The sequence below is a fragment of the Pleurodeles waltl genome, chromosome 9 (genome assembly GCF_031143425.1).
Source record: "Pleurodeles waltl isolate 20211129_DDA chromosome 9, aPleWal1.hap1.20221129, whole genome shotgun sequence".
Taxonomy (NCBI): domain Eukaryota; kingdom Metazoa; phylum Chordata; class Amphibia; order Caudata; family Salamandridae; genus Pleurodeles; species Pleurodeles waltl.
Genome location: NC_090448.1, coordinates 813,010,369 through 813,154,547, shown reverse-complemented (window position 1 = coordinate 813,154,547; position 144,179 = coordinate 813,010,369).

Genomic DNA, 144,179 nt, shown 5'->3' with positions numbered 1-144,179 from the left:
ACGGCTGCATCGTGTGCTGTTTGAAATTAAAACAGGCAAACTCAGATGCAGGCTCCATCAGTGAAATGCAACCTGGCTATTTATGGCACAGTGAGTGTGGAACCTGCATCTGGGTATAACTGCGTCACTCTAGTCCAGGGCATGCCTGTGCCGCCTAGAGTGACTCACTGAAGCAGCAAAAAAAACAAGCATTTTCAATGCAACGGGTCTCGCATTTGCTTGAGTTAGAGCTGTTAGTGTTCTAAAGAAAAAAAACGCAGAGTGACCGCACTATGTAAAATGCAGCATGATTGCGCTGCGTGGAAAATAAAAAGATAAAGTAGTCCGGAGGTATTTTTAGCGGATTTTAAAAGGCAAGCCCACGAACCAATGTAAGTGACTGACGTGACATGGGCGTGGTTTGAAGCCCAAAGAAAGATTACAGAATGGATGGAGCGCTTTGCGCTCGCCCATAAAAATGACCATCAAACCCACGGGAGAAATCTCACATGGAGTGGGGGGGCATTAGGTTTTTTACATTTTTCAAACACATTGTAGCCTTGGGAGTTTGTTTAAAAAAAATGTAAAGCATTTGAAAAGTTTGATGGCTGCCCCTCATGTTATATAGAACCATTCTTCAAACATTTCCTACAGTGACAGGAGCTGCCATGATGGTGGTTTCTGTCAATGTAGAGATATGTCCGTGGGGCCAACGGACCTCTCTAGATTTGGTGGATGGAATGTTCTTCGGGGCCACAGAGTAAAGAACCCAATCACCCTGACAGACATTAAACAGTCTGCCAAACTCTAGATCACTCTCTGGATTATTAGAAAAAACAAGGTTTGACTTAGAGTTGAGCGATAATGGAACGTCCTCCCATTTGTGAAGCAAGTGCTAAGGTCAAGCCACGCAATTAGGAAAGCATTACCCGTCAACCCCTAGCTCATAAATTACAACTTTCTGTTCCTTAACCAGAAGCAACATAACTTCTGGTTAAGATGGATGAAAGGCAGGAGCCTCTCTGCACCACTCCTGGACACACTCCATGATGCACCACTTTACAAATTGGAGAACAAGGCAGTCACTGCTTTCCCAGTATGGTGCAGAAGAACATCTGGTAGTGACTCCTGTGATGCCTGGAGACTGAAACTCTCGAAGTACACAGACGAAAATGCCACCTACAGGAGAGTTTGGCACCAAAAGAGAGCTGTATGGTGGCAGCTATCGGAGGGTGGTGTCACCAAAGAAGGTGAAGTAGATGGATCGGCAGCACTTGTTAGTTGATTCCCATGACACGGGAGGGAAGCCCCGAAGGGTGCCGCAAACACTGTGATTTTTGCACTGAAGCACCCAGCAGGGGGAAAATGGAACCTTACTTCTTGAGTAGATCCTGCTCGCCTGCAGTGTTAGTGCTGGAGCACATTACCCGGGCACTTTCTGTAGCCCCTGCCTGCCAAATGAATGGCAGAATGTGGACTTAAAGGGCCACTTTGGAGGCCCCTTGATTGATACTGGTTATGATGAGCACGCAATGAGTGCGATAAAGGACAGCAAGTGAAGAAGTATGTTTATTGATAGGTGAATAAAAACCATTACAATAAAAAGTACATAAAAACTTTGCAGTTTTGCCCTCCTCGTCAAAATGCACTTTCACGACACAGTACATCTTGGTCAGGCTGGTCAGTACAGTAGTAAAATGATACTTACAGGAGCTAAGTTTTAACAATAATAAAAAAAGAAAAATATACATAAAAACAGTGCAATAACATTTACCCACTCCGTCTAAAACATACTTTTTTCACTTAGCACTTGAAGCGACTTATGCCTAAAATGATGAATGCAATGCTAAAATGCTGCAGTCAGAGGCTAAATCTGTACATACAGTCTTGTGCATAAGGTGCTCGATAAGGAAATACACCTGTAAATTCAAGAAATGACGCATAAGTGAACCAGAGCTTCTTTTCCTTAAGTGACCTGTGCTGAGGCAACTTAAGATAAAATTCTAGCAGGTTCTAAAAAAAAAGACGTTTTTCGCTTAAATACTTGAACTGAATTATGTTTAAGCTTATGGGTGCATTGGTAACATGTTAGATTCAGTCAAAGGTCAACGAGTGCGCTCATACTGCTCCCAACTCAACCTCAGAAATAACAGCTTCAAGGGGGCAACTGTGAGTGAGAGCTGTTCATCTAGATTACTGGGACCTGGTAAGAGGAACACTTTTGTATTTGTATGTCTGGTTGTTCATCTGGTAGTGGAGATTTCTTGGATGTTCTTCCACCTCTCTACAGTGCTTTGAGCACCTATGTGACAGAAGTGGGAATCCCTCCTCAGTCATTTCTTGGGCAGCAGATTTGCCAATCTAATCTCCAGCTGGGTTCCTACCTGGACAGACTAATGAAATGTAAATTGAAATCTTCTATTCAAGGGTGAAGGTCAAGAGGCGACTGACAGCCAGGGGTTGTTGGTCTCCCAAAAGGAGATTTATCTGGAGGAAGAACAAACAACTCGAATTGTAAAGACCAAACAAGATAAGCTTTGCTTGTGCTGCTAGCTGACGTCAACCACGCACATTAGTACTGGCGACAAAATAATCCCCAAACCTTACTAGAGAAGACCTAATATGTTGTCTAGCCATAAGTAGGGAAAGACTGCAATAAGACTCTTACAGATGGGTTTGAAAACCTAGGGTCTGATAGCTACAAGGACAATGCAGATCTTAAATCTGACATGCAACAATCTGCATGCAAGAGTTGCAGCAAACAGACAGCTAACCCAAGTTCTGATTGACTTAAAACAACTAGCAACCGCAATGTGAGGACCTGGAGAACCCCTAACGCAATGACAATGTGTGCATCAACCTTGCTAACCAAAAACCTTAAATATTATTCGATTTTCAGAGCTGCAATTTCAATGTGAAAGCAAAGAGGTTACCGTTTCGACAGTAGGTAAGGTGGTGAAGGGCCTCGCAGAAACAGAGGGGGAGATGAAGACAATGCACAGAGCAGTTATTTTGACAAAGATCCAGACAAAGGCCATGGTGCAACTTAACATCCATATCAGCAAGATGACAAGGGCTTGGGAGAATTATTGTCAATAATAATTTCTGGAGTTCCCTCTCCTCATTTAGAGGTGAAAAAGCGTCACGTGTGCACAGGAAACACCTCCACTCCAACAGTGGGCCCTCAAATTATTGTAAAGAGGGCATAACAACTATCATTAGGTTTCTGCATAGCAGTTCCCGGATTTTGAAATCAATTAGTGGGCCTGTGTGTCAGGGCCATTAGTTTTTTTGTGTTCTAACAACAAATCCTCAAATCCTGCCCCGGATTTTTGTTTCTGGAAAACAAAATACTTTGCTGAGTAGTTGCAAAAAACGCCGCACCCCCTCAGCAATGTTCACAGCCTTCACGGCAATCACTGCACCAGCAGTTGCAATGAAGGCTTCAAAGGTCTTCGGTCCAGCAGACATAGGTCTCAAAACAACGGATGCAATGAAGGCTTAAGACACCTACACCTAGCAGACACACTTGCGGTCCTTCTCTGGGCAGTGGAGACCATAGCTGTCACTGACCTCACAGGCTTGTGGGACACCTGCTAGACCCTACCAGTGGTCCGTAGTGTGCTGCAGATACTGGGGCTAAAAGTGTAAACCACGTGGGCCACTTTCAGTGCCGTGTGATCACAATCACTTCACAAAATGGGACCAACTGCAGAAAAGCAGATTTATTCTGGGGCCCTGCTTGTATATAGATAGTTACTGCTACACATTAATTATTTTTTTTACTACGTGCAACAATTCTGGTGCAGAAGGGAGTGGTCACAGTTCTGGCCAGAGATCTTGGTAAATTAAGGGCCTGAATTAGACTTCGGCAGACGGGTTACTCCGTTGCAACAGTGACCGATATCCACTCCACTGAAATATAAAGCCCATAGGAAATAATGGGATTTATTTTTTGGTGGATGGAATATCTGTCATGGTTGTGATAGAGTAACCTGTCCACCGAAATCTAAATCAGGCCCTAAGTTTGGTGTGTTGTACTTCTATGCCTAAAATACCAATGATGAGTATTCAGATGCTTTAGTTGGGGCCTGTGGTCGTCAGGCACCTTTTTATTTATAGAGAAGAACCAAGGACATTTTCACATTACATGGGGCGGTACAATGGGAGGATACTTTTCTCCGATAGAGAGCAGTGATTCAAGTTGTGATGTCCCTGCGTTACACTGTTATGTTACATTGCTTTAGGGAAGGAAAAGTTCTCTGCAAGGTGATAGACACGCACCTCTATCCTGAGTGCACCACCTGTAGTGATATCTGGATCATTGGTACTGATTTTATGTCATGGACAAGCACGGATCGTGCATGGCCGCCATGCCCTAGGCCTGTCTTACAGATTTAGGTTTTGTTAGATCGGGAGAGGCGCACGATGCGCTATCCTGGTAGTGGTAAAGGGCAACTACAATTAGAAAGTGTTAGGTAGCAAGAGAGTGGTGGGTAGCAAGAGAGTGGTGGTGGCATCATTACAGTTTATTTAATAGTGATCTGTAAACAGGCATTTTTACTTGTGCCATTGGAGTGAGGCCTACCGGCCCACTCAGGTGAAGTTCTGCTGCTGTGTACCTAACTCGCCCTTCGCCTACGTCATATGAGTATGTAACAATGTGCAGCATAGCATGCATGTGATTGTGTGCGCGTACTCTAATGGATGTATGCCTGTATGTGGTACAGTAGATGGTGGGCTGTGGTTCCATATTGGAAGTCAAGGGCCTTAGAAAGTTATATGGATGTGGAGGAACTATCCCACACTGTTTTGTGGATTGCCTGCATTCCTGATAGGTGGGTGTGATAGCCACACTGGAGGAAGGGAGAGCCAGGCTTTTTTGTGCACTTCATAATTCTTTGATTCTGAAAAGGTCATTGGTCTGTGGGACATGGGAATATCTCAAGAAGGATATAGGGCTAATAAGGGGATCATAAGATTAAGGCTAGGGGCTTTTGTATCCTTATGATATGTGTATATCAGTGAGGCCGAAAGGCAGGTGTGACTCTTTTGTCTCCCCTATGGCCTGTGTTGTGGGGTGATCAAGTTTAGAGTGGCTGTTGCTACAATAGACTGCTTTCAGAACAAAGGACGGGGCACAAGAGTGGGCACTTCAAAGTGGGCAACCTCCATAACATGGACTTCAAAGACTAAGGTACTAAATCAGACCTGTATATGGAAACAGATCATAAAAAGCGGAGCTTACAACTCCCAAAATTGACAAACTGTAGCTGTACATGAGCATCAAGAATCTAAGCACAACGTTTGCCTGATGTGACCAGGACTGGAGATCAAGGTCTGCTAGTTTCCTTGCTGGGTGAGGGGATATCACCCAGGAGAATCAAGACCATTTGTCCTGGAGCCTAAAGCTCGACGTACCTGCTGACATCAAAGGACCCTATGAGGAGGAGGATGCCTGGAGGAAGAGAGGCCCGGTGGCGATCCTGTCGAGCAGATCCCTGAAGCAGAGTGTGGAATTCTGGTACACTTTAGGACCACCACACTGATTAGGCTGCCTGACCTTGTGCCATTGTTTGTGACCTCTAGCTGCCAGATGTGGATAGTGTTAGAAATTGGGTCTTTGGTTGGCAGTCAGATTACCCCCTGTCCAAGCAAGGACCCTCACTCTAGTCAGAGTACAGGAGAATCACCCTCAGTTAACTCTCACTCACCCCCTTAGTAGCTTGGCACGAGCAAGCAGGCTTAACTTCAGAAGCAATGTGTAAAGTATTCGTGCCAACACACACAGTAATACAGTGAAAACACTAGAAAATGGATACCTACTCAGTTTAGAAAATTAGTTAATATTTATCTAAATCAAACAAGACCAAAACGACAAAAATCCAACATACACAAGTCAAGATATGAATTTTCAAAAGAATACGAGTCTCAATCCTCAGAAAACAGTGAGAATGTTGTTGTTTCACAAAGTACCTTGTTAGCATAAAAAATAAAGCTCGCAGGTGAGCGTGCATCGGAAAAGGCAGTGATGCTTTGTTCCCTCCCTCGCAAGGGAGGCCGTGTGTCGTTTTCTTCTCCAGTCAGCGATGCATCGTTTCTTCTCCCTCACAAGAGAGGGATGCGTCGATTTCTGGACGCAGATCCACGCAGAGTTGGGTTGACTTTGACGCCCAGGGACGATGCATGGAAAATCCTGTAGCATGGTGTTAGAAAACCGTGCTGCATGGGGTTTGCGTTGTTATCAGCAGCCGCAAACAGGTATTGCTCGTTGTTTCACCAGCCGCGATGCGTCGATCTCCCAGCCACGATGCAGGTGGAGCATCAATTATAGCCGCGAGGCCAGCAGTGCGTAGTATAACAGCCGCGTTGCAGATGGTGCGTCGTAAATTTCCCCGCAGGGTGTTCTGTGTGTGGATTTTCAGCTCTTGTCTGCCAACTTCACCTTTCAAGGGCCCAGGGACTGGATAGGACACCACTTGGAAGGGCAGGAGTCTCAGCAGAGAGTCCAGATATTGGCAGAGGAAGTCTTTGATGGCCCTGAGACTTCAAAACAGGAGGCAAGCTTAACTCAAGCCCTTGGAGATTCTTCACAGCGGGAATGCACAACAAAGTCCAGTCTTTGTCCCCTTTCACAGGCAGAAGCAGCAACTTCAGGATAGCCCAACAAAGCACAGTCACAGGCAGGGGCAGCACTTTTCCTCATCTACTCCTTGGCAGACTTTCCTCTTGAATCCAGAAGTGATCTAATTTTCAGGGGTTTTGGATTCAATATGTATACTCCTTTCTGCCTTTGAAGTAGGCCTACTTCAAAGGAAAGTCTCTGTTGTTCACAAGATCCTGCCTTGCCCAGGCCAGTGGGTTGGAGACTGCATTGTGAGAGGGCAGGCATAGTGCATTCAGATGTAAGTGACCACTTCTCCCTCCACTCTAGCACAGATGGCTCATCAGGATATGCAGGATATACCCAAGCTCCATTTGTGTCACTATCTAGAGGAAAGGTGCAAACAGCCCAACTGTCAAACTGACCCAGACAGGGAATCCACAAACAGGCAGAGTCACAGAATGGTTTAAGCAAGAAAATGCCTACTGGCATTTTCAAACTAACAATCAAAAAACCAAATGCACTAACAGATGTATTTTTAAATTGTGAGTTCAGAGACCCCAAAATCCATATTTCCATCAGCTCCCAAAGGGAATTTACACTTTAATAATATTTAAAGGCAGCCCCCATGTTAACTTATGAGAGAGATAGGCTTTGCACAGTGAAAATCGAATTTGGCAGTATTTCACTGTTAGGACATGTAAAACACATTAGCACATGTCCCATCTTTAACATACACTGCATCCTGCCCATGGGGCTACCTAAGGCCTACCTTAGGGGTGCCTTACATGTATAAAAAGGGAGGGTTTAGGCCTGGCAAGTGGGTACACTTGCCAAGTTGAATTGGCAGTTTAAAACTGCACACACACACACACACACTGCAGTGGCAGGTCTGAGCCATGTTTACAGGGCTACGTATGTGGGTGGCACAACCAGTGCTGCAGGACCACTAGTAGCATTTGACTTACAGGCCCTGGGCACCTCTAGTGCACTTTACTAGGGACTTACTAGTAAATCAAATATTCAACTCATGGATAAGCCAATTTACACATACATTTTACATAGGAGCACTTTCACTTTAGCACTGGTTAGCAGTGGTAAAGAGCCCAGAGTATCAAAAACAGCCAAAACAGAGTCCAGCACACATCAACAAACCGGGAAGCAGAGGCAAAAAGTTAGGGGAGACCACGCCAAGGATGCCAAGTCTAACAGATAGCGATGGAGAAAAGGGGCCATTAACCTGGTGCAGCACTGTAACAGAAGGTGGCTATCAGTCTGTTCAGTGTTGAGGCCCAGAGGAGCTGTCGCCCTGGAGCAGCATTCATGGCCCCTGTATGCCAGGTGGGGACTGCGGTGAAGAATAATGGATGTTGCCCTGGTGCAGCGCTGTGACTGGCAAGGGCTGTAACCCTGTGCAGTGATATGTCCTGGATGGACCGTCACCCCATATGCTGCTGTTTGTGACCCCTGTATGACGGGTGGTGGCCAAGGTGATGAGAGAGGGCCGTTGCCTTCGAGGAGCATGCAACAGGGATGCATAGTGGGGTGCGACCTATGAAAGGAGAACATTGACTTAACCACCCAAACCTAGAGACCTCCTGCCAGACTCAGGAAGACTTACCACACTACCAGAGGAGAGCTTTGGACACCTGCTACCTTGCCCACCGCATTCAGACATCTGCTCTTTGCCGGGCCGCTGACATGCTTGGACCTTCCATACCGCAGCTCCAGTGGCAGCGTGTAAGATTGATTACCGGTCTGCCAGGCCCATGGAGGAATTTGCTCCTCTGACTGAAGTGCATCTGCATTTGGACTATTAAAAAGCCATCACAAAATAGCAAAACTTGAACTCACTAGCTTGGCGTAGCCTAAATGGTAAACACAGAAATCGGGAATAACAATAGTCCTTAGACAGGGAAGGGGGACTCAGGATCTTACCCAGACAACGTTAGAGTTCTGGCCATACAAAAACTATGTATTATTTGTAGTGTGACTTATTTTACTTTGCATTCATATATAAATACTATTTGTTTCCTAAAAGCAAGTATTTGGGTGGATATTCATTTACAGAGGTTGCTGAGCGTGTTTTGAGTCTTGTAGCCGTGTAAACCTTGCATTTACCTCCTGCCAGAGAAACCTTGAACCGCTCTACCTGTGCAACCACTAAGAGTTAAGTCCTGAAGCTGTACTTGGTCCATTTGCTCAGAACCCATAGTAGACTGTGACCCAGGACATCAGGAGTAAAAAGCCTCACTTGCCATGGTTAAGCCAAGTAGCTCCTGCTTGCCCTGTGGCCTTTTGGAGGGGGTTCGGTCAACTGCCAATTGCAAACATGAGGTGCTTAAATTCTCCAACAAATTATATTCAATTTTGGTAGCATACTAAGACCTTGCAATGAGAAATGTTTCTTATTTAGGGAATGCATCTGCAGAGGAAGGACCAGTTTAGGCTTCAGCACAAGCAGCTCCTGCAACAGTGCTCAGTTTCTGCATCCACTCAATTGGTGGGAGGAGCAGCAGAACTCTGAAAGTACGTGTCTGATGGTTAAAGCTGATGGTTAAAGTTGATGGTTGAAGGAGGACTACCATGAAGGTTTCCCCAAAACTAGAGTAGTTTTTTCTAGGGTTTCTTGGAAAATGTTCCATGTTTGCAAATTGATAGTTCTAACTAATGGGAGCTTTCAATATAGCCTGGCATCCTCAGCTAGACAGATTATGCTCTGAAAACTGGCAGGAGTGCTAGTGGTGAAGTGTTTGTAAAGGGTTTTGTGGGATGTCGGTGTTGTGGACGTATACCGATTTGTTTTGGGCTGAAATGCACATTCATGGTACCTAAACAAGGACTGATTGACTACTTCAGGCACAGTCCTATAGACAACAGAAGTGATGGATACCGGTGACAGACTGACATCAGCAGAGTGTAATAAGCCTATCTTGGGATCTAGGACCGTGGCTAGGTTTCCTCTTCCAGATGATTTATAGAGAATTACATTGAAGGTCTTGCTCACAAGTGGGAGACAGATAAAATAACTGAATCGTTCTGTTGTATCAACAGCGATGCCCTACATCACCAATCACTAATTGGGATGCACTGTCGGCCATAGTAAGGGCTGCCTAATAATTACCCATAGGAAGAGAGAAAGGCAAGTTCTTGAGGACAGACAGGATAAATAGTTGACAATGGAATTAGAAGTGCAACACAAAGTACAAGGCGTCACACAACTCCTGAGGATAAGCAGCGGGCTATAGGATCCATAAGACCTCTCATAATTAATTATGCTGAAATTAAACAGTTTCACTGTCTACTTTTGAGGAAAAGCTGGCAGCATCCTTAAGCTGAAGTTCATACTCTTGCCGTATACTGGTAAAAGAACCCCGGAGTCAGTGCACACACAAACCTTGGTATTTTATATTATATAATGTTCATTGTGAGGTCATTTAATGTAAATTGTATTAATTAGGAGTATCAACATAACTATGGATAATTCTGAGATAATAACTATAAACCGTGAGTATTATTCATCACAAATCTCTAACAAAATATTTTAGAATTCCTTAACTGCCTTGTTTTAGTTTATTGCTGGTCTGTTTATTGCCAGGTCATATAACACACCCTAATCGTGCCTGCCAGATGTGGACTGTGGGCTGCTCCTATCTAATTGGGAAAACATTTATATCTTCCTCTCTATATTATCCTATACAGGCGGTGAAGTTCTTCTCACTAGGAAGCCTCTGTTGCAATCAGCTGAGCACGATGTTGTCATTCGAAGCTTTAATACTGGTTACTTTCAGAACATCATGAATACAGAAACAAAGGCCTTATTGTTTTTGAGCAAAAAGGATACCCTAGGAACGGCAGCCACCGGAAATAGAATGCCGCAATGAAAATGGAAAAAGCATATTTTACTTCCTTTGTATGAAAGAAAAAGAAAACCACATTCATTCTAAGTCCTCATTTTGTGACTTACAGGTAAGAAAAATGCTTAAATGTATTAATATAGACCCTCAAACTATATAAAGGCCGGTTGAATAATGTAACACCATCAAATCATCCCCAGAGCACATAAAGGACACAGATTTATGCCACACAGTATCTTTAGGGTTTTTGTAGGTGCATAAATAAACTTGCATTGTTGATAAACCCTTAACATATATACACCATCGCCCAGATTTATTAAGATTTTGTGTCAGGGAGGCTTTTCATGGGAGGAGCATGGCCGCTCCTGAGCATCCACCCACGGATTTTGATGCAAATCCAGATTTGCAAAGACTAATACACCCGAGTCTGCACCAAAATAGTGTGCTTAACCGACAGAGGAGTAACAAGGAGAAATATCTAATTTTCTACTCATTACTTCCTCCTTCCATGTGAGCTGCATTCTGCAGCACACATAGAAAGAGAAGCATGCCTCTAAGAATTGTTTTTGTGCAAGAAATTATCCCTTCCTGCACAAAAGTCATCCTGCCCATAATGCAGGCACACTTGCACCATGTTGCAAGGGAGCCCGTGTTAACGCTAGGCAGCCACAACTGTGCCAGCGATAGAGGGAGATGAACAGCACCATTTCTTGGTAAATATGACGCTTTTCAGCTCTGTATCCAGGATGGTTCTGATAAAAGGGAGAGTCTGTGAAGGAGTCAGGTGTGACTTTAGCAAGTTAATGGTGCCCTAATTATGTAAGGAAGTTCACCATCACCTGTAGGTGGTCCATAATTGACTGTGGCGAGCCCTTCTTCAATTGCCAATCGTTGAAATAGGGGAAGACTGCTACTAATGTGACAACCACTATCAACTCTGTGAACACCAGCCCGGCACTGTTAAGGTCGAAAGGGAATATGGCAAATCAAAAATGTTTGTGGCCCCCCTTGAACCAGATATAGCACTGCAGGATAGGAATCTGGAAACAGGCGTCCTGCAGGTCTATCACCATGATGGAGTCATAAAGATACAGGGCAGATAAAACCTAGACAAGCGTGAGCATCTTTAGTATGTCATTCCACAGGAGCAAATTAAAGTGTCAAAGGTGTAGATTGGGACAGAGGCCTCTGCTGTCTTTTGGCACAAGGAAATATAGGGAGTAGTACTCATTTCCACTCTCCAGAATCCTCTCTTTGGCTCCTTTGTCTAAAACAGCCTGCACTTCCTGAAGCAAAAAGGACAAAGGGTATTCTAAAACCCGCTCTGATGAGGATGGAAAGTGTGGCAGGATGGACAGGAAAGGCATGGAATAGCCTTTTCGGACAATCTGCAGGAATCACATGTCAAATGTGTTAGAAATGGGGTTTCTGGTTGGCTAGGGTATGCTTCTAAGCCAGACAGAGCCCACCACTCTAGTCAGAGCAAGTAAGTAACACTGCTTGTCCTATAGCTGCATCTCGTGGTGCCTCCATTCAGACAGTTGTGCTGCGTGAATGTGTGGGTGCTCGCCCACATTGCAACACGGCATATCTTTTCCCATTGAACGCCTGCAAACAGGGCAGCCGAAGTGGACACTGCCTTTGTTGAGTGCGCTTTGACTGTGAGTGGTTTGCTAGCCTCTGAATGGCAAAAATGGATGGTAGCAGAAACCCATCTTGCGACAGTTGCTTTTGTGGCTGGAGTACCTTGTTGGGATTGTCCACACAACACTAAAAGTTGATCAGTCTTACGTATTTGTTTAGTACTATATAAATAGAATTTAAGACACCATTTGACATCCAGAGTATGGAGAGATGTTTGGGCTGGTGAAGTCAGATTTGGGAAAAAAGTACGAAGTATGATAGGTTCATTGAGATCAAATTTGGATGAGACCTTGGAAATGAACCCTGGATTTGTTCTGAGAAACAAATAATTCTCAGTGAAACGTTCCTAAGGACTGTAGAGATTTCCTTTCCAAAGCAAGAGGTGAATCTACAAACAAAACATACAAATTGAAATGGAAGCGATTCTGTTCCTGGTGTCCAAAATCTAACTCGCATCCATTGGAAGCATCACTTGAGCAGATTCTGTTGTCTTTGAACTTGTAGAATTCAGGAGCCATGCAGAGAAGTGGAGAGAGGCTGGTTGGGGATGTAGAACCTGACTCTGGTTCATGGTCAACAGTGCTTGCGTTGCCAGGAGGTGAATGGGATTGCATTCCGACTACAGGAGGTGTTCTGTAAACCAGTGTTGCCTGGGCCATCTATGAGCAATTAGGATGAGACAACAATGTTCCCTTTTCATTTTCATGAGAGAGGGAAGCGAGGAAAAGTGTATGCATAAATCCCAGACCATCTCATCAAAAAGGCATTCCCCCACGAACCTTGGAGCAGGTACCGACTGGAGTAGAACTGGCATTTTGTGTTCCTGTCTGTCACAAAGAGATCCAATGCTGGTTTGCCCCAATGTGTGAATATCTTGTCGAGCTCCGTTTGGTCCAGTTCCCACTATGGGAACTATCACATGTTCCGAAGAGTGTGTCTATTAAGTTGTTGCTCACTTCGGACACATGCTTGGCTCTCAGAGATATTTTGTGATTTGTGAGCCAAGTTTACAGATCCTGATCTTCCTGGGAGAGCGTTGATGATTGTGTACTCTCTTGCATGTTGATGTAGTGCATGCTGGTCGTATTGTTCATATGAACCAGGACACAAGAACTTGCTTTCCTCAGGAGAAAGGCTTGCAGAATGAGAAAGACGGATTTCAGTTTTAGCCTGTTGATAGGTATTGGCTTTTTTTGTGACAACTACTTCCCTTGAATCTGCAGATCGTGCAGGTGGCCACCCCAGCCTTGCAGAGAGGCATCTATTGTTATTCCAAATTTGGGTATCTGAGGCAAAAACGTGAGGACCTTTGAGAGATCAGAAGCTTGAGACCACCACACTAACGTCTCCATCATTCTTGGAGTGATAGTTATGATGCCCTTCAATGATCCTTCTGTTTGGATCCACCGTTTTTGTAACTCCTCTTGCAATGGTTTCATTTTCAGTGGTGCAAGAAACTTGTACAGATGCGCTGAAGCAGACTTTCTTTTTCAGAGTCTGACTGCCAGATTTCTTAGTATTTGTTGTCTGTCTTCAGATAGATAGGCCTTGTGCTGGACTGTATACAGATGGCATCCTGGTAACATTATGCTTTGTTTTGGAATAGTTGCTGATTTCTGAAAATTGACCGTAAGACCCAGCTTGCAAAATAATGTGAGACAAGCGTTTGTGGCTCGGCAGGCTTGCAGTGGTGTTAGGGCATTTAGCAGCAAATCATCCAAGTAGGGAAACACCTGGTAACCTTGGCTTCTGAGAGTGGCTTCTACCAGTGCCAGGCGTTTGCTGAACATAGAGGCGCCGACCTGAGGTCAAATGGGAGGACTTTGAATAATGGATATTGGCTACGGTGAAGAGAAGATATTTTCAGTGTTTGGGATGTGGAAGAATGCATCTTGCAAGTCCGGAGCTGTCATAAAATCTCCATGGTTTAGGAGTTGCAGGATGTCGGAGAGGGCGCCCATCTGAAATGATTGCTTTGCATAAGAGTTTATTCAGTTTTCTTAAGTCTAGGATAGGCCTCCATTCCCCTGTTTTCTTTCGTATAAGGAAGAAGCGTGAGCAAAAACCTATGCCTTTCTCTGAAAACAGAACTATCCCTATTGCTCCCATTGCAAGCATTCTGAGGGCTTCTTTTCATAATAAGTGAAGATGAGAGGGGATGTGCTCCCCTTGGAAGATTGTCTGGTGGTCTCTGTTCAAATTCCAGGGTATGGCATAAGTGACTAGGTGTAATACCCATTTGCCCGATGTTATATCTCTCCATTGAGGGAGGTAGTTCAAACTATTCGCACCCACAGGATGGGAAGGAGTATGTGTATCCGGCACCTGGTCTAGGTCATTGTTTACAACCTGTGTCTCTATCCTGGGAGGGTTGCTTCCGGCGAGGGCCTTGTTTGATATAGGCTGCTACAGGAGGTTGACGATACGGCTGTAGGTAGGAAGGTTGGTAGTGGTATTGAAAGGGCTGGTACTGTTGAGAGAATTAATATCCCCCTCTGTACGTTGAAAACCCCCCCGAAAGGGCAATTTCTTGAACTGAAGGGTGCAGAAGGTCCTAGCCATATGAGTCTGTTTTTTGCCAATAGTGATTCATCTATGTGCTTCCCAAATACTGGGTTCTCAACATAGGCCACATCTAAGACCTTAGATTGCACTTCCGGCCTTAATGATGGGGCTTGGAGCCATCCCTGCTGTCTCAAGACCCCAGCCAGTTGACGAAACCCTGTGGAGGCGATGGCCAAAGCACAATCTATAACTTCAGAGGAAGTGCGCTCACCCTCTTGCAAAACTTTTGTTGCTTCCGCTTTCTTGTCCTCTGGCACTATGTTAATGAGGCTGCCATTATTTGACCACATCTGCCACTCATAGTGACCCAGGATCGCCAAAGAGTTGGCTGCTCGAACCATGATGGCAGACATGAGGAAAACCCCCTTGTCTATATTATCTAAGCGCCTGCCCTCTCTGTCCAGTGGTTTAGCGATGGGAGCGGAAGGGTTCTTGGAGCAATGCTGTGCAGCTTGTGAAATCACAGAATCTGGCTTGGGATGACTTGTGAGGCAAGCGGGGGAATGATCTGGAAACTTGTATTTTTTGTCTATGTGAGGAGGCACTGCATCTACTTTAGACGGGTTCTTCATAAATTCTTTCACCTCCTCCCAGATATAATCAATGATGGGGATGATTCTGACTGATTTTCTTGCTTGTTCTTTAAAGTCATAAAGGAAACAGTCTGACTGTTTGATGAAAGCTGGGGGGTGGCATCTTGTTGCCGCCCTGTCCATTAAATTGTGAAATCCCACATATCCTCTGGCAGAGAATCTGAAAGATGTGGTGGTGAAGGGGAAAGTGTGGGGATAAGGTAATCATCCCACTCATCCTGTGGACTGTGATGTTACAGGATCTCACCTTCCTCTCTTTCAGCTTCTGATGAAGATGGGTCTTCCCTTGGTTGCGCAGCTACCTTTGACGCAGGTGTCATCCTGGGCATTATAGGGTGAGGGATGTGCCTTGGCATAGTAGGAGCAGTAGGCTGAGGTGGTATTACCAGCTGTTCCTGTGGAGGTTTTGGGAACCCTTTTCTGTAATCTTGCAGCATAGCCTGCAATTCCTGGACATGGGCACCTGTACATCATCATGCCTAGGTTGTGGATGATACTGATATTGCTCATATAGTTTGACCCAGCGTAAGAATCCAGTGCCCAGACAAAACCTAACTAGTACCTCCTCCAGGAAATTCCATTCTAGGCTGTCAAATGCTTTTTTCAATGTCAATAGATAATATTGCTGCCTGCGGTGCTGTGGTCGGGGCTTTCTCTAGTATCAGCAATAGCCAACCGATATTTTGGGCTGTGTTACGATTTGGGATTAAGCCAGTTTGGTCCCTGTGGATCGGATGTGGCATATGGGTTAGAAGCCGGTCGGCTAAAACTCTACTGAGAATTTTATAATCCGTATTGAGAACTGACAGTGGGTGGTAGGCCTTCATGTCTTGTAGTATTTTCCCTGGTTTTAACAGGGGGACCATCAGTGCCTCTCTGCTCGTCGATTGAGGGGTTTTTAGTTGTCTAGCCTCGTTGTACACGGCAACTAATTTAGGTGCTACCTGCTCTATAAATGTTGCGTAGAACTCACCAGGCACCTGTTCTCCTGGCGTTTTCCCTCTCGTCAAATGTTGTATGGCTCCCCGTACCTATGGGAGTGTTTTGTCCCCCCAGTAATTCTGCTTGTTCCTGCTCTATTCTAGGGAAGACTAAGGGTTGCAGGAATACTTTAATTTCAATGGGGTGACCTGTGACTTACTTTTATATAGCCCTGCAAAGTAGGTATGGAAGGCCCCATTAATCTCAGTTTGTGTAGTAACAGTGTGCACAGTTTCCACTTGAGTCTCTTCAATCGGGGACTTTCGGACACTTGGTGATGCCAACCAAGCCAGCAGTTTCCCTGCTTTGTCCCTTGTCACATGTGTTTTTATCATATAATTTTGGTAGTCATGAAAGCGGAGACATTCTACCAGGCTTGCCACCTGCTCCTTGGCCTTTAGTGAAGCCTCTTTATCCACTAACCACTCTGTCAGCTCAACTTCCAGTTGCTTCAACTTAGCTTCCGCGGTTTGAGTTTCCCGCAGCAGAGTTCGGCATACCTCCACCGATTCTGCTATGCAGCAGCCCCTGATGACCGTTTTAAGCCTCTGGAGTCAGTAGACTCCTCGTTCTCTTGGTAGTATTGAGTGATACATGTACCTATTTGCCCTCTAAAGGAAGGATACAACAGTGCCTCTGGCCTAAGCTTCCACGTGGCTATGGGAGGAGAGTCAGTGCCCCAGCATAAATACAGTAGTACTGGGTAGTGATCAGAAATTGTTCTGGCAAGATATTCTACATCACGTATTTTCTGATGTAGCGACGGTGAGCTAAGAAATTTGTCTAACCTTACATGCAAATTGTATACAGGGGAGTAATATGAATATTCCCGCCTTGGGGGTTTAACACTCGCCAGGTATCAATCAAGTTCCAATTATTCCCCCATCCCTTAAATTTGCGAGCAAGCTTACGGATCACTGTCCTATCTAGAGGTAAGAGAGACCTGTCCTTGTAGGGGTCGCTTACGCAGTTGAAGTCGCCTCCTATCAGTACTTCTTTTGTAATATGGGAAGCTAACTGACAGGACAATTCATTGAAGAAGCCTGTCTGACTGACATTTGGGGCATAAGCATTAATAATAGTGATGTCTTTTTATCCAGGCAACCCCGGAGTGCCACCAAAAACCCCTGTGGGTCCACCCTATGATCAGTACACTGAAACAGGACCCCAGGTTTGACCCAGATTAGAACCCCTCTAGCAAATGCTGAATATGTCATATAGTACAGCTGACCCCTCCACTTCCTCTGTAGAGCTTGCCCCTCTTTCAGTTGTAAATGTGTTTCCTGGAGTAATGTGAGGTGAGCTCCCCTACGGGACAAATAAGAAAACACTTTATATCGTTTTGTTGGTGTATGGATATCCCTCACATTCCAGGAGATTATGTTATAACACTTGGTACCTTGCACGTGGTGTGATAAATTTCGGTTATTTGCCCTCCGTCCTACCAGAACAGCTCGCCCTAAGGAGCACCGGGGCCAGGTTCTCGTGCGTTGTGGATATATTTCCCCTTGTTCATGGCATACTGCACTTTTCCCCAACTTACCAAACAACAACATAACTCCCCAACTCCCCTTCCCCTGGACGGGTAAAACCTTTCATGTCCAATCTATAATCGTAGACACCAGCATCGTGGTATCTTCCACCTCTCCGGTTGAGGGGTGAGTGAGGGTCATGTGCCGGTGCGGCCCGTTACATCAGCCGCCAATGTACAATTATGGGCAGCTCAGGCACACCATAGCATCTGTGATGGTGATCCAAGTTCTCGGGCATAGCCCGTTGCGTTTTGTCCATGTTGCAGCTCAGCCGAGCCATTTGCCGCCTGCTTTGGTTCCAATTCCAAGTTGCAAGAGTTTCTCACAGTTAATGCACCACTGGTGGACTCCCCAAAGATTACTTGACTGCTGGGTTCAGAGGAGATCATCTGCTGTTCTGAGTGAGATTATGAGAAGATCCTGTCCAGAGTCTGATAGGTCCGATGAGTCAGACTGGTTTGTTCCGTTACTCAGTGCAACATCAGTGTGTGAGTGTTCTTTTCCTGGTCTATTGAGTTATCTCCACTAGTGGTAGGGTGGGATTGTGTGCTCTTGCCAAAGGCCATTAAATCTGCCAGCGCCTGGTGTCGGGCATGTTGCGATTCTTCAGCTGTGGGGGGGCTCCCTCGCACTGCTCCCTTCTTTTGTTTAGTTTGTTTCAGGAGTGGTGTTTGCCAAGTCTGAGTTTACTGTGATTCCTGCGTCCATTGCATTTCGATCCATGACCACACTTAATGAGGGATATTGAAAAAAGAGGGCAATTCCTTGGGACTGTACCCTTGGCCGGGCTGGGTAGATCATTGCGTAAGTTACTCCCATTTGTCTCAGTTTCCACTTCGCTGCTAGGAAAGTGTGCCAACGGGTTTGAATTTCTTTCGACTAGTCTGGGAAGATCATGATCCTATTACTGTTCGACATTATGTCACCTTTCTCCCGAGCTTGTACCCTGTCCTTATAATGCAGGAGACGTGCTGTTATCACTCTCGGTGGATTCCCTGGTAAGGCAGTCGTGGAGTAACTCTATGCGTTCTCTCAGCGTGAAAAATGCTGACAGCCCAGTTGGTGCTATTTCTTCTTTGAGCCATGTTTCAAGGAAGGCGATCATGTCCCGGCCCTCTGGTGTTTCTGGTATCCCCAGTATTCATAAATTGTTTTGCGTGGCCCTGGTCTCCACATCATCTTCTTTCTGTTCTAAGACTCTGACCTTGTTCTCCAGTTCTGTTAGTCCTGCTTGTGCCCCTGTCATGGCAGCTGGGACATCCGTTACTTCTGTTTCCACTGTGGCAACCCTCTCATCCAAACAGCGGTGATCATCTTTTAGAAGCCCAAATTCGGCACCCAGTGTGTCAATCTTCATTTCCAGAGACTCACGGGAGGCCGTTATCCCTTGTAGTATATCACCAAGAGTAGGGCTCCCTATTTGTGTTGGGGATACGTCTTGTTGTTCTAGGGTGCCAGGTCCTGCCATTAGCTCAACACGATCTACTCCTGCTTCTCTTTTTTTGCTCGCCTTCCCCATGTTAGCATATGTTAGGTATACTTGATGTTGCTTTTCCAGGTTCCCACCCAAGACAAAGCGAGCACCCCTCCTACAGCATTATGGTGGCCATCCCCAGGCGCCGCCTATACCTTTATGCTTTGGGAACTTTCTTCTCATCCCCTCACCCCCTGTCAGGCCAACCAGGGCCACACCATCTCCTCTCTCCAGTCATCACTCCTTGTTCTCAGATGTTCGACATGCGTGCGGAGCCAGGTACGCAGCGCCCCAGTACTCCCCCAGTGTGGGAGTCTCTGTTTACTAGCAAGCCTCCCGCTGTTGCGCCCCGGCCCAGTGGGGCCTACTCGCCAAGGCATGGTTCCCCCAGTGCCTTTCTCTGTTCTCCAGTTCATTCCACAGGGTAGGGGGGATGCCTGGTAGACGAGGATGATCTGGTCACCTCCGGCTTCAAATAGGGGGGCAACCGCGTTGTGATACACTGTCCTCCCAGTGAATCTCAACCTTCTGCACCTCTCGTTGGGCAGTGCTTGGGGCCTTTGTGCAGGAAATTCCACCTGGGGGCCTTCACCCCTGCTCTTGGTCCGGCCAGATGCTCTTGGCGGCATGGCCAAGCCAGGTCTCGATCCAGCTCCCCTGGACTCAGTCCCTCTCCGCCAGCCCCCAGCGCCAGTGGGGAACAATCATTATTGCAGTCTGTTCAAGTCCTCTGTGCTCTGCATTCCTTCGTTGGGGGAGGGAGGCCAGCTCATTGCTCCCCTTTGGCTCCCCTGCAACCCCTGCTCCCCCGTACCTTTTGTGCTTGGCTGTTCCCAACACGGGCCCACCGCATCGGACGGCAGTTCTGTTATTAGCGGCTCCGCAGTGTTCTTTTGCTGACCAGCGCCTGCTTCCCAATCTATTGCTGGTCGACTTTGCGGCCCTCCAGATCGGGGGGGGATTGCGGGGGGTGTGGCAGGCAGGGGGCCCCCCGATGATCAGTCCCCTGGTGGCTGTAGGACCGTACCCGCCACTGCTCCGCCCAGCCCGCCTTGTCCACCTCCTATGTGCGGCTCTCCTTTCTACTCGGCTCTCGCAGTGTGCAGCGCCCCTCGAGTGTGCAGCGGTGTCGCCCGAGCAGGCAGGGGCCAGCCAGGGCACCGGGGTTTGGGCCTCTCTGCCCCCCGGGGTCCACGGCTTCTCACCTCCACGCCAGATAGGCCACACCATCTTGCAGGCCCTGGTCCGCGCTCCCTCACCATCTGCTGTGCCGATCCCCGGCCCCTTGCTAGATATCACCAGGGCTGTTGCGTTGTGTGCTGCTACCGCCTGGTACAGGATGATCGTGGCTGACAAACAGGCCACAGCAGAGCAGTGTTTTACACGTCTGCTATCGCCGCCATCTTGGCTATGCCCCCATCAATGGGGTTGTTGATAATGTCAAGGTCAACGGTATCCTTGTGGATGGTAGAATCCCCGTTGGCGAGATAGGTGTGTCAACAGCTGTCGTCGTCTTCGCCGACGATGGTCTTGTAGATGAGATGGTGGTGACCGTCATTACTGACAACACTGTAGTCGGCGGTGATGTTGTTGTCGACGGTGTTTTAAGAATAGTTTTACTTATTCTCATTGACGGTTTCCCAGATGGTTTCCCAACGGAGAGCTGGGTTGAGAAGAGGTGTCCTCTGTGGAGATATGTTTCCTTTTCTCCTTTCTCAGAGGTTTTTTATAATGGGTCTTTAAGGCCTTCCTGGTCTCCTCAGATGTCCCCTGGTCAGAGGATCTTGCTCTCTTATGTGACCTCTTGGAGGTGTCACTGTCTTTCTCAGAAGTGGTGGATCTCTGAGTCTTAGGGGGTCATTCCGACCCCGGCGGGCGGCGGGCGCCGCCAAAAGACCGCACCGCGGTCAAATGACCGTGGCGGTCATTCTAACTTTCCCGCTGGGCCGGCGGGCGATCTCCAAAAGATTGCCCGCCGGCCCAGCGGGAAAGCCCCTGCAAAGAGGAAGCCGGCTCCGAATAGAGCCGGCGGATTTGCAGGGGTGCGACGGGTGCAGTGGCACCCGTCGCGATTTTCAGTGTCTGCAAAGCAGACACTGAAAATCTTTGTGGGGCCCTGTTAGGGGGCCCCTGCACTGCCCATGCCAGTGGCATGGGCAATGCAGGGGCCCCCAGGGGCCCCATGACACCCGTTCCCGCCATCCTGTTCCTGGCGGTAAAAACCGCCAGGAACAGGATGGCGGGAAGGGGGTCGGAATCCCCATGGCGGCGCTGCAAGCAGCGCCGCCATGGAGGATTCCCTGGGCCAGAGGTAAACCAGCGGGAAACCGCCGGTTCCCCTTTTCTGACCGCGGCTTTACCGCCGCAGTCAGAATGGCCCAGGAAGCACCGCCAGCCTGTTGGCGGTGCTTCCGTGGTCGTTGGCCCTGGCGGTCGGTGAGCGCCAGGGTCAGAATGACCCCCTTGGTCTTCTTCAGCCACATAAGTAGCATCCCCTCTCTGTCCTTCAAGGTGTAAGATGAGAAAGTGAGACATATTTTGCACTCCTTTACATTGTGCTGGGATAGAGGCAAAAAAAGGACAGTCCTTATGCAGGTCATCCACATGCAGTCTTTTTCCAGTTTTGCAGGGTCTGAAGAGACCTTTTTTTGGAAGTATCAGAGATGACAAATCAGGATAAATTTAAAGCTATAGAAAAGAAAAAACTGAGGAGAGCTCAGGGATACTCCCTTCACATGATGTGCAGTAGAAAATATGAGGGATGCAGCCTCTCTTGGGAGTATTCTTTAGGGTGCGGTCACCTGTTTGACTATAGTTCAACTTTGCTCCTTTTAAAAAAAAATCATAGATAAGCTATTAAAGTGAATGTTCATTGCGATTATGGTCTATGGTAATGATACACACTGCTTTAGTATGGTACTGTGGGACTCTAAATTCGATGTCAGGGAATAATTCAAGCATGTGAATCTATAAAAGATCCAATACTGGAGAATAAAGTGCTCACTACGTGCTGGTGAAGTGAGAAAGTGAAGCGTTCACCATGCGCTAGGTTGAAGAAGCCAAGGAGCAGGAAACAGCACTCCCGACGCACTGGGCTCCTTGGGAGGCACTTGAGGGGCATGATGTGGCAGGCGGGCCACGCACAAAGAAGCAAGTAGGCTATATGGAGGTTCCTCCTGGCAGACCAGTAGCACGTGGTAAAACCAACGTCAGGGAGCAGCTGGCAGTAGGGCAACAAGCAGAAAAGCAATCCAGTGAGTCCTTTAGGCCACCCAGCAGTTAGTGGGCAGCACAGTAACAGCAGAAGAGCAGTCCAGATGAGTCCTCTGCACAGTGCAGCAGTCCTTCTGACAGACGTTCAGTCCCAGTTCCAAAAGTGCTATGAACACATGGGGTCAAAGCCCCTGTACTTATACTCAAAAATGTCTTTGATGTAGGGGGTGACTTCAAGGAAATCCTTTCAAATATACAACCCCTTTCAGCCCAGTCCTGGCTCCAGACATCAGTAGAGGGAAAATCAGCCCTTTGTGTGAGTGCAGGACACAACCGATTGAAATGTATGGTGTGAATGACCTCTCCCAGCCCAGGGAGACTACCAGTATGCAGATGAATGCAAATGTATCTCCTGTCACACCCAGCCCTTCCTGTGTTGGGGCTGTCTGGAAAGTATACGCAAAGTGTAACTGTCACTCAGCCCTAGACGTGGACTGGAGTCGGACTGCAAAGCACATATTGTTATAAGCACGGAGAAATGTCCACTTTTTAAAAGTGGCATTTCTAAAATAGTAATGTAAAATCCAACTATGCCAGAAACGTCCACTTTTTAAAAGTGGCATTTCTAAAATAGTAATGTAAAATCCAACTATGCCAGTAAGCACTACCATTCCAAACATAACAAACATGTCAACGCTACTCCTTTCAGATCAGAAATTACAACTTAAAAGTTTAGAAGGAACTTCCCAATGTTAACCTACGAGAGGAGCAGACCTCACAGTAGTAAAAAACATAATAGGCTGTTTGTCACTACTTTGGCATTGCAAAACACAAAGCTACATGTTGTAGCTTCTACTTACACATCACCCTGCTCATAGGGCTACCTAGGGCCTACCTCAGGGGTGACTTAGGTGTAATAAAAGCGGACTCTATGCCTTGGCAAGCAGTTTGAAATGCCAAGACAAGGTGGCAGTAAATTGTAAACGCAGGCCCTGCAGTGGCAGGCCTGAGAAAGGTTTGAAAGGCTAATTCTGTGGGTGGCGCAATCAGCACTGCAGACCCAATAGTAGCATTTAATATACAGGCCCTGGGTATATGGTATACCACATTACAAGGGACTTACAGGTAAATTAAATATGCCAAACAGGTCTAAGCCAATCATATCATGTTCTGGGGAAGCGAGCATGTGCACTTTGCACTTATTAACAGTGGTAAAGTGCCCAGAGTCCTAAAGCCAACAATAAAGTCTGAAAAATAGGAGGAGGAAAGGAAAACGTTTGGGGATAACCCTGCAGAAAGGGCCATTTCCAACAAGATGTAATTGTTGCCACCTGTGGAGAAAATGTCTGATCCTGCCTCCTATAGGGTGGTCATGTGCTGCTAAGCATAAACTAAAGCAGCTTGGAGGCTGCTGCCGGAGAGGCTGTGGACAGGGAGGTTCGCTGAGCCTGCAGGCCTGGGCACAATCTGCTTAATCCTACTAATTATGCTTCAAAGGGGTGAAATTGCTGTTGCAACTACCTTGCGGGCATGGAAAGATGGAGAGGCGCACAGTAGCTTTACCTACATTAAAGCGCTGAAGGGCAAAGTCGGCCTTCTCACCAAAGTCCAGTAAAAAAACATGACTATGAGCTATGTTCCCTTCAGGGTGTGCGTCTGTGTGCGTGTACACACAACCTTAACCAAGCGCCCAGAGTTTATCTTAAAGAGTGAAGATTGTTCAAGGCATTAGGAGAGAGCCTGCCTTTTTCTAGCTGCTCTTACAAATTGACGACGAGTGTGAAACATAGTGATCTCTTGACGCTCTGCGAGGAAGGTGAAAGGACCCAGCTGGGAAGGGGTTCAGAGGTGTCCGAACCCTGTGGTGGGAAAAAGCTGCACAATAGCCGGGCAAGCAGAACATACAGGAAGGTCTACTGAAGGTCCAGGCAGAAGGCTTTAACTTACATCCCCTGTTTCACCATTAGCCTGGGAGTGGGAAGCTTTTCCAAGTTCTACCTCCTCTCCATCTGCGTGGCGTGGAGCACAAATTGTCCTTTTTTATGAGACATTAAAAGGGACAGAGCTGCAAAGTGGCAGTGCTCACTCACTGGGCTGCTGGAAAGGAGCTGCAGTTAGGGATGTCATCTTTCCAGGAGAATACTAATTATTTTTTGTTGACTGAGAGTCTGCAAGGCCCAGACATGATACAAAATAGGTCTGAGTGCAAAATCAAATGTACTCATTTTTAACATGACCTTCCTGCCTTTGTTTACCTTAATTACTTGTAGGGGGTCGTTAACTCTGCTCTAAAACACATTTAAAAGTGTGTGCTATTCATATTTGCGGTTTGATGCTGTACAGATAAGGGTTAAAAATAACAGCTTTAAGTGATTTTGCTTCTTTTTGTATGGGTCAGGAATTTAAAATACCAGTGGTGCTGGTGGAAAAACAACCAGGTGGCAACCCTAGCTGCACTGCAACATGCATCTGGCACAAAGAAAGTGCATCACCTGGAAATTACATGATGCAGTATTTATGAAGCCTACCCAAACCCCAACAAGGCACTGAAGCACTTAAATTCTGCTGAGGATTATAAAGAGCTTCACTGAATGGGAATGAATGAGAAACGTTTTTAATGCAGCCTCTGGCCAGTGGCACTTGAATTATGTGGCAGGAGATGGCCAAATTATGCAGGATGATTGACTAAATGATGTAGCACGAAAAGGCAAATTATGCACCATAATGCTGCACATTTTGTGGTAGTTTTACCTCATTATTTTGTCATTTTTTCACTTGTTAACACTGGGCATACATTGCACCTCATTAGTAGTGGTTTAACACTCACATTTATTAATAAGCAACCGAAAGGTAACCAGTCAACCTCTCCAATGGACCTTCCACTGTGCAGCAGCACGTATTGTTGGGTTATTAGTAATTTTAGAACAGTTTGAGCTGTAACCTAATTTTTATGTTACAATCTGCAAATTATGCAGCAGATGATGGAATACGTGGCAAATCCATAATTATGTGGAAAATGCCACAGCACAATCAGATACTTCCAGTAGCCCTGCCCTCGACTTAGAGGTCAGTAATCAGCAATCAGTACAGGTGGTAGGAGGGGGCAGAAGTCCTCTTATCAGCTGGTGAGATGCTAACTTGAAACAGATGACAACCTAAATTATTCAGACATCACTCCTGTGTCTGATGTTACTCACTGCCTCTCATCTTAACCATTACTCTGAATGCAAACCATCTTTTAACCATTCCTCTGAATGCAGACCATTTTTGTAGCCATTAAAATTAAAATAGTACTCCAGTAATTTATTTCAAAGACTTAATTGTTTCCTGATTCAGGGACTACATGTGAGATAACTGAAGATATTCTAATACCAACGTTTTAGAAAGCATGAGAATGGCACAGGAACTGGATTTGAGTTTTGAGAGATTTTGTAGCAGTTGTAGTATTTTTTAATTGTAATTGTCCTTCAAAGCAGCATTGGTCTCCCTCACCAAGGACCCACACACTGCCAAAACCAACCTCCACGAGGGACTAAAAGCCATCGCCGACTGGATGAGAGACAGCCGGCTAAAACTGAACTCAGACAAAACAGTGGTCCTCATCCTTGGGCACACCCCCTCCCCCCCCACCCCCACCGACACCCACTGACAGCGCACGAAACCTCGGCTTCACCCTCGACTCCTCACTCTCCATGCCAAAGCAGGTCAGCGCCATCTCCTCCTCCTGCTACAACACCCTCTGCATGCTCCGCAGAGTTTACAAATGGATCCCAACAGAAACAAGAAAAACAGTAACCCAGGCAGTCATCAGCAGCAGATTCGACTACGGCAACGCCCTCTACACCGGTATCTCATCCAAACTCCTACAACGCCTCCAACGCATCCAAAACGCCTCTGCCGACTCATCCTCAACATCCCTCGCCACTGCCACATCACCCCCCACCTAAGAGATCTTCACTGGCTCCCCGTCAACAAGAGGATCACCTTCAAGTTCCTCACCCTTGCACACAAGGCACTCCACAACACCGGACCAACATACCTGAACAACAGACTCAGCTTCTACACCCCTACTGGGCAACTCCGCTCCCCCAACCTCGCCCTCGCCTCCATCCCCCGCATCCGGCGCAAATCTTCAGGCGGCAGATCATTCTCGTACCTCGCCGCCAAGACCTGGAACACCCTCCCTCAGATCTATGACAGACCCAGGACCGTCTTTCCTTCAGAAAACTCCTCAAGACTTGGCACTTCGAGCAGTAGCAGCACCCTCCCCCCCGCCAGCGCCTTGAAACCCTCACAGGTATGTAGCGCGCTTTACAAATTGATTGATTGATTGGTTTGTGTCATGACCACACAAACTTGCCAAGTCAAATCAAAGAAGTGCATGAGAAAAGCAGAGATATCCTCAGTGGAGACAGCAAAGCCCAAACTGGAAGAAGGTTTGCAGAGTAATCTTGCCCTTATTTCAAAGGAAGAATCAAGAAGAGAAGATCCAAGATAGCCGCTGTGAGTCCTGAAGGTTAGTTACAGTTCTAGTCTTGCAATCGGTTGATTGCTAGGTTACGAGCTCTCCAGCTGGAAGCCTTGCACTTCAACTGAGGTCTGACAGGAATCAGCTGTGTGGAGAGAGAGCGCGCTTCAGAACAGAAACTCCTGTGAGATAAAATTACATTTGAAGATTATATTACAGAAAAAGGATAAATATTGTCAAGGTTTATTCGAAGAGTTTGATAGTAGACCGTTCCCGTGGAAGTCGGCAAGGCTACAGAGATAATGTATGAATTAACCTTATGTTTACAAGGTTCTTGTTTAAGATATTAAAGTCAAAGAAAAAACGAACTTTAAAAGAGCAAGTATCTACAAATGTCAAGATTATAAACAAAGGCCAAGTTTAAAGGAGAAACGAACTGTTAACAAATAAGCATTTACAAATTCAATGGTAATAAACCAAAATAGAGTTTAAAAGAGAAACGAACTTAAATAAACAAGCATTTACAACTACAAGTTATCGACAGATGTCGAAGTAAGGAAGGAGAAACTAACTGTAATAAACAAGCATTTACAAATACAAGTTATCAACAAATGTCGAAGTAAGAAAGGAGAAACGAACTTTAATAAACAAGCATTTACAAATACAAGTATTGACAGAAGTCACAATAAGACAGGAGAAATTAAATAACATCAGCTGATTTGAAGAACGCATTATCACCAACTATATATATATATATATAGCAATATAAAACCAATCTCTAACAAAGGTTGAGAAGTTCTTCCAGAATCAGTAATAAGCATTTTTTTAAGAAGAGCTTTCATTTATAGAGAGAAGCAAGGCTACAGAGAACTCAGGGTGCTGTATCCAATCTTAGATGTGAAGAGGCAGACTGAGTACTGGCGTTCATCATCTCTGTGGCAGTCTCTCTACCATCCCATTCCCCTTTCCCCCTCAGGGGTACTCAGCACGAAGGATTAATATTCGTTGTGAGTAGCTCGGGTCGGGACTGAGGAGTTATCTTCTGAGGAAATCGAATTGAAGTATCCTGACAGATTGAAGTGCCATCACCCTAATTTTAGGGAAAAAACAGATTTCCTCCTGAGCAGAGTGGCAGAAGGAATTGATATAAAAGCATTAGCCACCGTTTTGGAAGGGTTACAGAAACAATTAAATAACACCATAGAAGAAACAGTCCAAATAAAACATCGAATAAATGAGTTAGGGAACACCGCTAAATCAAATGAATCTGTGTTTTCACAAATCCCTAGCCCTTCACAGTCTGCAGGTATATCCACTCAAGTAATTCATGCGGTTTCCCCTAATATTCCTTTGGCTCAACCCGAGCGCTTCGGTGGGGATCCAAATAAGGCGCAGATTTTTCTGACCCAATGCTCATTGCATTTTTTATGTAGACCAGTCATTTTTTCCGAAGACCAGTGCAAAGTGGCACTTATATTGTCTTATCTGACAGGAGATGCGGCCGCATGGTCCATGCCAATAATTTCCAGAAATGATCCTGTTTTATATAATTTCCAAAATTTCAAGGAAGAGTTCTTAAGAATATTTGATCGGCGAACTGCAGCTCAAGCCACTGACAATGAACTACTGGAAATCAGGCAAGGTAATAAAGATCTAGTAGCCTATCTGGCTCATTTCAATAAACTCATTGTAGAGACTGCCTGGCCGGAGTCAAAAAGAGCCGCCATATTTTATCGTGGACTGAGAGATGAATTGAAAGATGCCTTAGCACAAGTTCCAAATAGACCCACCGAAATTTCGGAGTTAATTGATCTTGTGTTACAGATTGACCACCGGTTAACTGAACGAAGAGCAGAAAAGAGAAGAGAGTATCGACCATTTCCCCTGAGAATTGATCGTGTAAGAAATGATCATACGAGAGCCGGAGAAGGGATAACGATAGAAGAACCAATGCAAATTGGTTCCATCCGAGGTCCTTTATCTAAGGAAGAAAAAGAGAAAAGAAGAGTGAATCAACTATGTTTATATTGAGGTGCATCTGGGAATTTTGTTAAAAACTGTCCCAAGAAACCCAAAGCTCTTCAGTCAGGAAAAGGCCAGCTTCATCAGTAGAGGGAGTTGCCCTGATGAAAGCAGAACCCAATCACAAATCCTTTAGATCAACGAATGGCGAATACCTTACAAACCGCAGCGCCACATTTGGTATAAACAGTATCAGTTAAGACCCTTGAGAAGGAAATTCAAGGGATCTCAGTTATGATAGACTCTGGAGCTACGGGCAATTTCTGTGATATCAAATACGCTCGTAAAATGGGTATTCGATTTATCAAGAAATCTACTTTGGAAGTAGTAAGAGCTGTGGATGGAACCAATCTTTCTTCCTGACCCATTTCCCATGAGACCGAACCAATTCAGATGCAAGGTTTTGGTGGACATCAGGAGCAGATAATCTTTAATTTGATAGATGCTCCACAATTTCAACTCATTTTGGGTCTGCCCTGGCTTACAGAACATAATCCACAAATTGATTGGAGCTAAAGAACGATCAAGATGAATTCCTCTTACTGCAAAGAGAATTGCTTTCATGATGGAGTGGAAGTGTCCACCAAGTCCCAAGCGGCCTGTTTATCATCACACTCTTCAATGATCTGTGCACTAAAGACAGCAGAAATCCCAAAAGAATATGAGGATTTAGTCGCCGTTTTTGATGAAAAGGAGGCTGAGAAATTGCCACCACATCGACCCTACGACTCCAAAATTGAACTGGAGCCAGGTGCGATATTGCCATGTAGCAGAATATACGCATTGACCGAAGCAGAGAATCAACATTTAAAGGAGAACTTGGATCAATATCTTGCTAATGGTTTTATTCGTCCTTCTGAATCTCCAGTGTCATCCCCACTATTTTTCATACCAAAGAAGGATGGGAGTCTTCGAACTTGCATTGACTATCGAGCCCTCAATCAGGTTACCATCAAGAATCGATACACACTGCCTTCAGTGTCAGTTTTATTAGATCAAGTAAAGAATGCTAGAATCTACACCAAATTGGACCTGCGAGGAGCATATCATTTGATTCGAGTGGCTTCAGGGGATGAATGGAAAACCGCTTTTCAGACTCGATACGGATTATTTGAATATCAAGTGATGCCTTATGAGTTATGCAATGCTCCCGCTGCCTTCCAGCATTTCGTTAATGATATATTACGAGAATTCCTCGACCGGATTGCTGTGGTTTATATAGATGACATTTTAATCTTTTCCGACAATCTACAGGAGCACATTTCCCATGTTCGATCCATCCTCACAAGGTTGCAAGAAAACCATCTCTATGTAAAATTGAAGAAGTGTGCATTTCATGTGGAACGAGTTGAGTTCTTAGGATTAATTTTGTCACCAGAAGGAGTTAGTATGGATCCTGCCAAGATAAAGACAGTGCAACATTGGCCTTCTCCTTGCAATGTCAAGGAGATCCAGAGTTTCTTGGGGTTCGCTAATTTTTATCGAAGATTCATATCCAATTTTTCTCAAACAGTTACACCCATTACTCGATTGTTGAAGAAAGGAGTGAAGTTTGAGTGGACAAAAGAAGCTGAAAATGCTTTTAATTTTTTGAAGAATTCCTTCGTCTCAGCTCCAATCTTGCTCCACCCCAATCCAGATGAGCCATATTATGTGGAGGCAGATGCTTCAGATGTTGCCATAGGAGGTATCCTTTACCAGCGTCATAAAGATACAGGTCAATTACATCCAGTGGCTTATTTCTCTCGAAAATTAACACCACCAGAGATAAATTATTCAATTGCGGATAAGGAGCTATTGGCAGTCAAATAAACTTTTAGTGAGTGGAGGCATTACATTTTGGGAGCTCAGCATAAAGTGACCGTTTACACGGACCACCAAAATTTACAGTTTTTAAAATCAGCTCGAACTCTAACAGCTAGACAACTGCGTTGGTCCCTATATTTTGCAGACTTTGATTTTGTTATCACTTTCAGACCAGGAAAAGTAAATGGGAAGGCAGATGCTCTATCTCAAATTGATACCGGTGCAGTTAAAGAGCCTCCAGAAAAAGAATTGATTATTCCACAAGAGAATTTCATATCTGCCATATTGTATGAAAAGTTAACCAAAGAAATTCAAGAAAATTTAACATTCGAAGGAATGCTGAAGTGGTCCAAAGAAGGCCAAGGAAGAGAAATCAAAAAAGGTTTGCCATACTTTAAAGGTGCACTGTATGTTCCGACTGTGGAGCTGCAAGAAAAAATTCTTCAGGCTTATCATGACGATCAATTGGCTGGACACAAAGGAATTCAAAAGACTCAAAATCTAATACAACGAGAATTTTGGTGGCCAAAAATGAAAACTCAGATAAGACAATATGTGTCAACTTGTGACAAATGTCAAAGAGGGAAATCAAATAGAACAGCTTCACAAGGTCTGTTAAGACCTTTACCCACTGCACCCCATGCCTGGCATACTGTTACTATGCATCTTATAGTGGACCTCCCTAGTAGCCAAGGTTTTAACACTATCCTAGTTTTTGTAGACACTTTCACAAAAATGGCGCATTTCATTCCTTTGAAAGAAATCCCTCGAGCCCCACAGGTTGCACAGTTGTTTACACAACACATAGTACGCGCCCATGGTATCCCAAAAATTCTAGTTTCAGACAGGGGGTCCCAATTTGTTTCTCGCTTTTGGAAGGCCTTTAGTAAAAAATTAGGAATTGATTCTCGTTACTCTACCAGTTACCATCCTGAAACCGATGGGCAAACAGAGAGAGTGAATCAAGAGTTAGAACAGTATTTAAGACTCAATTTATTCGATAAAGAGAAGGAATGGCCCGAGTTGATGTGGGCAGCTGAATTTGCTTACAATAATGCTGTTCATTCCACCACTGGGTTAACCCCCTTTTATCTGAAGCATGGTAGACATCCTAATGTAATGTTGGGTAAAGAAGATGATTCAGTGCCTGCAGTAGAAGAGATGGTGAGGGATTTGCAGACCACGTTAGTTAGGGCTAGAAAAAACATAATTCAAGCAAAAGACTCATATAAGGCTCAGGCTGATAGAAAAAGAAGAGAGAGCCCCATTTATTCGAAAGGAGACAAAGTTTGGTTATCCACTCGTCCTTTACGTCTCAAAGGAAATCGCAAATTTCCGCCACGATTTATAGGCCCATTCAAAGTTGACAAGATGATCAATCCAGTGGCAGTTAAATTGCAGTTGCCAGCTCATCTAAAGATACATCCTGTTTTCCATGTCTCCTTGTTAAAGAACAGTCCTCCAAATTTACGTCAAAACTCCCCTCCAATTCCTATCCAGATTAGCTCTGCAGAAGAGTATGAAGTCAATCAAATCTTAGATTCCAAAATCCGTAATGGCCAGCTTTATTATCTAACTGATTGGAAAGATTATGGTCCAGAGGAACGATCCTGGGAGCCGCACGAGTATGTACATGCTTCAAGATTAGTGAGAAACTTTCACAGAACCTACCCAAGCAAACCTAAATTGGAGAACTGTTCCTTGAGGGGGAGTACTGTCATGACCACACAAACTTGCCAAGTCAAATCAAAGAAGTGCACGAGAAAAGCAAAGAGATATCCTCAGTGGAGACAGCAAAGCCCAAACTGGAAGAAGGTTTGCAGAGTAATCTTGCGCTTATTGCAAAGGAAGAATCAAGAAGAGAAGATCCAAGATGGCCGCTGTGAGTCCTGAAGGTTAGTTACAGTTCTAGTCTTGCAATTGGTTGGTTGCTAGGTTACGAGCTCTCCAGCTGGAAGCCTTGCACTTCAACTGAGGTCTGACAGGAATCAGCTGTGTGGAGAGAGAGTGCGCTTCAGAACAGAAACTCCTGTGAGGTAAAATTACATTTGAAGATTATATTACAGAAAAAGGATAAATATTGTCCAGGTTTATCCGAAGAGTTTGATAGTAGACCGTTCCCGTGGAAGTCGGCAAGGCTACAGAGTTAATGTATGAATTAACCTTATGTTTACAAGGTTCTTGTTTAAGATATTAAAGTCAAAGAAAAAACTAACTTTAAAAGAGCAAGTATCTAAAAATGTCAAGGTTATAAACAAAGGCCAAGTTTAAAGGAGAAACTAACTGTTAACAAATAAGCATTTACAAATTCAATGGTAATAAACCAAAATAGAGTTTAAAAGAGAAACAAACTTAAATAAACAAGCATTTACAACTACAAGTTATCGACAGATGTCGAAGTAAGGAAGGAGAAACTAACTGTAATAAACAAGCATTTACAAATACAAGTTATCAACAAATGTCGAAGTAAGAAAGGAGAAACGAACTTTAATAAACAAACATTTACAAATACAAGTATTGACAGAAGTCACAATAAGACAGGAGAAATTAAATAACATCAGCTGATTTGAAGAACGCATTATCACCAACTATATATATATATATATATATATATATATATATAGCAACATAAAACCAATCTCTAACAAAGGTTGAGAAGTTCTACCAGAATCAGTAATAAGCATTTTTTTAAGAAGAGCTATCATTTATAGAGAGAAGCAAGGCTACAGAGAACTCAGGGTGCTATATCCAATCTTAGATGTGAAGAGGCAGACTGAGTACTGGCGTTCATCATCTCTGTGGCAGTCTCTCTACCATCCCATTCCCCTTTCCCCCTTCGGGGTACTCAGCACGAAGGATTAATATTCGTTGTGAGTAGCTCGGGTCGGGACTGAGGAGTTATCTTCTGCTTCTGAGGAAATCGAATTGAAGTATCCTGACAGTTTGAGGTTCAAAGTAAAGTCATTTTTGTTTCAGTTACCAATATTAGGTTCTCTCAGGGTGGGACTGGGACAGAAAATAGGCACGGGCACCAGAAAAAAATTGACTGTCATTATTGAATTAGATACCTAAAAATGTGTCTCCATGTTTGCAAACTGAGACAGTTTTAAATTTTTAAGAGCACGCTGTGTAAGTGCTTTGAAAGCTATGAAGGACTGTATGGATGTTAGCTTGCTGCAGGCAATGTTTTTTTTAAATCAGAGAAATCAGAAGTAAAAACAAGCATTTGCAATGTAATGGGTCTCGCGTTTGCTCGATTTAAAGCTATTAGCGTTGTAAACTCCTAACCGGACGTTTCTTGCCACATAAATTGAAAATTAAAACAGTTTCACATAACTAACTAGACTTTTCTTGCCACATAAACTGAAAATGAAAAGTAAAGCAGATTCACATAAGCGAGCCGACGGCATCCATGAGTGGAAAGCAGACACACAAAAAGAAGTTCGCTTGCTGTGAAACATATTGGCAAAAGTGCAATTGTCCATGTAACCAGCAAAAGTGCAAATATCCATGTAACTGGGTCGATATGATGCAAAGCGTTTGACTACTGCCCAGCGAGATCATGCTGCCTACGAATTAAAGAGAAAAAGTAGTCCAGAAACCATACCGAAAACATGGAGCCCGTATGTTTTGAGTAGCTGGCGGTGTGCTCGAGGCGGGCTAAACAACAGAAAATGCATGACTTATGCATGTGTGATGCTATTAATTGTGTTTGACCAATGATTTTGTGTTTCACCACTGCGCATATTAGTTACTCAATGTTGACCAGTAGCACTTTATGGTGGTCATTACAACCCTGGCGGACGGTGTTAAAGCGGCGGTAAGACCGCCAACAGGCCGGCGGTAAAAAAATTGCAATTACGACCGTGGCAGAAACCGCCAACAAAGACAGCCACTTTAACACTCCGACTGCCACGGTGGTACAAACAAACCTCCCACACTATTATGACAGGCCAATCCGCCACCTTTTACGGGGCGGATTCACCGCGGATAAAAACACGGCGGAAACAGGAATTCTGAAGGGAAAACGCTCACCTCTACACACCTCACGAGGAACGAGGACAGCATGGAACTGGAACTCCAAATTCTACCTGCGATAGTCTTCCTGCTCCTCTACCAGGAGCACGAACGCCGGCGGCGAAGACCACGGTGAGTACTGCACCTACGACACAGGGGAGGAGGGTGGCAAAAAACAGGGACACACACACACACGCAACACCCCCACCCCCACCCTCACCCACTACAACACACACACTAATACATGTTGATACATTACATTTACACCCCCAAGCCGCCCGGAAGAATGCAAAGACAAAAGGAAATGAGTGTAACCATTGTAATATATTAAAATCCAGTACTCAAAAATATATATACGCTATAAACAAATATATACACCAATAATACAAGTCCAGGTATCGCACCATTTATAGTCCATGGACCACTGGGCCCAAATGCATGGGCGAGGCCCACACTCGATACCCGATCAAAATAGAGAGAACACTGCAGGGGCATCAGATAGAAATATAACAGGCACCTCATGGGGAAGGGAATGGGGGGCACCTCAACCGGATGAGTGCACGACGCCAGATCCACGAGGGGGCTCAATGCCCACTGTTCAATCCTGGGGAGTGCAAAGCCACAGTCTCTCCAGTGGGTGGTTTGCCCACTGCATTATCCTGGGGAGTGCAAAGCCACAGTCTCTCAAGTCTCTCCAGTTGGTGGTTTGCCCACTGCATTATCCTGGGGAGTGCAAAGCCACAGTCTCTCAAGTCTCTCCAGTGGGTGGTTTGCCCACTCCATTATCCAGGGGAGTGCAAAGCCACAGTCTCTCAAGTCTCTCCAGTGGGTGGTTTGCCCACTGCATTATCCTGGGGAGTGCAAAGCCACAGTCTCTCAAGTGGATAACAGTCTCCACTGGTTCTGGAGGGGGTATGGTGCCCATAGTGCTTCATCCTGTGAAGGACACAGGTAGTGGATGGATCTCTCCACTGGTTCTGGAGGGGGACTGGTGCCCAGAGTGCTTCGTCCTGTGAAGGACAGAGGTGGTGGATGACAGTCTCCACTGGTTCTGGAGGGGGACTGGTGCCCAGAGTGCTTCATCCTGTGACGGACAGAGGTAGTGGATGGATCTCTCCACTGGTTCTGGAGGGGGACTGGTGCCCAGAGTGCTCATCCTGTTAAGGACAGAGGTAGTGGATGACAGTCTCCACTGGTTCTGAAGGGGGACTGGTGCCCAGAGTGCATCACTCACCCCGTGACGGACCCAGTAGCGTCAGTGCCCCTGCCGCTCATGGGCTAGCGGTGCTTGAGTTGGTGGTGCCCTGTTCAGCGGTGCTTGAGTTGGCGGTGCCCTGTTCAGCGGTGCTTGATTTGGCGGTGCCCTGTTCAGCGGTGCTTGAGTTGGCGGTGCCCTGCTCAGCGGTGCTTGAGTTGGCGGTGCCCTGTTCAGCGGTGCTTGAGTTGGCGGTGCCCTGTTCAGCGGTGCTTGACTTGGCGGTGCCCTGTTCAGCGGTGCTTGAGTTGGCGGGGCCCGGTTCAGCGGTGCTTGAGTTGGCGGTGCCATGTTCAGCGGTGCTTGAGTTGGCGGTGCCCTGTTCAGCGGTGCTTGAGATGGCGGTGCCCGGCCCAGCGGTGCTTGATTTGGCAGTTCCCTGTTCAGCGGTGCTTGAGTTGGCTGTGCCCTGTTCAGCGGTGCTTGAGTTGGCGGTCCTTCATGGCCCAACGGTGCTTGAGTTGGCGGTTCTTCAAGGCCCAGCGGGGCTTGTGCTGGCAGTCCTTCATGGCCCAGCGGGGCTTGTGCAGGCGGTCCTTCATGGCCCAGCGGGGCTTGTGCTTGCGGTCCTTCATGGCCCAGCGGGGCTTGTGCTGGCGGTGGCCTCCTGGCCAGCTGGGCTGGGGATGGCGGGGCCCTCCTGGGCAGCTGGGATGGGGCTGGCGGGGCCCTCCTGGGCAGGAGGGATGGGGCTGGCGGTGGCCTCCTGGGCAGCGGGGATGATGGCGGTCTTCTCCGCCGTGCAGCTCTTCCCAGACTTGCCGGGTTTCTTGTGGCCCTTCCCCACCTTGGGAGGTGTAACAGCTGACTCCACACTCCCACCGGGACCCCTGGGAGCGGCTTTGGTGGCTGGAGTCTTCCCCCTCTCCCGCCGGGCACTGGCCAACTTCTGATGCTTCACAGGGGTGGGACTGGCTGTGCTGTGGCTCCGTGCCACACTGGCTGTCCTGGTGGCTGGTGCACTCCACATACCGGTGACAACAGGCACCACTGGTCCCGTAGATGTTGTGGCTGAGGTGCTACTTCGGGACCGATGAGATGGACGGGGTGGGGGAGGTGTGGATAAAAGGTCAAGGCTGGACAGGAAAATTCTTTTGGACACACTGGGACGGGTAGCTGGAGGGGGTTTGGGGGTGGAGGAAGAGGTGGTGGTAGTGGGAGGTGTACGTTTGGTGACTTTGGGTGCAGGTGCATGTGCTGGAGGCTGTCGTGAGGTGGATGGCTGTTGGGTGGGTGTGTGCCTGCGTTTGTGTATCTTGGGAGGGGGCGTCACAGACACACTGGGAGAGGACACAGGGGACGTGTGAATGGTAGTGGGGGTGGTGACTGCACGTGAGCGGGATGTGCTGGTGAGTGTGCTGGTGAGGGATGGAGTGGCTGTAGAGGTAGTGCATGCAGGTGTGAGTGTAGACGAGACTGGGAGGGAGGAGGGAGGCGACAAGGAGGGGGACACAGTGGAGGCAGTGGATGTTGGTGTGTCTGCATGTGTTTGTTGCTTGCGTGAGTGCCTGTGGGATGTGTGGTGCTTAAGCTTGCCTGAGCTTCCCTTGTGTGTTGAGGTGTGTGCAGGCTGGTCTGATGGTGTGCTTGGGATAGGCAGAGGTACAGGGGATTGGGTCTGGGTGGAGGAAGTTGGAGGGGGAGGCTAGAGACGGGGACAATGGCTGCCATCAGTGCTGAGGCCAGAGTTTGAAAAGCTCGGTGAAGGGCCGCCTGACCAGAATGAATGCCCTCCAGGAATGCATTAGTTTGTTTGAACTGCCTTTCTACACCCTGGATGGCATTCAAAATGGTAGACTGCCCAACAGTGAGGGACCTGAGGAGGTCAATGGCCTCCTCACTGAGGGCAGCAGGGGTGACTGGCGCAGGGCCTGAGGTGCCTGGGACGAAGGTGATGCCCACCCTCCTGGGTGAGCGGGCACGGGGTGAAGGCTGAGGGGCTGCTGGGAGGGCGGTGCTGGTAGGGGGGGGTGGCGGCTGTACCTGTAGATGCGGGGAGCACAGATGTTGCCACCACCACAAGGGAGCTCCCATCAGAGGACGAGTCCGTGTCGCTGGTCTCAGCTCCTGTCCCTGCTGTGGAGCTCCCCTCGCCCTCCATCCCACTGGTGAATTCCGACTCCGTAGTCTCGCCCTCCAGGGCTATGTGGGATGCAGCTCCCTGGTGCTCCGGTGCAACTGCTCCTCCGCCTGATGATGCTAATGCACACAAGAACAGGAAGACCAAAAAAAAGCGGGGGGAGACAGAAGAAAGACATGTTGAGTGCATGGATTAACGCTACCGTTAGCGGACAAGACAGACACAGCGGCCCCCTGCACTACGCCGCGCTCTTGGGCTCCACAGTGCAATTTCTGGGAAATGGCCTACAAGGCTATGGACGACATCTGCACACATAGATGACACAGGGGCATGAATAGCTGTACTTGGCACTCTACAGAGGTGGGCTGGGGTGCCACAGGGCCATGCCTTACGGAGGGGCCTAGCCTACGGAACTCGCCCTGGCCTAGGGAAACCCACAGCCCTCCTCCCCCACCCAGACACCTCCACTGCGCGCAAAGTCAGCTGAATGAGAGTGTACTCACCCCCTTGTGTCTGCTGTGATGCCCTCAAGCGCCCATCCAACTCCAGGTAGGCCACCGCCAGGATCCTGAACATCAGGGGGGTCATGGTTCGACGGGCATCCCTCCCACGTTGGGAGGCCATCCCCAGCTGAGCCTATGCCGTCTTCTTGCTCCAGCGGCGAATGTCCTCCCATCTTTTCCGGCAGTGGGTGCTCCGTCTGTGGTAGACCCCTAGGGTCCGGACGTCCTTGGCGATGGCACGCCAAATATCTTTCTTCTGGTGGGCACTGACCTACATGAAATGTACAGGGGAAGAAGAGAAGTCATTACCAACTGCACCGTCAAAGTGAGTGGCCCCCATCCCTACCCTTGCCATGTGGCACATGCACTCACCGTCTTACATGCACGCAGCACTCTGCCCCCTTCCTTCTTACATCCAGCCCTCTCCACACAGGCATAGCCCATACAACATGCTCCCTGTGTACTTACCTGTTTGTCTAGAGGACCGTAGAGTAGCGTGTACTGGGGGAGGACCCCATCAACGAGCTTCTCCAACTCCTCCGATGTGAAGGCAGGGGCCCTTTCCCCAGACGCACAAGCCATTGTCTCTTCCAGACTGACGTCACAGCAGCACTTGCAGTGTAGGTCCTCTCCTGTCGAAGATCAGGTATCGAGGGATTGAAGTGATAGAAAATGGCGATTACGTCTGCGGCGGTGCGTACCATCACCGCCAGCGTACATCGTCATTGGCTCCTGGGACCCATAGGGTCCAATGTTAACAAATGCAGCATTGCGCCGCGGTCTCCAACCGCGACGGTGTACAACGCCAGCGCAGTTAGCTCACATCCCATTGTCCCACTTTAGAGGTCAGGCAGCCGCCATTTCAGGGCCCCACATGGCCTCATTTTCAACTGCGTTACATATACCTAGGCCTAGTCTCAACACACATACAGGCCACCTTTGGTGTTCTGTGTAAACTGTGGATACGTACCTCTGAGTTGTTTGACTCTGTGCTCGCTGTTGTCCTTCATAGGCACCGTCCGCTGGGACATGGGAGGAGATGGCGGCATCCACCGGTGTACAGACCGTTGGTGGACCTGTCGACAAAGGAGGAGAGACATTTGATAATCACCTACAGGATTGACCGTGCCACAATCCAGGAACTGTGTACCAAGTTGGAGCCAGACCTGATGTCAGCTATCCGCCATCCCTCAGGAATCCCCCCTCAAGTGCAGGTGCTGTCAGTGCTCCATTTCCTTGCAAGTGGGTCATTTCAAACAACTGTGGCCATGGCATAAGGGATGCCCCAGCCTATGTTTTCCAACGTATTGTCCAGTGTTGTCTGCCCTTCTGAATCAAATGCGGAGCTACATCGTTTTCCCTCAGGTGGAGGATTTGCCTACAGTGAAAGGGGATTTCTATGCCCTGGGACATATCCCCAACATCATTGGTGCCATTGATGGGACCCATGTGGCTTTGGTCCCCCTCCACAGGAGTGAACAGGTGTACAGAAACCGGAAGAGTTATCATTCTATGAATGTACAGATGGTATGTTTGGCAGACCAGTACATCTCCCATGTGAATGCCATGTTCCCTGGCTCAGTGCATGACGCCTTCATCCTGCGGAATAGCAGCATCCCTTATGTGATGGGTCAACTCCAGAAGCACTGTGTGTGGCTATTAGGTGAGCCCCTGGAAGCAAGACAGTGGGAATGGTTGTCTGGGGTTATCCCTACAGGTTAGTGTGTGTCTAATAGTTGTCCCTCGCCATTTGCAGGTGACTCTGGTTACCCCAACCTCTCATGGCTACTGACCCCAGTGAGGAATCCCAGGAGCAGGGCAGAGTAACGCTACAATGAGGCCCATGGGCGAACTAGGAGGGTGATCGAGCGGAACTTCGGCCTCCTGAAGGCCAGGTTCAGGTGCCTCCACATGACAGGTGGATCCCTATTTTACTCACCAAAGAAGGTGTGCCAGATCATTTTGTGCTTTAGGTGTGTTTATTTAAATGCAAAATATTGGAGGGGGAAGTTAAATGGTGAGGGGTGATGGAGGAGGAGTGTCCATGGCAGAGTCCAGTCTATTAGGCTCACAGGTGTATTGCCCATATGGGCATAGGAAGTGGAGCTGGGGTAGTTTAATTATGGACAGGGTGACAAAGTGGGACAGTAGGATGACAATCAGGGTGGTCTCATTTCTTGGCGGGGGTCTTGGCATCGTTCTCAGTCTTGATGCTGGATCTCAGGGACCGTTTGCGGGGTGGATCTCCATCTGCAGGGGGTGGGGTGCTGGTGTGGTGGTCCTGTGGCGGGGCGTCCTGTCCACTAGCACCGGCGGAGGTGGTGGGCAGTTCATCATCCATGCTAGTGTCAGGGGCCCCTTGTAGTGCCACAGTGTCCCTCCTGGTGTTGAGTACTTCCTTCAGCACCCCTACGATGGTGCCCAGGGTGGAGCTGATGGTTCTGAGTTCCTCCCTGAAGCCCAAATACTGTTCCTCCTGCATGCGCTGGGTCTCCTGAAACTTGGCCAGTACCGTTGCCACTGTCTCCTGGGAGTGGTGGTATGCTCCCATGATGGAGGAGAGGGCCTTGTGGAGAGTGGGTTCCCTTGGCCTGTCGTCCCCATCGCACAGCAGCCCTCCCAGTTCCCCTGTGTTCCTGGGCCTCCGTCCCCTGGACCGTGTGCCCACTGCCACTGCCCCCAGGTCCCTGTTGTTGTTGGGGTGGTGAGTTAGCCTGGGTTCCCTGTAGTGGTGGACACACAGCTGATTGACATGTCCTGGGGACGGAGGTATGGGGCCCGCTGGGTGGGTGCTGTGCTGGTGTTTCCAGAGGGGGGAAGGTCTGTGGTGGCCTGTGCCTGTGTGAGGGGAACCGACTGTCCAGAGGTACCCGATGGTCCGGGCTGGTCATCTAGATCCAGTTGGACAGAGTTGCTGTCATCACTGTGGGCCTCTTCTGTGGGTGGAGTGGACATGTCTGGACCCTCCTGTCTGGTGATGTTGGGTAGGGGTCCTGCAGGGGTGGAAAGGCATGATTATTGCATCTGTGTGTGCCATGGTGTGCAATGGGTGGGAGACCGTGTACCCCAGTGCTGGCATTCCTGTGTGGGAGCTTGTGTGATGATGGTTTAGGGGGTTGTATGGCTATGTGCAGTGTGCATGTTTTAGTGATGGGTGTCCATGCTTTGCTGTTGCATGCAGGGCTTGGTGTTGGGATGGGTGGTTTGTGATATTGGTACATTTTTGAGGAGTTGGTGTGATGGTGGTGAGGGCGAGGGTGGCGGTATGTGATAGCATGCAGGTATGGTGGGGGATGTAATAGTAAAGCTTTGACTTACCAGAGTCCATTCCTCCGCCTACTCCTGCGAGGCCCTCAGGATGCAGAATCGCCAAGACCTGCTCCTCCCATGTTGTTAGTTGTGGGGGAGGAGGTGGGGATCCGCTGCCAGTCCGCTGAACCGCCAGGTGGTGTCTTGAGACCACGGAATGCACCTTCCCCCGTAGGTCGTTCCACCTCTTCCTGATGTCCTCCCGATTTCTTGGGTGCTGTCCCACTGCGTTGAGCCTGTCCACTATTCTTCGCCATAGCTCCATCTCCCTTGCAATTGAGGTGTGCTGCACCTGTGCTCCGAATAGCTGTGGCTCTACCTGGACGATTTCCTCCACCATGACCCTGAGCTCCTCCTCCGAGAACCTGGGGTGTCTTTGCCGTGCCATGGGGTGGTGTGGGTGATGTGTGAGGTGGTGTGTGTTGTGATGTGTGGGGTGATGTGTGTGGTGATAAGTGTGGTGATATGTAGTGGTGTGTTGTGTGTGGGTGATGGTGTTATGTGCCTGTGAATGCTGTTGTACTTGCTGGTGGTGTCTCTCTCTGGCCTTCTTTCTGTATTTTTTGTCATGGGGGTTTCTGGGTGATGTGGGTGTGTGTTTTATATTGTAATGGGTGTGTGGGAGTGGTGTGTGTATGTGTCTCAGGTGTGTGTATTTTGAATCGTCCAATGTGGCTGTGGTTTGTAAATGTGTGTGTATTATGAGCGTGGCGGTGTGTACCGCCAATGGAATACCGCGGTTGAAAGACCGCGCGTGGATTCGTGTGTCGTGATAGTGTGGGCGTATTTCTGTTGGCGTGACGTTGGAGGTTTTGTTTTCACCAGTTTATCACTGACCTTTGGTGTGGCAGAGTTGTGTGGGTGTCTGAATTTGGCGGATTCCGAGATGTGGGTCATAATAGCTGTGGCGGAATTCCGCGGCGGTGTGTTGGCGGTCTTCTGCACGGCGGTAAGCGGCTTTTACCGCCAATGTTGTAATGAGGGCCTATATGATTTGTTCAGTTTAGCTGCCTATTGGCTTTGACATGGCGTCAGCCATTACATTCTGTATTCAGTTTAGCTGCCTATTGGCTTTGACATGGCATTAGCCATTACATTCTGTATTGAGCTTAGCTGCCTATTGGCTTTGACATGACATTAGACATTACATTTGATATTTAGGTTAGCTGCCTATTGGCTTTGACATGGCATTAGCCATTACATTCTGTATTCAGTTTAGCTGCCTATTGACTTTGACATGACATTAGACATTACATTTGCTATTTAGGTTAGCTGCCTATTGGCTTTAACGTGGGCTTAGACATTGCAGTTGAGACATTGCAGATGAGCTGTGTTTTTCCAAGCTGTGTTTTTCCACAAGATGGACCAAGCTGCTTTCTTCACACCAGACCTTAGCTGATAAGAGCACGTAGATTTTGTGTTTACCTCACATTCCAGTCTGAGAGCGAGTGAGCTCAGGAGAATTGGTCCCTCTCCAAGGTTCTTCGGCTCTCACACTGAGTTTGCTTTTAAGGATGACTCTGGGCTACAGTGAGTTAGATTAAATCTGCTTGACTTCAGACAGGAACTAGACGTCAGTTGCCTGCCTCCCGTTTGTGTAGAGAATCTCTTACTCGCAGTTGACCGGAGTCATCAATTTGCAGACCCCAGAAAGATGAAGCTGAATATAGGCACTACCACCTTGCCCATACGGTGATGAATTTTGACTTTTATGCTTTGAAGTTATGATATGATATAATCACATCTATTTGCTGTGTACATTGCAACTGAGAAGTACTTTTATATATTTTTCTTTCATTGCTGCGACTACTTTTGAACGTGTGCTTCCAATCTACTAAATTTGTCTCTCAGGAATTTGTGGGTGAGGAATTAACAACAATAAATGTCTTCTTTAAACTCAGAATGCATTCCAGAGAGGTTCTGTAAGCTCGGTTATGAGATAAGAGGGAAAGCAGAACAGCATGCCTTTCACTAATTAAATCAAGCGAATTTTAAAAGGCAAGCCCTCGAACCAACCAAACTGATGGGTGTGGTTAAAAGCCCACTGAGAGATTACACCAGGGTCAGAGAGCTTTGCGCTCAACCTTAACCAGCCCACCACACCATAAAATATGTCCCAAAAAAAAGACGAACTGCCCCAAACACTGATTTGTTAGGCCAACATATTGGACACTTCCTGATTGCCCTAAAGGCCAGTCCAATCCTGGTTTCTTTTGTAAATGCAGGTAGTTCTATGTCCATTTTATTGCAAAATGCAAGATCACCCTTTGCTTGTCGGACATACATTATTATGTTCAAACCTCTAAGCAGGTCATGCAAGCAAATTAGTAATGTAAATAATAGCTGTGCACCAGCTGCATGCCTGCTTGTAACACTGAGTGTGCATTATACAAAGATAGAAATATCAATTAAATGGTCACTTGTTGCACATTACACCAGATCTGGTAGGGGATGTTGCTGTGTGTCTGTTTAACAATTAATAATATGCTAAGAATGAGTTGGAAGGCATCTGATACTTAATCAATGTGCCTAGCCTGTAGCACGTGAGCTTGAGAAACAAACAGTGCATCACATCAGTGTGTCTGGAAAGTGTCAGTTTTTAATCTCAACAAGACTTTAATTTAAAGACCTTTTCCAGCTAAAACTACAATACCAAGCTTTACCATGTAATGTAATGTTAGAACCATACCTCCTGCAAACCTTTTACCTCAAACATTGTTGTTTTATTGATCTTAAATTCATTTGTTAATTCAAAAAATAAGTAATACCACTTTGTATGGTGTAATTAAGGGTGCCTAATGTTAATATTGCTACTCCTGGAATTTGACAAGTTCATGTATCAAACAGTGTGAGGTCACAGCCAGTGAGTTTCTCTAAACAGCAGCAGACTGGGAACATTTCACCCACCTATGGTAAACAGCGTAAAGTGTAAGACTATATATATGTTGAAAAGTAAACTATAATTTTGTGATTTCAGGAATCTTTGGAGTCAATTGAGATGTGCTGGAAGATTTTTATTTTCACTAATTTTTATAGCAACCATGTTAGAACAAAAGCAGAACTAGATGCTATGTAGTGTTTGATCATCTATACTGAAATACAACATGATTACTGTCTGTGAACTACACCTATTTAGCCATGAAACTTTGATAAAATCATAAAGATGCATGAACAAAACTGTACTGGGGATTTGTCTAGGCAATATGTTATGGTGTTCACTCATTCTATTAGGCTTAGTTCAAAGATCGTATGTACTTGCCAATTAGGGGACAGAGTAGAACTATGGCGGCAATAGAGTAATGCTTGCTCTCTAGAGGTAATATTCAGTGTTTTGAAGTTCGGTTTTTGTCATTCTCTTACTAGCAACCTTAGGCTGCTTCTAAGTACTACCAAAGTAGGAAAAAATGGGAGCAGAGGAAAATATTAAAATAGTGATTCCCCAAGAGCACATGATTTAGCAAAATGGGGAGGCATACATTTTGTAGTGTTGTATGCCCACACCACTATGCTGCTAAACTTTTGAGGACTCCTGTGAAAGTTTATTTCCAGCATGTGGTACCCAAATTAAGACAGTTTCAAAGAACTCTTTCCATTTAAGACAAAAGAATAAAAAAAACATTGCGATTGGTATCCAAATCTGGCAGTGGGTATTTTCTGAATCTGTGGTTGATGCTGTTGTTTATTGTTCATCTCTGAGAGCCTAAAACACTACTTCACTGCAATGGAATACCAGTTATTTCTTTGTACAGCTACGGCTTTGAGTAGGACAGAACACCAGTCAAGGACTTGATTATGCTGTACCATTTCTCAGCCTGTAGAGCCATACAGTGGTTCTTATTTAAGGTTTGCATTTATGGTCTAAATCTGTCTCCTTATTTATTCTAGGCACTCTTGGATGTTGAATTCCCTACCCCCAATTTCTTCCATAGAAATGCACCTTCATTATCAAGTGATCTCAGTAAATTGACAGAATTAAAGGCATAAATATTTCATTATATATTATTGTACTGTAGTAGTTATAAAGCGATTGATACATTTAATGAGGCCCCAAAGAGTTTCCTGGATGTTTAAGTAAGAAACTTTGCAATAGTGTGGCATAGCTGGCTGAGTGTGCTCTGTACTGACCTGAATATAGTATGTTTGGTGTCTTATGTGAGGTTGAATCTGTGCTCCACTAGTGTCGCAGTTGGTCTGTATGAGCATTTATGCATGAAAGTGAATGAGAATGAAAAAATAGCATCTCAGGTTGCTTATAGCTCCTATCACATCTTGTCACCTGCACCTGATGGAACTTTGCCGCCAGACAGCAGCTAGTTCTTTTTTTGCTTTTTGGTGTTGTAGACACCAGAGCTTGAGATTTTCAGAAATTGGACACGTAATGGAGTTGTGTTCTTTTTTTCAATGGATTCCACACTGGTGGATCTTAAATATTCAATTTTCAAGTCCAGAGACTGCTACAGGTGACTGACCAGCTTACAAATGAATTTAAATATGTTTGCCTCCCAATGGCGACCCCGGGGCTAATTGAAATAAAATCAAAGTACACATTAAGCACTTGGCAGCTTATACACAGCATGTGCATGCCTAGGGATTTGTTGAATATCTGTGCACACAACCTTGGATGTGATGCACAGACACCCTTCTTTGCTGCATGCAGAGGAACACAATTAGAGGGAACATTGACTAAGAGTGATGCTGAAATCACCTGAGAATCCTGTGGATCTCATTAACATGTGGCTCCGGAGCACTACGCTAGTACCAAACACTCTGCCGACATAGGGGGTCATTCTGACCCCGGCGGTCTTAGACCGCCGGGGCCAGGGTCGGCGGGAGCACCGCCGACAGGCCGGCGGTGCCCCGCAGGGCATTCTGACCGCGGCGGTAAAGCCGCGGTCAGACCGGCAACACTGGCGGTCTCCCGCCAGTGTACCGCCGCCCTTTGGAATCCTCCAAGGCGGCGCAGCTAGCTGCGCCGCCGAGGGGATTCCGACCCCCCCTACCGCCATCCAGTTCCCGGCGGTCCGCCCGCCGGGAACCGGATGGCGGTAGGGGGGGTCGCGGGGCCCCTGGGGGCCCCTGCAGTGCCCATGCCACTGGCATGGGCACTGCAGGGGCCCCCGTAAGAGGGCCCCTACAAGTATTTCACTGTCTGCTTGGCAGACAGTGAAATACGCGACGGGTGCAACAGCACCCGTCGCACCTTCCCACTCCGCCGGCTCGATTACGAGCCGGCGTCCTCGTGGGAAGGGAGTTTTTCCCTGGGCTGGCGGGCGGTCTTTTGGCGACCGCCCGCCAGCCCAGGGAAAAACTTAGAATACCCTCCGCGGTCTTTCGACCGCGGAGCGGTATTTCGGAGGGGGAAGTCTGGCGGACGGCCTCCGCCGCCCGCCAGACTTAGAATGACCCCCATAGTCTGTTGTGTTAAGACCTGACTGGATGATGTACTTGGCTGCATGCTATGTGCCAAATTTGCACTGAATTCTTCTTTGCTAGTCTTCCAGGACTGTTGGTAGTGTTTCAGCGACCTAATCACAAAAGGCATAGGGGTACTTGCACAGCAAGCAGTTGGCATTGACAGAGTAAAGGCCGAGGCTAGCTGCTTAAAAACATCCTTTTCCCAAACGCCCCACTTCTGTTAGACTTTCTTTGGAGGGTAGTTGGTAAAAAATTGGGTTTAACCCTGCTGATGGAGGACTGTACCATGATGCTCCCAGGATTAGAGTGCCTTGCAAGAAAAGCAGGGTCAGCTGAAGTGGGTATTTTCAAATGCATGTAAATTTGATTTATAATCATGGTTAAGATGTGGTTAGGATTGGAATAGTGGAACAAAGCACCTGGAAATAGTGTAGATTAGATCCGCGTTTCCTAAACTCTGGTTTGCAAGCTGATTTTTGGTGGGTCATGAAAGTCCAAGCAATGAATAGAGATGTCTTTAAATTCTGTATTTATCTTGTCACATTTGCTGCACTTCAAAGATAGAGGTCAAATGTCAGGCTACGTCTTCTGACAAATTGCTGCTTATTGCTTTAACATAGGGATTTGTGTTTAAAACCTCCCCCCACTTTGCAGTCAGAGAAAGAAAAGGAAATTGAATTAAATGATATTCCTGCTGGGGCACAGGAAGTGTGAAAGGATAGGTTGTAGGATGTCATTTTTTAACACACAACAAAATGTAAAGACCTATTAATGAACCACACATCTTCAGCAGTTCGGATTCCTGACTCTTTTTCCAGAAGGATTAGATTGTTTGGTTCCTGATTCCTAGCTTTCTTGTTTCCTGTGAAGTCCTCATTCAGCAGGGAGTTTTTTTTTTATACCTTTGGATATTTCCTCCTGAGAAGGTGGGAGCTTCTCAGGGACACATGCCTACCACATATTCCACTGTGTGGATACATTGTCGCATCAGGAAACAAGAACCCTTATTTCAGACAGCACAGACCTGGATCCAGATTGCAAGTAAGATACCGGATCTGAACACTGCCATGTGTTGCTGCAGTGCTGTTAAACTGCAGCCCAGACAAAGCACAATAGTGCTATTGGAAGACATGTATTTTTGTCATCAATGTGGGTGGTGTAAATAAATCCTGCAGCCCACGTATGACAATTAACCTTACATGCCACACATGCATTTTTGGCATAATTTACAATGTTTATCAGGCCAAGCAGGGAGTTCCAATGCACAGCACATATTTAAGATGGAAACACAAGCTCTTTTTCATTGTTCAGCAGTGGTAAAGCACAGAGTTCTAAAGTCAGAAAAATCAGACTGAATTCACACAAAAATACGGATTTCACTACAGTGTCATATTCTATATAACTAAGAACTGAATGGATTTTATCTGACCTAAAGGAATACAGAATACAAGGACAGACAATGTTCAAGAAATTCAAAAAGAGACATTACACTGAATCAACATTAACAAAAGCTAAAGAAAGATAGATTGATTTTACCAGTAAGGAAATGCTCCTTTTAGCATGATCATCCCCAAAGTTTTGGTCTGATGCTGGTTCTGTGACTCTGAGAGTGCACTGAGGCTTGTGAACAAAACCTCCATGCCTGTGCTTGGACTAGTAAAAGTATATGTTTAAATGGCTTATACCATTTGGCACAAGTTAACTTAATTATACGTTCCTTATGTGAGGTTCCAGGGGCACCCAGGGTCTTCAGGTTACTGTATCCCCCAGAGACAGCAGCACTTATTGTGTCACCATGAATATGACCAAGTAAAGCAAGGCTCCCGTCCTGCCACTGTAGCATGGTGGAGAGTTTTAACTTCCAACCCGACTTTGCCATTTAAACCAATGACAAAGTTCAAATCTTCCTTTTTATATATATCATCCCTAAGGTAGGCATATCAAGCTGTAAGGCAGGGTGCTGTATATTAATAAATAGGGCACATATTTTATATGTCCTATAAGTATAAGCCCCCAAATCGTCATGCTGTGGAAAGACTAATAGCCCCATTGATAAGTACAGAGTTACACGCTGACAACTCAGCTGTGCTAACTCCTAAATGGGACTACAAAAGTTAGTACTTCAGGGTATCCAAAGAACTGTTACATTAAGCCCGTCTTAATGGTCAAATGTTATGTAACCCTTTACTAAATGGAACTTTTAGAAAGTTGCCACTCTGTTGCCCAAGTTTCCAGAGGCTATTTGGAGATGCTGGTCATAAGACAGCCTCCTGCCCTCCTTGGAAAAAGTGTGAGGACTCCCAGGGAAGGGCACAATTGAGGATAACAGTTGGAAGAGATGGTACCTCTCTCTGGCAGGAAGCCACACAAGGTTTAAGGCCAAAGGTCGTAAAAGGAGGGTGAACACCAAGAGCTTGAAGCTCACTTACACGCCTAGCAGACGTGATGGCCGTAAGAAACACAGGCCCATATTTATACTTTTTGACGCTAAACTGCGCTAACGCAGTTTAGCGTCAAAAAGTTTTGCGCCGTCTAACGCCATTCTGAAGCGCCATGCGGGCGCCGTATTTATGGAATGGCGTTAGACGGCGCAATCAGACCGGCGCTGCCTGGTTTGCGTGGGAAAAAACCACGTAGACCAGACAGCGCCGGCGTAGGGGGAAAATGGCGCATGGGCGTCTTAAAATGGGGCAAGTCAGGTTACGTCGAAAAAATCGTCTTAACCCGACTTGCGCCATTTTTTAACGACGCCCATCCCCCATCAACATGACTCCTATCATTGTAAAGATAGGAGTCATGCCCCCTTGCCCAATGGCCATGCCCAGGGGACTTATGTCCCCTGGGCATGGTCATTGGGCATAGTGGCATGTAGGGGGGCACAAATAAGGCCCCCCTATGCCACCAAAACAAAATATAAAAAAATAAAAAATTATACTTACCTGAACTTACCTGAATGTCCCTGGGGTGGGTCCCTCCATCCTTGGGGGTCCTCCTGGGGTGGGCAAGGGTGGCAGGGGGGGTCCCTGGGGGCATGGGAGGGCACCTGTGGGCTCATTTTGAGCCCACAGGCCCCTTAACGCCTGCCCTGAGCAGGCGTTAAAAAGTGGCGCAAATGCGCCGTTTTTAGCCACGCCAACTCCCGGGCGTCTCTTTTGCCCGGGAGTATAAATACCACGTAAAGGCCTGGGAGTCATTTTTTAGACGGGAACGCCTCCCTTGCATATCATTAACGCAAGGAAGGGGTTCACGCTAAAAAATGACGCACATTTCGGGAACTTTGGCGCTATTCGCCTCTAACGCCATAGTATAAATATGGCGTTAGTTGGCGTTAGTTTTGCGTCGAAATTGCGTCAAAAAAAACGACGCAATTTCGGCGCAAACGGAGTATAAATATGGCCCACAGTCTTTAGTACTAAAAATCTCAAAGGGCAAGAATGTAGCGCTCAAAAGGAGAACCCATCAAAAAGGTTAAGACAAGATTTAAATCCCACTGGGGCATAACAAACGGAGTGGGAGAAAACCTATTGGTAAGCCCCTTCAAAAACCTCAACACTAAAGGGGATTTAAATAAAGAGGGTTGATCAGGAAGGCATAAGAAGGCTGAAAGGGCTGAAAGATAGCCCTTGACAGTAGCAACAGTGCAGCCTTGCTGTGCCAAAGACAATGCAAACATCAATATGTCCGACAAATGGGCACTTAAGGGATTAATTTGTCTCTCTCCACACCAACCAACAAATCTAGCCCAGCTGCTCGCATAGACAGATTTGGTGGAGTGTCGTTGGGCCGATAAAATAACGTCCACCACATCCGGCGGGAGAGAAAAATAACTCAGATTGCCCCGTTCAATCTCCAGGCATGAAAGTGCAGGCTCTGGAGGTGGGGGTGTAGAACTTGCCCCTGCGACTGTGAGAGGCGGTCTGCCCTGAAAGGGAGACGGGGCAGAGGGCACATTGAGAGTTGGAGAAGGTCCGTGTACCACACCCTTCTCGGCCAATCCAGAGCTATTAATATGACTTAGGCCCAGTCTTGGCAAATCTTCCTCAGAACTCAAGGAATCAAGGGTATGGGGGAAAACGCGTAAAGCTACTGGCTGTTCCAGGACATCCGAAACGCGTCCCCCAACGCTTCCTGCACCGGATACTGGAGGCTGCAGAACAATGAGCAGTGCGCGTTCTCCCGAGTGGCAAACAGGTCTACCTGGGGAAAGCCCCACATCAGAAAGATGGAAAGGACCAGATCTGGATGAAGACGCCACTCGTGATCGGCCGAGAGTAGCCGACTGAAACTGTCCGCACGCACGTTTTGAACCCTGGCCAGATGGTTTGCTATTAAGCAAATACGATGGTCCCTTGCCCCGGACCAGAGCCGCAGAGCCTCTCTGCAGAGAAGATACGACCCTACTCCTCCCTGCTTGTTGATGTACCACATTGCTGTCATGTTGTCTGTCAAGACTTGAACCAACTGACCGCGAATGGAAGGGAGGAAGGCCTTGAGAGCCAAACTTATCACCCGCAATTCCAGCAGGCTGATATGAAACACCTGCTACACTGGAGACTAACGACCTTTGATCTCCAGGTCCCCCAAGTGAGCTCCCCGGAGGCATCCGTAATCACTGTCGCCACTGGCAGTGGCAACAAGAACGGCTTTCCTTGAGACCGGTTGCCGACCGCAGCCCAACACTGAAGATCTGCTGCAGTGTCTCTAAAGATCCTTATCGACTCCTCGAGATCCCCTTTGTGCTGAAACCACTGCCTGCGGAGACACCACTGAAGAGCCCTCATGTGCCTGCGTGCATGAGTGACCAACAGAATGCAAGAAGCGAACAGACCGAGCAGAAGGACCGTGAGGACTGGAACAACTGCTCCTTCTTGAAACATTGGAATCAACGCTTGAATGTCCTGAATCCGCTGTGGCGGAGGAGAGGCTCGATTCAATGTTGCGTCCAGTACTGCCCCTAAGAATAAGAGGCGTTGAGAGGGCTCCAGGTGAGACTTGGGCACGTTTATCGAAAAGCCCAGACTGAACAACAACTGGGTTGTCATCTGCAGGTGATGCAGCACGAGCTCCGGAGACTTGGCTTTGATCAACCAATCGTCCAGGTAAGGGAATACTGCTATTCCCTTCCTCCTGAGGTTTGCTGCAACCACTGCCATCACCTTCGTGAAGACTCGTGGCGCGGAAGTAAGACCAAAAGGAAGGACCGCAAACTGGTAGTGTTGCGACCCCACCACAAAACGGAGATACTTCCTGTGTGACTTGAGAATGGGAATATGGAAATAAGCATCCTGCAAGTCGACAGACACCATCCAATCCTCCTTGTTCAACGCCATAAGTACCTGTGCTAGAGTCAACATTTAGAATTTCTCCTGTTTGAGGAACCAATTCAAAATCCTCAGGTCCAGGATAGGCCTCAAACGTCCATCCTTTTTGGGGATCAGAAAATACCTTGAATAACATCCCTGACCCCTCTCCTGCTCGGGAACCAACTCCACTGCACCTTTTGACAATAGGGATAGAACCTTCTGTTCTAACAACAGGAGATGATCTTCTGAACAAAAGTAAGGACGGGGTGGGAAGGGAGGTGGAATCTCCCGAAAGGGAAGGGCATAGACTTTCCTCACCAAAATGATGACCCAGGAGTCTGATGTTATCGACTCCCAGATGGGAAGAAAAAGGTGCAACCTTCCCCCTACCGGAGATACATGGGACGCAATGGTTAGAGGACTAGGGTTGCATCCCGCCAGAGGAAGAGGTAGGGTGCTGGTGTTGGGTGGCCCCTCTAGTGCGGACTCTACCCCGCCCCCTAAAAGATCTGTACTGGAGACTTGAGGGCTGCTGGCCCACCTGCTGCGATCTCCCACGAAAGGACGCCCCTCGTCCAAACACTCTAAGATGTCTAAATGATCTAAAAGGGGTTGAAACAGCTTGAAGGCCCAAGGATTTCGCCGTTGCCCTACACTCTTTAAAGCGCTCCAACGCAGAGTCAGCTTTAGTGCCAAATAAATTATCGCCATCAAAGGGCATGTCTAACAGCGTGGCTTGGACATCCGACGAAAACCCAGACGTACGCAACCACGCATGATGTCTGGTAGGGATGGAGGTTCCCATGGCTCTAGCAACCGAGTCTGTGGTGTCCAGTCCTGATTGTATGACCTGTGTTGCCGCAGCCTGGGCATCCGGGAGGAGATCCTGCAGGTCTTGGGGCATATCAGGCAACGCTGCTTTAGCTGCATCCATTATAGCATGAATGTATCTTCCCAGGATACACGTGGCATTTGCTGATTTAAGTGCCATGCTGCAGGACAAAAAAACCTTCTTTGCAGAATGCTCCATCCTTTTGGACTCCCTGTCAGATGGCACACCAGGGAAGGAACCAGGAGCAGACCGCGATGAACACAACGCCTGTACCACCAGACTCAAAGGAGATGGATGTTTCGAAAGGAAGTCAGGGTCCCCAGGCGCTGATCTATACCTTCTGGCCACCGACCTGTTCACCGCCGATGATGAAACAGGCTTTTTCCAAACCTCAACTATGGGATCCATAAGAGCTTCATTAAAAGGCAACAATGGATCCGCAACAGCAGTGGCAAGATGTAGCACCTCCGTCAGGATATTCGTCTTGACCTGGGCCACCGGAAGTGGGAGTTCTAAGAAATCAGCAGCCTTCCTGATGACAGAATGACACAAGGCTGCCTCCTCTGTATATTTCCCTTGCGAGGCCAAATCCCACTCCGGGGAAGTATCCAGCCCACTGGTAGTGTCCAGCCCCTGAAAGTCACCTAGGGGCTCCACAATCCCTCCTTCCTCAAGGAGCTGTCTCTGGTATGCTCTCTCCTCCAACAATCTGAAGGCCTTCCTTCGGGAACGCAATTTTGCCTCCAGCCCCGGCGTTGACAAAGAGTTGGCCGACGTCGGAGAACGGCGTTGAGAAGGCGTCAGAGTCGAAGGTTGAGGAGTCACCGTCGGGCTGACCTCCCATGACTTATGGCGCTGAGCAGGTGGAGACCTCGAACGACTTCCTCTGGAATGACGCCGGGAATCATGATGGTGCTGTTTCCTATGACTCTCTGCTGACTTCCCAGACAAAGACCTATGGTGACTCCTCTTCTCCTTTTTAGCTTTTGCTAAAAATAATTTGGCTTCACGCTCCTTCGGAGCTTTGGGGTTCATTTTCTGGCACGAACCACACTCCTGGACGTCGTGGTCCGAGCTCAGACACCATAGACAGTCGTTATGCGGGTCAGTGACTGACATCCGACCTCCGCACTCTCTGCAAGGCTTGAACCCTGACTTCTTCGGAGCAGACATCCCGAAAAAACACAAAGTATCCCTTTCAACAGCAAACAATACAAGAGCTGGAGAAATAACAGTTATCGAAGGCATGGAAAAAAGGGAACTGACGTCAGCACGCCGGCGAGGGCCTCTTATTGCCACGATGACGTCAGACAGAGCCGCGTGGAGTCGGGCAATTGTGACGTCCTCGCCGTCGTGCACAGCTGGAAAGAAGTTTCCGTCAAATGCTGCGCATTGGGGAGAATTCATTAGGTGAGGAATCCGCAGGTAGTTGTATCCATCAGAAATGACCCTTCATGGATTGGGTCTGACCTGGTGCAGGCCTTATAATGTGGGTGGGCATTCATAGTGCAGGTTTGTAGTCCTTACTGGAAAGGCTATGTCCTCTCTGCATTATACCTTGTAGGCGCAATATACACCACTGCAGTTTCGCCATTCTTAGGCCCAGAGATGCTGGTCAGGTATAAATTTTAGGGAAATTATACCAAGTCGCAATTCCACTGACACTTTTGTGATAACTATGCACCTTATGGCACTTAAAGTATTGTCGTATTTCCCTAGCCCAGCCATAATCAGATTCTTTGTTCCCACTACTGGGACAAGTTTATTACTCTGCTGGTCAGCAGGAGAATAAACCAGCCACACATAACAGAGCCATTGATAGTGCTTGGTCAGTTCCTGAGAAATCAAATGATGGGGAGGAAATCTGCATGTGGTAATTAACTGCATACACTGTGCCTGGCCTGGGAAAACCAAAGCCCAGAGAAACGAAGGAGGAAGGCTGGGCCTTTGAAGCCAAACAAAGGAGGCTACCCTTTGACGTTTTAGTAGGAAGAGATCAGGCATCCTTAGCTGCCATGGAAGCACTTTCCACTTGAAGTCGCCTTGCTGAAATGTCCCTGAATGGTGTCCAGGAGGGTTTAATCATGGGTGGAGTGATGATGTAGCACCTTAGGATTTCACTTGAAGGGCTTAGCTTCCAGACCCTCCCACCTAAAAACCCCTGTACAAGGGAGAGACATTTGAGATGACATTGTATCTGCGTGTAACAGTGAATGAAGGTCCATCTGGAAGGATAAGCCACCTGACTCCAGTGAAAGTTAGACTGAAGGGCTTTAACTGGCATCCAGTGTTAGGATGGGTCTCTTCTGGGCCAGTGGTGCTGGCCTGCTTATGCCCCAAGAGGAACAGCTGGGGAAATGCTGGATGACCCTGGGTTGATCTTCTGGGACTACTGTGGACTAGCCCTTAACTCTGTTGACACACAGGGGCCGCTCAAATAGTCCAGAGGAAGTGGGATATTTGGAGAGTAGCAAGGACAGTTTTCTGCATGTTGGTTGTGGAGTGGGTGTCGAAGAGGCCCCTCAAGCAGGAAAGCGTACCAGGAGCTCAGGCAGAGGACTGATCTGGTGAATGGATCATTTAAAATCAAGATCCCCATGGAAATGGTAATTTAAAGGCCAGGAGGCCTTAAGAAAAAGCTTCTGTGGGCTATAGCTGGTCTCTAGGATGTAAATGAGACCAGAGGAATGCAAATCAGCCCTACAGAGGAAAAGAAAAAGAAACTAACAGTAGATTATGGTGGCAGTAATCCATTGAATGTATGGGAAAAGATCAAATGTAACTAGATACGTCATTAGAAACAAAATTGTACTCAGTAATGCTAGAATAGCCACTGCATATAAAAGTGAGGGTGCAACAATTATCCAAATCAGATACCCTTTAACCATTGACCAGATTCCTGTCAGAGATCAAATCTAATAAATAAAGTTCTTCAAGATCCTCTTTGCCTCAAAAAATAGGAACTTTCATCTGCAACCACTCTGGAATAATCATGAGAACGCTTTTTTCCCAATTCAGCATTAAAATTGCTAGCTAGAATTATGGAACATGGTGGTGTGAAAAAAATTATTACGGAATACAAAGAAGTCCACATTTTTGAAAAAATCATTACAATTTTTTGATACAAAACTACCAATATGTGTCCCTGCCCCATTTCTTTTGTACAAACTGGAAATTATGAACATTATCAAATAATTGTGATGCCTTACAGGTCAAAGAAGTAGACACCCAGATCTTTAGTCCCCTTCAGGTCTCCCACTAGTAGAAGGAATAGCTGGAGCAACAAATGAGGCAAATCCATTTAGGTAGTGAGCTTCTACAGACCAGCGGCTGTATTACACATACAGCACATTTTTCTTGTTTGCGCTGGATGTACCTTTGAAAGGGTGTGCCCTGCGCAACCAAAGAGAGTGTGTTGTTTTAGACTGAATGTACTGTTTACAGGGCAGCTGAAAACGTGCGCTACCCTGGGTCCAGGGCATTGACGTGAAATACAGAGCAGCTTTTAAGCAGCTGCTCCATGTTTCACTGTGCAGGCGGCAACCCATCTGCACTTTTAAGAGGGGTGAGAGATCCCCTTGCAGGCGGGTGCATTCAGTGACTGCACCCGTCTGCAAGCTGATATCCGGGGGATCCAGAGGGCGGCTATCAGTGCACCTCCTGATGGCTTCTTTGCCTTTACGCTCGCATCTGTAGTGCAGCGTGGGCACAGAGGAAAAGAGATCCTCTCATTTACATGGGGCCACGCCCCAAGCGAATGCTAAAATGCCCTCGGATGATAGCGCTGGAGCTGTATGTGTGCCAACGCTATCTGCATTACAGAAGGAGCAGCAAAAACATCTGCACCACCTTCTGTAATACCAAAGTGTCCCAGGGGCATGCAAAGCCAGCGCAGATGTCCATTGCGCCCGCAGGGGCACTTTGCCTAATGCGGACGGAGGTGTCCTACACTAAGATGACATCAAAAAAGTCAAATAAATGCCAGCTAGGAAGCATTGTATAATTTAGAAGAAATGCCGACTGTGGTCCAGTAAAGAATGTTTAACTCAGTGGACAATGATGTTGAGGCTTCATCCACTTAATCAGAGTCATGGGGCACAGAGAATACAAGAACAGGATCACTGTCAAAAACTTTATGAGAGTCAATCAATGGTATTCAGTGAATGTAGAGGTGTAAAACGATTGTTAATAGGGATCTGTGGCGGCTATGAATATTAATGAAAAAGTTACTTCTCTTCAGGAAAGATGTTTCTGATGGATAATCTAACTACCTGCAGATTCATCACCTTTTGAATATTCCAAGCATCAAAATGTATCTGGAAATTTGCAATACCTCTCAATGCCAGTAGCAGAGGCTGGCTCCACTTTGGCAATGGAAACAATGCCATCTTGACGTCTGTAAAGCCATAAAGCCTCCCACCACCTGCATTCAAAATCAGTTTCCCATCCATTTTGTATGTGACTTCTTGGTGAACATCATGAGAACATCAGATTGAAACAGTGCACTGCATCTGCATTAGACAACCAACTTTTAAAAGGGGAGGAAGGTAGGGTTGATGAGGCATCTGCAAATAGAAAGAGTATGCACCAGAAAGATTGTTACCAGAGTTCAGTAACTTTTCTTCTGATGCATACTTCTACCTGCAGATTTCTCACCTTTTGAATAGATTTCCTAAGCAGTATCAAGTCGAAGGAGAGTTTGAATAGCTAGTTAAACTAAAAAGTCATGAAGGACTGAGAGTGCAAAGTGACTTTCCCTCTGAACTTCCGAATCCAAACAGCAATGCTTTGTAAAGGGGTGGAAGGAAGGCCAACTTGCAGCTTGTAAGATTTCTGCAATGGGTAATCCCTTTACCAGAGCTGAAGTTGAAGCTTTCACTCTTAAATGAGCTTTGATGCCCACTCAGGGCTTCTTGTGAGTCAAGGCTTAGCATACCTTGATGTATAAGATGATCCAACTTAACAACGTCCTCTTATGGATGGCTTTGCCCTTCATCTTGCCAGAGTAGCCTATGAAAAGCTGATCTTCAATTTGTAAGTCACTGGTACAGTCATTATAAAAACTGACCGCTTTTCATGAACCAGCCCTTATTCTAAGAACCAGCTTGATGGGGAAACAAAGAAGTGAAGAAAGCTTGACACTCGGGCCCATATTTATACTTTTTGACGCTAAACTGCGCTAACGCAGTTTAGCGTCAAAAAATTTAGCGCCGTCTAACGCCATTCTGAAGCGCCATGCGGGCGCCGTATTTATGGAATGGCGTTAGCCGGCGCAAGCAGACCGGCGCTGCCTGGTGTGCGTGGAAAAAAACCACGTAGACCAGGCAGCGCCGGCGTTGGGAAAAAATGACGTTAGGGCGTCTTAAAATGGGGCAAGTCAGGTTGCGTCGAAAAAATCGTCGTAACCCGACTTGCGCCATTTTTTTTCGACGCCCATCCCCCATCAACATGACTCCTATCATTGTAAAGATAGGAGTCATGCCCCCTTGCCCAATGGCCATGCCCAGGGGACTTATGTCCCCTGGGCATGGTCATTGGGCATAGTGGCATGTAGGGGGGCACAAATCAGGCACCCCTATGCCACAAAAAATAAAAAAAAAAATACTTACCTGAACTTACCTTAATGTCCATGGGATGGGTCCCTCCGTCCTTGGGTGTCCTCCTGGGGTGGGCAAGGGTGGCAGGGGGGGTCCCTGGGGGCAGGGGAGGGCACTCTGGGCTAATTTTGAGCCCACTTGTCCCTTAACGCCATCCCTGACCCAGGCGTTAAAAAGCGGCGCAAATGCGCCATTTTTGGCCACGCCCACTCCCGGGCGTCTCTTTTGCCCGGGAGTATAAATACCACGTAAAGGCCTGGGAGTCATTTTTTAAGACGGGAACGCCTCCCTTGCATATCATTAACGCAAGGAAGGGGTTCACGCTAAAAAATGACGCACACTCCGGGCACTTTGGCGCCCGAAGCGTCTAACGCCAGAGTATAAATATGGCGTTAGTTGGCGTTAGTTCTGCGTCGAATTTGCGTCGAAAAAAACGACGCAAATTCGGCGCAACCAGAGTATAAATATGGCCCTCAGTGCCTGCAAATCACGGACATGTCTCAATGATGGATTGTGTACTAGAAAAAGAGTCTTAAATGTAAGCAGTCACAACTGTGCAAATTTTTAAATGGACAACACATTAAAAATGCAAGAATGAGGCATTATGAAAGGAGAAGGAGGGAACATGTTGGTGAGGCCTGTCAGAAACCCCATTTCTACTGGTGATTTGAACCATAGACGGTTGGTACAGAAGGAAACAAAAGATCAACAAAGCAGACAAGTAGCCCTTTACCGTACCCACTGCACATGCCTTTTGAGCTAACAACACAAAAAGGATGATGGACGGAGTGCTGACAATGCAAACACTCACGCCCAGTCACAGATCTGGGTTTAATCCATCGTTTTTTTGCTGCCCGTGCCATTCCAGTTTGGATCCAGCCATATGCAAATCAGCCTTGACCATGTTCCCCATGGGAACAGTCCAGCCCGAACTGCCTGGCCATGTCTTCCCTGGACTGAAAACAAGCATCCTGGGACCGGTTTCGGGGTTTCACCCCTCATCAGCCAGGCTAGCTTGAATCCAGTGGCATGGGAAGCACAGGACCCACGTCTGGGCATACCCTTCCCACTTAGGGTGACATTAGCAACACAAAAAGGATGATGGACGGAGTGCTGACAATGCAAACACTCACCCCCAGTCACAGATCTGGGTTTAATCCATCGTTTCTTTGCTGCCCATGCCATTCCAGTTTGGATCCAGCCATATGCAAATCAGTCTTGACCCTGTTCCCAATGGGAACAGTCCAGCCCGAACTGCCTGGCCAGGTCTTCCCTGGACTGGAAACAAGCATCCTGGGACCGGTTTCGGGGTTTCACCCCTCATCAGCCAGGCTAGCTTGTATCCAGTGGCATGGGAAGCATGGGACCCACGTCTGGGCATACCCAAAGGCGACATTAGCAACACAAAAAGGATGATGGGCGGAGTGCTGACAATGCAAACACTCACCCCCAGTCACAGATCTGGGTTTAATCCATCGTTTTTTTGCTGCCCATGCCATTCCAGTTTGGATCCAGCCATATGCAAATCAGTCTTGACCCTGTTCCCCATGGGAACAGTCCAGTCCTGGCCAGGTCTTCCCTGGACTGGAAACAAGCATCCTGGGACCGGTTTCGGGGTTTCACCCCTCATCAGCCAGGCTAGCTTAAATCCAGTGGCATGGGAAGCATGGGACCCACGTCTGGGCATACCCTTCCCACTTAGGGCGACATTAGCAACACAAAAAGGATGATGGACGGAGTGCTGACAATGCAAACACTCACCCCCAGTCACAGATCTGGGTTTAATCCATCGTTTTTTTGCTGCCCATGCCATTCCAGTTTGGACCCAGCCATATGCAAATCAGTCTTGACCCTGTTCCACATGGGAACAGTCCAGCCCGAACTGCCTGGCCAGGTCTTCCCTGGACTGGAAACAAGCATCCTGGGACCGGTTTCGGGGTTTCACCCCTCATCAGCCAGGCTAGCTTGAATCCAGTGGCATGGGAAGCACAGGACCCACGTCTGGGCATACCCTTCCCACTTAGGGCGACATTAGCAACACAAAAAGGATGATGGACGGAGTGCTGACAATGCAAACACTCACCCCCAGTCACAGATCTGGGTTTAATCCATCGTTTTTTTGCTGCCCATGCCATTCCAGTTTGGACCCAGCCATATGCAAATCAGTCTTGACCCTGTTCCCAGTCCAGCCCGAACTGCCTGGCCAGGTCTTCCCTGGACTGGAAACAAGCATCCTGGGACCGGTTTCGGGGTTTCACCCCTCATCAGCCAGGCTAGCTTGAATCCAGTGGCATGGGAAGCACGGGACCCACGTCTGGGCATACCCTTCCCAATTAGGGCGACATTAGCAACACAAAAAGGATGATGGACGGAGTGCTGACAATGCAAACACTCACCCCCAGTCACAGATCTGGGTTTAATCCATGTTTTTTTTGCTGCCCATGCCATTCCAGTTTGGACCTAGCCATATGCAAATCAGTCTTGACCCTGTTCCCCATGGGAACAGTCCAGCCCAAACTGCCTGGCCAGGTCTTCCCTGGACTGGAAACAAGCATCCTGGGACCGGTTTCGGGGTTTCACCCCTCATCAGCCAGGCTAGCTTGAATCCACTGGCATGGGAAGCACAGGACCCACGTCTGGGCATACCCTTCCCACTTAGGGCGACATTAGCAACACAAAAAGGATGATGGACGGAGTGCTGACAATGCAAACACTCACCCCCAGTCACAGATCTGGGTTTAATCCATCGTTTTTTTGCTGCCCATGCCATTCCAGTTTGGACCCAGCCATTTGCAAATCAGTCTTGACCCTGTTCCCCATGGGAACAGTCCAGCCCGAACTGCCTGGCCAGGTCTTCCCTGGACTGGAAACAAACATCCTGGGACCGGTTTTGAGGTTTCACCCCTCATCAGCCAAGCTAGCTTGAATCCAGTGGCATGGGAAGCACGGGACACACGTCTGGGCATACCCTTCCCACTTAGGGCAACATTAGCAACACAAAAAGGATGATAGACAGAGTGCTGACAATGCAAACACTCACCCCCAGTCACAGATCTGGGTTTAATCCATCGTTTTTTTGCTGCCCATGCCATTCCAGTTTGGACCCAGCCATATGCAAATCAGTCTTGACCCTGTTCCCCATGGGAACAGTCCAGCCCGAACTGCCTGGCCAGGTCTTCCCTGGACTGGAAACAAGCATCCTGGGACCGGTTTCGGGGTTTCACCCCTCATCAGCCAATGCTAGCTTGAATCCAGTGGCATGGGAAGCACGGGACCCACGTCTGGGCATAGGAAGATGGACGGAGTGCTGACAATGCAAACACTCACCCCCAGTCACAAATCTGGGTTTAATCCATGGTTTTTTTGCTGCCCATGCCATTCCAGTTTGGACCTAGCCATATGCAAATCAGTCTTGACCCTGTTCCCCATGGGAACAGTCCAGCCCAAACTGCCTGGCCAGGTCTTCCCTGGACTGGAAACAAGCATCCTGGGACCGGTTTCGGGGTTTCACCCCTCATCAACCAGGCTAGCTTGAATCCACTGGCATGGGAAGCACGGGACCCACGTCTGGGCATACCCTTCCCACTTAGGGCAACATTAGCAACACAAAAAGGATGATGGACGGAGTGCTGACAATGCAAACACTCACCCCCAGTCACAGATCTGGGTTTAATCCATCGTTTTTTTGCTGCCCATGCCATTCCAGTTTGGACCCAGCCATTTGCAAATCAGTCTTGACCCTGTTCCCCATGGGAACAGTCCAGCCCGAACTGCCTGGCCAGGTCTTCCCTGGACTGGAAACAAACATCCTGGGACCGGTTTCGAGGTTTCACCCCTCATCAGCCAAGCTAGCTTGAATCCACGTCTGGGCATACCCTTCCCACTTAGGGCAACATTAGCAACACAAAAAGGATGATAGACAGAGTGCTGACAATGTAAACACTCACCCCCAGTCACAGATCTGGGTTTAATCCATCGTTTTTTTGCTGCCCATGCCATTCCAGTTTGGACCCAGCCATATGCAAATCAGTCTTGACCCTGTTCCCCATGGGAACAGTCCAGCCCGAACTGCCTGGCCAGGTCTTCCCTGGACTGGAAACAAGCATCCTGGGACCGGTTTCGGGGTTTCACCCCTCATCAGCCAGGCTAGCTTGAATCCAGTGGCATGGGAAGCACGGGACCCACGTCTGGGCATACCCTTCCCACTTAGGGCGACATTAGCAACACAAAAAGGAAGATGGACGGAGTGCTGACAATGCAAACACTCACCCCCAGTCACAGATCTGGGTTTAATCCATCGTTTTTTTGCTGCCCATCCCATTCCAGTTTGGACCCAGCCATATGCAAATCAGTCTTGACCCTGTTCCCCATTGGAACAGTCCAGCCCGAACTGCCTGGCCAGGTCTTCCCTGGACTGGAAACAAGCATCCTGGGACCGGTTTTGGGGTTTCACCCCTCATCAGCCAGGCAACAGCACGAAAAGTAATATGTCCAGTTCTGGATAAAGCACCCACTTGTGGTTGGCAAAGTGATTCCTTCTCAGACTGTCTCCTCAAACATTTAGAACTCCAGTCAGATGAGTGGCAACCAACCAGAGTTGATTCACTTGCATCCAGGACCAGAGCTTTGTTGCTTCCAGACAGAAAAGTTGCAACTTTACTCCCCCTTGCTGAACCACATTTGTTATCCTTGATGTGCAATATCTGCCCTTCTGGAGACCAAAGGCTACTGATCTCCAGGTCCTCCAGATGTGCTCCTCATATTAGGGTGGAAACATTAATTGCCACTGCTGGTGGCAGTTGGAAAGGCCTTCCTTGGGCGGGTTTCCCTCCATTCTCCACCACATCAAGTCTGCCACAGTGACCCTTAGGATCATTACAGATCCTCTGTCACGTTTGGACCACTGCCTGCAGAGGCATCATGGTAGAGTCCTTGTGCCAGCATGTGAGTGACCAGCAAAATGCAGGAAGCTAGGGGACCTAGATGCATAATACGACCCGGGATGGAACTTGTGCTCCGTTCTGAAACATCAGAATCATAGCCTGAATATCCTTTAACCTATGTGGATGGGGAAAGGCAAGATTTGATGCTGTCCAGTTCCACTATAAACAGGATGCAGTGAGAGGCCACTAGGGGCTTGTTGGTGAAAATATCCTCAGTTAAACAGCCAGGATGCTGTCACTTGCAGGTAGTACACAATCTCAGGAGACATGGTATTAAGGAGTCAGTGTTCCAGGTATGGAAATACTGGCATTCTTGAGCATCTGATGGGTGGCAACCATGCCATCACAAATGACAAATGTGAAGACACACAAAGCTGAAGGCAAACCAAATGAGAAGACTGCAAATCGGTAATGCAATAAACCTCCAGTGAAGAACAGAGGGGGTCGTTCCGACCCTTGCGGCGCGGATGACGGAAGCACCGCCAATAGGCTGGCGGTGCTTCCCAGCCCATTCTACCGCCGCGGTCAGAAAACCGGGTCTGGCGGTTTCCCGCCGGATTTCCCCCGGCTGGGCGAATCCGCCAGGGCAGCGCTGCAAGCAGAACTGCCCAGGGGATTCTGACCCCCTTCCCGCCAGCCTGTTTCTGGCGGTTTTCACCGCCAGAAAGAGGCTGGCGGGAACGGGTGTCCTGGGGCCCCCTGCACTGCCCATGTCACTGGCATGGGCAGTGCAGAGGTCCCCTAACAGGGCCCAGGGCGGCTTTTCACTGTCTGCCTAGCAGACAGTGAAAAGCGCGACGGGTGCAACTGCACCCGTCGCACGCCCGCAACACCGCCGGCTCCATTCGGAGCCGGCTTCTGTGTTGCAGGCCACCTTCCCGCTGGGCCGGCGGGCGCTAACATTGTTAGCGCCCGCTGGCCCAGCGGGAAGGTCGGAATGCCGGCAGCGGTCTTTTGACCGCGTGGCGGCTGATTGGCGGTTCCCGCCTGGCGGGCGGCGACCGCCGCCCGCCAGAGTAGGAATGAGGGCCAGAATCTTTCTGCACAATCACAGACTTGGTATGTGTAAATACTTGCTTTGCATGTTGACAAAAATCATCTACCCCTGGATCCAGCCTGAGCAATACCTGTGATAGGGACAGCATCTTGAACATCTCCTTTCACAGGGACCAATACAAGAACCTGAGATCGAGGTTTGGAAGAAAACTGCAACCCTTCTTTGGAACTAAGAAGTATGAGAGTTGCACCTTGGTCCCGTTCCTGCTCGACACAAATTCCACCATCCTATTCTATAGTAAGATCTCTAACTACTGCTGAAGGATGGGTTTGGGTTTATAGAAGGAATGGAAGGAGGGTACTTTGAAAGGGTGTGGCAGACCCCCTTTCCATGATTTGTAAGATCCATTGGTTCGAAGTTGTGGTCCTCAAGGCTTGTGGAAATGAGTATACCCATCCTCCAAACAGAGATTTCTGCTAAAATAAGATGAAACGAGGGCTGTTCTCCTCCAGTAAGAGAAGAGGATGAGGAAGAGATGGGAGGGGGAGGCAAGGAACGGCCCCTACTTTTGCTTCGATCCTTTAAATTGCTCTTATAGTAGAATGTGTTGCTGCTGTTGTTGGAAGCTCTATGCTTGTTGCCAGCCCCAAAAAGACTGTGGTCTTGAAAAGCCCTGACATTTCCTGTACTGTTGGTAGTCACACAGTGGTGTCTGTAATTCAAAGAACCTGGCAGTGTGCCTTGCTACCTCTAAATCTCTTAAGACCAGTACCACCTTTTGCACCAAAAAGGCATGACCCCGACGTGGAACTTTGGTGGGCAGAGACATAATGAGTGGTGGGAGGCCTTTTCTATGGTGGCCTAGAACTTGCCTGTCATTTGGCAGTGAGTCCCTTGTATTTGGTGCTGGGCTTACATCATTTCGATCAATGAACTGGTTCTAGTCAGAGTATTAGTTGTGTGTCTCTGGACAGTTGTTTTTATCACTAAATATCGGTGACCTCATGCCATCATCAATAGCATGCACTAAGTTTGCTAAAAGGTAGCCACGTCACCATCTTCTGAGCTGGAGGCATCCCCAACTATTACGAACTATTGTAGGAAGATGTGCTTTGAAGGAGTTGTAAAGTGATCTGCAACAGTTCCTTAATTGGATGCCAAGATTGCAGAATAGTAAGAATTGGTTGCGGGGCTGTAAGTTGTGAGGTTGACACTACCTCTGGCGGTGGTCGAGGATTGTCAAAAGCAGACAGTCTTGTTAATGTTCTTAACGTTTTCCTGTAGTAAAGTTAGCATTTTGGAAGAACATGCATGATCAGTAAAGGAGGAGGCACAAATGCTCTGGCCTGATCTGCTTTACCTCTGAGCAAATAAAGTGGCTTTTCCGCCTCCTCTTCATGGTCAATAAACTGAATGTTCAAGTCTGCTGGCTTTGTAGCCCTTTCTTTTTCAATTTAGTCATCATCATCATCATCACCAACAAAAAGCCACTGTCTGATATACGCCTGACTTCTCTTCGCTATTCCTTTACTCTTGGTCTGAAAAAGCATACTGAAAAGCCTTTTTGGTGAATGGAGGGAATGGAGGAGGCTGCCAAAATGTTGCCATCGTCATCTCTGACGGAGTTCCCGTTGATTGATGAGTTATCAACAGGAGATCATTTGACTGCTGCAGACTGACCAGAGTCCCCATCAATCTTTGCTGATAAGCCCAAAGGCGCAGACAATGATTGCCTTGTCGATGGCGGCTTCAACAATAGTGCTGCACAGCCCATTGCGAGAAATGTCACTATCAGAGGGAGTTACAGTGATCGTTGATGGCGATAGCCTGTCAGACAGTGGCTGTACCGTCAATGGGGTAACAGTTAAACTTGCCTGTTTTCTCAACGTCTTCTCTGTAGAAGGCAAAGAAGGCAATGAAGACAATTTCTTTGATTGTCAAGTCTGTTGCTGATGAAAGGTTAACTGACTGGATTGCCTCTGAATAAAATTATTGATTTCTTCTGTGCCACCTAACAATCTAAAGACTGTGCTGCATCACTCTAGCTTGACCTAAAAGCAGAGGACAGCAGCTGACCAGTTGTCTAATCTCAAAATCTGTGTCAGAAGGTCCTTTCTTTAGCTTGTAAGTCCTGTTAGTAGACATATCTAAGGAGATCTTCAAAAGTTTAACTTGTTCTCCAGAGGTAGATGTTTCGATTTTCTCCTCCAAAATTGCCAGGGTCAACTTTCCTTCTCTATCTTTGAGAGTCTTTGTTGAAAATGTCCTCCATACGTTAAATTTTTTAGGATTGCGACTCGGATGAAGGCAGTACAGGCTTTTGGTTTGTGGGTCAAATTTATAGATTTTCTATTTTCGTAGGAGCTTTACAATGATTGAAAAAATATGGCTTTCTCCATTAACTCTAGATTGATGAGTCTTGAGGTTCTGAAGCAAAATGGTGCATGAAAATAGATTTACATTTTGAAACAATACTCCAACTCCAGAGGGTTCTTTGTACCAAATATGTGTTACAAAATATGATAGTTGGAAGCCTGCATTAGGGGAAGGGCTGAAGGTACTGGTAGATGATTGGCTGAAGTTTGGGCCAATCATAATGATATGGATATGGTGTAAGTAGTCCATGACTCTAGTTCAAAGTTATTGAGTATAAGGGTACATTGCTATGTTAGAATTGTTTACTGGGGGTTCCCACATTGGCAATCAAAATAATTCAAGCGTGTGGATCTATGAAAAATCCAATGCAGGACAAGGTGGGAGTTACTGTTTGGTGAGTTTTCTTGCGGCAGCCGACATTTTATGGCCACCACTCCCTTTTGCAGATTTACAAGGCTAGTAAGACTTCTGATATTGTTGGTAGTACTCTTGCAGCCATCGGGTGGTTTTATCTCTGCAGGCAATGCCAATCATAGGATTTGTACAGCTGAGAATAGAGAAGTGGTATTACCTTGAAGGAGAGGTAATTATGGAATCAAGAGATGGATATTCCCAGAGAATCAAGGAATATTGTTCTGGTGGTTTATATTACTTTTGTAAGTGCACTGAAGCAGTCTTTAGTGAGGCTGGGTTTAGCAATAGCACCAGAGCGGGTTCTAACAGACGGTGGGTCAAAGGAAGCAAAGGCCTTAAAAAGAAACAATGATTAACCTTTTTTTAAATTAATTGAAGTCTTCGGCTAAGTAGCTGGAATGGATATTTTGAGGTTTCTAGAACCCCTTACCAAGAATTTATTGAAAGTTGTGTTATTTTGTGCCAAAATCCTCACTTTTGGTCAGTCAGACAAAATCGAAGAATACTGAAATCCTGAAGACCTGGAGTGGTGGTGTCTCTTAAGAGGCAGAATCATATTATGTCTTCTTGGAGTTCGGGATGTCCCTCTTCATGAGCTGGGATACTTCACTGGAGATTTGGGAGCCTAAGGATGTGAAGACAGAAAGATGGTAAAGTTGGCTGAGGAAGCAGCACAGGTTAAGGGGCTACAGGAGTATAGGTAAGACTAGAACAGTGGGAGGTAGAATCAGGAAGTCCCTCTGCTCAGGTTAAGGTAATCTGAGAGCAGAGGCAGAAGAAAGAATTACCACTGGTTACACTGCTTGGTATGGTGAATATGTCCTACGTTGTTTAAATCAAATATAGCAGAACTCTTATCTTTTTCATCGTTTAAAGACCTGCTTTGTGTTGTGTTGCGGGGGAAGCCGCCCGCCTGGCGGGAACCGCAATAAGACCGTACCGCGGTCAAAAGACTGCGGCGGTCATTCTGACTTTCCCGCTGGGCTGGCGGGCGACCGCCAAAAGGCCGCCCGCCAGCCCAGCGGGAAAGCCCCAGCAACGAGGATGCCGGCTCCGAATGGAGCCGGCGGAGTTGCTGGTGTGCGACGGGTACAGTTGCACCCGTCGCGATTTTCAGTGTCTGCCAAGCAGACACTGAAAATCTTAATGGGGCCCTGTTAGGGGGCCCCTGCAGTGGCATGGGCACTGCAGGTGCCCCCAGGGGCCCCACGACACCCATTCCCGCCATCCTGTTTCTGGCGGTGAAAACCGCCAGAAACAGGATGGCGGGAAGGGGGTCGGAATCCCCATGGTGGCGCTGCTTGCAGCGCCGCCGTGGAGGATACCCTGGGGCAGCGGGAAGCCGGCGGGAAACAGCCGGCTTCCCTTTTCTGACCGCGGCTTTACCGCCGCGGTCAGAATGCCCCCGGAAGCACCGCCAGCCTGTTGGCGGTGCTTCCGCGGTCGTTGGCCCTGGCGGTCCATGACCGCCAGGGTCAGAATGACCCCCTGAGTGCCTTCTGCAGGTTCACGTGGTGCTCCACGTCAACTGACATGTTCAAATCAAAATGTTATTGACCAACCAGCCCTCAACAGCAAGCATGTTGTTTCTGATCCTACTGTCAACGTCACAGATCTCAGTGGAGGCACTTGAACTATTCCTTGTAGGATCTTTCCTTTAATCTTTCTTGTTGCCGAAGGGGGGAGGGGGTAGGAATGGGAGGTTTTGTAGTAGAGGGAGAACCCTAACAAAATCCTTCAGATATCACAAAAGTTGATGCTCCATGTCTATGATGGCCCTCCTGCAGTCCTTATCATCTGGTCTTTTCCCTGTCCTTCGAACACTTCCCGGACGTTTACAGCGAAACTGTCCGAAGTCTGAATGATCGGAGTTGGGAAGGCACACGGTATAGACATTATGAGACCTATAAACATAATTTTTGGTCTTTTATCTCCTACAGGTAGAGCACTTGAGCACTCCACAAAAAGGGAATGCATTTTGTGATGAAAACAATATTTAGGCAAGTCAACAAAGACTAGGTTACTGGGAGACTGGTGACATGCTACTCCTTAAAGGAGTAGTGTCAGTTTTACTATCCTTTCAGGCATCATGGCACAGGGACACACTGTCTCTATTTACTCTCAACCTTCCTTTAAAAAATGCCTGTGAAAACGTTTTTTTATCACTATGTTATTTCTAACATCCCTTTTCTGCATCTTTCATCAATTCAATGTTTAAAGTAAATAGGAGACAACTGGACAATATGGCCTTTTATAGGCTATCACAAAACATTCTATGCTTTAAAAATTGGATTTTCAATAGATTCCCTGATGGAGAAGGAATATTTGCTATTACAATTAAAGAGGAAATGTTGGATCACTTGTGGAATACAACAACTATCTTCACTGTTTTCATGCAGTTCTTTTTTCTAAATCAGATTATTTGTTTACTTATGCAGATTCCTAGTTTGTTTTCAAATACTATAAATGTTTTTCACAAGCAGGAAAAAATCAAAATGCAATTCATGTGACTTACCAAATAGAGCTGTCCATTTTTTGAATCACTTTCTTCGTAATCCAGATCAATCATATAATCACACATAACTGCAAACCTTATTAAATAAAATAGAAAAGTTAGCTCTGCTTCGGAAAACAAAGCACAGATATATTTTGAAGGAAGATGTTCCAGTGACATACAGAAATAAATGAGTTTGTGGTATTTCATTTGTTAAAAGCATTAGATCAAAGCAAGGTTTCTTTCATATAAAAAGCTACCACAATAAAATGCATAAATGAGTAAATTACAGAACTGATAAAAGAAACTGTAATGTGGAATGTATGTATACTTTCGAAAAACATTTTACTTGGTACAGACAAGTGCCACATGGAGAGCACTGAAACACATTTTCCTGCATGTGGAGGGAGCACAGAGAAAGGTTGCTAGGGGAAAGAAGCACATTGAGGGGAGGTGGTGGTCACACAAAGAGGTTGCAGGTGTGATGCGCGAAGCCAGGAAGAAGTGGAACTGTGAGGGCACCCAGGGGGGCAGCATGAGGAGGGAAGCACACAAGGGCTGCAGTGCAGCACAACACACAAAGAGGTGACAAGGGGGGCAGGTGGAACAATGAAGAGTTGCAGGACTAATAGAGGGTACACAAAACATCTGGAGGGGCAACCAAAGGGCTGGTAAGTGCAGGGCAGCATGTCAAGGAGATGGAGGAATGTGAGGGCATTCCCTCATCATATATCAGCCCAACTTACATCAAAGGCCAGCTCACCCATCATCATATGTCAACACAACCACTGTCATACGCAGACACACTCAATGTCATACGGTAACACACCCACTGACATACAGCAATATACTGTACATACCAACATACATCCACAAAACTAACCCTTTCACCATCATATGTCAAGAGAAGCAACATCATAAGTCCACACATACCACACCATATGTCCACTCAGCCACCATCATCCTCCAACACACCCACCACTATACAGCATCAAAACCTACAGCATTCACCTACACATCCAACATCATACAGGTACACGACTAACATCATACAGCAATACATTTAGCATCATACGTCCACAGTACCAACATCACAGAACAACACTTCTGCCAGAATCTCCCAACACATCCACCGACAAACCTCTACACAGCCAATATTATTATTATTGTTATTATTATTATTAGAAATTTGTAGAGCGCATGGCTACCCGGAGGCCTCCCAGTGCTAATGCAGGACCGTTCAACAGATAAAGCTGGCAGACTATTAAGGAAAAAGAAAGGTCTTGAGCTTTTTATGAAACTGAAGTTCTGAGTTTTCTGATCGACGCTCCAGTGGTAAAGTATACCATAGGTGACCCGCCTTGAAGGCAAACGACCTGCCTCCTCATCTTACTTTATTAAACCGAAGTGTATTGATCAAAGAGGTGGAAGAAGATTTAAGTGATCTCTGGGGGTTGAAAGTAGTTATAATATGCCTTAGAAAGGCCGAACCCCTATTGTGGAGTGCATGATGCACATAATAGGCGGCTTTAAAGTTAATGTGCTGTTCAATAGGGAGCCAGTGAAGGGAACACAAAGCAGATTTAGCTGAGTGGTGTCTCGGGTACACGTTAGAAGGCAGGCAGCAGCATTTTGCACCACCTGTGGTCTCTTTAGCACACAAGAAGGAAAACTGAAGAACAAAAAATTCCCATAGTCTAGGCAAGACAGTATCAGGGCCTGGACAATGAGAATTTTAGCTACAAAGGGAAGGAGTGTGAAAATCTTCCTACAGGTCCGCAATAAGTAAAAGCAAGTAGCCGCAAGTTTCTTCGAGTGACATTCCATTGTGAGCCGAGAGTCCAGCCAAAAACCTAGACTCTTTATTTTATCCTTGGGCTGGGGAGGGTTGTTTAGTCCAACTGAGACTAAGGGCCTGATTCAGACCTTGGCGGACGGCGGAGGCCGTCCGCCAAGGTCCCGCCGGCAAATGACCGCACCGTGGTCAAAAGACCGCGGCGGCCATTCAAACATTTCCGCTGGGCCGGCGGGCGCTCTCCACAAGAGCGCCCGCCGGCCCAGCGGAAATGCCCCTGCAACGAGGACGCCGGCTCAGAATTGAGCCGGCGTAGTTGCAGGGGTGCGACGGGTGCAGTTGCACCCGTCGCGTATTTCAGTGTCTGCTTAGCAGACACTGAAATACTTTGTGGGGCCCTCTTACGGGGGCCCCTGCAGTGCCCATGCCATTGGCATGGGCACTGCAGGGGCCCCCAGGGGCCCCGCGGCACCCCCTACCGCCATCCTGTTCATGGCGGGTTTCCCGCCATGAACAGGATGGCGGTAGGGGGTGTCTCCGCCGCCATGGAGGATTCAATGGGGCAGCGGTAAACCGGCGGGAGACCGCCGGTTTACCCTTTCTGACCGCAGCTGAACCGCCGCGGTCAGAATGCCCTTGGGAGCACCGCCAGCCTGTTGGCGGTGCTCCCGTGGTCGGTGACCCTGGCGGTCACCGGCCGCCAGGGTCAGAATGACCCCCTAAGTCAGGGGGCTTCAAACATGATGAATTTCCTACCAATGTAAGTTCAGTTTTTTCCTCATTTAGCTTGAGTTTGCTGTTTGCCATCCATTTAGCGGCATCGAATAGGCATGAAGAGAGAGTGGCAAAATCTGAGCCAGACCCGGTAGAAAAAGGAAAAAACAATTGAGTGCCATCGGCATAAGACACAAGAGACAATCCATGGGGTTCCACGATCTTTGCCAGGGGTGCCATCTAAATATTGAAGAGCATAGGGCTCAAAGAGGAACCCTGTGGTACCCCACAGTTCAGCGGGAAGGTATCAGAATAATAGGATTGATCCAGAACTTGAAAAGTTATTTGACTCAGATATGAGGCAAGTCAATTGAGGCAGGTACTTTCAATTCCCATTTGAGAGTCTCTGCGAAGAAGAACTTTATGATCTACAGTGTCAAAAGCGGTGCTTAGATCTAATAAAATGATTGCTACATATCCACCAGCATCCACACGTCATCTAGTGTCTTCAGTGACAGCCAACAAGGCTGTTTCGGTGCTGTGGAACGGTCTGAATCTCATTTGGGTATTATTAAGAAGATTATGTTTCTCTAGAAAAACTGAGACCTGAGAGTTGATAAGTTTCTCGATTATTTTTGACACAATGGAAACAAGAGCAATTGTTCTATAGTTAGATAGTGAAGCGGTGTCAAGATTGTTTTTTTTTAATAGAGGCTTAACTACCGCATGTTTCCATTGTTGTGGGACATGCCCATGTAACAACGAGTCATTCAAAATGTTCATTAGCACCGGTGATAAAACTTCAGATCCTAAAGCTAAAATAGAAGGGGGGGACGGGTCCAGAGGAGTTCAGGATTTTATGGAGCCCAGATAATTATCTACTAAACTCATCCCCAGTGCAAGAATTACTAGGAAGAGTTGCTTGGATATCAGCAGTTTTCTTTTGAAAGAAACAGGCTAAGTCGTTACTATGTGCCTTAAAGCCCTCTACTGTGTTTTTGACCGGAGGAAGCTTAGTAACTTCCACAAGTATAGAGAATATCTCTCTAGGAGAGTGTGAGGATTGTTCGATCCTGGAGGTATAATTGGAGGCTTGTGCCGCCTTAATTTCCGAATGGTAGGACCAAGTGATATTCCTATAGTCTCTTTTGAGAGGAGGATCATCTGATTTCCTCCACTTTCTCTCCACCCGCTTACATTCCTTTTTTTAAGTCCAGCAGATGGGGAGTAAACCAAGATGAGTTCTTTTTCTGAGAGGTCTTAACCATAGTTTTAGTGGGTAGAATAACATCTAAGGATTCCAGAATCCATTTGTCAAAACCCTCACCTGTATAGTGTTGGGGAAGCTTGGAGGAGGCAAACTGGTTCGTTAATGTGTTCATCCAGTCGTTCTTCAGCTTTGACCACTGACATCCCCTTAATTTTGCACAAGGCTGATGATTTACAAAGGTTGGGTGGGGAGAATAAATACAATTAAAAAATGGTCTGCCCAAAACAAAGGAAGAGGTGCCTGGGCTAGTTGTTTAGAGAGATTATTGAAAGATAGGTCGATTGTATGACCATGAAGGTGATTCGGCTGGATATCAGTTGTGTTAAATCCAAGGCTGCTAAATCTGTGAGTAAGGTTTTGGCGGGAGCATTGTGAGGTTCCTCTACCTGAATATTAAAATCCCCTAAAATGATGCAATTTGAAAATTTACAAGCAAACTCTGCCACACAATCAGGCACAGCCTGCAAAAACGTACCATGGGGGCCCGGAGGACGGTAAATTTAGATACCAGAAAAAGTGAAGGTGGCATCTATTGTCAAAAAGAAGGCCAGGCTTTCACAGTCTGGGATAAAGAAGAGGTGGGACCGACAATGAATAGAATTCTTATAAATGAATTCCATTCCCTCCTCCTCTTCTCTGAGGTCTATGTAGGTGCTGCATGGAGTAATTTGATGGAAGGGGCATAATTATATCAGGAGTGGAGTCCTCTTAGAGCCAATTTTCTGTCAAAAAGAGAGCCTCTGGGGCATAGTCATTTAACAATGAATGAATATACAGTTTGTGTGCGAGTAAGGAGCGACAGTTAAGCAGCAATGGTCTGATAGTATCAACATCTGGGCAGTGCGCGCTCTACAGGTGACTGGAATGCAAAAACCCAGCACTTATGAGATGACGTAATTCATGCCTTATGTTGATATGCTGTTGTTTAACCTTTTGCATTGAAGAGTTTAATCCTGAAGACTTATATTCAAGGTGCTTGTAAATATTGTTCATTTGCAATGTATTGCTGCAGGCTTTCAGAGTGTGTCAGGGTGTGGTCCCTTTCCAGGGCCTTCTAGAAACTTCCTCTGCAGCATGCCTGGGTGTGGTTTGTGGGCTGGGCCAAGATAAGGGAGCCAGCCCAGCTCCACGTGCTCACTATTAAGAGGTCCCGGTGCAGAGCAGCAGCAATTTCCTGAGCTCCTGTTCCAGAGGCCTACTTTGATCTTCCAGGCCTCGCCCTTTCACTTGGCTGGGTGATTCTTGATCAGGGCGGTAAGACAGAGGTCGGGCTGGGCCCCGATCCCGTTCTCGAAGGATTTAGAGTTCTTGGGCCTAATTAGTATGACAAATCTGTTTTGCTCTTGTGCGTGTGAAAGTGCACTAGATATTTAATGGCATTTACATGTTGACATTTGAATCGGCTAGACGTGCGATTCTTTCCTCAAGTACAAATCTAGATATTCATTGTGCGCAACCATTTTCTGACATTTACAAGGTTGCATTTGAATCGGCAAGACACCCGATTCTTTACTCGTGTACAAATCTAGATATTCATTATGCGCACCCATTTTCTGACATTTACACGGTTGCATTAGAATCGGCAAGATGCGCAATTATTTACTCGCGTACAAATCTATATATACATTGTGCACAACCATTTTACATTTACAAGGTTGCATTCGAATCGGCAAGACGCGCGATTCGTTTCCTGTGCTTAATTCATGTTACTCATTGTGCGTGCTAACATTTCTTGGCATTCACATGGTGGCCTTTGAATCGGCAAGCAGCAATGGTCTGATAGTATCAACATCTGGGCAGTGCGCGCTCTACAGGTGACTGGAATGCAAAAACCCAGCACTTATGAGATGACGTAATTCATGCCTTATGTTGATATGCTGTTGTTTAACCTTTTGCATTGAAGAGTTTAATCCTGAAGACTTATATTCAAGGTGCTTGTAAATATTGTTCATTTGCAATGTATTGCTGCAGGCTTTCAGAGTGTGTCAGGGTGTGGTCCCTTTCCAGGGCCTTCTAGAAACTTCCTCTGCAGCATGCCTGGGTGTGGTTTGTGGGCTGGGCCAAGATAAGGGAGCCAGCCCAGCTCCACGTGCTCACTATTAAGAGGTCCCGGTGCAGAGCAGCAGCAATTTCCTGAGCTCCTGTTCCAGAGGCCTACTTTGATCTTCCAGGCCTCGCCCTTTCACTTGGCTGGGTGATTCTTGATCAGGGCGGTAAGACAGAGGTCGGGCTGGGCCCCGATCCCGTTCTCGAAGGATTTAGAGTTCTTGGGCCTAATTAGTATGACAAATCTGTTTTGCTCTTGTGCGTGTGAAAGTGCACTAGATATTTAATGGCATTTACATGTTGACATTTGAATCGGCTAGACGTGCGATTCTTTCCTCAAGTACAAATCTAGATATTCATTGTGCGCAACCATTTTCTGACATTTACAAGGTTGCATTTGAATCGGCAAGACACCCGATTCTTTACTCGTGTACAAATCTAGATATTCATTATGCGCACCCATTTTCTGACATTTACACGGTTGCATTAGAATCGGCAAGATGCGCAATTATTTACTCGCGTACAAATCTATATATACATTGTGCACAACCATTTTATGGCATTTACAAGGTTGCATTCGAATCGGCAAGACGCGCGATTCGTTTCCTGTGCTTAATTCATGTTACTCATTGTGCGTGCTAACATTTCTTGGCATTCACATGGTGGCCTTTGAATCGGCAAGACGCGTGATTCATTTCTTGTGTCTAATTCATGATATTCATTGGGTGCTACTATTTCTTGGCAGTTACATGGTGGCATTCGAATCGGCGAAACGCGCAATTTGTTTCTTGTGCTTTAACCCTTGATATTCATTGTGCGCTACCATTTCTTGACAGTTACATGGTGGCAGTCGAATCGGCAAGACGCACAATTCATTCCTCGTGCTTTGACCCTTGATATTCTGCGTGCGCTACCATTTTACGGCATTCACACGGTGGCATTCGAATGGGCAAAATGCGCGATTCGTTTCTTGTGCTTAATTCATGTTACTCATTGTGCTCAACTATTACATGGCATTTACAGACTCTTGTGGAAATCCGCAATGTGCGCAATTCGTGTTCTTGCATTCTAAGAATCTAAAGTGCTAGAATTCTGGATATTATATTCTATGTCCATGTAAGGTCTTTAGTACATTTCCTATTGTTTTCCAAGGAATGTTTGGATGGCCTTTATCCTCATGTTATGAGGCCGTGTTTGTTCTGGTACATTGTTCTGGAAGGTTCTTGAATTCTTAGAACAGTAAGTTTTCAATTCATGAAAATTTCATATGAAACATTGTACTAAACATTTTTTATTCTTTTCCAGGTACCTAGATTTAGTGAGGCCTAATGAGAGTCTAGTTCTAGGCCATTCGTGTTTCCTTAGTTTTAGGTATTATTTCATGTTTCAAGTATCACAGAACTCTGGACTCCATAGAGTGTTATTTCATGTTCCGAGTATCACTGAACTCTAGACTCCACAGAATGTTATTTCATGTTTCAAGTATCACTGAACTCTAGGCTCAACAGAGTGTTATTTCATGTTCCGAGTGCCATATAACTCTGGTCTCCATAGAGTGTTATTTCATGTTCCGAGTATCACTGAACTCTAGACTCCACAGAAAGTTATTTCATGTTTCAAGTATCACTGAACTCTAGGCTCAACAGAGTGTTATTTCATGTTCCAAGTGTCATAGAACTCTGGATTCAATAGAGTGTTATTTCATGTTCCAAGTATCATTGAACCCTAGATTCAGCAAAGAGTTTTTATGAATCTAAACGTGGTTTTGAATCTGATGTTGTGTTGTTTAATCTTTTGCTTCCCACAGGTCTCCTTCCCAGCTGTCCCATTCCTAATCCCCTCTTGAACACTCTCAGCCTCTGTGATTCATCTATCAGAGTCTTGGAGCTGTTCAGTGGTGGACGTGTTGGGAACGTGCGCAGACCCCGAGGATCTGATGACTCTGACAGATAGTCTGTTCTTTCTCCAGTGTAATATTCGCAGGGAATATAGACTGAGGATTCAATTGATGAGAATCACCAACTGAAGGCAAATGGGTTAGAGGGGGAAGGGACTTAGGCCGGTATTGGCCGGGAGTCACAGTGTTGTTATTAAGGGTCATAAGAGATTGCCTGGAATAGCTTAGTCTTTCAGGAACTAAGCTTATAGCTTTTCCTGGCCTTGGGCCCGGTCAGGTGCGGACGGACTTGTCTTTGGCGTGCCAGTGGCACACCTGCTGCGCGTCCGCTTCATTGTCTCTTTTATTGGCCCAGGAAACAGGAAACAACAATATTGCTCACAAATATATACCATCATGTCATAATACCCATCATCACACATCCGCACAACCAAAAGCATATGCCAATACATCTACCAATATAGCTAAAGACAGCCACCATCATACATCTACATCCCAAGATCACACAACCACAAAACCAACACCATAGGCCAACACATCTACAATCCTACACTAAAACACATAGCTCCATACCTCCATACAAATATCGTACATCAACACACATGTATCAAAGACAATACACTGACCCTCGTAGGTTCACACAAACAACATCATACACCAATATACCCACATCATACACCAACACATCCGCCACCTTACATCCAATAACATAAGCCAGCAGTCATCATACATTAATACAAGCAGCATCAGTTGTTTACATACACAGAATCATAGGCCCAACACATATCATATACCAACACACATTATACATCCTCACAAACATACTCCAACACACACAACCTCATATGTCAACACAGCCACTATAATACGCCAACACAAACAACATTATGGGATCACACACACCCATACTACACCCACACATCCTACATGTGTTTAAACAAGCAACCTCATACATCAGTACCCAAAACCATCATAAAACGCCCCTACCATCATGCCTAAACACAAACAATGTAAACATGTACACATCCATTATATATTGAAAGAACAATTATATGTCAGCACACCAACACAACTCGCATCAAAATATAGCGAGCATCCCACCGTCATAGATACACACAGACAAAATTATAAAAGAACACATTCACCAGCATATTTTAACATACATCTACAACCCAACATCATGAGCCAAAACAAAAAAACATGCCAAAAAAGACAATCACTCTCACAAAAAAAACAACTTTGAAAGGTAGTTAGGGCTTACTACTTTGTTAACAGTAACTTCGCCATAAAACTAAAAAGTAATTAAATTCACATGTTAAGGTGTCACCTTTGTCTCATGTCGGACCCCTGCTGTAGTAAAGGAACCTTATCTCCCACCCCCACAGGGCAGTCTTTACAACATAGCACAACTTTTCAACTACAAATTAACATATTGTACGATACAAAACATCATTATCAATATTGTCCACATCATTCTCCTACATATCCACATCATACATCAACACATCCACTACCATACAGTGACACATCCAACAGTATACGCCACCAGTCATTATCGTACATTAATACTAGCAACATTAGTTGTTTACGTATACAGTCTCATAGGTCCAACACACATCCTATATCAAAAAAACATTACACATCCATACAGAAATTACACACCGACATACACAACCTCATATATCAACACACTCAAAACAGTATGTCAACAAAAGCAACATCATAGGCTTACACACACACAAACACACTATGTCCATATATCTTACGTGTCTAAACAAGCAACATCATACAGCGTTACTCACACCATCATATACCAACACCCTTACCATCATGCCTACACAGAAAATGTAAACATGTACACATCTATCATATATTAGAAGAACCATTATATCCCATCACACCAACACGACTCACATTACATGCCAACCGTCCCACCATCATAGGTGAACGCAGATAAAATCATAAGTGAACAACTCTACCATCATATTTTAACATACTCACTATCATACATCCACAAATCCAATAGCATGGGCCAAAACAAACAAAAAATGCCAAAAAGACAAATATGTTAATTAAAAAATAACTCTGAAAATTAGTTAAGGTTTACTATGTTAAGTCACTTCGTCATAAAAATAAAAAATAATTACATTCTGGTGTGAAGAAGCCACCTTCGCCTCCAGTTGGAACCCCGCTTTAGTAAAAGAACCTTAACTCCTACCTAGAGTACAGTCTTTGCAACAATGCACAACCTTTCAAATAAAAATTTACATATTGTACAATATAAAACATCATTAGCAACATTGAACACCAACATTACCACTATATTATGCCAGTCCACCCACAGTCATATCCCAAACCTTCTAAGAACCCTTAACTCGCCTGCCTGCAGAGCTCTCTGTCTAGCATGGACTCCACTATAGCTTCAGCAGAATGCTGAGTGGCTGGCTTGTTGTTTTGTCTCTGCTCAACATCTCTGCTTGCTTTACACAAACTTTTGAAGTGTCAGTTTGGTTGCATAAGACAATCAATCAAGGGCCTTGACACATGCATTGCTTTTTACCTGCATGTAGGAGTAATTGATGGACTACAGGCAGGGTAATGCAATGACAGTCACCTAGCCTTAAATGGGGTTGTCGTTATGATGGCAGCCAGGAGCAAACAGGCCAGCATGTCGAGAGCTTCCGCCTGTAGCACTGCATAAGTTTCTACCAATGAAACTCAGCTCCCCCCACCTCTAAATGGCACAGGGGAACAACATATTTGCTGGATGTTCAAACTCTAAATATTCCCATATGTTCCTATTTCTCGCTCACTTTAATTTTCAAACTTAATATTGACTGACACCTGGGTGCATGAGGCAGTAGTCTATTGATAGTGTTACGCCTTCCACTGCAACTACAGCTAAGACATTGGGTTTTTGGCCTGATAAAAATATATAAATATGCGTGTCTGTGCAGATATTTAGCTAATTAACATCTTTATTCCGCTTTCTTTAAGAAGCATCTGATCTGCTGCCACTTATTGATGGGATCCAATTTAAAGTGTCTTACCGTGCCCACCGTATTGTTTACGTTTGCACTCTGGTTTCATTTTGAAATATTTGAGTACAGAAATGCCGGTATGGAAAAATATTGCAACTAAAATATCGACAATCAGAATATTGACATATGAATACACTGGAACGTATAGATTAAGTATTCTTAACACATCGATTTACCTTGATGATATGCATATCATCACGAATGTACGTATATAATGGGGAGGCGGGGTTCTGTGCCTTACTGACTCTTGCTGCTAACCCTGGGGTGGGACTACATCCTATAGGGCCGCCGCTGCTGTTCGTAGGAGGGGCCGGCTCAAACAACATGCAAAAGGCGCCTCAAGGCCCCCGCAGAGCGGGAGTGATTCTGTGCCTTACTGACTCTTGCGGCTGGCCATGGGGTGCGACTACATCCCCCACGGTCACTGCTTCTGTTGGGAGGAGGGGTCATCTCAAACAACACACTAAAAGTGCCTCAAGGCCCCGGGTGCGCGGGATGCGCGTGGGAAACGCCCGTGCACATGCCTGGGTCTGCACCCGTTGGAGCCCGGAGGAGGATGAGCCCGGTCTCTTGGTTGCCACTTCAACTGTCCGGTAATAAAGACGCAGCATTGATCTGGATCAGGAATAAGTATCGGGTTACTTGCTGGTAATCTTTCCACTGTGAAGATGGGGAGGCGAAAGGGAGCCCACCATTCTGCATGTCTTAAAAAGGGAGAAAAGGCATCTAAATCAATAATAAGCTACCTGACCTCTGTCATGGGTGCTATTGAAACTGAGATCGGGCAGGTGGAAGCAAGTATAGATCCAGTTGTACGGGAAACTGGCTCTCCTGAGACTGAGTCTGAGACCCCTACTGAGGTTTTATTAGAACCCACACAGGAGGAGTCCCACAGTCATTGTGCAACTGATAATCCAAATCCTACAGACTCTACCTCCTCTATCTGGGCACTCAAACCCCTGTGTAATTCAAGATATGCAGGCATCGAATAAGATAGAAAAAATACATGACTTGGATAGACCCCCCGCCAAAAAGGAGTAGACATGACAGGGCAAATGCAAGGTCTTCCAGGGTGGTCCATCTTGAGCCCCATTATAATCCTGACCTTAAATGTATACAGAAACAAGTAAGGTGGTAAAAGAATGGTGGGCAAGAAACAAGCCATAAAGTCCCCTGCTGCTGAGACTGGCGCCAACAAATGTGTCCATAAGTGCTCAGCAAGATTGGACCCATTGAACATTTACTTTAAGGACATAGCCCAAAGCTGCTCTTTAGGCATATTAAAATGAGCTTTATTAGAGGGTAAGCTTAATTCCATTCAATGAGCCTCGGAGAGATTGATAAAGAGAATGTCCCTCTGGGAGGAATAGGCGAAAGCTCCAGACTCCTTAAATATGAAACTGTCTAACCCTACTGAATCGACTCCTCTGGAACGACAGAGAAAGCAACCTGAGTCCCTCTAGGCCCTGGCTTGAGAAAGTGCTATCTCCCACCCGGCAACCCTGAAGAAACTGGACACGCCCAGACCCGCTGGGGACCCATGACAAGGGCATAAGGTCCCAAAACAAGGGATTGCAGAACGAGGTAAACAATGTTCGATCTCATATTCTCCTGAAGGGTACTCCATACACTTCTGTTCTGGAGAATGCCCCTAAACTAAAGCACCAATGCCCTGAGTCTCACAACTACCTGCTGAATAAAGTTCTACACTGGTTGTGGAAATATTCTGGCTGGTCTACGGACCTATCACAAGAAATGATTACCACAAGGAGGGTCTCCTGGATAGGTCCATTGCCCAAGAGTTCACTAAGATACTGTGCTATTTTCAACTTCAGGAGGCCGAGCTTAGTTCAGAAACTGTTACACTTTCTCCATTAAGCTGACATCCCCCTAAAGGGCATTAGGGCCCGCCTGTTGGGCTTCTTCTATCAATCAGGCACGCTCCAGTCTTTGGGAACTGACAATAAGAACTTGCAGCCAGGTACCATTGTGTTGCGGCAAGCCACCAGCTGCAAAGGACAGCTCCCTTTCTCATAGATTTGAGGCCTTGTCGTCCCTGGATCAACTTGTCTGACTACCTCACAGTGAGCATTATCAAAGAAGCCCATAACTCCCCACCTTCATCAGTACCCTGTAAACGGTTGAGTAATGCTGCAGCCTCCTGGGACGGGGTTCTGGGTCTAATCTTGTGGGACACAGCAGGTCTGCGGGCTAAGCAGGAGTCTTCAGACTAGGTAAACCTTGTGGGACAATATGCAATGATCTGCTGCCAAGAGACATCGCTCCTGGACTCGCCCCCACATTGATGGTTTTGTTACTCATCATATCCCAGCTATACCCTATAAGCCAGGGAGAGCAAAATGGGGCCTGGCCTCTTTATTATCAGTGACTTTGGTGGTGTATGTTACACCTTACTATTGCATACTCTGTCACCTCGCATAAACCTTTTGATCTGGCTTTCAATAATTTCATTTATAATATATATGATCTTTCAGTAAATAAGATAGTGGATGGATTAGACGATGTTTTACCCAAGGCCCAGAACGATCATGGAAAGGAATTTTTAATTATCTTGGCAGGAGTTTTCAATATTGAAAAGTGCAACCCCCGAATTTCCATATCATGTGGTATTTGTGATGACCTAGATCAGCCTTTTACCCACTGCAAGCATACCCCGTATGGGGATGCACTAAATAGAGGGATTTTTTCTAGCAATCTGATTTTGATCCAAGAGCATGGCCCGGGGATTCTACGCAAGATCCCACATATGTGGGGTTTGGTTCAAATTCCATCATTGACCATTTATTAGTCTCTAATGAATTGCTACCAGTATTAAACAGCAGCAAAGTTTTGGTTAGCTGTATAAGTGACCATAATCCATTAGTACTGGAGCTTAATTTAGATTTGACTGGGATAATTTGTAAAATCCCACAACACAGGATGGAATATTACAAGAATAAGGGTATCAGTGCGAACTGGGGGCAAATTGATAAGGGAGCATTCCATAGAGATCTTTTTGTGCATAACCACATTAATATTGAAAAGGTCCTGCAAGATGACTCAAATCCGTCTGATGTTATCCAGGCCTACACCTCCCTAAATGATTATATGGCGGCTAGGTTAAGTGGTTTGACAGGGCCTGCTCTAAGGCCCATAAGTCTCTAAACATCCTACTGAGCAAGTACCCACGAGGCCAGATAGGAGTATCTATGGCAAGGAATCTAAGGCAAGTGCACTGAGAAACTCTTGTGCCTTTTGGCAGGCAGTAAATTCCCAAAATCATTTGGGTGCAGGCATGCCAAATGTCAAGTGTCTCATTCCATGCCAAGATTGGGTGAACCACTTTCTATAATATTTGGCCCTAAGATGCAGAATATGGAAGTGTCCCCTGATATTGTACTCCACTGTGACCCTATAGTTTCCATGGAGTTGAGTAGGTCAATTAAGGTATCTGATGTCATATTCCCATTAAGAGTAGTCCATCAGAGAAAGCTCCAAGTCCAGATAGAATTCTAGCAGACCTTTATAAATCCCTTCAACAATTTTGGGCCCCACTAATAACAAACGTTATAAGATGTGCAATTGTAGGCACCCTGGTTAAGATGTGGCAGGAAGCTATTATCATCCCTATTTTTAAAAAGGGCGATAAGAGTCAGCCCCACTGTTTCTGCCAAATCGCCCTCCTAGATAGCACAGTTAAGATTCTAGGTATGGTAATACTGGCCAAACTAGTAGCCTAGACTTATTATGCACTTTCAACAGAGTGTTCCGCCCTGCACTATGGTCAATAATGTCAAACCTAGGCATCAATAGCGCAATCATTGACTTGCTTTGGAGGCTCAATACACACACCACAGCAGAGATTCCTCTATAGCAGGAGTTGGGACCTGACTGAAGAATTTCCCTCTGTGGTAGCGGCTAAGCAGGGTTGTGTATTGGCCCCTTTTCTGTTTTTAATCTATATTAATGGACTTGGGGAGCACCTGATAAGGACAGAGAAAGATATCCCAAGGTTTAATTTAAACCTATGTTATTTTACGCATATGATGCTGTCCTCACAGCAAGGGCAGCAAATGGCCTCCAATTCCTGTTAGATGCTTTTAAAAATGTCATGGCCAATCTAGGACTCAAGATAAATCGCACAAAGCCCTTTGAAATGAAATGTGGTCCTAAAGTATATAGGACTTGGAGATTTTTAATTGGAGGTGAAGAAATTAGAAAAAAACTTCATTTTACATATTTAGGAGTACCGATAGATGTAGATTTTAATTGGAGGTCTTTACTGAATGTAAGAGTCCTGCAATTTCAAAGGGTGATTGATACATTTTCAGATTCTCTGAAAGGTTGGGCATAAACCAGTCACTTAATTGCTTTGTATTTCTAATAGGAGTTTTGTGCCTGTTGCTTCACTTGGTGCCGGCATCTGGGGCTATGCCAATTGTAAATCCCTTCAAATTGTGGAAAATAAGTTTATTAGAAGGCTGCTTGCATTTCCACAATCTAATGCAATAGCTTTTTGCTATGATGAGATCGGGCTCAGTCGCCTTTAAGACCATATTAAACTGCAGCCCGTTACTCTGGCTCAGAATTTGGAAAAACCCTGAAGCTCAATCGTGTAGAATAATTTTCACGGATTGTATGAATCTGGATAATGGTCTAGATAGCCCATGGCTCAAATATATTAAAAAGAGCTTTGTTAGGATACGCACTCCAAAATACCTTACTAACCCAGACAGTTTACTTAACATCTCCCCAAGTAGAATAAAGGAGTTATTTCATCAACATACTCAGTTGGCACGAAGGGAGGACAGCTGTGATGGGCTAGATATAAATCCTCGGCAATTACCTGCATGTCCTGCACTTTATTTGCAGATGATTGCAAACGAGAGGCAGAAGTTCTTCTTGACCAAGATTCGCCTCAAAACCATACATTTTGTGTTTGCTTTTCCAACAAGAGGCACCTTATTTTCATCTCTTACCTCCTGTCATTGTGAAGTCCCGGCAGAGCAAAGCACCATGAACTTTATTCTATTTTGCACATTTTATACGCCACAAAGAAGACAGTTTCTCTGCCAAGTATTCCAAGCGTTAGAGAGCAGATCTCATGCAACTGACTTTGCCTATTTACATTATTTGGGAAGTGAGGTTGTCGTTTATGCTGCACTGAACTATTTGTTAAGTGCTTTATGGACTCGATCTAAATATTGAAACATGTACTATTTTCACCGCTCTCTTTGTTTTAATCCTTTTTAATGATTTTGGTTTTTTATTATATCAAGTATTGTAACATATACCATTTTATTTTTCTGTGTGACTTTTATTGCTCATTTGAATCAAATAAAGTATTTTGAACTGAAGTGAACTGCACATGCATAATATGGAGTTATGTAAAGTAAACTCTTAATTACCTATTCAAGATATTCTGGTAGTGAAAATTCTGGTAACAAGATTTTTCCTTTTTGATATGTAATACTATATTTTCTCGTACCATAGCCTCTCTTGTTTGTCTGGCCACCAAATAAAACCTCTACTGCGGCTCATGGAGAATGTGGAGTAGGGAGCTATTGTTGGAAGTGCCCAGCTGCAGGAAAGCTATATAATCTTTATCATTCTTCCCTGGAGCAGATGTTTCGTTTAGCATTCCCTCTCTTCATCTCTGTGGATTGTTGCTGAGTTTCTCTTAACATTAGAAACAATTAACATCTAGATCTGGTCATCTGCTCTTTTCATGTGGTTGGTTTTTCTTGAATTACTGTTTTGAATTTTTTCTCTTCTGTTACACCTGCCCTGTTTTGTATTATTGCCTGTTTTTTGTTTTAATTGACTGATTTACCTGCACAGTGATCATGTTATCCAAAAATTATAATAATGATATTTATACATTATTGCCATCACATCGTAATCCCAAGAGTAAGGAAGATGAGAAGTTCTCTTACCAAATTTTTTGACTGAGCACAGAGGCACTCTGACACCACATTATATGGTACACCAGTGGCCTCTCATTTCATTTGTGGAATTAACGATTTTTGGGGCATTACACTGATCATGGGAATAGCACACAAATCACCATTACATTTTTAATGGTCTTTTCTTAGGGTGAAGGCAACACCCAGCTTCCCATCTCTCATGAGCAGAGATCTTTTTCTGATTCTGCAACATACAGCACATTTCACTGATAACTCTGCTGCACTGCCACAGAACCATCTAGACTTATGACAGATTATTCAAAATTTGGCCTGTCATGGAACAATTCTCTGTCAATTGTCCTGAAATTGATGTTCTTGGGAAGGATATAGCAGTCATCAAGTGTTTCATCCTTTATAAAGGGTTACTGCTGTTCAGGCAGTATATCACAAACAAGAGAGCAGGATATTGCATCAATTTGTATATGTTGCGCATGAGATACACTGATTATGCATATAGCCTGAGTGTATATACCGGGCAGGACTCCAGCATAAATCCTGCTGGTTGCTCTTCCACATTAGGAATTAGTGAAAAGGTTGTGAGGGATCTTGCTTGATCACACTTTCTTTAAGTAGACAATTTCTATTTAGGCGTGCAGCTGTTCAGTGAGCTGTACACTTCTTGCACTGTGGCTTCAAAATTACTGTAAAAGATTCCCTCAAGAGATTGGCTGTAAAGCGCTCAAAAAAGTTTAGCACAATGTGTTGTGTTGCAACAAACTGCTGACTATGAAATTCTCAGACAGATGGGAATTACACGTGCTCGCTACAATTCATGATGAGAGCATTTCTTCAGTAACAATTGGAGCCAGTTGGCAAAAATGCATAAGGCCAGCTGTATAATTGATTATAACAAGCACACGAGTGGAGGTGAAAAAACTGACCAAGTTCATCAACCACATAATGCAACTTGTAAAACTTGCACATGGTACCAGAAGTTTGCTATTCACCTAGTCCATTTGTCAACATACAAGGCATATGTTGACTTTCATCAGACTATCTTGGTAGGACTGATATCATTCCACAACTTTGAGTTGGGTGTTATTATTAGTCTCACTGCTGCAAAAGGAGTAGCCTCTACTTTATCTGTTGTGGAGTACACTGCAAGACTGCAAGGTCAATACTCTGCAGACCACAATGCTGCAACAAAGAAGAAAAGTAAGCCTCATCGCAGATGCAGAGTCTGTACTCAGGTAGGAAAGAGCCAAAAGAGACATTGGCCCTCATTACAACCCTGGCGGTCTGTGTTAAAGCAGCGGTAATACCGCCAACAGGCCAGCGGGAAAAAGAATTGGATTACGACCACGGCGGAAAACGCCAACACAGACAGCCACTTTAACACTCCGGCCGCCAGGGCAGTACAGACAAACAGCATGGCGATCACCGCCAACAGTCAGGCGGAACACAATGTACCGCCCACACTATTATGACAGGCCAATCCGCCATCTTTTCCGGGGCAGATTGAACGCAAACAAAAACACGGCGGAAACAGGACTTGGAAGGGGAAACACTCACCTCTACACAACCCACGAGGAACCAGGATGCCATGGAGCCTGAACTCCAAATACTCCCTGCGATTGTCTCCCTGCTCCTCTACCAGGAGCACGATCGACGGTGGTGACGACCACGGTGAGTACTGCACATACAACACAGGGGAGGGCAAAGAGAGTGACACACAAACACACGCAACACCCCCACCCCCACCCCACCCCACCCCAACCCACTACAACACACACACCAATATATGCTGAAACATTACATTTACACTCCCCAACCCCCCCTGGAAGGACGCAATGACAAAAGGAAATGAGTTGAACAATTGTAATCATGTAAAATCCATTAATCAAAAATTTTATATACACTATGAACAAATATGTACACCAAGAATTCAAGTCCAGGTACTGCACCAATATAGTCCGTGGACCACTGGGCCCAAAATGCATGGGTGAGGCCCACACAAGATACCTGATCGAAACGGAGAGAACACTGCAGGGGCATCAGATCGAAAAAAAACAGGCACCTCAGGGGGAAGGGAAGGGGGGGCACCTCAGCCAGATGAGTGCACGACGCCAGCTCCACACTGATGTATCCTGGGGAGTGCAAAGCCACAGTCTCTCAATTCTCTCCAGTGGGTGGTTTGCCCACTGCTGCATCCTGGGGAGTGCAAAGCCACAGCCTCTCAAGTCACTCAAGTGGGTGGTTTGCCCACTGCTGCATCCTGGGGAGTGCAAAGTCACAGTCTTTCAAGTGGGTGGTTTGCCCACTGCTGCATCCTGGGGAGTGCAAAGCCACAGTCTCTCAAGTCTCTCAAGGGGGTGGTTTGCCTACTGCTGCATCATGGGGAGTGCAAAGCCACAGTCTCTCAAGTCTCTCAAGTGGGTGGTTTGCCCACTGCCTTATCCTGGGGAGTGCAAAGTCACAGTCTCTCAAGTGGGTGGTTTGCCCACTGCTGCATCCTGGGTAGTGCAAAGCCACAGACTATCAATTCTCTCAAGTGGGTGGTTTGCTTACTGCTGCATCCTGGGGAGTGCAAAGCCACAGTCTCTCAAGTCTCTCAAGTGGGTGGTTTGCCTACTGCTGCATCATGGGGAGTGCAAAGCCAAAGTCTCTCAAGTCTCTCAAGTGGGTGGTTTGCCCACTGCTTTATCCTGGGGAGTGCAAAGCCACAGTCTCTCAAGTGGGTGGTTTGCCCACTGCTGCATCCTGGGGAGTGCAAAGCCACAGTCTCTCAAGTCTTTCAAGTGGGTGGTTTGCCCACTGCTGCATCCTGGGGAGTGCAAAGCCACAGTCTCTCAAGTCTCTCAAGTGGGTGGTTTGCCCACTGCTTTATACTGGGGAGTGCAAAGCCACAGTCTCTCAAGTGGATGTCTTCCTCCACTGGTTCTGGAGGGGGCTTGGTGCCCAGAGTGCTCCATCCTGCCAAGGACTGAGGTAGTGGATGTCTTTCTCCACTGGTTCTGGAGGGGGCTTGGTGCCCAGAGTGCTTCATCCTGCCAAGGACTGAGGTAGTGGATGTGATACTCCACTTGTTCTGGAGGGGGCTTGGTGCCCAGAGTGCTTCATCCTGCCAAGGACTGACGTAGTGGATGCCTTTCTCCACTGGTTCTGGAGGGCGATTTGTGCCCAGAGTGCTTCATCCTGCCAAGGACTGAGGTAGTGGATGTGATACTCCACTGACGGTGGGGCAACATGGAAGCTGCCCAGGCCCCTGGAACTGACCACCAGCCTCGTACGAATGACCACTGGGGATGGCAGCCATGTCTGCAGTGGTGTCACTGGCTCAGGATGTGGCGTGGCCGCTGGCGGCAGGCTCAGTAGCGGCAGTGCTTGTGGCGGTCATTGGGCAGCGGTGCTGATGGGGGGCTAACTGAACTCGGTGCTGGCGGCGGTGTCATGAGCGGCGGTGCTGATGGGGGGGCTCACTGACCTCGGTGCTGGCGGCGGTGCTGGTGGCGGGTTCACTGACCTTGGTGCTGGCGGCGGTGTCATGGGCGGCGGTGCTGGTGGCGGGATCACTGACTGCGGTGCTGCTGAAGGGCAGTGTCTGCGGTGCTGGTGAAGGGCTCAGTATCTTGGGTGCTGGGGGTGGTGCATGTGACGGTGCCGGTGGCGGTCTTGTCTGCAGTGCAGGTTGGCGGTGACTTGCCTTTCTTTTTCAGGCCCTTCCCCACCTTGTATGGTGGCGCAGCTGTCTTGCCACTCCCAACTGTTGTCTTGGCTGAGCCCTTGGTGGCAGGTGTTTTGGCCTTCTCCCTCCAGGATGTGGGCAACTTCTTCTGTTTTGGAGGTGTGGGAATGTCCTTGGTCTCGCTCCTTGGGACACTGACAGCCCTGCTGCTTGGTGCACTCCAGAATCTGATTACTGCTGGCACCACTGTGCCCGGTGATGTAGTAGCTGAGGTGCTAGGTTGGGACCTGGAAAGGCAGGCCCTAGGGGATGGAAGAGGTGGGGGAGGTGAAGGGAAGAGGTCAAGGTTTGCCAGGAAAAGTTTTTTAGACACACTGGGACGGGTAGATGGAGGGAGTTTGGGAGTGGAGGAAGAGGTAGTGGTTGTAGGAGGTGTTCGTTTGCTGACTTTGGGTGAAGGTGCATGGGCTGGAGGCTGTCGTGAAGTGGATGGCTGTTGGGTGGGTGTGTGACTGCATTTGTGTACTTTGGGAGGAGGGCTCACAGACACACTGGTAGAGGACACAAGGGATGTGTGAGTGGTAGTGGGGGTGGTGATTGCATGTGAGCAGTGTGTGGTGATGGGCGTGCTGGTGATGGAGGTAGTGGCTGAGGATGTAGTGCATGCAGGTGTGAGTGGAGACGTGACAGGGAGGGAGGAGGGTGACGTGGTGGAGGGGGACACAGTGGAGGCAGTGGATGTTGGTATGTGTGCATGGGTATGATGCTTGTGTGAGTGCCTGTGGGATGTGTGGTGCTTATGTTTGCCAGAGCTACCCTTGTGTGTTGAGGGGTGTGTGCATACTGGTCTGATGGTGTGCTTGGGATAGGCTGAGGTACTGGGGATTGGGTCTGGGTGGAGGAAGTTGGGGGGGGAGGTTGGACACAGGGACAATGGCTTCCATCAGTGCTGAGGCCAGAGTCTGAAATGCTCCCTGATGGGTGTTGCCTGGCCAGAATGAATGCCCTCCAGGTATGCATTTGTCTGTTGCAACTGCCTCTCTACACCCTGGATGGCATTCAGAATGGTAGACTGCCCAATAGTGAGGGATCTCAGGAGGTCAATGGCCTCCTCACTGAGGGCAGCAGGGCTGACTGGGGCAGGGCCTGAGGTGCCTGGGGCAAAGGAGATGCCCACCCTCCTGGGTGAGCGGCCACAGGGCACACGCTGAGGGGCTGCTGGGAGGGCGGTGCTGGTAGGGGGGGGTGGCGCCTGTACCTGTAGATGGGTAGGGCACAGAGGGGCTGCCACCGCAAGGGAGCTCCCATCAGAGGAGGAGTCAGTGTCGCTGGTCCCTGCTCCAGTCCCTGCCGTGGAGCTCCCCTCGCCCTCCGTCCCACTGGTGAATTCTGACTCTGTAGTCTCTCCCTCCAGGGCCATGTGGGATGCAGCTCCCTGATGCTCCGGTGGCACAGCTCCTCTGCCTGATGATGCTAATGCACACAAGAACAGGGAGACCACAAAGGGGGGGGGGGGGGAGAAGAAAGACATGTTCAGTGCATGCAATACCGCTACCGTTGGCGGACACTACAGACACAGCAGCCGTCTGCACTACGCCATGCACTTAGAGTTCCCTAATTAATCACAGGGACATGGGGTACATGGCCTATGCTCGATTTCTGCACACATGGAAGTCACAGGAGCCTGACTAGGTGTAGATGGCTCTTACTACTGGTGGGGTTGGGGTGCCACTTAACCTGCCTCACAAAGGGTCCTTGCCTAAAAGATTCGCCCTAGTCTAGGGGAACCCACAGCCCACCTCCGTCACCCAGACACCTCCAATGCACGCAGAGTCAGATGGATGTGATTGTACTCACCCCCTTGTGGTTGCTGTGATGCCCTCAAGCGCCCATCCAACTCCGGATACGCCACCGGCAGGATCCAGAACATCAGGGGGGGTCATGGTGCGACAGGTACCCCTCCCACAGCTGGGCCTCCACCGTCTTCTTGGTCCAGCGGCGAATGTCCTCCCATCTTTTACGGCAGTGGGTGCTCCGTCTGTGGTGGACCCCCAGGGCCCCGACGTCCTTGGCGATGGCACGCCAAATAACCTTCTTCTGGTGGGCGCTGACCTACAGGAATAGTACAGGGGTAAAGGTACAACATTAACCGTCCAGACCGTCACAGTCATTGGCCCAAGTTCCCACCCTTGCCCTGACGCACAAACACTCACCGTCAGATCATGCACGCCTCATCCCCCCACCCTATCTCCCATCCACACCACTCCAAACAGGCATTGCCCATACAGCATGCTCACAGTGTACTCACCTGTTTGTCTGGAGGACCGTATAGTAGCGTGTACTGGGGGAGGACCCCATCCACTCATTTATTCAACTCCTCCGATGTGAAGGCAGGGGCCCTTTCCAAGGACACATGAGCCATCGTCGCTTCCAGACTGAGGTCACAGCAGCACTTGCAGTGTAGGTTCTCTCCTATTGAAGATCAGGTATCAAGTGAGTGAACAGAGAAAATGGCGGTCACGTCCGCAGTGGTGCGTACCGTCACCGTCGGCGTACATCGTCATTGGCTCCTGGGACCCATAGGGTCCAATGTTAACCAATGCAGGATTGCGCCACGGTCTTCGACCGCCTACCGCAATGGTGTACAACGCCAGCGCAGTTACCTCATATCCCCTTGTCCCACATTACACGTCAGGCAGCTGCCATTTCATGGGGCCACATGGCATTAATTTCAAATGCGTCACACATATCTAGGCCTTGCATACACACTAAGACAGGCACATAGCGGATTGACAAATGTGTGCAATAAAGTTGTTGTTTTAGTATCCCAGTGTTAGCTGACCCTCTGATTTCTGTTCTCATCCATAGAGCACGTCCGCTGGGGCAGGTGATGAGATGGCGGCATCCGGTGTACAGACCGCTGGTGGACCTGTCGACAATGGAAGAGCGAGATGTAATTGTCACCTACAGACTTGATCGTGCCACAATCCAAGAACTGTGTGCCCAGTTGGAGCCAGACCTGATGTCAGCTATCCGCCATCCCACTGGAATCCCCCCTCTAGTGCAGGTCCTGTCAGTACTCCATTTCCTGGCAAGAGGGTCTTTTCAAACTACAGTGGCCATAGCATCAGGGATGTCCCAGCCTATGTTCTCAAACGTGTTGTCCAGAGTGTTGTCTGCCCTGCTGAAACACATGCACAGCTACATCGTTTTCCCTCAGGTGGAGGATTTGCCTACAGTGAAAGGTGACTTCTATGCCCTGGGACATATCCCCAACATCATAGGTGCCACTGAATGTACACATGTGGCCTTGGTACCCCCCGCAGGAGTGAACAGGTGTACAGAAACTAGAAGAGCTACCATTCTATGAATGTGCAGATGGTGTGTTTGGCAGACCAGTACATCTCCCATCTGAATGCCAAGTTTCCTGGATCAGTGCATGACGCTTACATTCTGAGGAATAGCAGCATCCCTTTTGTGATGGGGCAACTCCAGAGGCCAGAGGCACCATGTGTGGCTATTAGGTGAGGACAAGGACCCTATACAGTGTGAATAGTTGTCTGGGTCTAGTGTGTGTCTAACAGTTGTCCCTCGACATTTGCAGGTGACTCTGGCTACCCCAACCTGTCATGGCTACTGACTCCAGTGAGGAATCCCAGGACAAGGGCAGAGGAATGCTACAATGAGGCACATGGGCAAACTAGGAGGGTTATAGAGAGGACCTTCGGCCTCCTGAAGGCCAGGTTCCAGTGCCTCCATATGACAGGTGGTTCCCTATACTACTCACCAAAGAAAGTGTGCCAGATCATCGTCGCCTGCTGTATGCTGCACAACTTGGCTTTGCGACGACAGGTGCCTTTTCTGCAGGAGGATGGTCCTGAAGGAGGTGTTGTGGCAGCTGTGGAGCCTGTGGACAGTGAAGAAGAGGAAGCAGAAGAAGAGGATATTGACAACAGAAACACTGTGATTCGTCAATACTTTCAGTGAGACACAGCTAAGAAGACATCACTGCCTCCTACCTCTGATACACGTGTTCTACCTCTCATCTGTCTGTCGCTTTCACCCAGTGTATGGACCCTGATTTGTCACTTTCCCTTTCGATTTCACAGGTGATTTTTCTGCAGGAAGATGGTCCAGAAGGAGGTCTTGTGGCAGCTGTGGAGCCTGTGGACAGTGAAGAAGAGGAGGCAGAAGAAGAGGACATAGACAACAGAAACACCGTGATCGAGCAATACTTCCAGTGAGACACAGGTAAGAAGACATCACTGCCTCCTACATCTGATAAAATTGTTCGACCTATCATCTGTCTGTCACATTCACCCATTGTATGGACCCTAATTTGTCACTTTCCCTTTCGATTTCACAGATGTGGGTCCCACTGTGTGACCTCTGCTATGTTACCTCATGGACTAGAGCTGTGTGACATAGGTATGTTGACAATACAATGGACATTGCTATTTCCCTCAGTTATTGCAAATAAACATTTGTGAAAGCACAGACTGACTCCAGATTGTTTTGTGATTCAAGGGTGTTTCTGTAAGTGCTAAATAGTGGAGGGGGTTGTAAAATGGGCATAGGTGATGGTGGAGGAATGTCCATGACAGAGTCCAGTCTATTTGTCTCACAGGTGCATTGTCCAAAGGGGAATAGGAAGTGGAGCTAGGGCAGTTTAAGAATGGACAGGGTGACAAAGTGGGACAGAAGGAGGACATTCAGGGTGGTCTCATTTCTTGGTGGGGTCTTGGCATTGTTCTCTGTCTTTACCCTGGATCTCAGGGTCCGCTTGCGGGGTTGTTCTCCATCTGCAGGGGGTGGAGTGCTGGTGTCATGGTCCTGTGGCGGGTCCTCCTGTCCACTAGCACTGGCGGAGGTGGTGGGCAGTTCATCGTCCAGGCTAGTGTCAGGGGCCCCTTGTTGTGCCACAGTGTCCCTCCTGGTGTTCATGAGGTCCTTCAGCACCCCTACAATGGTGCCCAGGGTGGTGTTGATGGACTTGAGTTCCTCCCTGAACCCCAAATACTGTTCCTCCTGCAGCCGCTGGGTCTCCTGAAACTTGGCCAGTACTGTTGCCATCGTCTCCTGGGAATGATGGTACGCTCCCATGATGTTGGAGAGGGCCTCGTGGAGAGTGGGTTCCCTGGGCCTGTCCTCCCCCTGTCGCACAGCAGACCTCCCAGTTCCCCGGTTTTCCTGGGCCTCTGTCCCCTGAACCGTGTGCCCACTACCACTGCCCTGAGGTCCCTGCTGTTCTTGGAGTGGTGGGTTAGCCTGGGTTCCCTGTAGTGGTGGACACACCGCTGCTTGACGTGTCCTGGGGACAGAGGTATGGGCCCGCTGGGTGGGTGCTGTGCTGATGTTTCCTGAGGGGGGAGGCTCTGTGGTGGCCTGTGACTGTGTGAGGGGAACGGACTGTCCCGAGGTCCCAGATGGGCCGGGCTGGTCATCTAGATCCAGTCAGACAGAGCTGCTGTCATCACTGTGGGCCTCTTCTGTGGGGGGAGTGGACATGTCTGGAACCTCCTGTCCAGTGACGTTGGGTAGGGGTCCTGCAGGGGTGTAAAGGCATGATTATTGCATCTGTGTGCGCCATGGTGTGCAATGGGTAGGTGACCCTGTACCCCAGTGCTCACATTCTTGTGTAGGACCATGTGTGATAATTGTTTAGGGGTCTGTGAGGGTATCTGTAGTGGACATGCATTGGTGATGGGTGTCCATGCTTTGTTGTTGCATGCAGGGCTTGGTGTAGGGATGTGTGGTTTGTGATGGTGGGACATATGTGAGGAGTTGGAGTGATGGGGGTGAGGGCGAGGGTGGAGGTATGTGATAGCATGCGGGTGGGGTGGGGATGAAGTAGTTACAAAATTTGACTTACCAGAGTCCATTCCTCCAGCTACTCCTGCGAGGCCCTCAGGATGCAGTGTAGCCAAGACCTGCTCCTCCCATGTTGTTAGTTGTGGGGGAGGAGGTGGGGGTCCGCCGCCAGTCCTCTGAACCGCAATGTGGTGTCTTGAGACCACGGAACACACCTTCCCCCGTAGGGCGTTCCACCTCTTCCTGATGTCATCCCGTGTTCTTGGGTGCTGTCCCACTGCGTTGACCCTGTCCACAATTCTGCGCCATAGTTCCATCTTCCTAGCTATGGAGGTGTGCTGCACCTGCGATCCGAATAGCTGTGGCTCTACCCGGATGATTTCCTCCACCATGACCCTGAGCTCCTCCTCAGAAAACCTGGGGTGTCTTTGCGGTGCCATGGGGTGGTGTGGGTGATGTGTGAGGTGGTGTGTGTTGTGATGTGTAGGGTGATGTTTAGGGGTGTGTGGCGTTTTGTGCGTGGATGTGTATGAGTGATGGTGTGCCTCTGTATCCTGATGTGGTCTTTGCTTTGCTGTCTCTCTGCTTCATCCAAATTGTTCGTTGTAAGGAATTGTGAGTAATGTGGGTGTGTGTTTTATATTGTATTGGGTGTGTGGGAGTGGTGTGTGTATGTGTATCAGGTGTGTGTATTTGGAATTGTCCAATGTGGTAGTGTTTTGTAAATGTGTGTGTATTTTGAGCGCGGCGGTGTGTACCGCCAATGGAATACCGCAGTTGAAAGACAGCCGCGTGGATTCGTGGGTCGTGATAGTGTGGGCGTATTCCTGTTGGCGTGACGGTGGAGGTTTTGTTATCGCCGGTTTATCACTGACCTTTGGTGTGGCGGACTTGTATGGGTCAAAAAACACAAAAAGGTATGGGGTTCACTTATAATGAGGAGCCGTATCCAAAGGAGATTTTCCTGGGGCTCCTTGACCTCACTGGGTGTATGAATGGAGAGTAAGAGCTGTGACGTGGTGGTGGGGGGGTGTTTCCTTTACGGACTAGGTGGTCTCACACACTATATAGTGTCATGGTTCATCATTTGACCACCTAGCCCCACCCAGGTAGGATAATGCCACCTGGGCGGACTCAACCTCGCCGTTAAAAGAACGGGAGGTAGTGCGTAAATGTTTTATTTTCTGGAATTTGTGGAATCCAGCTAAGCTAGGGAAAGATATAAAAACACCTAGGCAGTTACCAGTGTGCAATCTACACTTTTAATAATGGTGTCTGATGGTGTGTTAAAAGCAAGGATGGGACACCTTTGTGAGAACTAGGACTCACTGGGTCACCTATCTAAAAATGGCTGACATGTTTCTGCCCTCTACAATGAGCCAAGGAAGGTCCGGGGGCATTCTTCAGGGCCTAGGATCCCTTAGAGTAATGCATTGCAGAGACAGACATCTAACACTCAGTAAGAGAGTAGGTAAAATAAAGTGAAAATTGATGCGGCCTACCTGAAGCGGGGAACTACCTAGCGTAGGCCTATGGGAACAGACGCGTAATTAATGTTTTGTGACACACAGCACAGCAAAATACACACGGGGTGACACAGCAAGCCAAAGTCATGCAATCTATAAGAATGGAACATGTATCAACAATGAACATAACATCTTACCCCAAGTCTAAAGGTTACTTGCCCCCAGACTCCAGGAGGGGGAGTGTCCCCTTTAGTCACACACTAGGGGAAAGGGAAGGAAGTAAGCAGGGATGACAGTCAGTATGTACAAAAGATCACAATTCTATGGAGAAGTGAAGAGCGTAAGGTCAGTTGCTACACTCAATGAGAGCCATTTCAGTAAAATACCTCTGTAAGATAGCGTGATAGAAAGAGCTAAATACTATAGAGGTCGTGTCAAAATAGGTGCAGTATAACGAGGAAGAGTGAGGTAGGCAATATGCTAAATACAAGGTCAAAAACAAGGTCAAAAACGGTTGCAAACAGTATAGTCCAATATCATTACATGCTTAAATTCCAAACCATATGTACCCTGAGGTGGGGAAACAGCCGTTAGGCAAGGGAATGTAGAAATACTTAAACAAACAACCAGCCAGTCATTAAGGTGCTTATCTGTAGCGCTTATCTGTTGTGTGGAAGATGATCTCTGAGGAAGGAGAGGAGGAGGTGCCCCGGCACTCACTGCATCAAAGGAGGCGCTCGCTGTGCACCTAATCCGTCCCCTCACTGGACCGCTTGAGGTAGGTGGTCCAGTGTGGTGGCGGCTTAAATAGTAAGAGAAATTAAGTAAAAATGAGGAACGCGAAGCGCGTCCTCATGCAAGCCGGCCCTGGCCGGTTTGCTGTTCGGCGCTCAGCGTTCGCATGTAGAGTACACGCGATGCGCTGGAGCGCTCGGGAGGGTGGGAACTGTAGGTCCCAGCCTCGGCAAGAGTGAAATGCCTCCTCTCGCAGTCGCAAGGGAAGAAAACAGCGGGGAAGGAAGGGGAAGGGAAGAGGGGGGGTTGGGGTGTCGGCGTGGTGGGGGGGGTTTATGTTACGAAGGGGAGGGGTGGAGGATAGGGAAGGGGGGAAAACGAGGAAGAAAGAAAAGAAAAGGAGCAGCACCCAAGAAAAGACCAGGGTGAAGAAGAAAAAGAGGAAATGGAGAAAACAGGGGGAGCAGGGGGAATTAGGAGAGAAGAAAAATAAAAATAAAATTAATAATAATAATTAATAATAATAATAATTAATAATAGAAAGAAAATGGAAAGAAAAAAGGGGGAAAAAGAAGGAAAAAAAAGGGGGGAAACAAAAAAAAAGGGGGGACTTGTGTGGGTGTCTAGATTTTGGCGGATTCTGAGCTGTGGGTCGTAATAGCTGTGGCGGAATTCCGCCAGTGTGTTGGCGGTCTTCTTCACGGCGGTAAGCGGGATTTACCACCAATGTTGTAATGAGGGCCATTATTACCACCCTCAGTGTCCATCTCAGTCAGACTTGTGCATTCCAACTTGCTTCATGTCATACCACTCACAAGTCAACGTCTGGATCATTAACTGAAGTGGAGGAGTCAATTTTAGGAGTTTGAATATGCGTATGGATACATATCTTCGACAGCCCATTACTTGACTTTCCTATGAAGCCTTTCAAAATTGTAAATCTACGCTGGAAAATCTTTCTAATAGTTAGCAGTCAAAGAATGGAGGTAATACATACCTATGTTTCTTACTAAATTACATTTGAGACAATGACACTAGTAAATAGGTACACATTTGTCATATTTGTGGCCTGTTTGCTACCTTCATCCTCTGACAAAACATGGCGGATGTTTCGTCCATCAAATGATAAGTGCGCTGTACATAATGGCAGATGGGACACACAACACTTTCTGATGAAGTACCCTGGCCACCAACTCTAAGATTTTAAGTCTTTCTGGAAATACTCTTTAGGCAGTAGTTCCCAAACTGTGCACAGGGGCGTCATGCGCCGCGGTCACTACAAAACTATCAATGCTGAACATCTTAATGTTCAGAAGAAAGCTTAGCAGATCGTTTGAACAAAGAGCCATTATTATACTGGCCACTAGATGCCAGTATAAGCACACAACTTAAGATCTGGGAGCGGCAGAAACATCAGGATACAAAAGGAAAACATCCAGCCTCTCTGAACAGTTGGATATCCTCTCAACAGCAGATCACAGTATTGTGAACCATTTTTGAGCAAGCAGGAGATAACATAATGCTCAACCTTAGCAACTGAAGAGGGGGAACTTCTAGAGACTGCAATGTTTTGCAGCACACTGAGACTAGCTAGGCTCAAGCCGGTTGTGAGACAGCACACTGGCTAATTGGGTGGGCAGATCCTGCTGCCAGTGAAAGGCTGGTGTCAATTTTTCAAATAACAAATACGGTACATTGAAACAATGCGGATTTTTTTTACAGCTTGACCCTTGGCAGCCCTTTTCAAGTATAAAAGTACAGAGATTGCTCCTAAACGCACCTTGCCCAGAAATAGATAAATTACTAATCAAGGCCTGTTCATCTCCCGTAACTGCATGACAAATGCAGGTCACAGAAAAATATGGTTGAAGTTGTTCCCACTGTGAACAAAGCAAGGCTCTGCAGTTTTCTGTAATCTGTTTATCTCCTCTTCTGAAACAGACATTTAAATGGGTGGCAGCTTGGCATCAACATGAGTGGAGGCAGCATAGTGTGTCTCTTCGTCGCTCCATGTCTCAGCATGAGCAGTGATTAGCCGGTAGTGCATTAATGAATACAATCACAAAGCAATTAAATGGGATGGAGGCAAGTGTGCGAGTTCTTTGAAGTGAAAGTATGCACAGCTGTTGAAATTCTGCTGCTCTAATTTAAGGAGGAAGGTGATCGTGCAGGCAAGTGGGAACCGTTTGAGCTCTTGATATCTGCAAACACCGACATCGAGCGCCAGCTTCTAGGCAAGAAGAGCCATTTAAGAAACAAATGCAGTTGGAAAAAGGAAATTATTACATCCTAGTGGCAACCCTGAAACAAAACAAAATGTTTTTTTTTTATGTAAAAGGACACAAGACTGCTGTTGCTCTGACACTGAAGGGGGCTACTTATTATTCGGTACTGCACACTGTGTAAGAGCAAAATGTTGTTACTCAGTCAGGTAAGTCAATGGTTGAAGTGTCCCTACTCTGTGCCCCATGCCATATGTTGTGGTGGGCAGAACCAAAATATGAATCACCCCACAGTAGACTAATAATGGATGAACAGCACTGACAGATAGCCCTGAAAGTATGTATATTATATATTTTTTGTTTATTAAGAACAAAATATTTTTGGTAACACCCAACCTAAAACATTCCTGTTAGTGACAAATTAAACAATGTAGTTTCTCTTTATCCAGGAGAGGCGTCCAGGGCACGGCCAAATTCAGATTTAAAGACACCTTTTGATCTAGAACATGGTCTCAAAGCAGATACCCATTTAACCATGTAACATATTTTTTCTTTGCAGTTTTATATATTATGAATTCACCACACACACCCGCTAAAAAACAGTAATGTAATGGGGAGCTACTGCCAACAGCCAATTGGTCAAGGGAGCCACAGGTCTAAAAAGTTTGGGAACCATTGCTTTTTAGGTAACTTAAGAGTGTCTCCTTCTGCATTTCTACCACATTTTTCAAATAGATATGTGCTCACACTGTCTGAAGGATGGGTCAACAGAATATCTTCGGATACACCCCAACCTATAACCACGCAGCGGAAGAAGCTGGCTTTGGCAGCTGTGGACTGCATTTTTGGCTGTCACATTGCCGGCTATGGGCTGAATTTCACACAAAGAGGGCTCTTACCAAACCTATTGAACATGCTAATGGTGCAAGAAAGATGATTCCTCCTGAACCTTAGCAGCTTGCTATGGGAAGGCATTAGTAAAAATATACCTGACCACAACACTAGTCAGGACTCAGAGTGAGATAAAAATATGAAGAGATACCCACGGCTTAGTCTTGACTTGTTTTCAAAGGGATCTTGTGAAAGTAGAAGGAGGATGGCCAAGGTTAGACTGACCGACAGATTGCTACACCCACAACTACTCACATAGATCATACTAAAACACACAAATCCAACCACGCCCACAGCTGCACCTTTAAACTCTCCACATTCATGGCAATTGTGTACTATATAAACCCCAGACAACAAAAAAGGAAGTTACCCGAGTACTACAAGGGAGAATCCAATAATGAAGCATGCCACACTGTGTAGGTGAGGTCTTCCTTCATACACATTTTTTAAACATAGTCAAGAGAATAAAACAATACACATCAATGAAGTGGGAAAATGTCAAGAGTACACCATTTAAAAAAATAAGAAACCTGTGTGACCCATTGGACTGCTTGCAGGCAGCCAGTGGGGCCATGTGGGCCCCAGGTGTCTCCCTGCACCCCAAGAAAAAATAAAGAGCTAGGTGTCCCAGGTGGCAACCAGAACATCCAAAATATAATTTATTTTCAAAAAAGTGAATAACAGATGAGTTGCAGGTGCCTCTTAATTATAGTTTACTTTTTCTTGCAAGGCGCTCCCCATAATACCAAGTAAGGGCAAAAAACATTTTGGCCAACGTGGTGGTGTCCTATGAAGTGGCAGGGGCACTACCAAGCATTTTTTTTATGTTGGGGTTTGCTGAAGAGAGTGCAGCAGCCCCCCAGCAACATTAAAAAACACAGCAGGTCTCCTAGGTCATTAGATTCCAGACACCAGAAGAGCTTACCATATTTTTAAGGCACTTCCACTTTGCTCTTCAGCTGGACTGGAGAGCTCCCATGCGGTCATTTCTATTGCTGCACTTTGTAGCTTGAAAAATATTTAAAATAATTCAAAGACATGTTGGTGCTTTTTTAATAAAGCTTTATTACATTATTAATGACAATCACTTTTATTAAACATTGAACTATGTGAATTAATGAAACATACATTTCGTTATAATTAGTGGCCATTTTTTGACAATGACAATACATGTGCCTTATATATTTTGATATTCTGACCCCTTCATAAAATAGGCCCACTTTTTATATTTTGATGTTCTGAGCCTTTGTCAAAGTCAGTAGCTCTGCCTTAATTACCTTTATATTCAGCCATGAGAGCCCATGGAGGTTTGGTGCCAGGCCCCGTGCCCAACTTCCCTAATGTGCATGGCTCGTGTACAGCAAAGGGGGATGGGCAAGTGTGGGGGTTTGGTGCAGGGCCTGGCCCGCGACCAACTGAATGCACAGTGTGGGGTTGGCTCCGGCAAGGGACTGGATGCAGAGCCTGGCTGCAGACCAGGACTTGCGAACAGGGCGTGCAAAAAACTCCAGTATGGCCATGGCCGAAGTCCATGTATGGTGTGGCTTTGCCTGCCCACAAGGGGTTGGATGCAGCACAGACAAAAGCCATCTGCGCCGTGGGGTTGGCAGCCCGCAAAATTCTGGATGCAGGGCCTGGCCATTGGAGTTGGCAGTATATATGGTAATAAAATATAACTTCACATTAAAAAAAAACTAGAAATTCAAAAAAAAATAAAAAATGTGAAAGTGAAGTTAAGCTAGGTATGTTAAAGTGATGTTATACTTAGGTATGGTAACAATATCTTACTTTGCATTAAAAAAAAAACTTAAGATTTCACTTAAAAAAACAAACGCTAAAGGAATTTATAGTTAGGGGAAAATGTCAATTAAAATGTAACATTTTAAACTAACAAAATAAATGAAATTCACCAGTTATAGTTATCTTAAGTAACTATAACAACTTGAGCACTAAAATAACAAAAACTTGCACCATCTCCATGCACTGCTTATGATCCCACATATTACATCACTCATGAAATATGTTCTATTACATGTTCTATTACAACATTGATAACATACCTGCAACATTTAAAATGACATCGCAGATGACAAAACTGTGCATGGTGGGGGCACAAGTTATAGGTACTTTAGGGGAGGTGCTGTGCTCCCTTTAAAGTATGGCCTGTGGGCTGGACCCAGGAACTTGATTAACTTAAAAAAGGCCTACCCTATCACAAGTGGATGAAGGTCACATCCAGACCTGCCAACTTCTTTTGCCCTCCTCAGCCAGGCAAGCATCAATCACAGTGGGACTCTTTTTGACATTAGTGCCAGATCCTGCCCAAGTGTCAAAACCTGCTTGACAGGTCTGCTAGGGTTTCACATAAAACATGTGCAGCACAATATAAAGGGCCAGGACAGGATGCCAAAACAATTTTTGTATATTCACTGTCTGGTTACGGAAAAACTCAGCTTTGTTCTACCAGACTTCTAACTCTGAATTTGTTGAGGGTACAGGACCAGCTTTAAACTGGATTTTAGAGTTAGATATGGGAAGATATTAGGATTATCATAGTACACTTCCTTCACACACTATACGCCATAAAAGAATAGGTTTAGTGTGGTAAGACTTTCTCCATCTTAAAAATGTACGAAGTGTGTAGGGTTAGCCACGGGAACCTTTAGCCCATTTGTAAGGGCATTTCATCCTAGTCATATATGTCTTCATACATGTATTTCAAATTGTGCACTTTGTGTTTGGATGAGAAATAGTTGCTTGATTATAAAAACATTAAGACAATAAAAATATAAAATTTTCCACTAAATGAATGGTCATTATTTCGGGTGATTGTAAAATGTAATGGAATACTCGATATAAAATAATTTTTACTATTGTCTCCAGTAATTATACACTAATTATTGTGTTCAATCAAATGCAGTTTGTTTTATCTGTTCTTGGGGAACTATTATCTTTGATTATAGCTACATGCCCAGGTTCCATAGGGTTATTTGTAGCCATAAACACTTTAGCAATGTACTAGATCCAAGATGAATGCCAGTCTATATTGTGTAGACACTAGGAGCACAGTAATTACATGTTGCCTTGTCCAAAACATATAACATATGGTATCTCCTCCTAACAACTTTTCAGTTGTAATTTTTTTATTACCCACTAGCATGTCTGAATATTTCACCATGAGTTACATGGAAGAGCAAATCACCAAATTGTTAGGTAACCCCTGACTCTTGAGTGGAAGCACTGAAACCCCATCAAATAATAAACAAGACAGTATAGAGAAACTTAAAGGTTTGAAGAAAAAAACAGATTAGAAGATTAATACAATTCCATGGAGCCTACAAGTAAAATAATATACCAGTAATCTTCACAAACAATAAGCAGTATCTGGCAGGTTTGGGACCAAATTCTCCAGGGATTGGCTAGCCGTCGCCATAGAAACAGCACTACGGTGGAACAAACAAGAGAAAGGAGCTAAAAAAGAAAGACTAGGTGATACCAGCATACAAGACCTATAATTCCTAGATGACATGTATAAACAAATTGATTTTAAGACTTTTAAAGCAAACCAGAAAAAAACAAATTTGTCAAGGGACACAAAAAGCCTAGAATAACAAAACTATTTATCCATAGTTAAATAAATATTTTGTTCACTGCCAACACCTCAAGCAACCCTAAATTCCAAAACCAACAGTGTTCAAAGAGATGTTTTATCGCCTTTCCTGAAACCTTTTCAGACACAAGCCAAGACAGCACAATTACTGGGGGAACAGGTGGATTCCCAAATTTGCCACAGCCTTTTTTAGTGAGAGAAGATAAGAAAAGTAGAAGGGGGGGTGACACAGATACAACACCCATCAACAATCTCTCTTCAAATCAACTTACCAACGTTGAAAAATCAGTAGAGGCCTCTTATTTGTATACCTTACAGTTTAATTGGATATGAAAGTTAAAGCCTTGAAGGTTTTACACAAAATCAGATTGAAAATATATTTTGCTGAAGCAGAGATGTGTGAGAAAAGTTACATCACGGGCTTGCATAATAAATCCACATTTTGCCCACCGAGTAATAATATGCCACCTCAGGTCATCACCTTTGAGGATATTGCTCTGAGAGAACAAGATAAATTACAGCAAAAGAAAACCTACTTTCACTCTAACATGTCTCCTGTAAAGAAAATGCTCTCTATTTCCTACCTCTCAAAAGACACCTCAATCGTACATAGGTCAGAAGAAGGAGGGGCATCGTTATGATGGATGGGACACATACAATGCGAAAGTGAGGCGACAGTTGTGCAATCCTTCCCATTACCACCTGATCACACAGAACCTCGATACAGAAATAAAAAATCTGAATGCTATGTTCAGATGTTCTGAAGAGGGTCTTCACAAAGAATTTCACAGCCATTAGGAATCTTTTTTTTTTAACAACATGGATCCACGTATTCTGGTATTTTATATTCTTTTACAAATTCATAACATTTCTACCAACGCCCCTGGAAGGCTAAAATTATCTGGCTGTGTTTCCTTTTAAGAAACTGTCAAAATGCAGAGATTGTTTTTCCTAAAATCCTTTGTCTAAGAAACTAGGGCCCACATAAGAGACTCAATTGACTTTATTAACAAACTAGAAGGAACTTCTTTTAACATAGATGATTTACTTGTCACTTGAGACTGAATCACTACATACCAATGTACCTCAAGAGGAGCTCTAGATACCACTGACGATGTCCTTAACAAAAGAGACAATTGTGGAGCACTGCCTACATCTTTTCTAGTGCAGCTAGCCAGTATCTGTCTCAAGAAGAACATCATGTTTAAAAATGAGTTACATCTTCAAACTAAAGGAGCAGCAATGGGCTGCAGTTTTGCATCAGAGATAGTGAATCTGCACGTGGCATATTTTGGAGATAAATGGCTTTTCAACACCAACAATCCTTTCCAAACTCAAATTAGATATTAGGATCAAAATGTGGATTATATATTTGGAATTTACACAGGTTCAAAGGGAAATCTGGAAGATTTTTCAATTTATTTTAATAATCACTGTAGTGATCTTAATGTCTTGACGCAAACTGACAAAACTAAATTGAACTTTTTAGAAGTATGTATAATAGATGGTAATGGCAGTCTCTGCATGAACGTATTCACTAAGTCCGCAGATAGGAATCCCTTACTCCATATTTAAAGCTCACATCCAAGATCTCTTAAAGAAAATCTTTATTATGGCCAATTCCTGCATATTTGCAGGAATTGTACACATAAGGATAAATATTTCACAAATGTAGAAAAACTCTGCACTAAACTAACTAGTAGAGTTTGCCCTAAGTAACTCGTCAGAAGTTCAATGAAAAAAGCTTGACACTCTCTGAAAGAATATCTCCTTGAACCCAAGAACAAAAACGAACTCAGTATTCCATACATATGCCTAAATACAGTTCCAGAGACAAAATTAAATGTATCATCCAGAGAAATTGAAAAATACTTGGGAATTTCAATTTACCCACGCCTTTATTTGCCTTTAAAAAAGGAAAAAAACCTCAACCAACACCTAGTTAGAGTCATGAGTAAGAATAGAAGGAATAAGAAAGATCTCACATTCCTATTAGAGTTACCACCATCATCAAGCTTTATTCGATTATTTAAAAAAATCATATTACAAGTATGGAATAGAAATATAAAAACGTCAAAATGGCAGATCAAACAGACAACAATTTACATTTTTAAGTGCTGCTTTTAAAATATTTTCAACATAAAAAAATAAAACCATAATATATGGCAGCATGTGAAAAAATACAGAGCAGGCTTCGATTGACGGAAGCCATATAATTTGAGAACAGGTTTTTAAAACTTTCTAGATTGAAATGCATCCAACTTACAGAAAAAAATAAAGGGGGTCATTACAACATTGGTGGTAAATCCCACTTATCACCGTGCAGAAGACCACCAACACACCGCTGCGGCCGCGGAATTCCGCCACAGCTATTACGACCCACAGCTCAGAATCCGCCAAAAATTTAGACACCCACACAAGTCCGCCACACCAAAGGTCAGTGATAAACTGGCGAGAAGGAAACCTCCACCGTCACGCCAACAGGAATACGACCACACTATCACGACCCACAAATCCACGCGGCGGTCTTTCAACCACAGTAAACAATTGGCGGTACACACCGCTGCGCTCAAAATACACACACTCTTACAAAACACTACCACATTGGACAATTCGAAATACACACACCTGATACACATACACAGACCACACCCACACCACTATAAAACACCCACCAACATCACCCACAAACCCTTACTACCTAAAATATTGACAAAGGCCAGAGAGACAGCACAGCAAAGACAACACCACCATACAGAGGCACAAAACACCACACACCCGAAACATCGCCCCACACATCACAACACACACCATCTCACACATCACCCACACCACCCCATGGCACTGCAAAGACACCCCAGGTTTTCTGAGGAGGAGCTCAGGATCATGATGGAGGAAATCATCCGGGTAGAGCCACAGCTATTCGGATCACAGGTGCAGCACACCACCATAGCTAGGAAGAAGGAGCTATGACGCAGAATCGTGGACAGGGTCAACGCAGTGGGACAGCACCCAAGAACACGGGATGACATCAGGAATAGGTGGAACGACCTACGGGGGAAGGTGCACTCCATGGTATCCAGACACCACATCGAGGTTCAGAGGACTGGCGGCGGACCCCCACCTCCTCCCCCACAACTAACAACATGGGAGGGGCAGGTCTTGGCTATACTGCATCCTGAGGGCCTCGCAGGAATAGGAGGAGTAATGGACTCTGGTAAGTCAAATCTTAACTATTACATTCCCACCCTACCTGCATGCTAACACATACCCCCACCCTTACCCTCACCCCCATCACTCCAACTCCTCACATATGTCCCACTATCGCAAACCACACATCCCAACACCAAGCCCTGCAGGCAACACCAATGCATGGACACCCATCACTAAAGCATGCACACTGCACATAGCCATACAACCCCCTAAACCATCATCACACAAGCTCCCACACAGGAATGCCAGCACTGGGGTACACGGTCTCCCACCCATTGCACACCATGGCACACACAGATGCAATAATCATGCCTTTCCACCCCTGCAGGACCCCTACCCAACGTCACCAGACAGGAGGGTCCAGACATGTCCACTCCACCCACAGAAGAGGCCCACAGTGATGACAGCAACTCTGTCCAACTGGATCTAGATGACCAGCCCGGACCATCGGGTACCTCTGGACAGTCGGTTCCCCTCACACAGGCACAGGCCACCACAGACCTTCCCCCCTCTGGAAACACCAGCACAGCACCCACCCAGCGGGCCCCATACCTCCGTCCCCAGGACACGTCAATCAGCTGTGTGTCCACCACTACAGGGAACCCAGGATAACCCACCACCCCAACAACACCAGGGACCTGGGGGCAGTGGTAGTGGGCACACGGTTCAGGGGACAGAGGCCCAGGAACACAGGAGAACTGGGAGGGCTGCTGTGTGACAGGGGGGAGGACAGGCCCAGGGAACCCACTCTCCACGAGGCCCTCTCCAACATCATGGGAGCCTACCACCATTCCCAGGAGACGATGGCAACGGAACTGGCCAACTTTCAAGAGACCCAGCGGCTGCAAGAGGAACAGTATTTGGGGTTCAGGGAGGAACTCAAATCCACCAATACCACCCTGGGCACCATTGTAGGGGTGCTGAAGGAACTCATGAACACCAGGAGGGACACTGTGGCACCACAAGGGGCCCCTGACACTAGCCTGGACGATGAACTGCCCACCACCTCCGCCGGCGCTAGTAGACAGGAGGCACCGCCACAGGACCACGACACCAGCACCCCACCCCCTGCAGATGGAGAACCACCCAGCAAGCGGTCCCTGAGATCCAGGACAAAGACAGAGAACAATGCCAAGACCCCCGCCAAGAAATGAGACCACCCTGATTGTCATCCTTCTGTCCCACTTTGTCACCCTGTCCATCCATCAACTGCCCCAGCTCCACTTCCTATGCCCCTTTGGACAATGCACCTGTGAGGCAAATAGACTGGACTCTGCCATGGACATTCCTCCACCATCACCCCTACCCATTTTACAACCTCCTCCACTATTTAGCACTTAAATAAACACCCTTAAATCACAAAACTATCTGGAGTCAGTCTGTGCTTTCACAAATGTGTATTTGCAATAACTGAGGGAAATAGCAATATCCACTGTATTGTCAACATACCAATGTCACACAGCTCTAGTCCATGAGGAAACATAGCAGAGGTCACACAGTGGGACCCACACCTGTGAAATCGAAAGGGAAAGTGACAAATCAGGGTCCATACACTGGGTGAAAGCGACAGACAGATGAGAGGTAGAACAAGTGTATCAGAGGTAGGAGGCAGTGATGTCTTCTTAGCTGTGTCTCACTGGAAGTATTGACGAATCACAGTGTTTCTGTTGTCAATATCCTCTTCTTCTGCTTCCTCTTCTTCACTGTCCACAGGCTCCACAGCTGCCACAACACCTCCTTCAGGACCATCCTCCTGCAGAAAAGGCACCTGTCGTCGCAAAGCCAAAGCTTTGCAGCATACAGCAGGCCACGATGATCTGGCACACCTTTTTGGTGAGTAGAATAGAGAACCACATGTTATATGGAGGCACCTGAACCTGGCCTTCAGGAGGCCGAAGATCCTCTCTATAACCCACCTAGTTCGCCCATGTGCATCATTGTAGCGTTCCTCTGCCCTTGTCCTGGGATTCCTCACTGGGGTCAGTAGCCATGACAGGTTGGGGTAGCCAGCGTCACCTGCAAATGTTGAGTGACACACTAACCCTTAGGGACAACCCCAAACCAAGACAACTATTCACACTGTATAGGGTCCATGTCCTCACCTAATAGTGCCTCTGGAGTTGCCCCATCACATAAGGGATGCTGCTATTCCTCAGAATCTAAGCGTCATGCACTGAGACAGGAAATTTGGCATTCACATGGAAGATGTACTGGTCGGCCAAACACACCATCTGCACATTCATAGAATGGTAACTCTTCCGGTTTCTGTACACCTGTTCACTCCTGCGGGGGGGACCAAGGCCACATGTGTCCCATCAATGGCACCTATGATGTTGGGGATATGTCCCAAAGCATAGAAGTCACCTTTCACTGTAGGCAAATCCTCCACCTGAGGGAACACGATGTAGCTGCGCATGTGTTTCAGCAGGGCAGACAACACTCTGGACAACACGTTGGAGAACATAGGCTGGGACATCCCTGATGCTATGGCTACTGTCGTCTGAAAAGTCCCACTTGCCAGAAAATGGAGTACTGACAGCAGCACTAGAGGGGGTATCCCTGTGGGAAGGCGGATGGCTGACATCATGTCCGGCTCCAACTGGGCACACAGTTCATGGATTGTGGCACGGTCCAGTTTGTTGGTGACAATTACATGTCGCTCTTCCATTGTCGACAGTTCCACCAGCGGTCTGTACACCGGTGGATGCCGCCATCTCCTCACCTGCCCCAGCGGACATGCTCTATGGAGGAGAACAGCGAGCAAAGGGTCAGCCAACACTGAGGTACGAAAACACAACTTCATTGCACAAATTTTTAAATCCGTTATTGGCCTGTCTTAGTGTGTATGCAAGGCCTAGATATGTGTGCCACAATTTAAAATTATGCCGTGTGGCCCCCTGAAATGGCGATTGCCTGGCCTGTAAGGTGGGACAATGGGATATGAGGTAACTGCATTGGCGTTGTACACTGTCGCGTAGACGGTCGAAGACCGCGGCGCAATCCTGCATTGGTTAACAATGGGGCCTATGGGTCCCAGAAGCCAATGACGATGAACGCCGGAGGTGACGGTACGCACCGCCGCGGATGTGACCGCCATTTTCTATCTATTCACTCACTTGATAACTGATCTTCGACAGGACAGGTCCTACACTGCAAGTGCTGCTGTGACCTCAGTTTGGAAGCGACAATGGCTCATGTGTCTGGGGAAAGGGCCCCTGCCTTCACCACGGAGGAATTGGAGAAACTAGTCAATGGGGTCCTCCCCCAGTACACGCTACTATATGGTCCTCCAGACAAACAGGTAAGTACACTGTGAGCATGCTGTATGGGAACTGCCTGTGTGGAGTGGTGTGGATGTAAGATACGGGGGGGGGGAGAATGAGGCGTGCATGAAACGACGGTGAGTGTATGTGCATTATGGCAAGGGTAGGAACGCGGGCCAATGACTGACTGTCCGGACGGTTATATCTTCTCCTTTTCCCCTGTACTATTCCTGTAGGTCAGCGCCCACCAGCAGAAGGATATTTGGAGTGCCATCGCCAAGGAAGTCCGGACCATAGGGGTCCACCACAGACGGAGCACCCACTGGGGAAAAGATGGGAGGACATTCGCCGCTGGAGCAAGAAGACGGCGGATTACCAGCTGGGGATGGCCTCCCAACATGGGAGCGGTGCCCGTCGCACCATGACCCCTCTGATGTTCCGGATCCTGGCGGTGGCGTACCCGGAGTTGTGGGGCACTTGAGAGCATCACAGTCGCCACAAGAGGGTGAGTACACTCTCATTCAGCTGAATCAGCACGCATTGGAGGTGTCTGGGCAGGGGAGGTGGGCTGTCGGTACTCCTAGGCCAGGGCGAGTTTTGTAGGCAAGGTCCCTTCGTAAGGCAGGCCTTGTGGTACCCCACCCCACCAGTGTTAAGAGCCAACTACACCTAGTCAGGATCCTGTGACATCCATGTGTGCAGCAATCGGGCATAGGCCTTGTACCTCATGGCCCTGTGATTCATGAGGGAACTCTAAGTGCATGGCGTAGTGTAGAGGGCTGCTGTGTCTGTAGTGTCCGCCAATGGTAGCGGTATTGCATGCACTGAACATGTCTTTCATCTGTTCCCCCCCCTTTATGTGGTCTCCCTGTTCTTGTGTGCAATAGCATCATCAGGCAGAGGAGCAGTGGCACCGGAGCAGGAGGGAGCTGCATCCAACATGGCCCTGGAAGCCGAGACAACGGACTCCGAATTCACCAGTGGGACGGAGGGCGAGGGGAGCTCCACGGCGGGGACAGGAGCTGAGACCAGCGACACGGACTCCTGCTCTGATGGGAGCTCTCTTGCGGTGGCGAAACTCTCTGTGCCCCCCGCATCTACAGGTACAGCCACCACCCCCCCTACCAGCACCGCCCTCCCAGCAGCCCCTCAGCGTGTGCCCCGTGGCCGCTCACCCAGGAGGGTGGGCATCTCCTTCGCCCCAGGCACCTCAGCCCCTGCCCCTGTCAGCCCTGCTGCCCTCAGTGAGGAGGCCATTGACCTCCTCAGATCCCTCACTGTTGGGAAGTCTACCATTCTGAATGCCATCCAGGGTGTAGAGAGGCAGTTGCAACAGACAAATGCATACCTGGAGGGCATTCATTCTGGTCAGGCAGCCCAACAGCGAGCTTTTCAGACTCTGGCCTCAGCACTGATGGCAGCCATTGTCCCTGTGTCCAGCCTCCCCCCTCCAACTTCCTCCACCCAGCCCCAATCCCCTGTACCTCAGCCTATCCCAAGAACACCATCAGACCAGCATGCACACATCTCAACACACAAGGGTAGCTCTAGCAAACATAAGCACCACACATCCCACTGGCACTCACACAAGCATCATACTCATTCACACATACCAACATCCACTGCCTCCACTGTGTCCCCCTCCTCCTCATCTCCCTCCTCCCTCCCTGTCACATCTCCACTCACACCTGCATGCACTCCATCTTCAGCCACTACGTCCATCACCAGCGCGCCCATCACCACAAACCGCTCACATGCACTCACCACCCCCACTACCATTCACACATCCCGTGTCCTCTACCAGTGTGTCTGTGACCCCACCTCCCAAAGTACACAAACGCAGTCACACACCCACCCAACAGCCATCCACCCCACGACAGCCTCCAGCCCATGCACCTTCACCCAAAGTCAGCAAACGTACACCTCCTACAACCACTACCTCTTCCTCCACTCCCACACCCCCTCCATCTACCCGTCCCAGTGTCTCTAAAATCTTTTCCTCTTAAATGTTGACCTCTTCCCTACACCTCCCCCACCACTTCCGTCCCCTAGGGCACGCCTTTCCAGGTCCCAACCCAGCACCTCAGCCACCACATCACCTGGAACAGTGGTGCCAGTAGTAAGCGGCTTCTGGAGTGCACCAAGCAGCAGGGCAGCCAGTGTGCCACGGAGCCAGACCACGGACAGTCCCCAATCTCAGAGACATAAGAAGTTGGCCACAGCCCAGAGGGAGAAGGGCAAAACACCTGCTACCAAGGGCTCTCCCAGGACTACAGCTGGGAGTGGCAAGACAACTGCGCCACCATCCATGGTGGGGAAGGGGCAGAGAAAGAAAGGGAAGTCGCTGCCAACCTGAACGGCGGACAAGACCGCCACCAGCACCGCTTCCCAGGACACCGCCGCCAACAGCACCGCTGCCAAGGACACCGCCACCACCACCCCGCTGCCAAGACACAGCCGCCACCAGCACCGCTGCCAAGGACACCGCCGCAACCAGCACGCTCACTGAGCCACCCACCAGCACCTGCAGGCCCATGAGCGCCGCAAGCACCGCTGCTACTGAGGCCGCCGCAAGCACCGCCAGCGGCCACGCCACATCATGTGCCAGTGGCACCACCGCAGACATGGCTGCCATCCCCAGTGGTCAGTCGTACGAAGCTGGTGGTCAGTTTCAGGGGCCTGTACAGCTTCCATGTAGGCCCACCGTCAGTGGAGAAAGCCATCCACTACCTGAGTCCTTGGCAGGATGAAGCACTCTGGGCACAAAGCCCCCTCCAGAACCAGTGGAGAAAGGCATCCACTACCTGAGTCCTTGGCAGGATGAAGCACTCTGGGCACAAAGCCCCCTCCAGAACCAGTGGAGAAAGGCATCCACTACCTCAGTCCTTGGCAGGATGAAGCACTCTGGGCACAAAGCCCTCTCCAGAACCAGTGGAGAGTTACATCCACTACCTCAGCCCTTGGCAGGATGAAGCACTCTGGGCACAAAGCATCCCCCAGAACCAGTGGAGAAAGGCATCCACTACCTCAGTCATTGGTAGGATGAAGCACTCTGGGCACAAAGCCCCCTCCAGAACCAGTGGAGAAAGGCATCCACTACCTCAGTCCTTGGCAGGATGAAGCACTCTGGGCACAAAGCCCCCTCCAGAATAAGTGGAGAGTTACATCCACTACCTGAGTCCTTGGCATGATGAAGCACTCTGGGCACAAAGCCCCCTCCAGAACCAGTGGAGAGTTACATGCACTACCTCTGTCCTTGGCAGGAAAAAGCACTCTGGGCACAAAGCCCCCTCCAGAACCAGGGGAGAAAGGCATCCACTACCTCAGTCATTGGCAAGATGAAGCACTCTGGGCACAAAGCCCCCTCCAGAACCAGTGGAGAAAGGCATCCACTGCCTCAGTCCTTAGCAGGATGAAGCACTCTGGGCACAAAGCCCCCTCCAGAACCAGTGGAGAGTTACATCCACTACCTGAGTCCTTGGCAGGATGAAGCACTCTGGGCACAAAACCCCCTCCAGAACCAGTGGAGAGTTACATCCACTACCTCTGTCCTTGGCAGGATGAAGCACTCTGGGCACAAAGCCATCTACCAGAACCAGTGGAGAGTTGAGAGACTGTGGCTTTGCACTCCCCAGGATGCAGCGGTGGGCAAACCACCCACTTGAGAGACTTGAGAGACTTTGGCTTTGCACTCCCCAGGATGCAGCAGTGGGCAAACCACCCACTGGAGAGACTTGAGAGACTGTGGCTTTGCACTCCCCAGGATACATCAATGGGCATGGAGCCCCCTCATGGATCTGGCGTTGTGCACTCATCCGGCTGAGGTGCTCCCCCTCCCCTTCCCCCTAAGGTGCCTGTTTTATTTCGATCTGATGCCCCTGAAGTGTTCTCTCCGTTTTGGTCGGGTATCTTGTGTGGGCCTCGCCCATGCATCTTGGGCCCAGTAGTCCACGGACTATGTATGTGCAGTACATGAACTTGAATTCTTGGTGTATATATTTGTTAATACTGTATATATATATTTTATGAGTACTGGATTTGTTTTGATTACAATCGTTCAACTCATTTCCTTTTGTCCTTGCATTCTTCCAGGGGGAGTTGGGAGGTGTAAATGTAATATATCAACATGTACTTGTGTGTGTGTTGTAGTGGGTGAGGGTGGGAGTGGGGGTTTTTGTGTGTTGCGTGTGTTTTCCCTCCCCCCTCCCCTGTTTCGTAGGTGCAGTACTCACCGTGGTATTTGCCTCCGGCGTTCGTGCTCCTGGTAGAGGAGCAGGAAGACAATGGCAGGTAGAATATGGAGTTCCGGCTCCATGGCGTCCTGGTTCCTCGTGGGGTGTGTAGAGGTGAGCGTTTCCCCTTCCAACTCCTGTTTCCGCCGTGTTTTTGTTCGCGGTGAAGCCTCCCCGGAAAAGGTGGCAGGATTGGCTTCTCATGATACTGTGGGCGGTATATTGTCTTCCGCCTGTCTGTTGGCGGTGACCGCCATGCTGTTTGTTTGTACCGCCGTGGCAGTTGGAGTGTTAAAGTGGCTCTCTATGTTGGCGGTTTCCGCCGCAGTTGTGATTCCATTTTTTTTACTGACGGCCTGTTGGTGGTTTTACCGCCGCTTTAACACCGACCGCCAGGGTTGTAATGAGGGCCAAAGTGTTCCAGGGTTTGAACAGAGGACTCATCACATGGACAAGTCAAGACAGAACCACAATCATACTGCCCCAGGGAAAACAAAGTGAGTATGTAATAGTTCCCAGTTTAAATCTGGCTAGGAACAATCATTCTTGAGGGCTCAAGACCCATATCAGGTATGGCTCAATATTGCCTGAGGATTGTACAATAACACAGTATTGCAAAAGAGGTTTCAGTTTCCCCATCTCCTCTACCTCCCTTCAAAGTTTACCATGATTCCAAAAGAGTTTTTTGACACACAATGTGTCAGCTTTAGATCTGGAGTGTGGAGATGTGAACAGATCCCACCAGCCAATGTCTTTAGATGTTGATTGGACTTACTGATGATATTGTTATGGTGATGAGTCACCACCACTACAAGGGCATTTCGAATACAGTCAGTGTAAAGTCTACCCCCAAAATAGTGAATACAAATGTAGTATAAATGAAGGACAAGTTACTTACCTCCGGTAACACCTTATCTGGTAGAGACAATATCAAGTTGCAGATTCCTTACCTGAGAATTTTTCCCCAGGCGTTAGTCTAGATCCAGACGTTTTTCTTGAGCAGTACCCCTACGTGCCGTCAGATGGCGTCGATCAGCTCCACTCCTATGAACCTGACTGTCCAGCTAGTAGTGTTTGGTGGATGTGTGCAAGGACACCCACGTTGCCACCAAACAGATGTCAAGGACTGGAACTCTGCATGCTAGCGCAGTGGTCACAGCTGTCGCTCTGATAGAATGAGCACACAAGCCCTCAAGGAGTTGCTTTTTGGCCAGTGCATAGCACATTTTAAAGCAGGGGACGACCCACCAGGAGCTGGTTCTCTTCTGCACTGCCAGACCTATCTTCACACCCACATAACCAATAAATAGTTGTACATTCACCCGGAACTCTTTGGTACAATCAAGGTAGAACGCCAATGCTCTTTTTGGGCCAAGGCCGCGGAGTCTCTCCTCTTCCTTAGAAGGATGTAGGGGTGCCCAAAAAGTAGGCAAGGTGATGGATTGGCCTACATGAAAGGGTATGACCACTTTTGCCAAAATGGAAGCCCTAGTGTGATGTACCACTTTGTCAGGATAGAATGAAAGGTAGGGCGGCTCAGATGACAATGGCTGCAGCTCACTCACCCTGGGGGCAGATGTAATGGTCACAAGGAAGGCTGTTTTTGATTTTAGAAGCCTGAGAGGGCACTAGTGAAGAAGCTCAAAAGGGGCGCACATTAGGAATGTCAGAACCAAATTCAAACATCACTGGGGCATACTGAATGGGGATGGAGGAAACATGGGCCCTTAAGGAACCGATTAACAATAGGAGACTGAATCAAAAAAGGTTGATCAGGCAACCTAAAAAATGCAGAGATAGCGGATAAATAACCTTTTACAGTGCCCATAGCAGAGCCCTGCTGGGCCAAAGAAAGGATAAACAAGAGGACCTCAGAGAGAGTTGAAGAGAGGTGGTCAACAGACTTGTCTGTGCACCATGCCATAAATTTATTCCAATGACAGGCATATACTGCTTTGGTGGAGGGACGCCTGGCTGCCAAGGTAATGTTAAAGACTTTGGGAGGAAGGTCAAAAGCTGTCAACTGCCACCGCTCAATCTCCATGCAAGACAGAGACTGGATAGGTTCGGGTGGAGAACCCTCCCCTGCTACTCCCAAAGGGACAGTGTGATCAGAGGATCGATGGCCATGGTCAATAGCTCGGGATACCAAACTTTTTGTGCCCAGACCAGAGCCACAAGGATTGTTCTTGATCTTCTTGAGAACTTTGGGCAGAAGTGGTATGGCCGGAAAGGTGTGCAGGTGGCCTTAGTTCTCCTCAAGATGAAAAGCATTTCAAAGAGATTGCCGCCTTGGAAACTCCAACGCACAATATTGCTGACATTGCGTGTTCTCTGCAGAGGCGACAGATCTAACAAGGCTCTAACCACTGCTGAAAGAGACTTTGCACTACCTCCTGATGGAGATGCCACTAGTGATCCGCTAGGCACTGGTGACTGAGTTTGTCTGCCCTGGCATTTAGGCAACCTACCAGGTGTTGAACCACCAGGGATATGCCCTGCTCTTCCAGCCATGTCCAGAGATGCAAGGCCTCTTGACAAGGGGTCCACAACCCCACCCCGGCCTGTTTGTTGCAGTTGCACATGGCAGTGATTTTGTCCGTGAACACCTGCACTGGCCTTCCCTTGATGGAGTGTAAGAAGGCTTTCAATGCCAGACAGCTCAGAGCTCCAGCAAGTTGATTTGGAGTCCGGATTTCGCCAGAGACCTCTGATCTCCACCTCTGCCAGATAGCCGCCCTATCCCAGGTGTCCCATCTGTCACTACTGTGAAATCTGGATGGGGAATGGAGAGAGGTCTTCCTCTGACCCATTTGCGGTTTGCTAGCCACCACTGCAGATCTTTTGCAGTCCCCTCTGAGATCTGGACCATGTTGGAGACATTCCCCTGACTCTGCGCCCACTGAAACCGCAGGCCCCACTGCAAAACTCGCATATGCCATCTGGCATGAGTCGCTAGCAGTATACAGGAAGCCATGAGGCCCAGCAACCTCAGAGTCAGTCTCACTGAAATCCTGAATAGACGCTGAAACATTGGTATTATAGCCTGATTATCCTGGAGTCCCTGCTCGGGAGGATAACCCCGAAACTGCACTATGTCCAGAACAGCTACGATGAAAGGGGGCATCTGAGAGGGAGTCAGGGGTGCCTTTGGCACATTTATAGTGAACTGCAACAAATGCAGGAGGTCCACTTTTGTCTGGAGGTGGGAAACAACAGCCTGAAGAGAGCCCGCCTTGAACAGCCAGTCCTCGATATAGGGGAAGACTGGCACCCCTAATCTCCGCAGATGAGATGCAACTACCTTCATCCTCTAGAATTTCTCCTTTTTGAGGAATAGAATGAGGGTTCTTTTTCGTTATCAGAAAGTAGCAGGAATAGCAACCACTGTCTACTTCTGATATTGGAACCTCTCTATAGCTCCCTTGGCCAAGACAGTCGTAACTTCCTTGCAGAGCTAAGACAGATGATCCTCCATCATCTGATCATGTGTTGGTGGTACAGATGGGGGGAAGATTTGAAGATGAGGGAGTAGCCCCTCCGAATGGTCTGCAAGACCCACCTGTCCGATGTTATGGACAGCCAGTAGTGGAGATAATGGTAGATTCTTCCACCAACTGGATACCCATGATCTTGTAGGGCAAGATTAGGAGGGCTTGGAGGCTGCAGCAGCCAGGGGGTTGGTGGTTGTAGCAGACCTCTGGCTACCTGACCTATTGGGATGGTATGCACTGTGCCTGCACATAGCTTGGGGTGCTTGCACAGGACAGTGGCTGGCATAGGATTGGCACAGTAGATTGCCCCTTCGGTATCCACAAAGGGGGCGAAAGGCAGACTGGGGACGTGGGGCCACTGAGCGGCCCAGAACTTTGACCTAGCCTGTGAGTCCTTAAAGCGTACCAACTTAGAGTCTGCCTTATCTCTAAAGAGATGGGTACCAATGAAGGGCATGTCTATGAGGGTCGTTTGGAAAACACTCTGCCCAGCAATTCAGTCGTATCCAAACCACACCTAATGATGAACTTGACTGAGTCTCTCCCATCTATGACTGCTTGGGAGAGAATGGGCCAGGCCTCCTCTGTGACCTGTGGCAGTACCTGCACAATCATAACCCACAGTGTGTGGGAAAAGCAGCCCAAAAACATGTGGTGTTCACCAACTGCAATGCCAGGCTAGTGGAAGAAAATATCTTCTTGCCTAAGGTATCCAGCCTCTTGGATTACCTGCCCAGGGGAGGGGCAGAAAACGCGCCATGTGAGGCTGAGGCTTGAACAACCAAGCTTTCAGGGTTGAGATGATGGGTGAAGACAGATGGGTCTCCAGGTGTGGGGCAATGGTGGCGGGCAATTGGCCTGTTCACAGGATCCACTGCGCTGAGCGTGGACCAGGTTCCCAGTAGGACATCAGTAAATGCATCATTAAAAGGGAGCAGGGGGTCAGATGAGGAAGCTCCTGGTTGAAGAACTCCTGTCAAGAAGTTGGTCTTAACTGCCACCAAGGTTAGTTTGTGGTCCAGGACCTCAGTCGCCCTCTTCACCACCACAGCGTATGATGCTCCCTCCTTCTTAGCCACGGTAGGGGGAGAAAGCAAGCCAGTATCTGGAGAGGTATCCAGTCCACTGGCATCTCCTAGTCCTTAACACCAGTCCATGGATTCCTGGTCTACTAGCTGGTATTCTAAAGGGTCGAGTGACCCCTCCCATTTTTCCCGAAGGCCTAGTCCTTTAGAATAGGGCTTAGGCGCCGACCTAGGACACTTGGGTCCTGTCGGAACCAGAATCGGTCAACTCCATTCTGGCTCCATGTCGGATTCGGAGATCCAAATGAGGCTGGTGCTGCCGGTGCCAGAAACACTGCCATTGTCAGGGAAGGTGTTGGTAGCATGACCAGCACGGTACAGATCTGTGTTCAGATCCACAGAGGCCTATCGGAGCCACAGCTGCCGGCGTAGAACCTGATGGGGGCCTCTCCAACCCTGTGGATCCCAAAGGCGCTCTGGAGGGGTCAGCTCGCTCAAATATGCGGTGCATGGCCTCGTAAAACTCCTTAAGTTGAGCAGGGTTGCTCCTTGAAAATCGGGGAGTCATGAAGTCAAACCTGGAGACAGCTTTGCAGAACCGTGCCTTGATCGCCAATATTCATCCACATCGGCGACAGATGAGGAGATGTCGAAGCACGCTTCGACTTCTTGTGCTTCTTATACCTTATGACGTGGAGTGGGAAGAAGAGAACTTGGGGCTCCTGGAGTGATCCTGCGACCTTCCTCTCGTTCGGGACTGAGACATGAGCTGCTAGCATTTCCAGGGACCACTCACTCTAAGCCTTCGGTACCGTGGCCCAGCAGTTGGAGTACAACTTTAGAGTTGTTGTTGTGCTTGAGACACCACAAAGAGACCAAATGGGGGTCTGTAACCGACATGGCGGGGTGGCAGGTGCCATATGGTTTAAAACCTGTCTTCCTTGAAGAAATTTTCGACACACCAGGAGGTAAACCTCGAAAAACAATTCAATAAACATTGAAAAAAGCCTGTCAACAAACAACAGAGGGGTAGCTCTTCTCCGGATCTTTGCTAACTGCTGTGGAAAGAAAAGAACTGAAGTCAGTGCTCTGAATTGATACCTATATAGGTGACCACAATATCACTTCCGGTGCAGAACACGCCAATTGAAGTTGATCGACAAACGCGCAGGGGTACTGCTCACGCACAAATCTTCCAGATCCAGTATGAGACCTGTGAAATTCTGAGGTGAGGAATTTGCAGCTAGAAGTCTCTCGGATAGGTAATTCAGACAAAAAGAATCTTGTAGAACAAATTAACACCCACACGATGATCACAGGAGAGAGGAAAAGACTACGTAAAGCATGTATTAAACAGAAACCAGCCTGAGGCATAAAACATACTGCCGGTCCAAAAAACTGATTCCTAATTTGAATAAGAAAAACCAAAGGGAGAAACTAGCAAATGCTGAAGTAAAAGTTGCTGAAGGCCAAAGCAAGGGACTCAAAACCCTGGGGGACCAAGAAGTGACACCCATGCCATTCACCCATATTTTCTTAACTAATTAACCTTTAGATACTGCAGAGCATTATTCCATACTCATTCCTGAGAATGGTGAGAGTCCCAAAAATTATGGGGAACATACTGATAACAACACAGCGGCGAGTCAATCTAATAGAACAATGCAAGTTCATATGAGTCAACCAAACACCCCTGACTGAGCTATTGATTGTCAAATAGCCAACAAAAAAATAAGTGGAAAAAATCAGGATGCCGTTTCAACAAAACGTGTCCTCTATCCCGAATATAAGTCTAAGGGAATACAAGACATTATTAATTGCTGGAACATTATCAAATTACTTAAAAGTAATTAAGATCTATCATATTTTAATTCAACGACCATCACAGCCATACAGTTTTCATTACCACGACCAACTCAATCACTGAGCTGACAGTGATAACCTGGCACTCCGGGGAGGTTGCCCAATTAGTGCTATCACAAAACAGCTCATTTAAAAAGTGTGGTATCAAAATATCAAAGTGCTGTTTGACACAAGACGAAAGAAACTCGCACATTTTATAAAAGTTCTAACAACCCAAGCGTAAACTTCACAAATGTAGGGAACAAAATACAATCAATACTGAAGCACATCATCGCGTGCATGGATAACCACAAACAGCAAGTTAGGGCCTTACACCTCTCGATTCACTGTAGCAATACTACTGAAAGATATAGCCACTTTAAAGAATAACAGTCAAAATCAGCAACAGAGGGGAGGAAGATAGCCGATGCATTAGTCACCCATATGGGAAATGGCTGGAATATTGCACAAACTTGAAGTTAACAAATCTTTTAGTTCAATTACATTTTGTTCCTGGATTGTATGTGGACTTACAAAAATTGATCAACATCTAGATGTAAAAGCATATTGGAAACAATTTCGAAAATGGAATCCTCTAGGAAACTTGGGGCTTGTAACCTTTTCCATTTTATTGGCTACCTCAAATATCACAACCTTGCAACCAAAACATCAAACAAAGGTTTGCAGACGGGAGGTTTTGCCACGTACGTTTCTGCGGAACTACAACGTGACATATCTTGCATAGTAATGAACGAGCCATCGGTTTAGTAATAAAGCTTGTTAACTCCATAACGGAACATATAGCCACCCTATACATAAGCAATGTATACATCCATCCTCTACCATCAGAGAAGAAAAATAGTGCAAAAACTCCCATCTTTCATACTGGAATTTTAACAGGCCTATGGTAATGTACTTTTGACTTTCTCTGCTTATGATAGCAACTCAAGTTTCATGAGGTAGCTCCAAATGTGCATTAATTGCTGAATGTGACAAAATGCAGGACGCTACATTATCCTTTTGCCATGAGACAGGAACCAGAGTGTTAAATGAGAGATACAAAGAGGACCAGCTAGTGCAGCTAACACTTCCTGCCTCAAAAAGTTGTTCCATATTGGATTAAGCAATTGTTAGCTTTCTTTTAATAAAATTCATTGCCATTTTCTGAATTGATAACCAAAGAGAATCCTCACTCGCGCAGACTTTCACCTTAATAAACCAGTATCCGTGATACATGAAAGAATATATCCTAATGGCCCAATCTGAGATAAAAAAACAGAAAGATTTAAAATGGAATGGGGCGAAGTTTCCAAACATCTTAAATAGCTGCTACACTACACTGAATTTGTGGGGCAACCCTAAAGTAAATTACATCACAGAGAGGGAACAATATGTTGAAAGTGTACTAAATAAATGTTGAGATACAGAAACTAAGAGGATCACCAATTAGCCCGTACAAACACAAGAAAGGCTGGTTTACAAACACTGAATTCGGGAAAAAAGGACTTGAAGGTGAATTTAGAAGACTGAAATGTATTCCCAAATTCAACCTACAGCTTATTAAAGTTAAAAGTCTGAGATAGAAATATAAATAAGCATTTGCAATGAAATAGATCTCGCATTTGCTTGAGTTTGAGCTATTGGCATTGTAAATTCAGAACTGGATTTGTTTTTCCACATACATTGGTCAACCTTGTCATTGTAACTGCTGTCATGCTACTGCCACGGTGGTAAAAGCATGGCTGCTGCCGGAATAGCACTGAGACCCCTGTAGTGGGAGATTATGGCGCCCATATGGTTAAAATTGTAAAAATGCGCGATACAAATGCTGTACATTTTACAGTATAAACTCTTTCAGATTGAGTAGCAAAACCTCCTCCTCCCAATGTCATCCTATTAGAAGATCGCTGACTAAAGAGGGTTCGCACTCCAATGAGGAGAAAGGAAGGGCTCACTGGGTTTTCCGTTTTGTCACAACCCGCTATTCTTCAGACACAGTTAAAGAGGAAACATTTGAGAGCACTGTAGTGTGATTGTGTTAGAGCAATATTTTATTTATTTATTTATTTTTGTCCTCTGCTAAGTAGTTGGCCAGCATCTGACCAGTCATAGATGAGGCATTCTGGGAAAGTTAAGCTTCCCAAAAGTGGAAAGCGCCAGACCTAGCGGCGCGATTCCCCGGTTTAAACCCCTTGACAACTTTTAGGAATTGACTGGACTTTACTGAGTGAAGAACACACACACAACATTAGCAAAAGTCAGTTTCAGAAATTTAGCAAAATGCTATACATAGTGCTTACTGCTCAAGCCCTGCAGCTTTATGGCACTCATTGTTACCTGCGTTCTTTTTCAGAGTGAGAGGCCTTGTTGCCATGCGTGACCTGTAACACACAAATCTCTGCAGCAAATACATTAAAACCCACTTAGCTCTCTGAATTTTCTATTTTTATTTCTTTTATAAATAGATGCATAATCAAAATTGCAGGCACAGTCAAGCATTTGCAATAAAGAAGAAATCTGATTAACTTTGTCACAATAAACTGGTTTAAAAGTTGCCACCATAAATCATCTTAAAGGATAAATGTGAAAATAGACACAGTGCTCAGTCCTTGCATACATAAATGCATCAGTAAATATACTAAGCATTGTTATATAAATATTTCCATGAAGCATATAAATTGTTTTGAATGAGAAATAAACGGGTTGTGGCATTACGGTGTAGGAATGGCCCTCATCACCAGTTTTTTTTTTAACCCATGAGATGACTCTGCGAGTTAATGTGCCTGAAAGAGAAATCTGTGTACAACCTGAAGATTTCAGGTTAAAAGCCACTGCATATGTCACTGGTGCAATACACTTGCTATAGAGATCTGTGTGTATCCTGCAGGCCACTGGCTTAAAATCATAGTAACATAGCTCAGTGGGTCAACGGCCTTGCAGCAGATATCTCGATGTAAACTGAAGGCCACAAGTAAAATTCCACCACATTGATTGCTCAGTTGTCAATGCACTTGCTGCACAGATCGGAGTGTAACCTGAAGGGCACAGATTTGAATCATAGTAACATAGCTCAGTGGGTCAACACACCTGCTGAAGAGGTCTGTGTGTAACATGAAGGGCGCAGGTAAAATTCACCACATTCATTGGTCAGTGGTCCACTGCACTTGCCGCAGAGATCAGAGTGTAACATGCATGTCACGCAGCATAGCTGAGTGGGTCAATGCACTCGCTGCAAGGATCTCTGTACACCCTGCAGGCAAAAATGTTGATTCCATGTAACACTACTCACATGCAATAAACTTGTGGTGGATGGAGAGGGTTTGAGTTGGTCAGACTGATAGCTCTGGTAGTTCTCAACTGCCCCAACCACCCCTAAGTCCATACGATCATCACGAGTGATGGCCTTGCTCGGGCTCACACATCAGGTCTGTGGCAGAGGAGCGACAGTGGCTCAGTTATTTTGTTCCCATGTTCTCTCTGTTACACTGCTCTGGTCTCTGCAAGGAGATTATCTTAAGGAAGACGAATGAGGGAAACAATGAGAGAGAGGAAGATAATGCAAAGGAAAGAAATTATAAAGAAAACGCAGAGTGGAAAATTGCAATGGGAAAGTGGATCAAAATGAGCTAGATATACAGTATACATGTGTGTAGACTGGGGCAGATTGAGAACATCAGAGAAAGGCCAAGAGAAAGGGAGAGGGAAGTGGCCAGTGAGAGAGAAAAAAAACCAAGAGCTTATGATTGAGAGAAAAAGACTGAAAAGGCGGCAGCAAGAAGTTTTCTCTCTCTGTCTTCACCCTTTGTCTCTGTTTTAAAGACAAAAAGAAGGAATAAAATAGCCCCAGGAACCTTAAAAGGGCCGAAAATCCACCCAGCTACAACGAGGAGACTGGAAGTAAATGAGAAAGGGGAGAAACAGATTAAGAGAGAGATGAAAGTGCAGAGTGAAAGAGACAGAAAGAGAGACAGAGGGAGACAGCTGGAGGCGCACAGTCCTTGAAAGAGAGGGGGAGAGAGAGGGAGGCAGACAGTACAGAAAAGAGAGAGAGAGAGAGGGAGACAGACAGTGTGACAGAAAGAGAGGGAGGGAGGCAGACATTGTGAGAGACAGCGAGAGAGAGGGAGGCAGACAGTGCTTGAAAGAGAGAGAGAGAGAGAGAGAAAGAGAGAGAGACGCAGACAATGTGAGAGAAAGAGGGAGGCAGACAGTGTGAGAGAAAGAGTGGGAGAGAGAGGGACACAGTGTGAGAGAAAGAATGAAAGAGAGAGGGACGCAGACAGTGTGAGAAAGAGTGAGAGAGAGATGGAGACAGACAGTGCTTGAAAGAGAGAGAGAGAGAGAGAGAGAGAGGGAGAGACGAACGAGTTACTTACCTTCGGTAATGACTTTTCTGGTGGATACATTAGCTACCTGTGGATTCCTCACCTAATGAATACTCCCATGGCGCCAGCATTCGACAGAACTCTTCTTACTAGTCTCTGCACGTCGACGAGGACGTCACTCTAGCCCACGCGACGCCGTCTGACGTCATACAGGCAATAAGAGGTCCTCGACGACGTGCGGACGTCAGTACCAATCATTTTTTACGTGCATGAGAACAACCAGACAATGCAATGAAAGAGCAAGGCAACATCCCATTATATTGTAAAAATACACAACATTGCATGAATAACTGTAAATCTTTTATATATATATATAACTCTCTCTTTTTAAAATATATACACACATCAAGTATATACACAAAGATATATACATATATACATATATATAAATATATTATATACAACATCTATTGCACCCTCAAAGACCAAGAGGAGCGCACTCAAGGATTACTTGGTAAGACCAGAAAGGCAACGGGGAGGCGGGTGGGACCGTGAGGAATCCACAGGTAGCTAATGTATCCACCAGAAAAGTCGTTACCGAAGGTAAGTAACTCGTTCTTCTGATGGATACAACTACCTGTGGATTCCTCACCTAATGAATAGAGTCCCAAAGCAGTACCACGCCCGGCGGTGGGTGCCTAAATGGTCAAACCAAGAAATCCTGCAGCACTGACCGTGCAAAATGGCCGTCTCTTCTAACCTCAGAATCCAAACAGTAATGTTTTGCAAAAGTGTGAAGGGACGACCAAGTTGCGGCCTTGCAGATGTCGACCACAGGAACACCCCTGGCCAAGGCCGAAGTGGCCGACTTATGTCTGGTGGAATGAGCTCTAATGCCCTCAGGAGGATCCTTCTTTGCCAAAGAGTAACAGATTTTAATGCAAAGAACAACCCACCTGGATAGTGTTCTCTTGTGGACTGCCTTTCCACTCCTCTTGCCCACGTATCCAATAAACAGCTGATCCTCCAGCCTGAAATCCTTTGTTCTATCAATAAAGAAGCTCAACGCTCTCTTTGGGTCCAGACGGTGCAGTCTTTCTTCCTCTTTGGAAGGATGAGGCGGAGGATAGAACGTGGACAAAGTAATTGCCTGAGCCAAATGGAAGGGTGAAACAACCTTCGGGAGGAAAGCAGCCTTGGTCCTCAACACCACCTTATCCCCATAAAAAGTTGTATAAGGGGGCTTTACTGATAAGGCCTGCAACTCACTCACTCTCCTTGCTGATGTTATAGCTATCAGGAAGACTGTTTTTAAAACCAAATACCTTAAGGGGCAAGAATGCATAGGTTCAAAAGGGGACCCCATAAGGAAAGTCAGGACCAAGGACAAATCCCATTGCGGCATAACGAATGGCTTTGGAGGATATTTATTTAGAAGACCTTTCAGGAATCTGATAACAATAGGGGATTTAAATAAAGATGGTTGGTCTGGAAGACATATGAAGGCTGACAAGGCCGATAAATAACCCTTAATGGTAGCCACTGCACAACCTTTCTGCGCTAGAGACAGAGCAAAAGACAAAACGTCCGATAGATGAGAATGCAAAGGATCAATCTGCCTCTCTCCACACCACGCAACAAATTTAGACCATCTATTAGCGTAGATAGATTTAGTGGAGTGTCGCCTGGCCGCTAATATAACATCCACTACCTCAGGCGGGAGAGAGAAGGAACTCAGGTTGCCCCGTTCAATCTCCAGGCATGTAGGTGCAGACTCTGGAGGTTGGGGTGTAGAACCTGCCCCTGCGACTGCGAGAGGAGGTCTGCCCTGAAAGGGAGACGGAGCGGAGGGCACATTGAGAGTTGGAGAAGGTCGGAGTACCATACCCTCCTTGGCCAATCCGGAGCTATTAGGATGACTAGAGCCCGGTCCTGGCGAATCTTCCTCAATACTCGAGGAATCAAGGGTATGGGAGGAAACGCGTAAAGCAACTGGCCGCACCAGGTTATTTGAAACGCGTCCCCCCACGCTCCCTGCATCGGATACTGGAGGCTGCAGAATAACGGACAATGCGCGTTCTCTCGAGTGGCAAACAGATCTACCCGAGGAAACCCCCACCTCTGGAAGATTAAACGGACTTGATCTGGATGGAGACGCCACTCGTGGTCTGCCGAGAATTGGCGACTGAGACTGTCCGCACGCACGTTCAAGACTCCGGCCAGATGGTTTGCTATCAAGCAAATCTGATGGTCCTTTGCCCAGGACCATAGTCGAAGAGCTTCTCTGCAGAGAAGGTACGACCCCACTCCTCCCTGCTTGTTTATGTACCACATCGTGGTAGTATTGTCCGTTAGGACCTGTACCGACTGACCACGAAGGGAAGGGAGGAAGGCCTTGAGAGCCAGACGTACAGCCCGTAACTCTAACAGATTGATGTGAAACATCTGTTCCCCTGGAGACCAAAGACCTTTGATCTCCAGATCCCCCAGATGAGCTCCCCACCCTAGAGTGGAAGCATCCGTTATGACTGTGGCCACTGGTGGCGACTGCTGGAACGGCTTTCTTTGTGAAAGATTGTTGCTTGCAATCCACCACTTCAAATCCACAGCAGCATCTCTGGAGATCTTGACAGTACTCTCTAGATCCCCTTTGTGTTGAGACCACTGCCTTCGGAGGCACCACTGAAGAGCCCTCATGTGCCAGCGAGCATGCGTGACCAACAGAATGCAGGAGGCAAACAGACCGAGCAGACGAAGGACCTTGAGGACTGGAACTACCGCTCCATTTCGAAACATTGGAACCAAATCCTGAATATCTTGAATCCGCTGAGGCGGAGGAAAGGCCCGACCCAATGTTGTATCCAGTACTGCCCCTATGAACAGGAGGCGCTGAGAGGGCTCTAGGTGAGATTTGGGCTCGTTCACCGAAAAACCCAGGTCGAACAACAACTGGGTTGTTGACTGCAGATGATGCGACACAAGCTCCGGGGACTTGGCTTTGATCAACCAGTCGTCCAAGTAAGGGAATACTGCTATCCCCTTCCTTCTGAGTTCTGCCGCAACCACCGACATCACCTTCGTGAAGACTCGAGGTGCTGAAGTAAGACCAAACGGAAGGACCGCAAACTGATAGTGTTGCGATCCCACCACAAACCGGAGATACTTCCTGTGTGACTTGAGTATCGGGATATGAAAGTAAGCATCCTGCAAGTCGACAGACACCATCCAGTCTTCCTTGTTCAACGCCAAAAGCACCTGTGCTAGGGTCAGCATCTTGAATTTTTCCTGCTTGAGGAACCAATTCAAGATCCTCAGGTCCAGAATTGGTCTCAAACGACCATCCTTCTTGGGAATCAGGAAATACCTTGAGTAACATCCTCGACCCCTTTCCTGCTCTGGGACCAACTCCACCGCGCCCTTGGAAAGGAGGGCTTGTACCTCCTGTTCTAGCAACAGGAGGTGTTCTTCTGAACAATAAGAAGGGCGGGGCGGGATGAGGGGCGGGAACTCCCGAAAGGGAAGGGTGTAGCCTTTTCCCACAATACTGAGAACCCAAGTGTCCGTTGTAACAGTCTTCCATTTGGTGAGAAAATGCTGTAATCTTCCCCCTACAGGAGAGGAGTGAGTGGGAAATGGTGGAAGCCTAAGGCTGCTTCCCCTGCTGCACCCCGCCAGAGGATGAGGAAGAGGCAGAGTGCTGCTGAGAGGCTCCTCTGGTGCGGACCCTACCTCTCCCCCTGAAAGATCTATAGGGATGGGAAGAGGCAGGTTGCTGATATCTTCCCCGAAAGGAAGAGGAGGAAGAGCCACGCCCAAATCCACGAAACCTCCTGAAAAATCTGGAAGAGGCCGTGGAAGAAGGAGCTTGGAGCCCTAACGACTTAGCCGTGGCCCTGCTTTCCTTAAAACGTTCCAAGGCCGAATCAGCCTTGGCCCCAAACAGTTTGTCCCCATCAAACGGGAGATCCAACAATGTGGACTGTACATCTGCAGAAAAGCCCGAGTTACGGAGCCAGGCCTGTCTCCTTGCCACCACAGTTGTGCCCATTGCTCTGGCTACCGAGTCGGTGGTATCCAGTCCCGTCTGGATAATCTGGGTCGCATCAGCCTGGGCATTTGAGACAAGATCCAAAAGACCCTGGGGAAGCTCTGTAAACGATGAGGAAATGTCATCCATCAGAGCATGAATATACCTCCCCAGGATACAGGTTGCATTGGTGGCTTTTAACGCCAGACTGCAGGACGAAAAAATGTTCTTCGACTGCGCCTCTAGCTTCTTTGAATCTCTGTCCCCAGGCACCGTCGGGAAAGAACCAGGCGCTGACTTGGATGAACAGGAGGCCTGCACCACCAAGCTCTCCGGCGTAGGGTGCCTAGATAGAAACCCAGGGTCAGTCGGAGCCGCCCGATACCTCCTGGCCACGGCTCTGTGAACTGCTGGGGAAGATGCCGGCCTCTTCCACACCTCTATCACCGGATCCAGCAGAGCGTCATTAAATGGCAAAAGAGGCTCCGCCGCCGCTGAGGCCGGATTTAGCACCTCTGTTAAAAGGTTTTGTTTAGCCTCCACCACCGGCAAAGGCAGGTCCAAAAAACTAGCTGCCTTCCGTACCACTGCATGAAAGGAAGCAGCCTCCTCAGTATACTCCCCCGGGGACGAAAGATCCCACTCAGGGGAAGTGTCCAGCCCACTGGCCGACTCCAGTCCACGCAGCCCATCACCCGAGTCCTCTAGCTCTCCTTCCTCCAGGGCTCGTTGGTACTCCTGCTCTTCTAATACACGGAGAGCACGTCTCCTGGAATGAAGTCGCTGTTCAATACGCGGAGTCGACAATGCCTCCGCCGAAGATCGGCGCCGATCTTCAGAAGCCACCGACGCCGCGTCCGGTGCCACAGGTAACTTCGGCGCCGACAAAAGAGCAGCTGAAGCAGATGGACCCACCGGAGTCACAGGCCGAAATCCCGACTTCGACGTCGACGGGATGGAAATCCCCGGGGCCAATCCTTCTGAAGCCACCGGAGCGGCCACCGGCGCCGACACTGGCGCCGAGCCCACGTTCCCAAAAGGGAGAAAGGGCATAAAGGGTGCCGGCCGAAGAGGCGCAGGATCACCCAAAGAAAAGGCCAAAGGCCCAGCCGGAGCACCCCCTGGAGCCATCTGTTGGAAGATGGCATACATCGCATTCAAGAATGCGGAACTATCGGCTCCTGGGGTGGGAAAAGCCGGATACTGGGGTGCCTGTCTCGGAGGCGACCCCGACGCCGGCCTCGGCGTCTGCGCCGGAGAAAACACCTGAGGCTCCAATACCTCAATCACCGACGCCTGTCCAGGTGAAGTCGGAGACGCCGGAGAGGGCAACGGCGTCGAAGGATGCGGCGTAACCGTGGGACTGATCTCCCATGTCCTTCGGCGCCGATCCGAAGACCTGGAACGAGTCTCCTTCGAATGACGCCGAGATTCTCTACGGCGCCGGGAGTCTCGATGACGCCGATGTCTTGGAGAAGAAGACTTCTTGTGATGCTTCTCCTTCGATTTAGCCATAAACAGCTTCGCCTCACGTTCCTTGAGGGCCTTTGGATTCATGTGCTGGCATGAATCACAAGTCGAGACGTCGTGGTCGGAGCTCAAACACCAAAGGCAATCGGAATGAGGATCCGTCACCGACATCTTGCCTCCACACTCACGACAAGGCTTAAATCCAGACTTTCTCTGCGACATTATTACCACAGCGAAAGACTACGCAGCAAAAATACACTGTAACCAAAAAAGTAACAGTTGCTCCCTCGAAGATAACCGTTTCGAATGCACGGAAAAAAGGGAACTTACGTCCGCACGTCGTCGAGGACCTCTTATTGCCTGTATGACGTCAGACGGCGTCGCGTGGGCTAGAGTGACGTCCTCGTCGACGTGCAGAGACTAGTAAGAAGATTTCCGTCGAATGCTGGCGCCATGGGAGTATTCATTAGGTGAGGAATCCACAGGTAGTTGTATCCATCAGAAAGAAAGAACTACAGCAAGAGAGAAGCAGACAGTGTGTGAGACAGAGAGAGGAAGGCAGATAGGGTAAAGAGAGTGAGGGAGAAGTAGGCAGACTCAGAGAGAGAGAGAATGTAAAACAGAGGGAGCTAGTTGAGAGAGTGAGAGAGGGAGGCAGGCAGGGGGCAGGCTGTGAAAGAGTGAGAGAGAGTGTGACAGTGAAAGAGAGAGAGGGAGGCGGGGGGACAGAGTAACAGAGGGGGGACAGAGAGAGGAAGAGAGATAGAGAGACAGATAGCTATACAGAATGAGAGAGAGATATTACCTGCTGCACAGAGGTGAGACATCTTTATACAGCATCTCCATCCCCCGCTGTTGTGTCTCTCGGCACACTCCAGACGATTCTCGCTGTGCAGCCAGCAAGGCTGAGCCAATAAGTTAATGCAGACTGACTCTTGCAGGACACAAGGGCACCTGGACCTACTGAGACAGAGCAAATGCCAGCTGTGTCTCCACCCCTGCGAGCCCGGCGGGCACGGTGTTAGAAATGATTGGGGCTTTTCAAATTGAATTAGGAAGCTCTGGGGGCAACGCCGCTGTCTGCGCACTCCGCCGGCTCTGTCCTTGGACAGTGCCAGGCCGCAGCACAGCTGTGTGGATAGGGGCCCAGTGGCACCCTCTCTCGGGATGCCCCTCAGTCCGGTGATCTTCTAGTACGCTCTCCATTTAATGCCTGTCAATATGATGCTTCGGCTGTCTCTGCCTGGCAGCGGTGCGGGTGTTTGAGGGGCACACGGTCTAAACTGTTTGTGCTCTTCATGCTAAGCCCCCTCATATGTGAAAGAGGTGTTTACAACATGAATTTCTCTACAGGAACCTCAAGAAGCGTTGCAAAGCGGAGTTACAGGGCGATCCTAAAGCTTTATAAATTATTAAAAGGCCTCCAGATGGTGATTCCTGGAGCCAAAAGCTATTCCTCAGGCTACTTGGAGCCTTTACGGCGGGGCCTGGGATGACGTGACGGCGCTCCTTAATCCCGCAAGGGACAGTTGGAATCCTGAGCAACTGTGGAAACTGGCTGGGGTCTCGCTCTGACTTGTCAGGAGCATGACAAATTGATAAAGTGGTAAACCACAATAAAGGAACGAGCTGTAAGATGCTAAGCTTGTTGGTGCAGAGAACACCAGACGGAACAGCTCTAGCTTTCTCAGGATGGGTTTCGGCCAATGTTTAAGAAACTCATCTCCGACACCGGGATCGCCCGTAAGCTAACCCAACCTGTGTAAATAAATAATAAACTTGCGACATATTATACCCACAAATGTTGTCCTAGCATTTATTATGTCGCATGCATGATATTGTGATAAACGCCAATTTCACACCCACTAAGGGACTAGGGGTAAAAATTTAAATGTAAATTAGCACTTGTATAGCGCACTACTCACCCGTTAGGGTCTCAAGGCGCTGTACTCATACCGCTATGGAACCCCTCCTGGCTTTTCCCTGTGAGGCGCCCACTCCTGAGCACCCCCAGGGTGAAGCCAGGCATCCAAGCACTGTTGGGGCCGTTGTGGAGATTAAGCAAGCTATTGCCCAGAGTTGCACCCATGAATTAGATTAGGCACCGAGGTGAGAATTATCTGGTCAAGGGGAATTGAGCCCAAGACCTGCCGAAGCGGGACTTGAACCCTGGTCTTGAGCCAGATCTCTGCTTCAGGGTCTGCCGCTCTAACCATTGAGCCACACTTCTAGCAGCGCTACAGTGTAGAATTATCTCAGACTTAATATAGCAATGTTAAGTTAGCAAGCAAGCTGGAGTAAGTAAGCAGCGGAGCTTCATGCCCAAGCCTTGAATCTATGCCGCTAGCAAAGTCGATATTTGGTAGCGTTGTCATTTAATATGAGTAAATACATGTAGGCAGTGCTAAAATTGTAAAACAATATTCTGGGAACCCATAAACCGGGGGGCATGTTTGGCAGAGACAAGGAGGTGAAGTCACGAGGGGAGGAGCTTGAGAAGCTAAGTCAATATATACATGTATATGATACGCTACAGGACTTTTGCTTCTGCTAAGTAGTTGTCCAGCAGCCAACCAGCCATGGATCAGGCATTCTAGCAAAGTAAAGCTTCCCAAAAGTGGAAAGTGCCAGCCCAAGCAGCGCGAGAGGCGGACGGATGCCACATTGACGGCAGGCTATCAGAGCGGTGGCCTCATAATGTGCTGAACCTCGTTTCAGACAGGGAAATAAATGTTCCTGAAAAAGGCAATGAAAAAGATTAACTCCTTCCTGGTAAGTCTGTTTTCAAACAACCACTGGGCTGGTACTGCTGCAAGGAGAAAGGATCGGGCTCAGATTAAAATCACAAGCACTTTCAATGCAACGGGTCTCTCATTAGCTGATTTAGAGCTATTGGCGTTGTACAGAAGAAAAAAAACGCAGCGCGATCGCACTATGTAAAATGCAGCGCGACTGCACTGCGTGGAAAATAAACAGATAAAATAGTCCGGACACCAGGCTAGAAACATCAAGCCTCGTATGTTTTTAGTAGTTTACCGGTGCTGTGTAGGTGGGCTAAACACCGGAAAAGGCATGACGTGTGCATGCCTTTCACAAATGAGAGCAAGCGGATTTTAAAATGCAAGCCCACAAACCAATGTAAGTGACTGACGTGACATGGGCGTGGTTTGAAGCCCAAAGAGAGATTACAGAATGGGACAAGCGCTTTGCGCTCGCCCAAAAAAAACAGTTTGGGTTGCACAGAAATATTATGTTTATTCTGGGTTCACCTGTTGGTTGCCTGCAAACATAAGAACTCAAAAAAATGCTGGCGAACAATATATACATTAAAAGGAGGTGATCAAATAGTCAACAATGCACATATATCTGCGGATATCTGGACTGATTATTTAAAGGCTCAACAGGGAATGAAAACAAGCCTAGACGAACATAATTCACGTCACACAAGTGTGAATAAATATGCTGAAGAAGTGCTACTGTCCCTTTCCGACCATTATCTCCTTCTGTGCCCAGGACGTAATGGTTACGTCCTGAGGCACAGTGCTCATGTGCCCAGGACGTAACCATTACGTCCTTGGCACAGAGCCCAGAGGGAGCACTAGCGCACCCACTGTGGGGTTCCCCCCCACCCCTCCAAGGCAGGGATGGAAGGGGAAGCCCTTCCCCTTCCAACCCCGACACCCCCACCCCCATCCCCCTGTGTCGTCAGCGCTGTTGCGTGCTGACAATCACAGAGGCCGCCTCCCATTGCGCTGGAAGCTCAGCCAAATTTATTTTAGGCCATTTCTGCCCCCCCAGGGGCATATTGGCCTATTGTTATTAGGCGGATCTGCCCCCGGGGGGGTAGAAACTTCTAGGCGCCAGGGAATTTGTTTTGTGTGGTTTTTTTTTGGTTTTTTTTTTAGAGATGGGGAGCGACCCATTAGGCAAGGGTCGCTCCCCTGAGGGGCAAATTGTATTTAGACCATTTCTGCCTCCCTTGGGGGCAGATCGGCCGATTTTAGGTCAATCTGCCCCCCAAGGGGGGCAGAAACAACTAGGAACCGGGGATCTATTTTTTTTGCGCCAATGTCACGCAAGTTGAGCGACCCCGTAGGCAAGGGTCGCTCCCCAGGGGGGCGGAGGGGGGCAGGGGGGAGGCGGGGAGCAAATTTATTTTATACCATTTCTGCCCCCCTTGGGGGCAGATCGGCCAATTTTTGTTAGGCCAATCTGCCCCCATGGGGGCAGAAACCACTTAGGCACCAGGGATTGGTGTGTGTGCATGCATGTATTTTCTTTAGGGAGGCAGCCCCTTGGGTAAGGGTCGCTCCCCAGGGGGCACATTACTGTTGGCCATATGGGGCAGATGGGTCTATTTTTGGAAGGCCCATCTGCCCCAAGGGGGGGCAGAAAGCCCACCAGAGGCCAGGGAAGTTTGTTTTCCAAAAATAAGAGGGTGGGGGTATGGCCATACCCCTACCCCAAATAAATGGGGCCAAAGTTGTTCTGTCCACTAGTGGGCAGATGGGGCAATTACCCCTGATCCACACCCCGGGGGGGTGAAAAATCTTCTAGATGCCGGGGAATTAAAAAAAATATATATATATATTGGGGTGGTGGCTACCAACCAGTATGGGCATGGTCACGCCCCCAACTCAACTGAAGGGGGTAACAGTCTTTCAGCTCTCCCCGCACTCTAAAACATCTTATCCCACAGCAAGCAAGAAGATATTTGATTATTTTGGGTTTTAGTTTTACATTTGGGCCATGAGAACTTGGCTTCATCTCAAAATCGTCCCACTTCGAATGGTGAGGGCTGCACTTTATGGACTTTGGGACGCTGCCATGTAGAACAATACACAAGACCTAGACACATCTGAAAACTAAACATCTGGGTGATTCCAGGGTGGTGTGTTCACATGCACCCCGCGCCATTTTTGTACCCACAATCCCCTGCAAACCTCCAACTTTTCTGGAAATCACACATTTTTCCCACGTTTTTGTGATGGAACCTTCCGGAATCTGCAGGAATCCACAAAATTCCTACCACCCAGCATTGTCTCATCTATACCGATAAAAATTCTGCTGCACTTGTCAGCCTAAAAATGTTTTTTTGCAAACTGCCCTTTTGGACCCCCTTTGTTCCCCCTCAATATCAACATGTTTTTGGCTCTTCCCTTTCACAATCACTTGGCCCACCTACACAAATGAGGTATCATTTTTACCGGGAGACTGAGGGGAACATTGGGTGGTATGAAATGTGTCCCAGTGCGGTGATCCCACACAGAAATGTGGGAAAAATTTGATTTGTTTAGCTAAATTTGAGGTTTGCTGAGGATTCTGGGTAAGAAAACATGGGGGAGCCACGCAAGTCACACCTCACTGGACTCCCTCGGGTGTCTAGTTTTCAGAAATATCTGGGTTTGGTAGGTTTCCCTAGAAGGCTGCTGAGCCCAGGACCAAAAACGCAGGTGCCCCCCTGCAAAAACAGGTAGTTTTGTATTTGATAATTTTGATGTGTCCAGATAGTGTTTTGGGGCATTTCCTTTCGTGGGCGCTAGGCCTACTCACACAAGTGAGGTACCATTTTTATCAGGAGACTTGGGGGAACGCTGGATGGAAGGAAATTTGTGGCTCCTCTCAGATTCCAGAACTTTCTGTCATCGAAATGAGAGGAAAAAGTGTTTTTTTGGTCAAATTTTGAGGTTTGCAAAGGATTCTGGGTAACAGAACCTGGTCAGAGCCCCGCAAGTCACCCCATCTTGGATTCCCCTAGGTGTCTAGTTTTAAAAAATGCATGGATTTGCTAGGTTTCCCCAGGTGCCGACTGAGCTAGAGGACAAAATCCACAGGTAGGCACTTTGCAAAAAACACCCCTGTTTTCTGTGAAAAAATGTGATATGTCCACGTTGTGTTTTGAGCCATTTCCTTTCGTGGTTGCTAGGCCTACCCACACAAGTGAGGTACCATTTTTATCGGGAGACTTGGGGGAACACAGAATAGCAAAACAAGTGTTATTGCCCCTTGTCTTTCTCTACATTTTTAACTTCAAAATGTAAGGCAGTGTGTAAAAAAAACATCTATTTGAGAAATGCCCTGTAATTCACATGCTAGTATGGGCACCCCGGAATTCAGAGATGTGCAAATAACCACTGCTTCTCAACACCTTATCTTGTGGCTATTTTGGAAATACTAAGGTTTTCTTGATACCTATTTTTCACTTTTTATATTTCAGCAAATGAATTGCTGTATACCAGGTATAGAATAAAAACCCATTGCAAGGTGCAGCTCATTTATTGGCTCATGGTACCTACAGTTCTTGATGAACCTACAAGCCCTGTATATCCCCGCAACCAGAAGAGTCCAGCTGATGTAACGGTATATTGCTTTAAAAAATCTCACATTGCAGGAAAAAGTTACAGAGTAAAACGTGGAGAAAAATGGCAGTTTTTTTTCACCTCAATTTCATAATTTGTTTATTTCAGCTGTTATTTTCTGTAGGAAACACTTGTAGGATCTACACAAATAACCCCTTGCGGAATTCAGAATTTTGTCTACTTTTCAGAAATGTTTAGCTTACTGGGATCCAGCATTGGTTTCTCACTCAGTTTGGTCACTAACTGGAAGGAGGCTGAAAGCACAAAAATAGTAAAAATGGGCTATGTCCCAGTAAAATGTAAAAATTGTATTGAAAAATGGGGTTTTGCAATTCGAATCTGCCTGTTCATGAAAGCTGGGAAGAAGGTGTTCTTGCCACCGCAAACCCTTTGTTGATGCCATTTTCAGGGAAAAAAACACGAGCTGCCTTCTGCAGCCCTTTTTCCCATTTAAAAAAAAATATATATATATTCCACTGTATTTTGGCTAATTTCTTGGTCTCCTTCAGAGGAACCCACAAAGTCTGGGTACCTCTAGAATCCCTACGATGTTGGAAAACAAGGATGTAAATTTGGCATAGGTAGCTTATGTGAACAAAAAGTTATGAGGGCCTAAGCGCGAACTGCCCCAAATAGCCAAAAAAAGGCTCGGCACAGGAGGGGGAAAAGGCCTTGGCAGCAAAGGGTTTAAAAACGGTATCCATGTATATTTAGAAATGGAAAACTATCAGTTGGAAAGACCAAGCCAGAAAACACTCATTATCTTATACCTCTGGTTAACTGGAAAAAAGAATCAAGAGGGTGGCTTGAAATGCGCTCTGGCACAAATGGCCTCCCGTAAACCTTGTCAAATACAGATATTTGGTGGAGGAAATGAATTTATATAACTAATCTTTACATCATAGTCAACTAGAGATAGTAATCAGCTACAAATATCTGGGGTTGTAGCTCAACTCCACAGGAATTTTCATCCATCAAAAGCAATACATACGGAGGTGAATGCACTTATTCATACTTTTATCATCTTGGCAAAAAACCTGGATGGTCCATCATTGCAACCGCTCTTAGCAGTTATGTCTGAAAAATTACTTCCAACCATCACATATGGCAGTGTGTCACTGAGCCGGCAGGATCCCGCAATACTGGTAAAGCACAAATCACCACCTGCAGACAAGTGTTCAATCTTCCTTAATCTACTCCGCCAACTCAAACATGGCTTCAATTTGGGCTCACCAAGCAAGGGCTGGCCAGAAGTGCATGCACAATAAAAAGCTGGCATAAGCTCAGTCAAGATCAAGACTCTACACTAGATAATGCATTATGGTTGGCTCTGCAAGGGGACAAGCACTTGGAATGTCACATGAACTTGTATGACTCCATTAAAAAAACTGAAACTGAACTGTGGGCTACAAGCACAACATATGATTTTTTTTAAAAAGCAGTAAACAGGTCAGTAAAGTCACAGTCGTGTTTAAAAGCTAAAATTAAATTTAGTTCTTGTACACACGCGTAGATGGTAGTCAAATACTACAAAACCTTGACGCCAAATTCCTATTTGGCAACTCCCTATTCAGCATACATAAAACGTCATTTTTTGTCCTTGCATATGGAAAGTATTCCAGCATTAGCAAACTAACTTGCATGGAAATATACTAGCCCTACATCTTGTAGACTCTCTAATGGTGAAAAAGAGAACATTATCTATTCGATTTGTGCTCGCCCTGTACTTCCTAAATTTTGCTTGCAATTGTTAAAGAGAAGTTTCAATGAAAGAGGTATCCGTACATGCAGGGAATCATTACTAGCATGCCTCAACTCGGGGGACCCACAATTAAACTGCATATTTGTTGGATTCCAATCGATCCCCCTGGAATAGGTACCACATGTCAAACACTCTAGAGACAATGGGGGTCATTATGAGTCTGGCAGTCGCATGACCGCCAGACTTGCGGTGGCAGCCCCACCGCCAACATGTTGGCGGCGGGACCGCCACATTATGACAGTGGCGCCACGGTCCGACCACCAACACTGCCAGGTTGCTGCAAGCCGGCAGACTGGCCGTCCCGGTGCATTCACATCCTCCAGGACAGCACTGCTTGCACCGAGGCCCTGGGGATTTGGAGTCCCCATCCGCCAGCCTTTCCATGGCAGTTCACACCGGCATGTAAAGGTTGGCGGAATGTGGGACTCGGGTGGCCCCTGCACTGCCCATGCAGTTCGCATGGGCAGGCAAGTGACCCGCATGCACAGCCCCATCATGCATTCCGCTGTCCACATTATGGCAGTGGAATGCGCGACGGATGCTGCTGCACCTGCTGCAACGCCACATTGGCACTGGCTCCATTAGGAGCCAGCGTCAATGTTAAGGCCCTGTTCACCAAAGGGGCGACAGGCAAAAACACTGTTTCCACCAGCCAAGCCTGCAGTAAAGTCCTAGTAGGGCCGGCGGGATTCAGGCCACAAAGGCGGTCTGATGGCAGGAAGAGTTTGGCGGGCGGTCTCTGCCGCCCGCCAAACTCTTAATGACCCCCAATATATCCAAAATCCATGATTGGGCTGACTACACAAGTTAAGCATAAGGTTACACTTGGTGCTGTGTAGGTGCACAACAACTGTATTAGTCTCTGTACTGCTTTGGCAATATATACTCAACATCATGAAACAATCCAAAATTGAAGTGTAGTCTGATGGTGACAAATTGACAACAGTTGCATATAGAAATGTATATATTTTATATCAGTGTTGCGTCTCTGCATATCTTAAACCATGGACTAGGTGCACAGAACATTCTGCATGCATAAATAATACATACACGTTTTCATGGTGTTACAAATTGCATTATTTTACAATTTTCAATCAATTAAATTGTTATGGTCTTAATTAACTGAAACAAGACATTTGATTTGACTTTGTAGGCTTATTACTCCAAGACCCTGAACGATGGGCTTGACTGAAAGTATAATTCCAAACACTTAAACAGGCTTTCATCCAGGTGTGGGTGTTATGGCAAACATAATGTCCCTATCCCTGATTATTGCAAAGCCTTAGCCAAGCATGCCCTGATATACACCTGTTTCGTGGATGTTAAATCCTTGTTTGATAACGTTTCTAGAGGAAATCTACAGACAAAGTTTTTAAGCAGGGGAATGCCATCAGCAATATTAAGAGGGAAGCAATTACTCAACACAGATATCTGGACTTGCGTAAAAACAGGAGAAGCCTGTTTGGTTTCAGCATAGAAAGCAACAAATGGATGGACTGAAGCATCGATGCGTCCTGCCGCCTTGTTTAAGCAGTATATCGCAGATTTATCATCAACTTTAAATTAATTCAGTGCAAGCCTGCATCATACAACCATTAAAGTAGCATATGTTGATTATAAAAAACATCATTTTTTCCTAAACATTCTCATGCTTGGATGTTATTAAACAGCTTTCAGCCAAAAATCATCAAAGCATCTCCTGGCAATATCTACTCTAAATTGTGAAGCAGACTTTAATGAGTCATGTGTTTGGAGAATTCCAAGCAACTGATTTTGTCCCACCTTTGATAAAGCCAGTTGGAAGTAAACTTGCAGACTCTACGGCCAATAATCTGACCCAATCATACATATTTTGTGCATGTGCTCTGCTTTGGCCACAGAACGAAGATCCATGCTGCGCACTTTATTCAATCAAAGGGGATTCCGACTGGTCAACAGGCTTTAATTGGAGGCCTGATTGGAACAGATATTCCGTTCAACATATAGTTTACAACATTTGTGTTTCAAGCCGGAAAACAACTGGACAACAAAATGAGTGTATCCTCTGCCCAACCATAAATATAAGATTAAAAAAACAATATTTTCTAACTAGAGTAAAGAAAAGACTCAAAAAGAAGAAGATTTTTATACTCCTCTATTATTGTGCAATTTGTTGGTAATCTAACTTGATCTTAACTTATTCATGTGTTTATAGTAATGTTTTTAATTAACTATGCATTAAAATGTTGTACTTGTAACATTTACTATTTCCACTCATGACCACAAGCAGGGAAAGGGTTGGAATTTGGAGGGCTTAGAGTTACTATTCCCATTCCAACATAGGCAAAATGAAAGAAATTGTTGGATTTAGGAAGGGTTAGATTTTCCATTCCCCCTCTAATCTACGTAGCAGTTGGGAAGGTGTTAGATTTTAAAGGTGTTAGATTTACTACTCCTTCTCCAAACTAAGCAACAGAAGAGAAGGTGCTGGACTTCTAAATGGTTGAATTTACCTTTTCCTCCTCAGCATAAGTAAACTCAGAGAAAGTGTTGGACTTGGAGGGTTAGAATTTTTATTCCCACTCCAATTTATTTAGGCAACAGTAGGGAAAGTGCTGGACTTCAGAAGTGTAAGATTTTCTTTTTCCATTCCAGTGTAAGGAACCGTAGGAAAGGTGTTGGGCCTTGGATGAGTTGTATTTATTACTCCCACTTCAACATAAGCAAAATGAGGAAAAAAAGTTGGACTTGGAGGGGTTAGAGCATGGGTACTCACAAACTTTTTCTCGGGGGCCAAAATTGCAGTATGGTTTGCGGCCGAGGGCCGCACTGAAGTGACAGCGGGGGCGGGGCTTAGAGGGGGTGGGGCTTAGAGGGGGAACAACCACCCCGCCCCCTTTTTCAAAACATTGTAACACACACAGCGCCATCTGCTCTCACCCCTACCCCAGTAACACACACAGCGCCATCTGCACACAGCGCCATCAGCACTCTCCCCTACCCCAGTAACACACACAGCGCCATCTGCACACAGCGCCATCAGCACTCACCCCTACCCCAGTAACACACACAGCGCCATCTGCTCTCACCCCTACCTCATTAACACACACAGCGCCATCTGCACACTGCGCCATCTACTTACAGCGCCATCTGCTCCCACCCCTACCTCATTAACACACACAGCGCCATCTGCACACAGCGCCATCTGCTTACAGCGCCATCTGCTCCCACCCCTACCCCAGTAACACACACAGCGCCATCTGCACACAGCGCCATCTGCTCTCACCCCTACCCCAGTAACACACACAGCGCCATCTGCTCTCACCCCTACCTCAGTAACACACACTGCGCCATCTGCACACAGCACCATCTGCTCTCACCCCTACCCCAGTAACACACACACACACAGCGCACACACACAGCGCAATCTGCTCTCACGCCTACCCCAGTAACACACACTACATTAAAAACAAATAAATAAATAACCAAAGAGCCTTACCTGACTCAAAGCACTGTAAAGATGCCACAAATATGGAACAGAAGGCAGGCAGGCGGGCAGCAGACGTGGAGCCGGTGACAGGAAGCAGACGACCAAAGCCCCGTAAAAGTTAGCTGCAAGCGCTGACTTTTATGGGGCTTTGGCTTCCAGGATCGTCAGGGCAACGCCATAAACAATGGCCGCCGTATGTAAACATAGAGGAGGGCCGCGGGAGCATGCTCCCGCGGCCCTCCTCTATGTTTACATACTGCTGCCATTATGATATGGCGTTTGGTGTGCGTTTGCGGGCCGCCAAGCTAGGTCCGTGGGGCCGCTGGCGGCCCGCGG